Genomic DNA, 107,200 nt, shown 5'->3' on the forward strand with positions numbered 1-107,200 from the left:
GCAGTTGTAGATTAAACCGAGGGCAAGATGGTCGCTTCCTTGGCTGAAAGCGATAGGGGGGTTTACTTACCCTTTAAGTTTAGTGGAAACAAAACTGCATATACAATATGACTTGCTGTCAGTGTCATGTGTCCCTTGTGCTCCTTTAGAAATCATCTCCTCCAATCCCCCCCCTTCTGTAACCTTCTGGTGCAGTGGGGCTTAATAGAGTTGAGGGACCTGTCATATACATTCATTAACAGTGCTGACTACGACGGCCCCCTATAGCCTCCACCAATGAAATGCTCTCCATGAATGAAGGACATGTAGTTGGATGAAAGGCCTGCCTCCTCCATTAATCATTTATCATTCATAGATGCTAAAGGACAGGTTCTATGAAAGGAGGAGGTAGAGGAGCGGGCATAGTCGGCACGCACAGAGAGTGCATATGACAGGTCCCTTGGCTCTATGGCCCCATTCACACCTAAGCATAGCAGGAGCACGTGTTCCAGCTTGTGTTTTTACACGTATGAACGCACGTCACATATTCTTTCAGTGCGCATATTGGCAAAACACAAGTCTGCTACCCGCACTTGGGGTACCTTTTTAACAATGGCAGCGCAAGCACAACCCACATTTGTAATGCTTATTAGACATGTACAATTTGTTTAGTTCTGAATTCATTTTCTAACTAATTTTGACAAATTCGTTAATCCTGAAAATGTATAATTTCCGAAATTGCGAAATTCCGAATTTTCAAAATTTCCAAATTTCTGTTTAACTCTTTTTTTATTAGTTTTCAAGAAAAGGAAACATAACATTCAAAGACTAAACAAATAAAAAATGCTATAACCATATACATTACATATTTACATAACAAATTACATTTAACAATTAACATTTTTAGGAATTCGAAAATCTGAAAAAAAGAAAGAAAATCAGTAAAATTCAAAATAACAACGAACTATTAAATTATAGGTATTGGAATTTCCTTTCAAATTTGGCTGCTTGTGAATGTAACGAGTACGAATTTATCCGAAGTTACGAATTATCTGAAATAACGAATGCTGTGTCTAAACGAATGGAACGTAACAATCTAATAATAATAGATAATAATACCTTTTTTATTATTATTAATTTGTTCCATTCCATTTGTTTAGATGTGGCATTCGTTATTTCAGATAATTTGCAACTTCAGATAAATTTGTATTCGTTACGTTCACTAACAGCCAAATTTGAACGGAAATGCCAATACCTATAATTTAATAGTCAATTACTATTTCGAATTTTATCGATTTTTTTTTTTTTCTTTTTTTTTTCTCCTTTCTTTTCGGGTTTTCAAATTTTTGAATTTCCGAATTTTCGAATTCTGAAAATTCGGAATTCGAAAATTTGGAAAGCTGAAATTCAGAAATCCGAAATTCGCAAAAAAACGAATGAAACGAAAACAAATTTTTTGTCAGTGCACATGTCTAATGCTTATCCAAAACGCACAGCAAAAAGCACATTTCAGTGTGTTTTGTTGTGGATTTAGGAAACGTGCACTTGTGAATGCAGCCTAATACCCCCCACAACATTGGAGGATTGCAGAGGGGTACAGGGGGCATTGGAGGGATGAAAGACCTCAACCACAGCAGGAGCCAGCAGCACAAGGGACACATCACACTGACATCATGTACCTTGTGCCGATTTTATTTCTTACTAAACTTCGACTTGAAAGGCTTGTATTAGTGGGATTCATTTGAGAAGTTTCTGAGATCATTCAAAATATCCCTGAAGGGTGCAGTTGGCCACCAACTCGCCTGAATTTTGATCTGCTTTAAGCAGTTTTTACATTTCCTTTAGACGTGTAAGGAAATGCAAAATATATCTGATGCAAATAAATGCCCGACACAGGCCCTTGTGCTAAATATACTGTATGATCGATCCATTCCTTCAACACAACTAGTGTGCACTGTACTCTGGGTCACGGTACAATGATTTATATGTCTAATGATTCACTGTAAGCAAACATTGTAGTTCACTGTCCAGTGTTCATGTATTGGTAGGTTTCTATAGGCACCAAAAGTCATTCAGACATGTTTGCTTATGAGACTTCTTTGTCTCATTTCCTGCAGTAAAACCATTTTACGGTTCACGTAGAATGAAATCCTATTCTTTTATATGTGGCTGGTTCACATCTATGGGATGCATTTTAAAGGGAATCTGTGAAGGGCCATCCACCCCTACACTAAGCTAAGAATGGGCTCCAAGTTGATGAAAGGTGTAGATGACTAAGCACAATTCGCATGTAAAATACCCCTCCTCCATGGATAGCAAGGGCTACATCCTGTAGATTACAGGACATAGCAGAAGTAAAAAAAAAAAAAAATATTTGGGGTAGAGTTTAAAAAAAATTATCAGGCTTTTGTCACTGTGTCCCCCTTTGAGGAGTTTTTTTCACTTTCTGTTCGGAGGTCATCAGGACAGGAAGTGAAAGTTCAGAGGTGACAAAAAAAGGTGAAGCGGGTTCTACACACTATACCAACAAAAAGAGAAAGTTTTGGTTGGATTGTGGTAAACTGATTTGTTTTTTAGCACTCAGAATGGTTGCTGGCACAAACCCTTAACTTAGATAACAACTGTTTTTATATAGCCCTATAGCAGCCAGTCAGCTTCAAGTTACTCATTTTACCCTATTGCAGGCTTCAGTCTGATTGGTGGATCAGGGGCTATGTGGACGATACTATCTGGATGGCACACTGTGGGACATTTATACAATTAGAAGATGCTGAAAACACAAATGGTTTGTTTGTGTACCATTTCTTCGCTGATAATAAATTGTGTGTGTGTGTGTGTGTGTGTATATATGTGTATGTGTATATATATATATATATATATATATATATATATATATATATATATATATATATATATGTATATATATATATATATATATGTACATATATATGTACATACATACACGTGTGTGTGTGTATATATATATATATATATATATATATATATATATATATATATATATATATATATAAAAAAGTATGTGTATATATATGTGTGTGTGTGTGTGTTGGATAGATATAATAAATATATATATAATGTGTGTGTATATATGTTTGTGTGTGTATATATATATATATATATGTACTCTAGAGAGATTTATTATATATACATACAAGCACTATATATATATATATATATATATATATATATATATATATATAATGTGTGTTGGATAGATATAGAGATCTATATATATATATATATATATATATATATATATATTTGTTTGTGTGTGTGTATATATATATATATATATATATATATATATATATATATATATATATATATATATATTTTTGTTTGTGTGTGTGTATATGTGTATATATGTATATATATATATATATATATATATATATATATATATATATATATATATATATATATATATATATATATTTTAGGGAGAGATGCATTATGCACTATATATATATATATATATATATATCTTCAGTACACAGCCAGATAAATAAAAGAAAAAATGTCCTCATGTATTAAACATCAAATTTAGGAATTTGCTGGCAAAAAAAAAAAAGTTACTAACGCTGGCCATACACTCTACGTAAAATCGTCCAAAATTTGGTCATTTAGACAGTTCATTTGTTTTTTGGCCAGTTAATGGGCACAAAATCTATAATAATTGGGACATTTTTTTAGTTGAAAAAATGAAGGAAGGATTTGGGAATTTTCTGCCAAACGAATGATAAGTTGAAGGGTTAATGTGTTTCCCATCTGAACTGTCTTCACTAGGTATATGTTAAAAAAAAAAAAAAAAAAAATGCATTAATTTATGTCCACTGAACGATTTATCGGTCATTACATAATGGCACTATCGTTTGCGCTCACAGCTGAATGTTTGTTTTTCAAAAATGGCTTCGGCCCATTTTTCATATCGTTTATGGCCAACTTTAGTATGGATCTCTTTGCTGCTGTTTGCTTAAGTCACCACTAGAGGGTACCAGTGCACTTCTTGTTGTACAATGCCCTGAAACAACCTGCAGCCCTTATTTACAATGTGCAGCTTTTGTCACAATGTGTTTTGTACATCACGTATGTACTATTATTACTTCTAATAACAGTTTCAGGCAACAGCAGCAATTTAGGTACAAACAAACATAAGTGCCTGTTAATGCCAACTTGTACTGACACATTATGCAAGTTGTCATTGCAGGTTTCTCCTTTTGAAAAATACCGGTTGCTAGGCTGGTATGCTGGCCTATCGTATCATCGTATGCTGGTATGATGGTACAGGCTTTAATAACTGAAAAGTCACTGGCCCAGAACCATGGGGCGGATCTAGACATTCTAACTTTAGTCTGATTTCAATCGCTGCATGCATAGTTCTAGTTCAGTGATTTGAAGTGTATTGTGCTCAGACAGCCAGGCAACTAGCATTTTCATAATCAGGTCCGCAAAGGCAAGCCACAATTTTCTTTTTTTTCAGCACAGGTTTTCTTTGAGAAATAGCTGTATTTGAAATAATGACTTTCTAATGTTATGTACTTTAAAGAAAAACATCAGTCAAAGGGGTTGATTTACTAAAGGCAAATAGCCTGTGCACTTTGCAGAGTGCAGTTGCTCCAGAGCTTAGTAAATGAGGTAAAGCTTCACTTTGCAAAGAATACCCAATCATGTGCAAGGAAAATAAAAACAGAATTTTTGCTTGCACATGATTAGATGATGGAAGTCAGCAGAGCTTCTGCTCTTTTACTAAGCTCTGGAGCAACTGCACTTTGCAAAGTGCACAATTTATTTGCCTTTAGTAAATCAACCCCAACATGTCATCCTCTCACTAAAGTGAAAGAAATGGCTGCTCTACTGTGCAGACTGGGCGGAGATGGAAAAACCAGAGCTCTGGCTGAAGTGTCTTATTATTCTATCTACTTATTGAAGATGGCAACCAGGTATTGTCAGTGAGAGCTCTACCGCATTTTGGCGAAGATACTAGGAGTAAGGCGGCTTAGCCGAAACGCATTGGAGCTCTGTACTGTAACTTTGTATTCCATAAAGGATTTATTCTCGCGGATGATAACTGGTTGCCGGATTCACTTTGCTGCAGGTCCTCGTCTCGCTGCTTTCATTATTCTTGTTTGTGATGGTAGAGGAGGATTCCCTACAGGAGCATTATGAGGAGGATAGTGGTGGAGAAACATGACCATTCTATTATAGATTGCATGTCCTCATTACAGAGATACCTCCCATACCCCCAGCACAGCCATGGCAGACTAAGACTTGGCATTTTAGCTCAGTTGTCTTTGTCACCGCATGAATTCTCTATATCAGTGATGGTGAACCTTGGCACCCTAGATGTTTTGGAACTACATTTCACATGATGCTCCACTACACTGTGCATGAGCATCATGGGAAATGTAGTTCCAAAACATCTGGGGTGCCAAGGTTCGCCATCACTGCTCTATATTATCCTATAGAGAAATCAGAAGAGAACGTATCTGTACCCTGTACCCTCTGGTACAGGGATGGGCAACCTGCGGCCCTCCGGCGGTTGTAAAACTACATATCCCATGAAGCATTGCAAGACTGACTGATATAAGCATGATTCTACATGTCCCATGAATCAATGCAAAACTGACAGCTAACAATCGTGACTTGCAGAGGCATGATGGGACTTCTAGTGCTGCAACAACTTGAAGGCTGCAGGTTGCCCTCCCTTGCTCTACTAGAATCTCCTAACTACTACCCTGTTTCCCCGAAAATAGGACCTAGCGTGACTGTCGGTGATGGCTGCAATATAAGCCCTACCCCCCAAATAAGCCCTACCATGTTTCCCCAAAAATAAGCCCTACCCTGAAAATAAGACCTACAAGGACTTTAACTACAGCTTATTTGAGGGGTAGGGCTTATATTGCAGCCATCACCGACAATCACGCTAGGTCTTATTTTCGGGGAAACAGGGTATATGCAGAACTTGCATAGGCTGGTGACAACAGCAGCTGTGGTCAAGTGGCTGATCTTAGCCTGTTGCAGGTGGACTGGGGGGAGAGATCTCCTTACTGGCAGTAAAGACCAGCCAGAGCTGAGAACAAAGCTAACTTTTCAGCCAAGCTGCTGTTGTCACCTGATCTCTGTGTTCCTACAAAGATTCCACTAGAGGGCGCAGTGCTTATTACTCTCCCCCAGTGCATCCTCCATTAGAATAATAGGTAGCATGTGTCAGTGCCAGCAATGGCCAAAGATTGAACCTCACCACACTCCACCTTAAACTGAGAAATGTGCTTCGGTTTGTATGGAGTCGCTCTTTAAATTATTATTATTGTTAAGAGTGTTTATTAGATCTCATCAGATTTCATATTTAAATTGAAAGCCCAGCTGATTATCACAGAAGTATCATATGGTTGACTCTTTTATTTGTTGGATTGTTTTGTGTAATGTAGTTTAAGTTCATATCACTGTCTGCTTGGTTTAATTTCAGGACAAATATGTAATAAGTTCACTTCTGGTTTTGTTAATAAATTATGACATTAAATTGTGTGTATCGGTTTAATTTATTGATCAATTCGGCTCCATTCACACCTGTATGACTTCAAAGTTGTGCAGATGTTGGAGTGCAACTTTGGATGGGTGTGTGACTTGGATATGACTTTGGCTTTGACCAGTGATAATGGACAACTGTTGCATTGTATAACATTCAGGTAGGACTTTCGTGCAACTTCTGAAAGTTAACATTGAAGGCCCTCAAGTTGCATGAAAGTCGGACCAAATTAGTGCATGAACTACTTTAAAGTCGCTGCAACTTTAAGTCGCACATATATGAATGGTCATCATTGGAAAACATGGGGGACGACTTGTCATGTGACTTTGATGTCCAAAGTTGCTTGACACGTCTCACAGGTGTGAATGTAGCCTTTGCAGCAAAAGTGCTGACCTCCTTCAACCATCTGCCTGACTGTCATGCTGATCCTTTGGCTTCAGCACTTTCTGAGTCGCTAACCTGAAACGGGTATGAAGGTCAGGATGGGCTGATGTCCTAATCTGTATACTTGTTCTGGTCGGAGCCTCAAAGTACTAAAGGATGAGGATTAGCATTAGAGCCAGGCAACTAGAATTGGTTTTCTTTATGGCATTTGTACTGAACTCACTATAGTGTCTTCATGATGGTGACCACCGACCTCTTGAACACAGGGGGATTCAGTGAAGACTTCAGTATAGAGTCTTCTGGCTGTGGGTATGTGATTCTCTAAAAACTCAGTCTTTGCTGAAACTGACTGACCACACACATTACTATAAGATTGTACAACCAGTTTTAGATTTATCATGGACTACCTAAACAGATGTATTCAGGCAGGCAGGCAGGCCTTGCCACCACATTTCGCATTGGGTCTCCAAACTTTCTAAGCACAGGGCCAATTTACTGTCCTTCAGGCTTTAGGAGTCTAGTAGGAGCAGAAATTGCCACAGCATCAGCCTCCCATCATTGCTTTTAATGGGAGGAATAATGCCCCTATTGTTGGTATCAACAGGAAGAATAGTGCCCCATTGTTGGCATCAACAGGAAGAATAGTGCCCCATTGTTGGCATCAACAGGAAGAATAGTGCCCCATTGTTTGTATCAACAGGAAGAATAATGCCCCATTGTTGGTTGATACAGGATGAATAGTGCCCTATTGATAGTGTCAGTAGGGGGAATGGTGCCTCAGCATCAGCTCCTCATCGTTTGTATCAACAGGAGGAATAGTGCCCCATTGTTGGCATCAAAATGAAGAATAGTGCCCTCTTGTTGGTATCAACAGGAAGAATCGTGCCCCATTGATGCTGTCAGTAGGGGGACTGGTGCCCCAGCATCACCCCCCATCATTGCTTTTAATGGGAGGAATAGTGCCCCATTGTTGGTATCAACAGGAAGAATAGTGAGTGTCCCATTGTTGGTATCAGCAGAAAGAATAGTGCCCCTTCAATGGTGTCAGTAGGGGAAATAGTGCCCCAAGGGCAAGCAAAGGGCTATATCTGGCACCTTGGCCACAGTTTGGAAACAACTGGCCTAGCAGAAGGAAATCCAAAGGAGATTGTACAATCAAATTTGCAAGGAGTATGGCGAGCGTTAGGGAATTGTGAGCAGGTAGTTTGGTAAGAGTGATCAGATGGCTAAAAGAGTCCCTGTCACCTTGCCCATTCAGTATGTAGAAACAAACTGGGTTACTACACCCTCTGAAACCCTATAGGGACAAGATTACAGTGTGGGAAGCAGCAGTATAATGCTATCATATGGTAAGCATTCCTGTCAGTGGCAAATGGTTTGACTCAGCTCTCTAATTGTAACTTTGTCTGGACAACTTGGTCTGTTAAAAGTGGTTGAAAAACAACTGACGTAGGCAGGCCATAGACAATGCCAATTTCTTTCCTGCAACTAGGGGTTGCAGGAAAGAAATTTGCATGGTTCCCCCATTAACATTGTTAGTGCTAACAAAGAAATCCCGCCTGCCAGGTCATTGTCATCCCTGACCCGGGCCATCCCCACCAGGAAAAGATCGTGATTATTGCTAGCGGCTATAGCAGCCAGAAGCAATAATAGCAAAAGTCCAGCAGGCTGGTTGTACCAAAGCTGATCAATCAACTTGGTGCATTCAGCCTGACCGAGATTCGAGCCGTGTATGGCCAACCTTACTGGCAGGATCACCAGGTGAAAGTAAAGGGGGAAAAAGCCATACAAAAAAGAAATGAATGCAGCCACCACATCTCAGAATTGGTAATCTGCAAAATAATACATTTGTTTTTGGATTTAAGATTTCCTTAACCACTTGACCCCCCAGAAAGTTTACCCCCCTTCATGACCAGGCCATTTTTTTGCTATACGGCACTGTGTTCCTTTGACTGACAATTGCACAGTCATGCGATGCTGTAACCATATAAAATTGACGTCCTCCCTCCCCCCACAAATAAAGCTTTCTTTTGGTGGTATTTGATCACCTCTGCAGTTTTTATTTTTTGCACTATAAACAAAAAAAAAAAACGAAAATTTTGAAAGAAAATATATGTATATTTTTTACTTTCTGCTATAAAACATATCCAATAAAAACATGTAAAAAAAAAAAATCGAATTTCTTCATCGATTTAGGCCAAGATGTATTCTGCTACATGCTTTTGGTATAAAAAAAAAATCCCAATAAGCGTATATTAATTGGTTTGCGCAAAAGTTAGAGTCTACAAACTATGGGATATTTTTATGGAATTTTATTTATTTTTTTTTACTAGTAATGGCGATCAGTGACTCGGGACTGTAACATTGCGGCGGACAAATTGGACACTAAGTGACACTTTTGGGGACCATTGACACAATACAGTCATCAGTGCTAAAAAACAACACTAGCACTGTACTAATGACACTGACTGGGAAAGGGGTTAACATCAGGGGGGATCAAAGAGTTAAATGGAGTACTAGGGAGTGCTTGCTAACTGTGGGGGGGAGGGGGGGTGCTTTAACTGTGGGAAGACAGAGATCCCTGTTCCTGCTTAGCAGAAACACAATCTCTGTCTTCCCTACTAACAGAATGGTGATTTGCCTTGTTTACATAAATAGCTGTTTTGCCTCTGTCGGGAACAATTGGTGATTGTGACCTGCTGATTGGCTCTGCTATGATTGGACCCAATGTCTGCTGGGATACGCTGATTGTCTCCGACAGAGGCAAAAAGGCAGTCTGCTTATGTAAACAAGGCAGATCGCCATTCTGCTAGTAGGTAAGACAGATTGTGTGTTTCTGCGAAGCAAAGGATTGTGACCATAGTGTGTGTAAACCTCCAGCTGCTGCCTCTGCAACTAAAGGGGAGGTGGTGAATTAAAAAAAAAAAAAAAAAAAAAAAAAAAAATATATATATATATATATATATATATATATATATACATACACACACACACACACACACTGTATGTGTGTCTATATACTGTATGTGTGTGTATATATATACTGTATGTGTATGTGTGTATATATATATATATATATATATATACTGTAGGTATGTGTATAAAAGTAAGGTCGTACATGAGAAATATATGGGACATCACTGCTGACCTCTACTCCTGATTATGCTATTTTGCTGACTCTGGTCCTGTTATATTGGTATCAATGCTCTGAGTCACAGCAAACATTAGATGCTCCAGGGATTGGTGACAACCATACAGAGAAGTAGTATTTTCAGAATGGGGGTCAGCAATGGCAGTCTCCATATTCTTTTCAGTACAGGTTTCTTATTAGATACATCTGGTATAATGATTGCTTCCAGGCTAGAGGAAATAATGCGCAGAATAGTGTATGGTGAGGTCATGTCTTCACTCTGGAGGTCACATCCCATGTCTGGGGGGGGGGGGGGGGGACAGGAGGAGACATATACAGGCACAATTCAGTCCAGTAGTAGTGGTGATGATACTGGGATCTCATTCATAGTGAGATCTAGCTAGTGGGAATGCTGCATGCTCATTATATTAGTAATATGTGTTCTACTCTGTAATAATATACTGATGTATTACAATATACAGTTGTAGTAACAATAATTGGTGTTAGTTATGATGATGATGGCAGCAAAGTTGTGACCTCAGTAATGTAATCTATAGATCGGTGTATCAATGGAGCAATAATGATCAGTGCTTATCTGTAGTAGTTTTTGCTGATGATGTCATAGCTGTAGTGGTAGTAATGATGATGATGTGGTTTATAGTAGCAGTGATGATGATGTAATACTAATGAGAGTGGGATCTATGCGGTAGAGTCAGTGATGCTGGTGATGTGGTCTCTGTGGTAGTGATGATAATTTGGCTCTGTGTAGTAGTCAGTGATGTTCTCTGTAGTGTTGGTGATGATGATAGTGTGGTCCATGTAGTAAAGATGATCTGGTCTCATGTTTTGGTGATCTTACTCTCTCTAGCACTCACTAATAATGATGCTCTCTGTAGTAGTCAGTGATGCTGCAAACCGTGTAGTAGTAGTGGTAATGATGAGGATGTGGTCCCTGAAGTATATAGTGATGATGGTTTGCTCTGTGTAGTTGTCGGTAGTGATGATGCTGCTCTGTGTAGTAGTGTTGATGCTCTGGTCCCTGTAGTGATGAAGATGATGATGCTCTGTGTAGTAGTACCGGTGATGATGATGATGAAGATCTGGTCTCAGCATCCCCCCTCCTTTCCCCCTCCTCTCCCGGTCCGGCCCCCGGCTCTGCTCCAATCACGGCTCTCCTTACATCTGGCCGGAGCCGGTGCGGTCACATGACGGGTGCCGGGGATGTGAGCGCGACAGGTGTCAGCCGGGGGACGGAGACGATGGCGGGGGACGAGCTGGCATCCAGGCTGAACCGGCGGCTGCGGATGGGGGACCCGGAGGACGCAGAGAGGGAGCAGCCCAGTATGAGGGTCTTCAATCCCTACACCGAGTTCAAGGAGTTCAGCAGGAAGCAGATCAAAGACATGGAGGAGATGTTCAGACAGTGAGTGCCCCCCGTCCCCGATACCATCCCTGTACCCCACACTGCACCCCGACACCATCCCTGTACCCCACACCGTACCCCGACACCATCCCTGGACCCCACACCGTACCCCGACACCATCCCTGGACCCCACACTGCACCCCGACACCATCCCTGGACCCCACACTGCACCCCGACACCATCCCTGGACCCCACACTGCACCCTGACACCATCCTTGTACCATCATCATACCCCATCCCGGAGCCTGACACCTTCCCTGTACCCATCCTCAACATCTTTCCATCCCTCCATATACCCATCCTCTACATCTCTCCATCCTTCTATACCCATCCTCTACATCTCTCCATCCTTCTATACCCATCCTCTACATCTCTCCATCCTTCTATACCCATCCTCTACATCTCTCCATCCTTCTATACCCATCCTCTACATCTCTCCATCCTTCTATACCCATCCTCTACATCTCTCCATCCTTCTATACCCATCCTCTACATCTCTCCATCCTTCTATACCCATCCTCTACATCTCTCCATCCTTCTATACCCATCCTCTACATCTCTCCATCCTTCTATACCCATCCTCTACATCTCTCCATCCTTCTATACCCATCCTCTACATCTCTTCATCCTTCTATATCCATCCTCTACATCTCTCCATCCTTCTATACCCATCCTCTACATCTCTCCATCCTTCTATACCCGTCCTCTACATCCTTCTATACCCATCCTCTACATCTCTCCATCCTTCTATACCCATCCTCTACATCTCTCCATCCTTCTATATCCATCCTCTACATCTCTCCATCCTTCTATACCCATTCTCTACATCTCTCCATCCTTCTATACCCATCCTCTACATCTCTCCATCCTTCTATACCCATCCTCTACATCTCTCCATCCTTCTATATCCATCCTCTACATCCTCTACATCTCTCCATCCTTCTATACCCATCCTCTACATCTCTCCATCCTTCTATATCCATCCTTTACATCCTCTACATCTCTCCATCCTTCTATACCCATCCCTCCATACCCATCCTCTACATCTCTCCATCCTTTACATCTCTCCATCCTTCTATACCCATTCTCTACATCTCTCCATCCTTCTTTACCAATTCTCTACATCTCTCCATCCTTCTATACCAATTCTCTACATCTCTCCATCCTTCTATACCCATCCTCTACATCTCTCCATCCCTCCATACCCATCCTCGACATCTCTCCATCCCTACATACCCATCCTCTACATCTCTCCATCCCCATTCTCTACATCTCTCCATCCTTCTATACCCATCCTCTACATCTCTCCACTTTTCTATGCCCATCCTCTACATCTCTCCATCCTTCTATACCCATTCTCTACATCTCTCCATCCCTCCATACCCATCCTCTACATCTCTCCATCCTTCTGAAAGCATCCTCTACATCCCTGCACCCCATACTGCACCCTGACACCCTGCCCTGCAATATATTCCACCATTGTACCCATCATCTACATCACTCCATACCCCTCCATCTTTATCTCTCAATCCTTGTACCCCACACCGAAGCTTGGCTCCTCAGACACCCTGCTCCATATTACATTCCACTATCATGTCCTTTACCTCACTTGATACCTGTCTTCTCCACCTTTGTATACTCTATACCGGAGCCTGGCACCCCAGAGACCCCAACGTTCAGTCTCACACTACTCCCCCATAATTACTCTCCCCTCAGCACCATGATATCATTTCAGTATGATTGCCAGTCTAATTGTATGTTCTCCCAGTGGTAGGACATAGCTAAAGAGGGTGCACCTGCCCCATGGAGTTATGGGGACCATCCCTTAATCTAATATCTGTGTGCTCACATTACATAGTGTACATAATCAGTGCAACTAATTTTCCATTGAGATATTTACTGATTTACTTTTTAGTTTAGTTTTTAAAGGGTTGGGTCTCCCAAGGCTAACATTTCAGCAACTGGTAAATGCTTGAGAGTTAGTTTACTGGACTGTTTCTTATATCTGTGTGGGTCTCTCTCGGTGAGTCCCAGGGGTCTGTATCTACTATGCCACCATGACAAGGAGCTCATACTCTCTCCATGTTGAACTTTTATTAATTTCATATTATGGAGAATGTAACTGGAGAAGCTGGAACACACCAAGTTTGGAAGGAATATCCAAAACACCTAGGTGGCCAAGAGCAGTCAGGAATCATGGCAGAGAGATCTCACTATTGCAGTATCCAGGGTGTATAAAAAGCCTGGGGATGACCAAATACACAAGGTTTCTTCTAGAAGTAATCACACCTGGTTGCACTGACCCTTTGATCTCTACAGTTGAATCAGGCCAACCAAGGCTTACATGAGAGATCTAGGAGACTTTGTTTAGATCCTACACTCGGTCGTTGTTGCTTTTCATCTTGCCTCGCTGGGTTTATGGGAAAAATAGGGGAACTATCATCATTATGGGCTGCCTTCTGAAATGCTAGATGACCAGCTGTTATACTGACCAGCCAGCCATTGGCCTAGACCAGATATGCAGATCAGTATGCCAAAATCCTTCTCTGTATACTTGTTCAAGGTCATTGGTTCAATGTGTTGGGCCAGGAGGGTCAGCAAGTCAGTGGGGCACCGAGCATTTTCAGGAGACCTCCATAAGGGCAGTTTTCTATGTTTCTATCAATAAAGATTTCTTATACCACATGGGTGCCCATCTTGTTGCACTGCTCCTGGCCTTACCTGGGTTGCTGATATCATAAGCTTCCACTTTGTATTAGCTACAATCCCTTTCCTTACATTACTCATATTTTAGCAAGGAAACCACACACAATATTTCAAGCTCAACCCAATGATCTCTAATATTCTGATGGTGGGCCAGTAGGATATCAATGACATCCCAATGTTCCTAGTAGTTCAGTCTCCTTGGACCTCTCAGCTTCAGCCCATCTGTACTGGATACCTGGCAGACCTGATTTTGGAGTGCTGGTCTTTTTCCCCATTGAGATTGTTTTTGTGTTGCATATTTTAGCAATGCTAGTCCTACATTGTGCCCTTGTAGTGCATGCTATGGCCACATTACATTGCATTCACCGGTCTTGTACATGCTCACGTTACATTGGCACTAATTGTCCCTACAGAGCAGTAACCACCATGCCATCTTTTGTCCGCTTACACACTGCAGCTTGAAAAAGCTCAGTACATGGTGGGGGGGTTGTGGGTTACTGATCTAAATCCATTGTTTTCAATGTGCCTGTACACACAGGTGCATAAACAAGCGCTGCATATTTTTGAGTAAAAGAAAAATCTGCATTTCCGATTATAATTTTGCACCGGTATGCACAAATACACGCATATGAGCATAAATATTAATGAATTTTGCATAGGAATGTATTGTATGCACAAATGTGTGAATGCACATACACAAGCAAATATGCGCAAAAATACCCACAATTATGAGCAAAACAAATGCTTGAAATTACATCCAGAAATGCTGATGCCCAAACATCAGTTCCAAGTGCAAGAGGTCTTATGGGGTGTACACACGGTCGGACTTTTCGTCTACAAAAGTCCGACAGACTTCCGGCGGACTTGCGGCGGACTTGCGGCAGACTTTCTAACGAACGGACTTGCCTACACACGACTACACAAAAGTCCGATGGATTCGTACGTGATGACGTACACCGGACTAAAATAAGGAAGTTCATAGCCAGTAGCCAATAGCTGCCCTAGCGTGGGTTTTCGTCCGTCGGACTAGCACACAGACGAGCGGATTTCGGGGTCCGTCGTAGTTACGACGTAAAGATTTGAAGCATGTTTCAAATCTAAAGTCCGTCGGATTTGAGGCTGAAAAAGTCCGCTGAAAGTCCGGAGAAGCCCACACACGATCGGATTACCAGCCAGCTTTAGTCCGTCGGCGTCCGTTGGACTTTTGTAGACGAAAAGTCTGACCGTGTGTATGCCCCATTAGATACAGCCACCTCATTAACCTCAGTTTGCCGTATTCCCAATAATAACCTCTTCCATTGAACACCTAGCGTTTCTTGTATTGTGCTATCCCCAGCCTTAATACTACTCTTGCACCAGCCCTCATAACTATGGTAAAAAACACAAAATCCAGTGCTCTGAAAGAATGATCAAATAAATTCCAACATAGTACTGTGTGCATAAACAGTGGTATTTATTGCATAAAGTTTAAACATGGTTGAACAGTCAAAGTTTAAAATAAATGGTAGTGAATGTTACCAGTGACCTCAGAGTAGATAAGGGGGAAACAATCATCCGGGAGGCTTGCCTGGAGATGGTTTGAACATCCATCACCATCCAAGGAAATAAAGGGGAGAAAATTCAGTTCCCAGAGGGGGAGCATACTGGCTGCTGGCAAAGCCTGCCAGCTCCAGGTGGATGCCACGGCTGGATGGTGGTCAGCAGGATGGATAGAAAGGCAACCTGTGTAATGTAAACAGCCCCAGAGGGAACAACCAAGCCGAGCAGGGTCGATATTCTCAGCGCGCCTATGCGTCTTCTGTGACGTCACTGTTGTGCCGGAGATGAAAGGGAAAGGTGTCCTGAAGTCAGTTGTGTAAGCATCCACAAGTCTGTTGCTGTGACTTACATGTTTCGCGCTCATGAGCTTTGTCAAAGTCACCTGGTGACTTACAAACATGTAAGTCACGGCAACAGAATTGTGGACGCTTACACAACTGACTTTGGGACACCTTCCCACTTCATCTCTGGCACAGCAGTGACATCACAGAAGGCGCATGGCACAGCCGTTTACATCACACAGGTTGCCTTTCTATCCATCCTGCCGACCACCATCTAGCCATGGCATCCACCTGAAGCTGGCAGGCTTTGCCAGCAGCCAGTACGCTCCTCCTCTGGGAACTGAATTTTCTCCCCTTTATTTCCTTGGATGGTGATTGATGTTATTGATGTTATCCACTCTGTTCAAACTATCTCCAGGCAAGCCTCCCGGATCATTGTTTCCCCCTTATCCACTCTGAGGTCACTGGTAACGTTCACTACCATTTATTTTAAACTTTGACTGTTCAACCGTTTTTTTTACTTTATGGAATAAATAGCACTGTTTATGCATACAGTACTACGTTGGAATTTATTTGATTATTCTTTCAGAGCGCTGCATTTTGTGTATTTTTCATTGACTGTCGCAACCCTTTCCATGTTGTGCTGGATGCACTGGGTCTGATCCACTTATTTGATTACTCCTCATCAGAGCACTTTACTTGGCCCCTAGACTCACAGCGCTCCAGGTGTTCTCTGTTTTTTTTCTCATAACTATGGTGCCTTCCAGTCCTGCACTCTATACTACATTCATACCTAATATATTATAACCTTTTGCAGCGAGCCCATATAAAGCCTCTTCCCCATTTTACAGCCCAGCACAGTCCTCCATGGCTCCCTTGTACCCATAAACAAAAAAGCAGAAAGTGCCACCATAACAAATGTGGAAGGAAAACAGGCTCGTCTTCAGTCTTCAGTAGCTGGCAGAGTTCGATGGAAAGCGACCGACATCCTGGCAGATGGGAACCAGGAATTGGCTGTGTGGTGAAGGTGACATCCAGCTGGAATAGAATGCAAAGCTTGAGCACTGTCCACCAGCTGGAGCCGTAACCACGATGGAACGCAAGCCAGGGTCGCGGCCGGAACCAGCATCTCGGCCGCTTTAGAATCCCACCGATTACTAAAGTCTGATGATGAGCCTGTTTTCCTTCCACTTTTGTGAGTGTATTTTGTTTATATTTTTTATTGTTTTTAACAAACTGATACACTTAAATGGTGGCACCTTCTGCTTTTTTTGTTTATTGTAGTGCACAGAGACCATCCAATACTTTGCTGGAATGGCTGCTACTATTGTTCAAGTGGTTTTCCCTAATTGGACTTATTTACCTTGGAAATTTATTATTCTTCTTTGCACCATTGAGCTTTTTTTTTTTTTTTTTTTTTTTTTTTTCCCCTTCTCTCTTGCACCCATGCCTGTAGAAGCTCTGTTCTCATGGACCCCAGTTCTAGTCCAACACTCAAGCTTTCTTTATCTGCATCTTATTACCCTTAACCACGTTCTTGCTGCCACTAATTCCATTCATAGTGCCCTGCAGATGTCCCATCACTCTTCTTCCTGCTTGAGGGTGATTGACAGCTCCCACGGCCAGTCGTTGTTGTCCAGTTCCTTTAAGTGAAGCCCCCCCTTAATTTATTTTTTGTAGGGAGGTCCTCCCACACGCTAATGGAGTCTAATACTTAATTAAATGCTGATCCTAATAATAGCATCCCCCTACTGTAAGAATCAGCGGGAGGCAGATAAGGTCTATTAGTTTCCCTGTAGCAGCAATATGATGTAAGCTTTAAGTGTCAGTGAATGGGTTAATGCCATTATGTTCTTAGAACCACAGTGGGGGATGTGTGTGTGTAGAAAATGGCTATGCCACTCAGTACTAGGCTGTAGCAGCTGCTGTCAAGAGGTTGCATAAGCTGCAGGAGTTCAATTAGTCATGGATGGCCATAGGCCAGTATGGCACGTAATAGGTTAATTTACATTCTCTGGCAAAAGAGAAATAGTATTTTGGGCAATGCTGGTGAGCCTCCTTCCCCCCACCCCCCCAAGGGGACCCTTTTTGGACGACGTTCTCCATAGCAGTTCAGCATAATCTGTCTGCATGAAGCTACCGATCGCCCTCCAGCAGCACTGTAGTAAACATCTATATTTCTGCATTAAATGTCTCAGCCGCAACAAGGTTTTCTGGCTGCCGATCATTTCAGCAACAGGTTGTTTATCAAAGCGCTCTGCCTACCTGCCTAATGTTTATCTATAGAACACCTCCAGGAGATATCCTTGATAACTGCTGGAAAAATCAAAAAATGCATACAATATATGTATACACAGTATATATAAATATTTATATATATATATATATATATATATATATATATATATATATATTTTTTTTTTTTTCGCCTATTTATATTTGTAAACATTTGTAGTCTGAAATCTTTGCAATGTGCTGTCCCATTTACAATTGATGAGACTATATTGCATCATTTCTCATTTAGAACAATCATTTGGCACTAATTAAAATCTGCATGGTTGTGTGTAGGGATGCTGGTACATCGTTCGTCATATGGGTGACGATTGTCTTAGTACAGAGCTGCAGCTATGAATTCCAGCTATAGAAAGGAGTCATTGAGGAAGAAGGTCTCTCTGGTTTGCTGTGCATCAGCAGCTTTCTGAATGGAGAATGTTACATTGTAGCAGAATCTGTAGCCATGTGTCAGTTTATTCAATATGTTTCAAATCTGCAGGATGGAATGTGTTCAGAAAGGATTTTTTTTTTCTTTCCTAGCTCTTGGCTGAAATGTGCTGCCTGTAGTGTTCCAGTGTCTATCTATACGCGCTTCAATAAATAATCAATTTATTTTATTAGATTGTAAGCTCTTCTGAGCAGGGCCCCCTTAATCCTCTTGTATGTTATTGTATTATAACTGTATTGTCTCCTTTTTATATTGTAAAGCGCTGTGTAAATGTCTTTTCCGATCGATCTCTTCCAATAGGAATAGTTAATCTATAGTTGACAGACTATTTGATCGAGATGCCACACATGGTGGATTTTGATTGATAGTAAAGTGCTTGTGTGGGTTTCCTCCGGGTACCCTGGTTTCCTACCACACTCCAAAGACACGCTGGTAGGTTAAATGGCTCCTGTCTAAATTTTCTCTAGTCATAGGCGTGCGCAGGGGGTGTGCCTAGGCATACCCTAATCATTATGTGCGGTGCCGATTCCCCCTACTGCCCATGCCCCCCCCCCACACACACACACACACACACACTTGTTGGCCCCCCCACCCCACAGTGCTGCTGACTTCCCTCCTCTCCCCCTGGCTGCTGCTGGGGATGTTTCAGGATGGAGAGCAGGGAAAGGGGCTAATGAATATGTAATTTACCGGCTTCTTCATTTTCTAAATGAACATATTCACTCACTGTGTCCATTCATAACTGAAGCATAGTAAACTGTGTTTGTGAATGCACAGAGCACTACCCATTCATTCACTGTCCTGTGCAGCTGAGGCTACAGAGGAAGGCATGTGTGTTTGAGCTTTGGGGTACACACCCTAATGCAATAGGCTGCACACACCTATGGCCCTAGAATGTGTATGTATGAATGTGAGTTAAAGTGGTTGTAAAGACAAAAGTTTTTTTACCTCCATGCATTCACTGTGAATGTACAATATACAGTATCTCACAAAAATGAGTACACCCCTCACATTTTTGTTAATATTTTATTATATCTTTTCATGTGACAACACTGAAGAAATGACACTTTGCTACAATGTAAAGTAGTGAGTGTACAGCTTGTATAACAGTGTAAATTTGCTGTCCCCTCAAACTCAACACACAGCCATTAATGTCTAAACCGCTGGCAACAAAAGTGAGTACACCCCTAAGTGTAAATGTCCAAATTGGGCCCAAAGTGTCAATATTTTGTGTGGCCACCATTATTTTCCAGCACTGCCTTAACCTTCTTGGGCATGAAGTTCACCAGAGCTTCACAGGTTGCCACTGGAGTCCTCTTCCACTCCTCCATGACGACATCACGGAGCTGGTGGATGTTAGAGACCTTGCGCTCCTCCACCTTCCATTTGAGGATGCCCCACAGATGCTCAATAGGGTTTAGGTCTGGAGACATGCTTGGCCAGTCCATCACCTTTGCCCTCAGCTTCTTTAGTGGGGCAGTGGTCATCTTGGAGGTGTTTGGGGTCGTTATCATGTTGGAATACTGCCCTGCGGCCCAGTCTCAGAAGGGAGGGAGTTCATTCTCTGCTTCAGTATGTCAGAGTACATATTGGCATTCATGGTTCCCTCAATGAATTGTAGCTCCCCAGTGGCGGCAGCACTCATGCAGCCCCAGACCATGACTCTCCCACCACCATGCTTGGCTATAGGCAAGACACACTTGTCTTTGTACTCCTCCCCTGGTTGCCTCCACACATGCTTGACACCATCTGAACCAAATAAGTTTATCTTGGTCTCATCAGACCACAGGACATGATTCCAGTAATCCATGCTCTTAGTCTGCTTGTCTTCAGAAAACTGGTGCATCATCTTTAGAAGAGACTTCCTTCTGGGACAACAGCCTTGCGGACTAATTTGATGCAGTGTACGGCGTATGGTCTGAGCACTGACAGGCTGACCCCCCACCCCTTCAGCCTCTGCAGCAATGCTGGCAGCACTCATACGTCTATTTCCAAAAGACAACCTCAGGATATGACGCTGAGCATATACACTCAACTGCTTTGGTCGACCATGGCGAGGCCTGTTCTGAGTGGAACCTGTCCTGTTAAAACCCTGTATGGTCTTGGCCACTGTGCTGCCGCTCAGGTTCAGGGTCTTGGCAATCTTCTTATAGCCTAGGCAATATTTATGTAGAGCAACAATTCTTTTTTTCAGATCCTCAGAGAGTTCTTTGCCATGAAGTGTCATGTTGAACCTCCAGTGAGAGCGATAACACCAAATTTAACACACCTGCTCCCCATTCACACCTGAGACCTTGTAACATTAACGAATTGGGCCCAATTTGGTAATTTTCACTTAGGGGTGTACTCACTTTTGTTGCTAGCGGTTTAGACATAAACCACATAAAGACCAGCCGCCGCAGTTATACTGCAGCAGGTTGGCTCTCCTGGGCGAATTGCTGTCATGGTACGTCGGCTGCTTTAAGACCACTAGGGGGCGTGCATGCTCGACGCCGGAGCCGATGCGCGTGGCCCCGATGTCCGCCGGCCACCCTCGATCGCTCCTGAGAGAGACTGAACGGGGATCTGTCAATGTAAACAGACAGATCCCCGTTCTGTCAGGGGAGGATAGACTGATCGTCTGTTCCTAGTGATTAGGAACAGCGATCTGTCTCCTCCCCCAGTCACTACACTGCCCCCACAGTTATAAACACCTCCTAGGGAACACATTTAACCCCTTGATCACCCCCTAGTGTTAACCCCTTCCTGGCCAGTGTCATTTATACAGTAATCATTTTTATAGCACTGATCGCTGTATAAATGTCACTGGTCCCAAAAAAGTGTCAAAAGTGTCCAATCTGTCCGCCGCAATGTCACAGTCCCACTAAAAATTGCTGATCACTGCCATTACTTGTAAAAAAAAATAATAATAATAATAAAAATGCCATAATTCCAACCCCCTATTTTGTAGACGCTATAACTTTTACGCAAATCAAACATACGCTTTTTGTGAATTTTTTTACCAAAAATATGTAGAAGAATACATATTGTCCTAAATTGATGAAGAAATTAGTTTTTTTTACCAATTTTTTGGAATATTTATTATAGTAAAAAGTAAAAAAAAATATATATTTTTTAAATTGTCGGTCTTTTTTTGTTTATAGCACAAAAAATAAAAACCACAGAGGTGATCAAATACCACCAAAAGGAAGCTCTATTTGTGGGAAAAAAGGAAATACATTTTGTTCGGGTACAAAGTCGCACGACCACGCACAGTTAAAGTGACACAGTGCCTTATCGCAAAAAATTGCCTGGTCATTAAGGGGGCAAATCCTTCTGGTCCTAAAGGGCTCATGCACACAGGACGCTTTAAAAACGCCAGCGCTAAAAACTTAAATTTTTTCATGTTAGGCTGCGTTTTTACATTAGCGTTATTGCGCATTTTCCCGTGTTTTGTGCGTTAGCGTTTTTTTTTGGGTGTTATTCATTAAAAACACTCCCTATAGTGTAAAAACTCCTAAAAAGTGTCAAACGCGGCTTTTTAGTTTTTACAGCTCATTTTTACTGCTCCTAGAAGCACAGGCTGAGGTTTTTTGTTTTTTTTTACTGCCCCTAAACGCTTATGCCTCCAAAAGCCTCTGACAGTTTATGCGTGCATGAACACATAGGCTACCATGGAGGGGCTTTTAGCCAGTTAAAAAATGTCAAACGCCCCTAAGGCTCTATTCACACTAATGCGTTTTTTGATGCATTTTGCAGAAATGCATGGGAATTTTTTAACATGGGTTCCTATGGAACATGTTCACATCAATGCATTTTTGTACCTCTGCGTTTTTGGAAAGGGTCGGGGACTTTTTTTCATGCAAAATGCAGCATTTTGCATGTAATAGAATTCAATGGACCCGCATCCAAAACACAAGTACCGCGTTTTTACCGCGTTTTGTTTTTCTCTCTTTTTTTTTTACACTGTATACAGTATAAAAAAAAACACTGTAAAAAAAAAACAAAAAACGCTGCAATAACGCATGTTCAAAAACGCACCAAGCACCGCAGAAAGCACTGCAGAAACGCTCAAAAGCGCTCAAAAGCAACATGCATAGATGTGAATCGAGAGCCTTACAGAGCTGTAAAAACGTCCTGTGTGCATGAGCCCTAAGTGGTTAATCGTTCTGAAGGGGATATGTGGCTATTCAATTGTTTTCGAATTTAAACGTTTTGATTTTTCAACCAAAACAATTAGTGAATGACTGAAGTAAACCCTAACTGAAAGACGTTTAGTGGAAAGCAGTGTGCATCATAAACATTTGCTGTTTTTATATTTCTTTTTATTTATAAAAACATATTGCCATACAAAAATAAAATAAATATGTTTATAAATAGTTGTATTTTTTTTAAAAAAATTATTATAATAAATATGTATCAATAAAATATAAATAAAATCTTTATTATTAAATAAAATAAACATGATTTATTATTGCAGAATAAAATGTACAATGACATTTCGAATATTAATATTATTATACAGAATTTTCTATACCACCAACGGTTTGCAGAGCGTGTCACAAAATAAAAGGGACACCATAGAGTTACAAAAGAATTCAGTACAAGAGGGTTCAGAGGGCCCTGCTCCTTAGAGCTTACAATCTATAAAGGAAAGGTCAAGTGATACAAATTTTACATTTACAATAAGCATGTTAATAAAGCCTATATAAGATTTTAGTGATTGGGTATATCTACTTTAGCATTGTTGATATAATATCGCTAACAAATGACAATTTCCTACCATAAATGACAATTTCCTACCAGCATCCTCTGTTCTTTGACTGCTTTGATAAAAATCAGCCACAGAATGATCACACAAGAGGAACATATAAAGTCTTGTTTTATTTTTTTTTCTCCTGAGATTAGTGTGATTTTACGCGGAGAACACACTGACTTCAATCATATCTGCTCACATAAGTGTGCACAGCCTATTGCATTAGGGTGTGCACCCCAAATGTATTAAAACATGGATGGTGTCAGTAGAGCAGTGAACTTGTCATTAGGGCAGTGGACGGTGTCAGTCGTTTTTTTATTTTTATTATTTCATTTTTTTAATGATTTTTTACAATTGTTTTAGGAGCCTCGTTGGGCTTTGGTGAAATATCTGCAGGGGGGAATCTTCAATGCACAGGGTGATTAGGGTGTGCCCAGGCACATCTGGCACACTCCTTCCCACGCCTATGTCTACTCATTATAAATCTTTATTCTGCGTTTTTTCTTAGACAATCACATTTCTTGAAGACTTCTGGCGAGAATAATTTTCCAAAGGTTGGGAAATATTTACAGCAGGTAGGTTTGGTTCACACTGCTGCGACATGGAATCTGCCTTTAGACCCCAAGTCACACGACATGCCAAATTCAATGTTTCCCTATGAGAGTCGTCTTAACTGATACTACACAAGTCGCTTCGACTTAAAGCGAAACTTCAGTCATTTTTTTCATCTTTCCATCTATTAAATCTTCTGCCCTTGTTGTTTTAACTTTGGATAGTAAAACATTTTTTTTCTGCTGGTAAATACCTTATACAGCCCACTTCCTATTTCTTGTCTGGTACTAAGCCTAGGCTTATGACATCATGCACAGCTCACTCTCTCTCTCATTTTCCTGAGAGTTTGCCAGGAAGAGAGGAGGGATGAGTCATAAGAGGGCCAATGAGAGCTGCACAGCTGGAGGTGTGCCTCTGTGTGTCTGTGTAAATCCAGGAAGTGAACAGGCAGCAGCTTCAGCTGCCCACAGTTAAAATGACTGCAACCAGACTCAGTGGAGGGAGATTTCTGCAGCATATTTGGCAAGTACAGAATCGCAGTTTATATAAAATAATATGCAAAGTGGTTGGAGGGAAGCTTCAGAATGGCAAAGATGTTTTTGTTACAAATTATGTGAGCAGACTGCAGTTCCTCTTTTAAATATTATTTCTGCACTACTTTGGTCCGACTTGGGTGCGATTTCAGCCCTTGTACAGGCTCTTAAATAGCATCAAAGTCGGAAGGAAGTCGCAGGGCAAAATCGTACGACTTTTTACGTCACAGCAGTGTGAACCGAGCCATAAAGGGGAAGGATTAGAACCCCGGTTCAGTTTTTATTGCTGCCTGGATTAGAAAATAATCAGAAATCTCGGCAGATCAGGAAGCGTGGACATATCTTCCAATGTGGACACTTGTTCTGGTGACACCTGTAATACAGCCAGCAAATTTTGCCCACTTTTTTTGATGAGCCAGCCAAATGTCCCTGCCAGCCACCTGCCACCCATCACCATCATTGACTTATCGAAGGAGCTGGGTGGGAACGCTCGTCCCCGCTACGCGATATGTGTATGGGGTCTAAAGTTTTGGGCTATTCATAGACTTTAAATCAATAAGGCTGTATGCTATGTACAGTGCCATGTCCCATCCATTTTGATTTGTGTTGGTTTAGGTAACAGTGTCAGTTCTCCGCTGTAAACAGCACAGCCGTGGATTCAGCAACAGCGTCTGTTTTCATACCCCAGATTGGGGCGTTATTATGCAAATGAGACGCCTTCAGGGAGAACCTTATATGTGCAGCTGAATGCATTCAAGCGAGAAGCTGGCTATATGCGATGATGACCTCCTTTACATAGAGCCAGGCTGAACTTTACTGCATGAACCTCCCAGAGGGGTAAAGGCCAGATCATTCCGCTCTGTTACGTATTGCCATAGCTGCTGTACTAGAAATCTTCCAAGGTCTTATAAAAAAAAAAAAAAAAGAAGAACCCTGCCAAGAGCGTTTTTATGTCTGCATGTCTCTCTCCTCCCCCACATCATGGGTCCAGTTTACATAGAGCCTTACTGGACAATTATAATCATGGGAACTCGTTCTTTTCATGTCTGAGACCTATTCTATCTATAAGATGGTGTGCAGGGGGTGACGGGTGTGCATTGTGAAGGATTACAGATAGTTACAATTTGAACTATTGAAACTAAAGCATATTTTTCAGACTTGTACATAACATCTTATTATTTTTAGGTTGCATTCACATCTATGCAATGCGACCTTGTATGTGCAATGATGTGCATTTTTATCTGCTTTGCATTCGGGTGAACTGCCCAACACACATCTCACAGTAAAGATTTGCATGCACTTTTTTTTTTTTAACCACTTCAGCTCCGGAAGGTTTTAACCCCCCTTAATGTCCAGGCTTTTTTTTGCGATACGGCACTGCGTCGCTTAAACTGACAATTGCGCGGTGGTGCGATGTTATACCCAAACAAAGTTTATGTCTTTTTTTTCCCCACAAATAGAGCTTTCTTTTGGTGGTATTTGATCACTTCTGTGGTTTTAATTCTTTGCTCTATAAACAAAAAAAGGCCGACAATTTTGAAAAAAATAAATATATTTTTTACTTTTTGCTATAATGAATATCCCAAAAAAATATGTAAAATTGCAAAATGAAGATTTTTTTTTTTTTTTTACAAAATTGTCATATTATCAGGTTATATGCATACAACAAATTACACCCCAAAATACATTCTGCTACTCTTCCCGTGTATGGCGATACCACACGTGTGAGACTTTTACACAGCCTGGCCACATACAAAGGCCCAACATTGAAGTAGTACCTTCAGGCGTTCTACGAGCATAAATGACACATCTCAATTCTCAACCACCTATTACACTTTTGAAGGCCCTGGAGCACCAGGACAATGGAATTGCCCACAAAATGACCCCATTTTGGAAAGCTAACACCCCAACGTATAATCTATAAGGCATAATGAGTCTTTTGAACGGTTAATTTTTTTCCAGAAGTTTTTGGAAAATGTGGAAAAAAAATGAAAACGCATTTTTTTTTACACAAAGTTGTCAATTTATAAGATATTTATAACACATAGCATGTATATAGCAAAAATTACACCCCAAAATACATTCTGCTACTGTTCCCGAGTATGGCGATACCACATGTGTGAGACTTTTACACAGCCTGGCCACATACAGAGGCCCAACATTGAAGTAGTACCTTCAGGCGTTCAAGGAGCATAAATTACGCATCTCATTTCATTCCTACCTATCACACTTTTGAAGGTCCTTAAGCATCAGCCCAGTGGAATTACCCACAAAATGACCCCATTTTGGAAAGCAAACACCCCAACGTATATTCTATGAGGCATGGGCTGCAAATAGGTACTCGGGTACTCTGATGGGCTCCAGACAGGTACTCGGGTACTCAGATGGGCTGGTGACAGAAACTCGGTTACTCTGATGGGCTGGTGACAGGTACTCTGTTACTCTGATGGGCTGGTGACAGGTATTTGGGTACTCTGATGGGCTACAGATAGGTACTCGGGTACTCTGATGGGCTGCTGATTGGTATTCGGGTACTCTGAAGGGCGGTGACAGGTACTCAGGTACTCATATGGGCTGTGACAGGTACTCAGGTACTCGGGTACTCATATGGACTGTGACAGGTACTCGGGTACTCAGATGAACTGTGACAGGTACTCAGGTACTCATATGGACTGTGACGGGTACTCAGGTACTCAGATGGACTGTGACAGGTACTCATATAGACTGACAGGTATTAATATGAACTGACAGGTACTCAGATGAACTGTGACAGGTACTTTGATGGGTGGTGACAGGTCCTCTTTATTGGGGGGGGGGGCAATCAGTGTGATTAGTGTACACTGTAAGCGGTAACAAGATGTAGCAATGAAGCAATCTCCTCCTCACACACGATCGGTGTGTGAGGAGGAGGACCCGGTAACATCTCGTTACCGCAGTTTGTTGGAACTTAGTGATCGGCTGTGAAAGGATCACAGCCGATCACGTGGTAAACAGCCGCCGGCCAATGGCTGTTTACCAGCGTCGGTGACGAGCAGTGTTCCTGGGAACACGCCGCCACTGACGTACACGCGCAGCGCGCTCGAGACTTTATCACGGCCAATCACGGGTTAAACAGCCGTACCCAATGGCTGTTCACCCCCCTCGGTGGCGAGCGGTGTCTCCGTGACATGCCGCCACTGAAGGAACAGGGATGCGCGCACACGATCACGCGCATTCCCTGTTTAAATGGAGGGACATCATATGACACCCTCCCAGAATGAGAGCCTCGCCGCCTGGCTGTCATATGACGGGCGGCTGGCGGTTAAAGTGGTAATAAAGTTTCATTTTTTTTTCTCTTTCTTTCAAATAATAAGCATGTTATACTTACCTGCTCTGAGCAGTTTTTTTGCACAGAGCAGCTCCAATCCTCTTTTTTTTCGGGTCCCCCCCCCCCCCGCGCTCCTGGTTCCTTACCCTCAAGCAGTGCCCCCAGAGAGCCACTTGCCCTGGAGGCGCCACTGCGTGCTCGCTCCCAACACAAATGTGTCCATAAGACACACAGAGCCACGGCTGACCCCTGGCTCACTGGCTGTGATTGACAGTAGTTGGAGCCAATGGGCGCCTGCTGCTGTCTCAGCCAATGAGAAGGGAGAGTCCTGTGACAGCCGACTGTGAACATCATGGATCAGAGGGGGCTCAGGTAAGGATCGGGGGTGGGTTGAGGGGGCTGCTGCACACTGCTGAGAGTTTTTTACCTTCGTGCATACATTACATGAAGGTAAAGAACCTTCAGCTTATAAAACTACAACTACTAACTACTTGCCGACCACCCGCCGCAGATGTACTGCGGCAAGGTGGCTCGGCTGCGCAAATCGCCATACTGATTAGTGCACTGGCAATCGTGGGTGTGCACGCTCCGATTGGCCAGCGGGGGAGCCAATCAGCGGGCAGATCTCTGTTCTGTCAGGGGATGACATTGGGGATGTTTCCCCAATCACAGAGTCCACAAACAGGGAACACATTTAACCCCTTGATCGCCCCTGATGTTAACCCCTTCCCTGCCAGTGTCATCAGTACAATGTCAGTACATATTTTTAGTACTGATCACTGTAATACATAATGTCACTGGTTCCCAAAAAAGTGTAAAAAATATCAGTTAGGTGTCCGATCTGTCCACCGCAATGTCGTAGTCCCGCAAAAAAATGTTTTTTTATAATTTTTTTGGATATGTATTTTAGCAGAAAGTAAAAAAATACTGTTTTTTTTTTTTTTTTTTTTTTAATTTTCGCTCTTTTTTTGTTTATAGCGCAAAAAATAAAAAACGCAGTGGTGATCAAATCGCAATTGTCAGTTAAAGTAATGCAGTGCCGTATCGCAAAAAATGGCCTGGTCATTAACGGGGTGATTACTTCCTGGGCTGAATTGGTTAATATCACTTTAACTGCAGAATAGAAAAATAAGGTCATGTGAGGTTGTGTGATAATCTGCTCCCCGTGCTGCATGCTGTATTTTCTCCTGCATGCTCATATGCCAGTGTAGCCGGGTCCCTAGAGGCCTAATGGTGACCTCCAGAGTTAGGGACAGCTGACATCCTTCTGTGTAGGGTGGGTTACTAGGCATGGTGTGTGCAATGCAAGGTAGATTCATGGGCGCCAGACACTTCTTGAATGCAAAGAGATTTATTGTCTCTTAAACAGAACTGTGGGATAGAAGATTTAAGGCCAGGACACTCTTAAGTGGGTGCAATCTTAATTGGCAGACTCTGAGACTTCTATAGGTAGACAGCCATGCAGGGAAAGGCACCCAGCAAGATACTACATCTGCATATGTAGCATCGCTGTCTCCTCTTGTAGATCTTCACTCAACTGAGCTCCCAGTCTCTCTCACTAGACTTGCTGATCCACTGCCACTGGATCCCCTGAGCTCTTCCAACCTTCTCACTTAGTATCTTCCTCAAGCATCACCCCGCGTCCCTGCTGGGTTCCTAGCTTCACAGATACTCCTCCAGCATCACTCCACTGGCCTGCTCACAAGACTGCTCTGCAAGCATCACCTCCGCTGTCTGGGTCCCTGGCTTGACATTTTGTTGAAGTTTCACCAACTCTTTGCCATCCCCGGTTGGTGAGAATACTGCTCTGGTACTTGCTTCAGCTACTCACTGTGGTCCCCGGTAACAAGGTGGTTGGTCCCTTAGTGGTGACAGATTCCCTTCTACCTCCGACCACGACAGGTTCTCTGGCCGGCAGAACCGTCACTTCTGGTTGAACTGCAAGCCGCAGTCCCAACCCTACGCTGCTCTCTTGCTCCTGGATAGGCCCTCAGACAGAATAGCAGCCAGATGTGCCCGGGATAGGCCTTAGGCTCTGGCCTAGCAGCCCGGGGTAGCACAACACACGTCCACCCAGACAGCCGTCCAGGTGGCACAGAACCCCGATCACCTGACCTCATTCAAATAAATAGGCACTCCCAGCAGGCCAAGGGACCCAAGATCATCCCTGCCCATTGGCTGAGATACCCCATCTATTCCTAATCTGTCCTTGCAATGCCCTTGTCTTATCTAATGTCACCAGATACCCGACCATCTAGTGACAGAAGAGAGAAAAGTGCAGCAATTCCAGAATAAGGGTGGAATCAATTGATCTCCTATCAATTGGCCAAGGCAACTATACCTGGCAGGTAAATTTACTAGCAACCCTGCCTAAACATCGGGTGCTACCACCAGTAAAGGACGTAAAAGCTGGTGGGAGGAACCACTGTGTGTGGCAGGGGAACATTTTTCTGAACTGGAAAAAAATTTCCAACTGGAAGGGTTAAATACTTGCAGCAGGGGACCAGGGAAGTGTCAATGTTTCAAGACAAAGGTCACTGAAAATGTAAGTATAAATGATCCTCCTTTTTGGGTTCCCCTTTTTTTCAATAAGGAACCTTGTGGTGACAAGATCACATTAAAGGGCAACTCTTAAGCCACGTACACACGAGCGGAATGTCCAACAGATAAAGTTCGACAGAAGCTTTTCATTGTATATTCTGATCATGTGTAGGCCTCATTGGACTTTTTTTTCGAAAATTCTGACAGACCTAGAAATAGAACATGTTCTAAATATTTCTGACGGAACCAATTCCTATCGGGAAAACCGCTCGTCTGTATGCTGTTCCGACGGACCAAAAACGACGCATGCTCTGAAGCAAGTACGAGACGGAAGCTATTGGCTACTGGCTATTGAACTTCCTTTTTCTAGTCCCGTCGTACGTGTTGTACGTCACCGCGTTCTGGACGGTCGGATTTTGGTCAGACTTTGGTTTGACCATGTGTAGGCAAGACCGCTAGAATGGAATTCCGTCGGCGTTCCGTCGGAGAAACCTTCGGAGTTTATTCCGATGGCAAAACCGGTCGTGTGTTCGCGGCATAAGGCCCATTCACACCTCTGTGTTCCTGTTCATGTTTCCTGCACCCCAGATGTTTGTGTGCTCCACTTGGCTTAATGAGGACATTTGTAAAATGAGGATAATTTGACCAAAGGCACTGCTGATGTCAGCCGCTGAGCCAGTTGTGGCAGCCAGAACAATAGGGCATAGATAATTGGAATAATTATAGAGTGCGGATGTTCATCAGCGAAGTTACAAATAGCATGGATGTTTTGATGCTGTATGTGCCTATGCGAGGGTGATGGGAAAAGTAAAGATAGCACAAAAATAAACTGATCCCGGCCATCATTCAGTTTTATTTCCCTAACGCAGTGCAGCGTGAATTATCTTCCCAGGAAGCTAGTGAGATTATGACGGAGATGGGAAAATGGATTAATGTGTGGCTTATATATAGGGACCTTCTCTGTCCTTGTAAATTATAGGGGTCAGAAGGTTTTTTGTTTTTTTTTGGAGTCAATCACACCTACTGTATGTGTTTTATTGCACATCAGTGCATGCACATAGGTTAGCCATTGTATAAATGGGCTAGATCACGTCTTTGCAAGGGGTGGGCAGGAGGGGCAGCTGCCCTGGGCACCATGGGGATTTGGGGAGGGTTCTGCTAAAATGGGTGATTAGGAGGGGGGATTTTTACTGGAAGAGGGGAATTTGGAAGGAGAATTTTGGTTTGCAAAGGGAATTTATGCTTAGGGGGGTACATTACATATGAAGATTAGTGCTCACATTTTTTTGGGGAGGAGGGAGAGGATTTTTGCTGACACAGAATGCTCATACTATTGTGATGTATGATCTTTGTGATGCCTTGACATGCCTTGGATTTTTACAGATTCATCCATGTGCAATATAGGGCCAATTGATGATGATGGCAACGCATGAAAGTGCTTGATTATTTAACCACTTACCAGTTGTACTGCGGCAACATGGCTCGGCTGTGCGAATTGCTGTCATGTTACATTGCTTCTTTGGGTGGCCACTAGGGGCGTGCGTGCGCCAGCTGCTCGCCCTCCGGGGCCGATGCGAGTGCCCGGCGGTTGCGATGATCTCTGTTTAAACACAGAGATCCCGGTTCTCTGAGGGGAGAAGAGACAGATCGTGTGTTCATACAAAATATGAACACCAATCTATCTCTTCCCCTGGCAAGTCCCATCCCCCTTCAGTTAGAACACACACTAGGGAACACAGTTAACCCCTTGATCGCCCCCTAGTGCTAACCCCTTCACTGCCAGTGACATTTTTATAGTAATCAATGCATTTTTATAGCACTGATCGCTGTATAAATGCCAACGGTCTCAAAAATGTGTAAAAATTGTCCGATGTGTCCGCCATATTGTCGCAGTCATGATAAAAATCGCAGATCGCCGCCATTACTAGTAAAAAAAAAAAATAATAAAAAAGCTATAAATCTATCCCCCATTTTGTAGACGCTATAACTTTTGCGCAAACCAATCAGTATACGCTTATTGCGATTTTTATTATCAAAAATATGTAGAAGAATACCTATCGGCTTAAACTAAGAAAAAATTAGCTTTTTTAAAAAAAAAATGGGGATATTTATTATAGCAAAAAGTACAAAATATTGTGTTTTTTTCAAAATTGTCGCTCTTTTTTTGTTTATAGCGCAAAAAATAAAAACCGCAGAGATGATCAAATACCGCCAAAATAAACCTCTATTTGTGGGGAAAAAAAGGACGTCGATTTTGTTTGGGTACAATGTCGCACGACCGCGCAATTGTCAGTTAAAACGACGCAGTGCCGGATCACAAAAAATGGTCTGTCATTCAGCAGCCAAATCTTCCGGGGCTGAAGCAGTTAAAAAAAAAAAAAAAAAAGGAAATGCTTGATTATTAATAACTCCCATAAAAAAATTAATTCAACAGCTTACAGAAAGGTGTGATTCCAGCCTAAGGGATTTTGTTCCTTCTTAACTTGATAGCATCTGATAGCTGCAGATTTGTCATCTACAAAGTCATGCTGCAAGCCTGGATGTCTTTTGTTTTTCCCACACTGTTCAGACTGCAGTGTGTGAAAATCCCAGGAGGTCAGCAGTTTCTGAGATGCTGCAAACATTCCCTCCAGCACCCAGTGTCTCTTAAAGCTGAATTTTGGGGAATTAAAAAAAAAAAACCTCTTGTAGTAGGCCTCTCCCTGCACTGCAAGGGTTAAATGCTTGTTAATTCTAGGGGTAGAGCAGTGTTTCCTAATTTCATTCCTTAAATACCCCCAACAAGCCATGATTTCCCTTACACCTTATTCACACGGGCGTACCCATCCGTACACCTGAGCGAGATGCAGGTGTTTTTCATGCATCCGCGTGCAGGCAGTCCCATTCATGTCTATTGTAATACAGCAGCTGTACAGACACAGCCGCTGGTGATAGCTGTGCAGGTGTGGGGCCCCCGGTCCCACCCTGTCTGCATTCAGGGCCACGCACCCACATGGCTGTCAAATTGGGACCAGCTGACTATGTCTGTACAGCAGTGGTGGCCGCTCATCGCCCCCCTAATCCATGCACCCAGCCCCTAATCTACATGCAGGGTGCTAGACGCATGGATTTCAATGAGGGGGGGAGGTTCCAAGCACATGATTAGAGCCTGAGGCTCTAATTGGCTTCAAAAAAGGGTGGGCTCGGGGAGCAGAGCACTGCGTCCCAAGCCCACCCAGTTGTGTGACATTAGCGAATTAATATTCGCTAATGTCTTCCTGTTTCTCCTCCCGGCCAATCAGGAAGTGGATCCTGAGACCTGGTTGGCCACGAGTCCTAAGTCCTGATTGGCCGGGAGGAGAAGTGACCGCCGGGACTTGGGAGGAGATGCAGGGGGGAAGCCGCGACCTGGATGGGGTAAGTGCGGGGCTGGCAGGGGACCTGGCGGGCGATGGAGAAGTGACGGTAGGAAGCGGCGATCGATTGAGCGAACGCTGGGGGTAGAGTGTCTGGCTGGCCGCGGGGGCTGCTGCCCCCCCCTGAACAAAATTGAGCACCAGCCGCCACTGCTGTACAGTCTCCATGTCCCCAAATAACATAAATGGGACTGCCTGCTCACTGGTGCACGGACACATGTACATCCCATGCCGGTGAAGACAACCCATCGCACAGGTGTTTGATCGGTATGTGATTGTGAATGAGGCTTTAGATAAAGGAGCTGTCATGAATACCAAGCCATTAACATTAATTTAAAGCAATTGTAATGGTTATTTTTTTTTTCTTAAAATAATTAAGATGTAATATTTACCTGCTCTGTGCAATGATTTTGCACAGAGCAGCCCTGAACCTTGTCTTCTAGGGTCCCCCGCCTTGGCTCTCGGCTTCTCCTCCCTCCTGAACACCTCCATAGCAAGCCACATGCTATGAGGGCACTCAGTAGAGGGCACTCAGTAGAGCCAGGCTGTGTGTGTCTACCCCAGGCGTTAACTCAATCGATCTACGCTTCCCCCCCATCGCTCGATTGCCACAACGCTCGCCCATCGTCCGCCAGGCCCTCCCCCCGCCAGCCCTGCACTAACCCCATCCAGGTTGCGGCTTCAGTGGCTTCCTCATTCTGGCAGACATTCTGCATCTTGTGCAACTAGTCCCCGAAGCCTCTTCTCTTTGGTGCTCTGGCCGGTGGTCACACTCTGACATCATCACATACAATGCAGTGCCAACAGTCCTGCGTTGTATGTGAGAACGTCCAGGACTTGCTCAGAGGAGAGTGCCAGAAGCCTGCTAGAACAAAGAAATAGGTCAGTATTGCAGCTTTGTTTATGATGAAGCCATATTGACGAAACGCGTTGGACAAGACTAGACGAGGTGACATGATGATGTTCCACTTGGAGACTGGCCCAGGGTGTTCAAGTTGACAAGCAGGGAGCAAGGTTTGTGCTTTGAGCAGACACACTGTTAATTCATAGCACTGTGTGCACTTTATAAATGTGAGCAAAGGTTTGTGGAGGATTTTATGAGTGGGCCTGCCTGCACATGGATGCATGGAACACCTGTGCATCCAAAGATGGCCTTTCACACGCTTAAGTACGCCCAAGTGAATGAGGCCGACTGATTTTTTTTTTTTTTTTTTACAATAAAAGTAATGCTCTATTAGATTGCTCCTTTGTATTGCATGTATCTCTACATTGATGAACATTAGTGGAGGGAGATGTGCCCACAGTGGGATTGCCCTGGATTCGGAATGCATTAGGTGCCATATGACCTTTAAAATCCGAGGTCCAACGTATTGGTAAGTGCGCCTTTCTGATGGTGGTGGAGGATTGTCACAAAGGGAGTCTCCATTTGGTGTGATTCACTTTGGTGGATGAAGATTTTGGTGAGGGTTTCATTTCACAATGACAAGTCACATGAATTACTTCGGAACTTGGGATTCTGACTTTTATTGTACACATTTGGTATTCACATGCACTGGTCTATGTATGATATTTATATAGTGTGGCTGCCTTAATTTTATTCACCTACACTATATTGTCAAAAGTATTGGGACACTTGCCTTTGCACGCACATGGACTTTAATGGCATCCCAGTCTTAGTCCGTAGGGTTCAATATTGAGTTGGTCCACCCTTTGCAGCTACAACAGCTTCAGCTCTTCTGGGAAGGCTGTCCACAAGGTTTAGGAGTGTCTATGGGAATGTTTGACCATTCTTCCAGAAGCGCATTTGTGAGGTCAGGGACTGATGTGGACGAGAAGGCCTGGCTCACAGTCTCCACTCAAATTCATCCCAAAGGTGTTCTATTGGGTTGAGGTCAGGACTCTGTGCAGGCCAGTCAAGTTCCTCCACTCCAAACTCACTCATCCATGTCTTTATGGACCTTGCTTTGTGCACTGGTGTGCAGTCATGTTGGAACAGGAAGGGGCCATCCCCAGACTGTTCCCACAAAGTTGGAAGCATGAAATTGTCCAAAATGTCTTGGACACCTTAAAAGTTCCCTTCACTGGAACTAAGGGGCCCAACCCCTGAAAAACAACCCCATACCATAATCCCCCCTCCACCAAATGATTTTGGCCAGTGTAAATGCAAAAAAAACGTGCAATCTAATAGAGGTCTATGGGAAACTGGGGGGCACCCATGCTGTGGCCATATCACAGTGCAGAAGACCAAATTGTGTATTGTACAAATATTTGCAGGCCTAAAAAACTGAGTCTCCCCCTTACATCAGGGTTACATAGTTAGATAGTTACATAGTAGGTGAGGTTGAAAAAAGACACAAGTCCATCAAGTCCAACCTATGTGTGTGATTATGTGTCAGTATTACATTACATATCCCTGTATGTTGCGGTCATTCAGGTGATTATCTAATAGTTTCTTGAAGCTATCAATGCTCCCCGCTGAGACCACCGCCTGTGGAAGGGAATTCCACATCCTTGCCGCTCTTACAGTAAAGAACCCTCTACATAGTTTAAGGTTAAACCTTTTTTCTTCTAATCTTAATGAGTGGCCACGAGTCTTGGTAAACTCTCTTCTGTGAAAAAGTTTTATCCCTATTGTGGGGTCACCAGTACGGTATTTATAAATTGAAATCATATCCCCTCTCCAGTGTCTCTTCTCCAGAGAGAATAAGTTCAGTGCTCGCAACCTTTCCTCATAACTAATATTCTCCAGACCCTTTATTAGCTTTGTTGCCCTTCTTTGAATTCTCTCCATTTCCAGTACATCCTTCCTGAGGACTGGTGCCCAGAACTGGACAGCATACTCTAGGTGCGGCCGGACCAGAGTCTTGTACAGCAGAATTATCGTTTTATCTCTGGAGTTGATCCCCTTTTTAATATTACAATATTCTGTTTGGTTTGTTAGCAGCAGCTTGGCATCGCATGCCATTGCTGAGCCTATCATCTACTAGGACCCCCAGGTCCTTTTCCATCCTAGATTCCTCCAGAGGTTCTCCCCCCAGTGTATAGATTGCATTCATATTTTGCCACCCAAATGCATTATTTTACATTTTTCTACATTGAACCTCATTTGCCATGTAGTTGCCCACCCCATTATTTTGTTTAGATCTTCTTGCAAGGTTTCCACATCCTGCGGAGAAGTTATTGGCCTGCTTAGCTTAGTATCATCCACTAATACAGAGATTGAACTGTTTACCCCATACTCCAGGTCATTTATGAGCAAAATAAATAGGATTGGTCCCAGCACAGAACCCTGGGGAACCCCACTACCCACCCCTGACCATTCTGAGTACTTCCCACTTATCACCACCCTCTGAACTCGCCCTTGTAGCCAGTTTTCAATCCATGTCCTCACCCTATGGTCCATGCCAGTGGACCTTATTTTGTACAGTAAACGTTTATGTGGAACTGTGTCAAATGCTTTTGCAAAATCCAGATACACCACGTCTACGGGCCTTCCTTTATCTAGAAGGCAACTCACCTCCTCATAGAAGGTTAGTAGATTGGTTTGGCAAGAACAATTCTTCATGAATCCATGTTGATTACTGCTAATGATATCATTCTTATTACTAAAATCTTGTATATAGTCCCTTATAATCCCCTCCAAGAGTTTACATACTATTGATGTTAGGCTAACTGGTATGTAATTCCTAGGGATGTATTTTGGGCCATTTTTAAATATTAGTGCTACATTGGCTTTTCTCCAATCAGCTGGTACCATTCCAGTCAGTAGACTGTCAGTAAAATTTAAGAACAATGGTCTGGCAATTACTTGACTGAGTTCCCTAAGTACCTTCGGGTGCTACCAATCTGGTCCCGGTGATTTATTAATGTTAAGTTTCCCAAGTCTAATTTTAATTCTGTCCTCTGTTAACCATAGAGGTGCTTCCTGAGTTGTGTCATGAGGATAAACACTGCAGTTTTGGTTACTGAAGCCCCCCTGATCGTGAAGACTGAGGAGAAGAATAAATTCAATACCTTCGCCCCTTACATCAGGTTCCCCATCAGAGTCCTTCTGACATTAGAATCTCCATCAGAGTCCTCATTATTTCAGGTTCCCCCCTACTTCAGAGTCCCCATCAGTGAAGCCACAGCCAGGCGCCCACAGTTAGAATGTCAGCGCCTCGGAGAGGAGGGGGAGAGAAGCTGGGCTTTGTGAGCTCACATCGCTGGACCGTGGGACAGGTGAGTGACAGGTGACAGTCTGATTATTAAAAGTCTGCAGCTACACTTTTCGTAGCTGCTGACTTTTAAATGGGTGGAACTCCGCTTTAATACAATCATTTTTCTAACTGCAAGCGGTGTAAGTACCTGAATTTGACCTGATATCAGCCTCGTGCAATCCCTGTACAGCAGAGCTCAGATTGGAAGAGGGAGAAAAAGCACAAGTAGTTATTTGGTTGTGCTGCAATGCTCATGTGCTAACAAATGAAAGAGCAGAATAACAGATTTAGTCTGCTGCTTATCCTTTACCTGTCAAATCACAGACTGAGGGAGGTAAAAGACCTGTATGTAATAAACTTTCTCAGGAAAAAGAAAATCACCTGGGGCTGTGCTCTTGGGCAGAGCTGGGTTATCTTGGAACTGGATGGACACAGATATAAATCATTGGGCAGGTAAGACAGCCCCATTATTTAGCTGTATTTAGCAGCTTGCCTGGAGTTCAGAGGTACCTTATAGTGGCCTATCTCTGTTTGGCCAATCAGAACTTGGCTCATAGAGAACGTAGGGCATCTGTATATAGTAGCCTTGCATTGGTAAGAACATCAGGTGTATCTGATCTTGTCTAACAGGTACGACGCTGGCAGGGACGGCTTCATAGATCTGATGGAGCTAAAGCTGATGATGGAGAAGCTTGGAGCGCCGCAAACCCACCTGGGCCTTAAGGACATGATTAAAGAAGTAGATGAAGACTTTGATGGAAAACTGAGCTTCAGGGAGGTGAGTCAGAGGTCTGGATTCATTGTAAGTACTGGACTAGAATGAAGAGCAGGTTTTACTAGAATGTCACATCACCAGTCACTGAGGACTTTTATTACTGCCGTGTTATGCTGTGAATTAAAGGGACCCGGGAGACGTATTTACTGGAAGGCTGATGACATCAGTTTCCCCATCTAACATCAGTAATCCTAAAACAATCCATTTTAACCACTTCAGCCCCAATAGGATTTACCCCCCTTCCTGACCAGAGCACTTTTTTTGCGATTCGGCACTGCATCACTTTAACTGACCATTGCGCATTCGTGCGACGTTGCACCCAAACAAAATTGATGTCCTTTTTTCCCCCACAAATAGAGCTTTCTTTTGGTGGTATTTGATCACCTCTGCGTTTTTTATTTTTTGCACTATAAACAAAAAAGAGCGACAATTTTGAAAAAAAAATGCAATATTTTTTACTTTTTGCTATAATAGATATCCCCCCCAAAAAAAAAAAAATATAAAAAAAAACAAATTTCTTTCTCAGTTTTTGCATCCTGGGCACCTACAGCCCTAAACGTTAGTACTACTCAGTGCAGTGTTCAGCCACTGCCTCTTCAGAAACACGCTGCTCTTTAGAAGACACGCAGCACCTCCATGTATCTGCAAACGCACTTTTTTGCATTCTCCAAATCGCATGGTGCCAGTGTTCTGCCGAGAAAGGTCCCCCCGTAGGATAGTGTCCGCCCTGTACTGCGCAGGCGCAGCGTTTGCCCAGTACAGAGGACAAAGGTGACGCCGAAAGTCTCCGAACATGAACTGCTGTACACGGCGCCTGCGCAATTAAGACTGCAGTGTGCCACTCGCTCCTGCACACTCCCGATGCTCGTGCAACTCTGCAAGGGGCGGATCAATAAACTACACGCCTTTGCAGGGCGTGTTTTCACACAAGCACCCCCCTGCAAAGATCCGCCCCTTTGAGAAATCAAGCCCCATCGTATGAGCTCTGCCCATCATGCGGCCTCTTCTGTATGCATCCGCCCCTACACCCACCCCTTGCAGAGTTGCACGAGCATCGGAAGCGTGCGGGAGCGCGTGGCACAATGTAGTCTTAATTGGGCAGATGCCATGTACAGCTGATAAACAGCTGTTCATGTTCGGAGACTTTCGGCTTCTCCTTTGTCCTCTGTACTGCGCAAGCGCTGTGCCTGCGCAGTACAGAGGACATTTCTTGACAGGACACCGGCAATGGCACAGTCCAAATCATTGATTCCCAAAAGTAGTTCCTGTAGGACTTCAGGGGGCAATTTGTATAGACATCTGTGCAGCAACCTGCACAGATGTCTCTGAAATCACTCCCGAAGTCGGACTGACATGCGGTGAACTCGCACGATTTCTAACCCACTGTCAGCTAGTCCATTAGGCATGGTTTCCTTTACCACTAGTTCATATCTATGTGTTTTGCGGCTGGTGCGTTTTTGGAAAGGGTCGGGGACTTTTTTCCCCGCGATTTGCAGCTAATAGACTTCAATGGAGCTGCACCAGAAACGCAAGTGGTGCATTTTTGATGTGTTTGCATTTTGAGTTTCTTATTTTACCACTGTATATAGCTGGTTGCTAAGCAGGGAGCCGGGAAGCCAGCTGCCGCATCCTTAGCAACCGATGAGTCATCAGCTGTTAGCGGGGTTCCCTGCTGAAAGCTGAATTAAAAAAAAAATTGCCAGCAAAAAAAAAAAAAAAATCGCAAAATAGAAGAGGCATAGGGTTAACCCAAGGTCCATAATAAGGCCCTTCGGGTCTGGTATGGATTCGGAGTGGTCCCCCCCAAACCAATTTTTGTTTTAAAAACGGCGTGGGGTCCACCCCAAAATCCATACCAGACCCTTATCTGAGCATGCCGCCCAACAGGTCAGAAAAGGGAGGGGACGACCGACGCCCCTCCCCCCTCCTGAACCATACCAGACCGCATGCCCTCAACATGGGTGGGGTGGGTGCTTTGGGGCAGGCACAAAGCACCTTGCCCAATGTTGATTAGGACAAGGGCCTCTTCCCAACAACCCTAGCCGGGGTCTGCGGGCAGGGGGCTTATTGGAACCTGGAAGCCCCCTTTAACAAGGGGGCCCCCAGATCCCGGCCCCCCACCCTATGTGAATGGGTATCAGGTACATTGTACCCCTACCCATTCACCAAAAAAGCAGTGAAAAGTTAAAAAGAACAAGAGCCGGTTTTTGACATTTTCTTTATTAGTAAAATAGCTCTGAGCCACCGTCTCTCCCGGTGTTGTCTCCTCCGGTGTCGTCTCTCCCGGTGACGTCTCTCCCGGTGTCGTCTCTCCCGGTGTCGTCTCTCCCGGTGCCCTCGTCTTCTTCTGCCACCATTTTCTCCCTGAGCTGTCATCTCCCGGTGTCGTCTTCTTCCTCCGACTAGGGCTGTCGGTAAGAGGCCCTTGTTCTCATCAACATGGGGGCAGGGTGCTTTGGGGTGGGGGGCGCAAAGCCCTCCTGCCCCAAAGCACCCACCCCCCTTATGTTGAGGGCATGCTGTCTGATATGGTTCAGGAGGGGGGCGCTCGCTCGTCCCCTCCCTTTCCTGTACTTCCGGGTGGCATGCTCGGATAAGGGTCTGGTATGGATTTTGGGGGGGGGGCACGCCGTTTTTTTTTTTTTTTTCAAATTTTTTTGCCAGCAATTTTTTTTATTCAGATTTGAGCGGGAACCCCGCTGACAGCTGATGACTCATCGGTTGTTAGGGATGTGGCGTTAACAACCAGCTTTATACAGTGTGTTTTACAGTGCAATTAAAGAGAAAAGAAAAAAAAACGCAAAATGCATGAAAACTGCATACAAAAATGCATAAACGCTGCTTTAAAAACACAAATTGCACTGAAAAACATGCCTGAAAAACACATCAAACGCAGCCGCATAGCTGTGAACCTAGACTTAAGCTTTGACAATAAAACCTGGAATCTGATTGGTTACTATGCACAGCAGCACCAGATTCTGAGTGTTCCAGTTTTAGTAAATCTCCTCCATTGCATCTGGCTTCTAACACACCATAATGGAATGTTGAATAATCTCTAGTTAATGAAACATTCCCAACATTCCACTGTGTCAGGCGTGTTCCTGTGCGCTCTAAATCAATGAAGGGTTTGTTCCAATTGTAATCTTTTATGTTGTACTATATACTGCTTCCTGTGTAGGTGCAACAGGTACCCAAATGGCTGATATCACAAACCAAATTCAACATCATCTGTATAGTTATTTATTTAGCATAAAGGCAACCATATAAAGCTTGATTACAACCAAATGTGTGTATTGTGAGACGCGCTATGTAGGCCTGCCCTAGGTTATGATAGGTGCTTCAAGAAATAATCAAAAGTTTTGTTTCTTAAAGCAGAGGTCCGCCCACCGCTGCAAAAATTAAAAGTCGGCAGTTACACATACTGGAGCTGCTTTTAATAATCGGACACCTACCTATCCTGAGCCCAGCAATGTTTCCATCAGCTGTTGGGTGCTGCCGCCTTTCATTGCAGGTAAGTGAACCCGGCAGTGTAGCCTGACGGCTTCACGCTGGGAACCCTACTGCGCATGTTCAAGGCTCCGCTCCTCTCTCCTACTTGCCCGGGCGGTAACGTCAATACCCAGGGCTGAGGCTCCCGGAAGTGGGAACAGGATACCTGTGAAAGACGGGTATCCGCCCCCCCCCCAAAAGTTGCCAAATGTGGCACCTGAGGGGGGAAGGAGTACAACGAGCGGAAGTTCCACTTTTGGGTGGAACTCCGCTTTAATTTAAAAAATAGACACCAAGAGCCCTTTCACAATGCCAGCAGGCCGCGTTAGCGGTAAAGCGCCGCTAGTTTTAGCGGCGCTTTTTGGGACTAGTGGGGCACTTTTAACACCCGCTAGCGGCCGAAGAAAGGGTTAAATGCACCCGAAAAGCGCTTTGCAGTCGCTTTGGCAGCGGTGCCCATGGATTTCAATACATCGCTCCTAAACCGCTCCAAAGATGCTGCTTGCAGGTACTCTAATGTCCTGCAAGCGCACCGCTCCAGTATGAAAGCCCTCGGGCTCTCACACTGGGGCTGCAGGGGAGGTTTGCTTTACAGGCGCTATTTTTAACCCTTTAGCGCCTGAAAAACGCCTCCAATGTGAAAGGGATCTTATTAAAATTAGCTTTTTAGAGTATATCGTCCCATCGTAAAGTAGGCACATGGTCATAAATACATTAGAGTGTTAGCTCATCTTTTCAGAAAAAAACGTAAAAGGTGAACGAAAACTATACACCCTCCCCACCCCGGTCCCTGCTGGGCTTCTGGGGATCAGAGCTCTTTCAATTGGTCAAATCGGTCACGTTTCGGCACTGACCAATCAGAAGTGCTCTCATCTGTCCCAGAAGCCCTGCACAGGGCTGTCTTTAATGCAGGTCAAAAGGGACAGCTTCCCTGGGCCCAGTCACTGTTGTGGGACCCAAAGCAGCTGCCCCTTCAGCCCCCACTGCCCGAAAATAGTTGATAAGTGGATCCAGGAGGGCCCAAGAAGAAGGCCCTGGCCCTGCAGATAGAAGCGGAAGAAGAGCGTCTGCTTGGACACTGGCAGCCCATGGCTCATGGAGGCAAGTACAGCAAGGCCAGGGAGGTGGAAGGGGGGGGGGGTTTGTATGGTGTTTGTTCACCTTTACGTTTTTTTTTTTTTTTAATTCACCTTTTTCATGTTTTTCAACTCCACTTCTTTCCTCCACAATGGCTAAATCGCACCAGAAGCACCGTCATTTTTCCAACATTATGAGGAAATTAATACTCAGTTTGGATCATCCCTATAATGGCCAGGCAGCTAGCTTTTTTACAAACAATGTCAACCTCCATATTTGTTTCAGGAAAAGTGCGATTTTATTATGATGCTTGCAAAATATGCTAAATCGTTCACTGTGGGAAGTACAGAGGTTGCATAATCTACCATCTGCTTTGAAACAATTCTGTGTACTACGATAATGCAGGGATGCTTGGAGCACAAGGACAAACCTGGTGCTGTGAACAGTCTGTAGTCTGAGGACTGAACGTGAACTGACAAGGTTGGAATTCGCTGCTGTTGGTTTGAGTCAGCAGAGGTTTTTCTGCTCAAAAGCTAGATTGTTCTTTATTCCGATCCCCTGCCAGCACTGCATGGAATTTTCAATTCAGGAGTCACAAGAGAATTTAGATACTGCTGTCATCGTTGTCACCCATTTATGCAGTTTTATCCATGGATGTCATATAATCAATGGGACTCACTAATGTGTTTTTTGCACACATGAATAAAAAATCATTTTAGGTCTAAAGATTACATAAATATATATTTTCTGAAAGCAGACACCCTGGAGAATAAAATAGTGGTAATTTAAATGTTTTTATGTCACAGGTTATTAGCACAATGGTTTATGAAACATATAAATGTACTACAGTTAGGTCCATATATATTTGGGCTCAATTTTGCGTTCAAAGGAGCTGTCCATGCAAGTGAAACAGGCCATTGCAAGGCTTCAAAAATTAAACAAATCCATCAGAGAGATAGCAGCAACATTAGGAGTGGCCAGATCAATAGTTTGGTACATTGTGAGGAAAGGAGAATGCACTGGTGAGCTCAGCAACATAAAAAGGCCTGGACGTCCACGGAAGACAACAGTGGTGGATAATCACAGGATCCTCTCTATGATAAAGAAAAATCCATTCACAACATCCAGACAAGTGAAGGACACTCTCCAGGAGGTGAGCGTATCATTGTCAAAGTCTACAATCAAGAGAAGACTTCACAAGAGCAAATACAGAGGGTTCACCACAAGGTGCAAACCATTCATAAGCCTGAAGAATAGAAAAGCCAGATTAGACTTTGCCAAAAACATCTGAAAAAAGTTAGACCAGTTCTGGAAAAGCTTTCTTTGGATGGAGGGAACTAAGATTAGTCTGTACCAGAATGATGGGAGGAAAAAAGTGTGGAGAAGGCTTGGAACAGCTCTTGATCCAAAGCACACAATGTCATCTGTGGTCACATGGTGGACGCAGTGTGATGGCATGGGCATGCATGGCTTCCGGTGGCACTGGGTCATTGGTGTTTATGGATGATATGACAGAAGACAAAAACAGCCGGATGAATTCTGCAGTGTTTAGAGAGAAAACACCACTGTGCCAGGAATAATGCAATAAATTGAAAGCTGCCACTTTAAATAATTTAAATATAAAAAAACATAAATAGTGGCGCTAGTGCCTGAAAAAAAATACAATAACCACCCAGTGACAAGAGTAAATCACAAATAAAAAATGATGATCTAATCATAGTCCGTGATTAAATAGTCTATAGATGAACCAAAATTGGCACATTATGCAAAAAGAATATCTTCCAAATCTTCCACCACACCGTGTGCACTTGGTGATTCCACTCCTCTTTAGAAATGCACTCACCAGATGAAGATGCCTTGCATTCTCATGCTCGGCAAATAAACATCAACCCTCCCAGGGTTAAAATAATCCACCGATATCCAATCGTGCATCAGATGTCATAGTCAGATCACTCTGGGCCGCTAGGACCCTCACAGCTTTAATAGGTAGGTATCTGCAATGATTCTATCCTGGTCATCCACTCACTGGGCTCTTTCCTTTGCTTTATTCCATCCGTGATCTCCTCCACAGCTTCTCGCAGGTTCAGCCAAATGCAGCAAAGTTGATTGGACGGCGCTTCACAGTACAGATGGACAATGATCCAAAACACACTGCAAAAGCAACCCAAGAGCTTTTGAAGGAAAAGAAGTGGAATATTCTGCAATGGCCAAGTCAATTACCTTATCTCAACCCAATTGAGCATGCATTTCACATGCTGAAGGTAAAACCCCCACAAAGAACAACTGAAGACAGCTGCAGTTAGCACCTGGCAAAGCATCAAAAAGGAGGAAACCCAGTCTTTGGTAATGTCCATGGGTTCCAGACTTCAGGCAGTCATTGTCAGTAAAGGATTCTCAACAAAAGATTAAAAGTGAACATTTTATTTATGGTTATATTCATTTGTCCAATTACATTTGAGCCCCTGAAATGGGGGGACCGTGTAAAAAAATGGTTGCAGTTCCTAAAAATTGTACTTGATATTTATGTTCAACCCCTTGAATTAAAGCTGAAAGTCTGCACTTCAAATTCATTTGGATTGTTTCATTTTAATTATATTCTGGTGGCATACAGAGCCAAAAATATGAAAATTGTGCCTGTGTCCAAATATATATGGACCTAACTGTATATTACCCAATTTTTTGGTGAAATATAAAAGATGAGGTTGTGCCAAGTGAATAAATGCCCAACATGTCAAGGCTTAAAATTGCCTATGCCTGTGAACCGGCAACAGAATTCAGTACCCTATATTTTAAATGGGTGATGCATTTAAAGACCCCACAGGTCATCAGTTTAGAGTTCAAGTTATTCTAAAGGAAATATAAAAAAAAAAAAAAAGTCATACTTACCTGTTCTGTGCAATGGTTTTGCACAGAGCAGCCCCGATCCTGTTTTTTTCGGGTCCCCTGCCGGCGCTCCTGGCTCCTCCTCCCTGCCAAATGCCCCCAACAGCAAGCCTCTTGCTATGGGGGGAACTCGAGCAGGCTTGCCCTCGAGCCGCGCCGATTGTCTAAGTAAGTGGCTTGTTATGGGGGCACTCGGTGTGGGGGTGGAGCCAGAAGAGCAGGATTGGGGCTTCTCTGTGCAAAAGAGGAGGTAAGTATAACATGTTTTTTATTTTAATAAAATAAAAAAGGAGCTTTACAATCCCTTTAAACCAGAGTTCAGTGTCACTTTAACCCCTTTAAGACAACACATTTTTAAAAGTGCTTCAGTTCCCAAAGTTCTGCTTTAAAATTACAAAGGTCAGCTCCAACTCCCTTGCATGTTTGTCTTCAGTTGTTTCTGTATTATCATATCTCCCAAAAAAAAACAAAAAAAAAACACATAAACCATATATTGGTACTTTTAAATCACTTTTAATCAATTGTTATTTGATTGAAACAATTGTACAGACAGAATAGGTGGTTGTAGCATATACAGTATAGCAAAAAATGTTTGTACTCGGTCATTTATAGATTATGCAGGCTGATGCAATGAACATTTTTACGAAAGCAATCATAAGTAGAATTGGACAAGGCAGCAAATCTGTGTGTGTGTGTCACCTGGAAATAAAATATAAAATATAATTAAAAAATATAATTAAAACTCTGTTTAAATCTGAAAAAGTTGATGGCCAATTGATGCTTGTGTGGCCAGCATCTGACTTATAATAATAGAGATAAATCTGCTCTGCTGTCTCGCTGTATTCGGAATATCGGCTCAGACTCCTTATTATGTAATCTCCATACTTTGATGCTGTGTGTTTGATTAGTAGGACGCTCCGTCAGTATATCACCAGGCAGCGAAGATTTTAATAAGTCTTACTTCTTTCTCTCTCCTCTCTTTGAAGTTTCTTTTAATTTTCCGCAAAGCCGCTGCAGGGGAGCTGGAGGAAGACAGCGGGTTGCATGCTCTCGCCCGGCTTTCAGAAATTGATGTCTCCATCGAGGGCGTAAAAGGAGCCAAAAGCTTTTTTGAAGCTAAGGTAAGCAGCATTTACATACAGACTGTATTTATTTTATGACAACTCTCTTGCTCCCCCCCCCCCCCGGCTTGGGCTAGGGGCACTCAACCTGTGGCCTCCAGAGCCCTTTGATGTGGTCCTAGACCTCAAACCAGGCATCGCTACAGGGGTGCGGACCGCACCCGGGTAACACCCACCAGAGGGGTGACACCATCAGGGTCAGCGCCAGCATAAGTTCCACTCATGCCATCGCCGTCGGTGCTATGCAGGCCTGGCATCCCAGGCAGCAGGGATGCCACATTTGGCATAGAACTGGCGGCACCGGCAGGGACTCCCGCAAGTAAGTGCCGCCCACTGGAACGGGATGCTGAGTGGGGAAGAATGGCTTAGTAAAGGCAGGGACCTGGGACAGGCTGAAGCTGGAACTCTGCCGATGTAGAGTGCTGGCGCTCAGGGCCTGGGATAGAGGGAGGGGAGGGGAGGGGAGGGTAGACTTGCAGTAGAGACCATGCTGCCCTGAACTTTTTCTATGACTCCCAGAACCCAGCTCCTTAATGCACCCCCATTGGCTCCCCAATCCCTGGGCACCCTGTGACACTGCTTCATTGGGGTTATCATGTGAAGGGCTGGGATCTGGGATCACTAAGTAACTTCCCTTGCTCACCCCCCCCCCCCCCCGGCTTAGGCTAGGGGCACTCAACCTGTGGCCTCCAGAGCCCTTTGATGTGGTCCCAGACCTCAAACCAGGCATCGCTACAGGGGTGAGGACCGGGTAACACCCACCAGGGGTGACACCATCAGGGCCAGCACCAGCATAAGTTTCGCTGATGCCATTGCCGCCAGTGCTATGCAGGCCTGGCATCCCAGACAGCAGGGATGCCACGTTTGGCATAGCACCGACGGCACCTTCAGGGACTCCCACAAGTAAGTGCTGCCCACTGGAACTGGATGCTGAGTGAGGGAGAATGGCTTAGCAAAGGCAGGGACCTGGGACAGGCTGAAGCTGGAACTCTGCCGATGTAGAGTGCTGGCGCTCAGGGCCCGGGATAGAGGGAGGGGAGGGTAGACTTGCAGTAGAGACCATCCTGCCCTGAACTTTTTCTATGACTCCCAGAACCCAGCTCCTTAATGCACCCCCATTGGCTCCCTGATCCCTTGGCACCCTGTGACACTGCTTCATTGGGGTTATCATGTGAAGGGCTGGCATCACCAAGTAACTTCCCACCTCCTGGATCGCCTGTGCTGCCCATCCCCACCTCACCTTTTAACGCTTTGCCTGCAGAATGCCATCATCACCATTACCGCCACACTTGGGGGTTCTAAGTGGGTTCTGTACTTTTAAGGTGTCACCCTCCCTTTAAAATCAGAGCCTCTCTCCCCTACCCTTGGCCTCCATTCCTAGGAAGGGTGATCATGGTGAAAACTCTGACATACTGTACACTTGTCAGTGGCAGCAATGTACTTAGCCAGAATCTGCCTTCCATGGGAAGAAAATTATTGGGGGGGGGGTGACACCATATTTTACTGCACCAGGTGACACCAACCCTGGTGACGCCACTGGTTGAGACTTGTTTTTACCACGCACCCCACTGGTGTAGCGTCAGGGGTCACAATGGTGATCCCTCCCTATGCTCCAGGGGGCCTGTGCAGACTCCCTGTCACATTCTGTTTTACATTTGGACAGGAGGGTCTGTGAGGGCGGCATATATGAACCGATCCTCACCATTTTGCTTCTGCAAACGCTGAAAGCTGGCTTCTCCTCCTCTCCCCCATTCAGCGGCTGCAGGAGCAAAATGTTCATTGCGCTAGTCAAAATAAAATAAAAAAATCTAAATTCTAAACCATTTTAATTGATTGTGGCCCGGGACTGTACATTCTGGTTAGCCACAAGTCCCAACTTGATTTCAGGTACTTTAGTCTTCCCTGCAAAATGCCAGTGCACCTGGCTCCAACTGATAATTCCCCAAGCAAGGGTGGAGGATAACAATATGCTGTCCCTCTGAAAGCTAGCTGAATATTGCACTCAGCTGCAGTCTCCCTTGTAGGCTTTGGGGGGTGAAAAGTGTAGAAGAATTTTGAGGACAACTGTGGCTACACTGTCTTCTTAGCACAAAACTCCAGACTGTGTTTCCAGGAGAAATTACTTTTGACAGACTGGCACAACATTCCCAATACTGATCCCAGCACTGGTACATTAGCGCAAGATTATCCCAAGCAAGCATTGAAGGCTGGCCGTAGCTGTCCCTGCCAAATGGCTAGCTGGGTATTGCACCTGGCTGCCTCTCCCCTATAGGCTTAGGGTGTTGAAACAAGCAGAGGTTACTCACTCAGTCCCTTTTTTTCCTGCAGCATACATGGTGACTTCTGTCCTGGCCCCCTGCTGTTCAGGTCCCACTTGCTTGCCAGGGTGTCTCAATCAGTTGAGATGAGACGGAAGGGGTAAGGGTTCCTCTCAGCTTCCTTCCTCCTTTCTCTCATCACACTGTCTCTCTTTCTTTCTCTCTCTGGCACCTTCTGCCTGGAGGCAGAGCCTCTCAGCACAGGGGTCCCCTACAGACCTCTGGATCCTGGATTCTCCTCCATATGGCCAGGCTCCTGAGCATATATGGACCAACTCTCCACATTCTGGGCCATCCTAACCCAGGGATTTGTAGAGCTGCCATAAATATTCAGGCTTCTATCTCCATTCATCCTCCCACTAAGTTCTGGAATATTCTGGAAGCTTCCAGAAACCAGGGGGAGGTAACAGAGGCTCAGCCCTCAGAGCCCGACAGCTAAACTGTACATGACCCCAATTAATTCTGGCTGCAGTGAAGGTTAAAGTGGTTGTAAACCCCATTCATGAAAATTTAAACTAAACACATATATCTGTAGTGTTTACTTATCTCTTTACAAAGCTCTAAGTGTGGTTTCTCTCTGGTGCTTCGTTCTTTTATTATGAGTCACTTCTGACAAGTTCTCTGACACATGAGATAACATGAGCTGAAAATTTGTGTCAGGAAGGGAGCTTAAAGGGAGATAAACAGAGAGGTTGTCTATTCAGAATACAGCTCTGCATGTTCCTTCATTCCTCTGCCTATGTGGAGGGGGGTTGTGTCCCTTTCCTCCAATCAGCTCTCACACAGTGTAAATACAATCTCCCCACGAACCCCTATGCACTGCTGAAAGATAAAGAAAGATTTTTAACATGATCTGCACTTTTCAAAGGGTGTAGAAAGGGGAACACAGCAGATATAAATGTAAAACGTATGTGAGAGGATTTGCTTCATCTCTGTATCATCTGAGGCCAGTCACTTCACTGGGTATATGTGAGGGTTTACAAGAGGATTGCACCGATACCTGTACAAGACCGAGTACAAGTACCAATACTTTTTTTCAAGTACTCGCCGATACCGATTACCGATACTTTTTTTTAATGTCATGTGACAGTGGCACTAATATACAGCACTGATGAGGAGGCACTAATATGCAGCACTGATGAGGAAGCACTAATATGCAGCACTGATGAGACGTGGACGGTGTCAGTAGTTTTTTATTTTCATGTTATTTTTTTTTTACAATTTTATTTTTTACAATTTATTTTATTTTATACAATTTATATATTTTTTTGGTTATTTTTTTTTATAATGCTTTCTTTTTTTTTTGGGGGGGGGGGGGTGTGAACGGTGTCAGTTTTTAAATTTTTTTCATTTTACTTTTTATGGTTTTTACAATTTAACCTTTTAAATATTTATTTATTACAATTCTTTATTTATTTTTTCATTTTTTTCAGCCTTGTTGGGGGGGGGGCTTTGGTGAGATATCAGGGTCTAAACAAACACCTGGCATCTCCCTTTTGAGACAGAGAAAGGGACTGAGGACAGATATTCCCCAGTCCCTTTCTCTGCAGCCTCAGCTACAAATGAATGGACAGGAGACAGAGGCTCCTCCCCATTCATAAACTGAAGCATCGTAAACCCAGTTTACAATGCTCAGTTATGAATGGACAGAGTCACCAGTAAATGATATATATACTGGCTCCTTCCTCCACTCTCCATTCAGATCTGGGACAAGGGGGACTGGAGGAGGACCCGGAGTAGAACACTGGGAGCCAGAGGAGGACCCGGAGAGCTGGAGGAGGACACAGGGGACAGACGGGGGTGATCGGTGCAGTGGTGCAGGCAATTACAAGCACCGATCTCCCTGTATAGCTTTCAATAAAGCAGCTGACAGCCACGGGATGGAGAGGAAGAGAAGCGGCTGTCAGCTGATTTATTGAAATCTATACAGGGAGATCGGTGCTTCTGCCCGGCCCTCCCTGCTACGCTGAGGACCCCGGCCCGTTACAACAGGTATCAGATTAAGCATCGGAGCATTTGCACGAGTACAAGTACTCGTGCAAATGCTCGGTATCGGTGCAACCCTAGTTTTCAACCACTTTAAATTTACCTAACCTATTCACACTATGTACACAAGGGGGTGTTACACAAGATACTCGTAACCCACCTAAGGGGATGCTGTAAATATGTCTCTTCTGTATTTGTTGTCTGGGAAGTGGCCAGGCCCCCGCATACACTGCAGGCCCCTCCTGATTTCCTGAACATGCTCCATCCCTCTAAAACTGTTCATTTTCCAAACTTCTAGGTACAGGCCATTAATCATGGCAGCCGATTCGAGCAAGAGATCAAAGCAGAGCAAGAAGAAAAAAAGAGACAAGCGGAAGAAAAGGAACAGAGGAAAGCTGCTTTCAAGGAGCTACAGTCTGCCTTCAAGCCATAAAACAGAGCTAAATATTTTCATAGCATGCACAGAGATATATATATAGAGAGAGAGCAGGGTGCTCCATCTTCAACTGCAACCATTGCTGGACTACAGCTCCCAGCTCAACAAGGGCTGAACAAACTGTAGTTCATCAATAAAAAAGGAGTCGAGATGAGACCCACCTGCTAAAAATTATCTGCAAAAAATATATATATATATATATATATGAAAATCTCTAATTTATTGCTTATGGTTGGACGGACCAATAAAGTTTATCATTTTATTAGTGACTTCCATCTTTTTTATTTTTAACTCCGTTGCAGACTCGTTATTTTTTTACATCATTATAACGCTGTTTTTTTTGTGAACTGTGTAAATAATAAAAGCCTACCAGCTCTATTATAAGGTGTATTTGGTATCTTCTGATAAATGGTGTTGTAAACCACGCTGGCTTAGCTTTAAAGGAAACTTTTCATGTTTCGGCTTTACTGCTTTTTGACTTGCTAACTTGGACCAAGTAAAGAGATATGTGAATGCTGACTTTAATTGGCTGTGTAAATAAAGCCAAACTCTGGGTTTTGTTTAATATGTCCCCCTAGAAAACAAAAAAAAAACTAAAAAAGAAAATCTCCTCTGGTTGCAATACTTCAGCCTGCACCTGTCCCCTGCAGTACCTTTTTTTGCCACAAGATGGCCCCAGTCTTCTGGGTTGAATAAGTCCCAGCCTCACTGAGCTGTGAATACTGAGGAAAGACTGTGAGTACAAAGCATCATGACAAACAACCCCTGCCAGGAACACCTTGCAAAATATTGATGTAGAAGATGGGGCTGATGTCACTGTTGATGTCTCTTGAACTTTCTACCACTGTGAGAAAACCTAAAGTGATTGTAAAGGCTCACTTTTTTTTTTTTAAACAAGAAACATGTTATACTTACCTCCTCTGTGCAGTTGGTTTTGCACAGAGCAGCCCCAACCCTCCTCTTCTCGGGTCCCTCTTTGCTGCTCCTGGCCCCTCCCTCCTTTGAGTGCCCCTCAGTCAGCAGCTTGCTACAATTTGTCACCCAAGCCGAGTCAGAGCTCCGTGTATCCATTCAGACATGGAACCCTGACCTGGCCCCATCCCCCCCCCCTGATTGGCTGACTGACTTTGATTGACAGCCGTAGGAGCCAATAGCGCCTGTCTCAGCCAATCAGGAGGAGTGTACTGGATGGCTGAGGGGATCGTGGACATTGCTGGAAAGAGAAGGAGCTCAGGATAGGTAATTGGGGGGTGCTGGGGAGGCTGCTACACACAGAAGGTTTTTTATCTTAATGCATAGAATGAAGACGATAAAAAAACCTTCTCCTTTTACAACTCCTTTAAAACTAAGTGGAATCAGTAGGCCCTCTTGCAGCAGCTGCTGGTCCTGCATTGTAAATGATGAGATTGGGCACCCACTCACCTTCCAGGGCAGGAGCAAAGAAGACCAGAGCGGTGGCTGCCATGGAACTGAGAAATGTAAAGAAGTATTTAAGTGGGGTGCACCCACATGTCACTGTTTTATTTATTTTTTTTACAAAGGACATGCCACAAGGCCCAAAACTGGGGCAAATACAGTCCGCTGCATTACACATTACAGCAATTAGACAGTACAAAAAATGTCGTAATACATCATCTGGGTACCAAAATATCAAACTGTAACCTGGGCCGTCTCTCGTGGTCTTTAACAGGGATGCAATTTAATACCGCAATACAAATTCCTTTCACCCAAAATTGGGCCAGAACCAGTCTAGATCAATTTTTTAATTTTAAACATTAGAAAAAGAAAAGAAGAGAAGATTGGAGCCGGCACACACCGGTCCCCATAACAAAGGAAAGAACAGGAAGGGAGAAAAGAATGAGATAAGACTATAAAAGAGAGGTTGGAGGGGAAAAGGGAGAGGGGTAGAATAGGGAAGGGGGGGGTTTATATGCAAAGGTGAGCCATGTGCGAGCTCGCAGAACGCCATGGGGCTGCAAGGGGGAACTCGAGGCGGCCTCTTGGGGATATCCCATAATGTCCATATGGACAGGGGAACTCAATCAGCTGGGTCACAGTCAAGGAGGGCTTATGTCAGGTTACCCGCACCTGTCGGCGAAGGTCACTGAGCTGACTGCAGTTCAACTTGAAAGTAAACCTGTTATGGGAAAAACATGGAGCTGCCATTACTGATTTATGACTGTACTGCAGACATCGCACATCAGTACTATTAATCAGGGACGTTTTATGAAGTCAGTGGACCTGTGTGCATGATCACATGTTGTTTCATAAAAATAAAATGTGGTGGGCTTAGTATACCACAGTTAAGAGTGGGCATGGTTTTCATAGTGGCAGGGGTATTGTTCAGGATTGTAAAATACCTTAGGCACTTTTGGGCTTAAAAGTCATGGTTAAATTAAACAATTCCCCATCCCCCAGGTCAGTCTGTCCCACAGTATTATCCTTCCCCCCTTCCAGGTCAATCTGTTCCCCAGTATATTACCCCCAAGTCAGTCCACCCCCAGTATAATCCTTCCCCCCAGTTCAGTCTGATCCCCATAATAATCCTTCACCCTCTCCCCCAGGTCAATCTGTCCCCCAGTACAATCCCCCCTTTCAGATCAGTTGGTCCCCCAGTATAATCTCCCAGGTCAGTCTTTCCCCCAGTATTATCCCACCTAGGTCAGTCCACCCCCTGTATGATCCTTCCCCCAAATTCAGTCTGATCCCCATTATAATCCTCCTCCCCAGGTCAATCTGTCCCCTGTATAATCCCCCCAGGTCAGTCTGTCCCCCAGTTAAATTTCTCACAGGTCAGTCTGACCCCCAGTATAATTTCTCCCAGGTCAGTCTTACCCCCAGTATAATTTCCCCCAGGTCAGTCTGTCCCCCAGTATGATTTCCCCCAGGTCAGTCTGTCTCCCAGTATAATTCCCCCCAGGTCAGTCTGTCCCCTAGTTTAATTCCTCCCAGGTCAATCTGTTTCCCAGTATAATCCCCCCGGGTCAGTCTGTCCCCCAGTATAATCCCCCCAGGTCATTCTGTTCCCTAGTATCATTCCTCCCAGGTCAGTCTGTGCCCCAGTATAATTCCTCCCAGGTCAATTAGTCTCCCAGTATAATCCCCCCCAGGACAGACTGTCCCCCAGTATAATTTCCCCCAGGTCAGTCTATTAACCAGTATAATTCCCCCCAGGTCAATCTTTCCCCCAGTATAATCACCCCCCGGGTCAGTCTGTCCCCCAGTATAATTCCCCCATGTCAATCTGTTCCCCAGTATCATTCCGCCCAAGTCAGTCTGTCCCCCAGTATAATAGCTCTTGGGTCAATTAATCTTCAAGTATAATTCCACCCCTAGAACAAACTGTCCCCCAGTATAATATCCCCTAGGTCAGTCTGTCCCCAAGTGTAATTCCCCCCAGGTCAGTCTGTCCCCCAGTTTAATTCCTCCCAGGTCAATCTGTTCCCCAGTATAATCCCCCCGGGTCAGTCTGTCTCCCAGTATAATCCCCCCAGGTCATTCTGTTCCCTAGTATCATTCCTCCCAGGTCAGTCTGTGCCCCAGTATAATTCCTCCCAGGTCAATTAGTCTCCCAGTATAATTCCCCCCAGGACAGACTGTCCCCTAGCATAATTTCCCCTAGGTCAGTCTGTCCCCCAGTATAATTCCCCCCAGGTCAGTCTATTAACCAGTATAATTCCCCCCAGGTCAATCTGTCCCCCCATATAATCACCCCCCAGGTCAGTCTGTCCCCCAGTATAATTCCCCCAGGTCAATCTGTTCCCCAGTATCATTCCGCCCAAGTCAGTCTGTCCCCCAGTATAATAGCTCTTGGGTCAATTAATCTTCGAGTATAATTCCACCCCTAGAACAAACTGTCCCCCAGTATAATATCCCCTAGGTCAGTCTGTCCCCAAGTGTAATTCCCCGAAGGTCAGTCTGTCAACCAGTATAATTCACCCAAGGTCAATCTGTCCCTCAGTATAATCCCCCCAGGTCAGTCTGTCCCCCAGTATAATTCCCCTCAGGTCAATCTGTTCCCCAGTAGAATTCCTCCCAGGTCAATTAGTCTGTCAATATAATTTCCCCCCAGGACAGTCTGTCCCCCAGTATAATTTCCCCTAGGTCAGTCTGTCCCCCAGTGTAATTCCCAGAAGGTCAGTCTGTCAACCAGTATAATTCCCCCAGGTCAATCTGTCCCCCAGCATAATCTCCCCAGGTCAGTCTGTCCCCCAGTATAATTCCCCCCAGGACAGTCTGTCCCCCAGTATAATTCCCACCAGGACAGTCTGTCCCCCAGTATAATTTTATTGGGGGACAGGCTGACAGTTTGTCAATCTGTCCCACCCCCCTCAGGGTCCATGTGCACGGCACACATTGCACCCATGGATATTACGCCACTGCTTTTAATCACTGATCTGCAATAAGTATGCAGTAAAAATGCTGAATTTCTGCTCTATGTACTATACAGTATATAAAAGTGACTTCAAAAGTATTTCTCCTATGACAGGTTTCCAGTAAAAAAAATATATACACTGCCAGGCCCATCTAGCCCAGTAAAGGCTGTAGTTGTTCAATAACCTTTAGAATCACTTTAAATGCTCATTTAATCTCAAGGTTAAGGAATAAGCTGGAATATCTGCCTGATTCTTTGCTCCCCCGTCAGCCAGTGTTCTCCTGTGCTCCAACAATTTGGGAGGGACCTCAACACCCTTACATACCATGCCAGATCGCTGGTCATGCAATGACACTGGGGTAGCTGTGACCACACAAAGGGCGAAGAGGGGCATTTCATGGGACTGGCTGTATGATGGGAATGTAGAATAGTATTTCCGATGATTTCTATCTCTGTCTCAACCAGGGTTGCTCCAGGTTCCTTGAGCAGTGAGCGATGACAAATGATCTCCTGTCTACAATGACTACCATTGTAAAGGGGCAATTTCCGTGTGGCATTCAATATTTTGGGTGACTTATACACTGATTACCAGTGTAAGGAGTTTTTTTTTTCCAGTGACCACCAATGTAAAGGGTATTTATCCACTGACCACCAATGTAAGGGGATATTTATCCACCGACCATCAATGCAAGGGGGTATTTATCCACTGACCACCAATGTAAAGGGTTATTTACTCACTGACAACCACTGTAATGCCCTGTACACACGGTCGGACTTTGTTCGGACATTCCGACAACAAAATCCTACAATTTTTTCCGAAGGATGTTGGCTCAAACTTGTCTTGCATACACACGGTCACACAAAGTTGTCAGAAAATCCGATCATTCTAAACGCGGTGATGTAAAACACGTACGTCGGGACTATAAAATGGGGCAGTGGCCAATAGCTTTCATCCCTTTATTTATTCTGAGCATGCGTGGCACTTTGTCCATCGGATTTGTGTAGACACGATCGGAATTTCCGAAAACGGATTTTGTTGTCAGAAAATTTTATATCCTGCTCTCAAACTTTGTGGGTCGGAAAATCCGATGGAAAATGTGTGATGGAGCCTACACACAGTCGGAATTTCCGACAACAAGGTCCTATCACACATTTTCCGTCGGAAAATCCGACCGTGTGTACGGGGCATAAGAGGTATTTCTCTACTAACCACCAATGTAAGAGGTTATTTATCCACTGACCACCAATGTAAGGGGATATTTATCCACCGACATCAACGTAAGGGAATATTTCTCCACTAACCACCAATGTAAGGGGGTATTTCTCTAATAATCACAAATGTAAGGGGTTATTTTTCCACTGACCACCAATGTAAGGGAATATTTATCCACTGACCACCAATGTAAGGGGGTATTTCTCTACTAACCACCAATGTAAGGGGGTATTTCTCCACTAACCACCAATGTAAGGGTGTTTTTCTCCACTAACCATCAATGTAAGGGTGTTTTTCTCCACTAACCATCAATGTAAGAGTGTTTTTCTCCACTAACCACCAATGTAAGGGGGTATTTCTCCACTAACCACCAATGTAAGGGGTATTTCTCTACTAACCATCAATGTAAGGGAATATTTATCCAGTGACCACCAATGTAAGGGGATATTTATCCACTGACTACCAATGTAAGGGGGGATTTCTCCATTAACCACCAATGTAAGGGGATATTTATCCACTGACCACCAATGTAAGGGGATATTTATCCACTGACCAGCAATGTCAGGGGGGTATTTATATACTAACCACCAATGTAAGGGGGTATTTTACTACTATGCACCAATCTAAGGGGGTATTTATCCACTGACCGCCAATGTAAAGGGTTATTTATCCACTGACCACCAACATAACGGGGTATTTCTCTACAAAGACATGAAACAAAGCGAACAAATGACAATTGTGAAGCCACAGGAACAATTTGTTTTTAGGGAAACAAGTATAATAAAAGTTCATTGTGTGATGTAAGAAGGGTGAAGTACTTTCTAATGGTCACTAGATGGCGACAATGCACACATCTGTTACACAGCTTTGTATGTAGATGTCTGATATGTCTACCAGTGAGGAGAGAAATACGGGGACCGCATATATACTGACTCTGGTATTTAAAGCAAATCCCTGATTTGCGTGCTGTGCGATTTCTATATAGATAATGTGAGGTGTATATAGTGCTGCTGGGCTGGCAGTGTGAACACCCTCCATTCATCAGACCGTCACTCCACGTCCATCCAGCAGAGGGCGCCTGTGATCACTTTCCCTAACAACCGATCTGTTGATATGTCAGTCCCTAGCAACCGTCCATCCCAGTGATTGTGTGACTCGAGGAGATCAGAGATGGCGAGTGTGAACCCCCTATCCAACCCCAAGGGGGTGAAGCTGGAGTGTGAGCTGTGCCACAGCCCTGCCTACATCCAGTGCCCCGGCTGTAAGGTCACCTATTACTGGTATGTAGAGAGGAGGCCGCCATATTGTGTGTGCACAGGACAGGTCATAGTGCTGAATATGTATGATTGGGGGTGACAACAGGGCGATTCTTCCTGAGAATGTCCGGCTGTCCGTCCCTTCCCATGGTGCTTCAATACGCTCACTCTCTGGGCTCACGCCTTTGCGTACGCGTTTGGGCGCCCTCGTCATGAGTACAGCAGCCCATTCATTGGAGCAGGCCGCTGTTTCTGCCAGAAAACGCAGGTAACCGCTTCAGCCCAGGAAGATTTTACCCCCTTCCTGACCAGAGCACTTTTTGCGATTCAGCACTGCGTCGCTTTAACTGACACTTGCGCGGCCGTGCGACGTTGCACCCAAACAAAATTGACGTCCTTTTTTCCCACAAATAGAGTTTTCTTTTGGTGGTATTTGATCACCTCTGCGGTTTTTATTTTTTGCGCTATAAACAAAAAAAGAGCGACAATTTTGAAAAAAAACGCAATATTTTTTGCTATAATAAATATCTCCCAAAAATATATTAAAAAAACTAATTTTTTCCTCAGTTTAGGCCGATACGTATTCTATATATTTTTGGTAAAAAAAAAAATCGCAATAGGCGTATATTGATTGGTTTGCGCAAAAGTTATAGCGTCTACAAAATAGGGGACAGATTTATGGCATTTTTAATATTTTTTTTTTTTACTAGTAACGGCAGCGATCTGCGATTTTTATCGTGACTGCAACATTATGGCGGACACATCGGACACTTTTGACACTATTTTGGGACCACTGTCATTTATACAGCGATCAGTGCTATAAATATGCACAGATTACTGTATAAATGACACTGGCAGGGAAGGAGTTAACCACTGGGGGGCGATCAAGGGGTTAAGTGTGTCCTATGGAGTGATTCTAACTGTGGGGGGGGGATGGGCTTCAACTCACATGACAGCGATCACTGCTCCCAATGACAGGGAGCGGTGATCTCTGTCATGACACAAGGCAGAACGGGGAAATGCCTTGTTTACATAGCCACTTCCCCGTTCTGCAGCTCCGTGACACGATCGCTGGGAGATCAGCGGACACTGAGTCCGCCATTCCCGCGGGCACGGTCACCCTGTACGCGGTGCGCACCCGCTAGCCCCTCCAATTAAAGTGGACGTACAGGTATGCCCATTTGCCCACCACTGCCGTTGTGCCGACGTATATCGGCGTGCAGCGGTCGGCAAGTGGTAAAGAAATCTGGGAACCTTTTCTAAAAATGCACTGTCCGCACGGAACGCAGCAATATGCACCCCAAACGCTGTGTGATTTTGCTGCAATTGTCCTGTGACAAATCGCACAAAAATCACTGCAAAACAAGCAACGGCGAACGCGCCCAGATCAGTGTCAACATTTGAGCCTCTTTGGCACCTTTTTTTGGAACAGAGGGAGGCCCATTCAAAAGGAATGGCGCGGCTCCAATAGCATGCCACAAAAACGAGCAAACAAACATGGCAGCGCAGCTCAGGTGTGAATGGGGCCTTAAAGCGGAGTTCCACCATAAATGTTTTTTTCCTTTAAATGACTCCTTTAACCAATAAACAATCATTTTGAGGAAAAAATTTTTTTATACTTACCCTAAACGCCCTGTTGCTATGTAGTCCTCGTAATCTGCCACTTCCTGGTCCGCGGATCTCCTCGAGACTTCCTCCCTCACCTGTGCTCCCGGGAAAAGAGGACACATAATTACCCAGGAGTCTGTGGGCAGTACAAACAATCGACGCTACGGCCGCCGTTGAATCGCGCATGCGTGAGATCGAGAGGTGCATGCTGGTTACCCAGTATGCACCTCTCCATGCATATTCCAGGAAGCGATCTCGATTGGGCTTCACATGCCCACATTAATAATGGAAACGGCCACAAACAGAGGATTGCGATATTACAGTAAGGATCTGCAGAACGCAGCTTGCACAACTGTGATGCAATGGCAGCTGGTGCTCCATTTTTTTTGGGGGGGGGGGATGGCAAACAAACCGGCCGCCCCCGTCCCCCATTCCGTTCAGTCGGTCAAACCCTCCACTCTCCCATTGCTCGGTCGATTGGTAAACCACCCCTCTGTCCCCCGTTGCTCACCCATTCACCCACCAACCCCGCACTTACCCCATCCAGGTCATGAGCAGCTCCGGCGGCTTCCCCCTGTGTCTCCTCCTCTTCGGCGGCTTCCCCCCTGTTTCTGCTCCCGGCCAATAGGATTGCTTCTCCTCTCAGCCTGTCGGGCCTTAAGACCTGCTTCCTGATTGGCCGGAAGGAGAGGCAGGAAGACAATAGCGAATATTAATTCGCTATTGTCACACAACTGGGTGAGCTCAGGGTGCAGTGATCTGTGCCCCGAGCCCACCCTTTTGAAGCCATTTAGAACCTCAGGCTCTAATCATGTACTTAAAAAAAAAAAACACCCCCCCCCATTGAAATCCTTGCGTCAGGTGTCCTGCATGTAGATTAGGGGCCGGGCGCATGGATTGGGGGGGTGCCCCTGCGCCCCTAATGAAGTGGCCGCCACTGCTGTGAAGCGAATCTTAGTATGCAGATCATGAGTTCTGACTTTATTCTTCCTAATCCACATGACTGTTCCAGGTCAGGTCCTTAGTATTGAAGCCATAGAGTCCACCAGGCAGCTAGTATTTTTTCTCCTTAGTATTTTCCAGTGCTGATCAGTGGCTGACTTTCTCAATACCACTGTCAAGTATGGGCTCATTCACACCAGGAAGCCATGCTGATCACATAGCTAGTGGTGTACAATGGGAGCAAATAGTGCTGATACATCAATGCCGGCGCATTACCCACGGTGCTTGTGCCCCTTGGAGTGACAGTTCTGGGGTGCCAGAAATGAATGGTGGGGTGACTCACTTTGTGTTATGGTGCCTTGGTCACACCACCCATGTACACTTTTTTCACACCTGTTTCTTGGGCTGGGCCTTTTGGCTAGGACCATGGGAACGCTTATACCAGCCGGAAGGCTAGCCATTGTATAGTACTTTGGCACTTGGAGCACTTTTACCCCCCATCCCCTTTTTTATGTTTGTATGTTTTTGCACTATTTACACAGCACATTGGCGCTTTACTCACTCCTGATTATAGGATGTAATTCCATTGACTTGACCTGAAAGTCTTGGGGGGTGGGCTCTTGGCCTTATGGTCAGGTTCTCCCCCTCCAATGGGGTCTTCCTTTGGGAAAGCCTCGACCTTGCTTCAGTAGGTCCCTTGTAGAATGGGGTCTGCTTGGTTTTGGCTTGGTAGACCAGGAATACTCCAGTCCCTGTCAGGTGTCTTGTGCCCTGGGAGATCACCGCCATTGTCCTTTGTCTTCAGAGGAGGTCCAAGTGTACACCCCCGTGCACTTTATTGCATGCTTCACTTTTTGTGGCGTTTGATGTTAGTTTTGCGTGTGTGCACTGCACTGCAGAGCTTGAAAAAAAAATTCCGTTATATCATACTGCTTCCTTTTTTGTTAGAACGTTATTGAACAAGTGACATTTCATTTATCTACTGCCTATAGTACTGCACGCTGCAAATTTTTTTACAGCACAACTCCACAAGGCAGTAGGTGAACTGGCCACATAGAGAAGAAGGCTTTCTGCCACCTCTTGTATTGGGATTGCCAGTGCAGTTCCAAAGCATCAGGACTGACAAGCCCCAAATAGTCCCTTGCCAACTATCATAGTGGCTGTATAGCTAAAGCTGGTTCATTTACATTTTTGTGGTGCGTTATTGCATGTTGCATGTTAAAATGTGTTGCGCTAAAGCACACTGAAATTAATGGACCACCAACACACCCTGAAATCAGATGTGCTCTATTGTTTTTTCTATTTTTAGGACTCCCCTGTAAAATATTAAAGGGGGGTCTTAGGACTCTGATGTGAAATTATGGGGAGACGAGAATTCTGATGTAAGTGGAAAGGGGGGGGACTAAGGACTCTAGTGTGGGGGCTTCTGATACGATAATGGGGCATACACACGGTCAGACTTTTCGTCTACAAAAGTCCAACGGACGCCGACGGACTAAAGCTGGCTGGTAATCCGATCGTGTGTGGGCTTCTCCGGACTTTCAGCTGACTTTTTCAGCCTCAAATCCGACGGACTTTAGATTTGAAACATGCTTCAAATCTTTACGTCGTAACTACGACGGACCCCGAAATCTGCTCGTCTGTGTGCTAGTCCGACGGACAAAAACCCACGCTAGGGCAGCTATTGGCTACTGGCTATGAACTTCCTTATTTTAGTCTGGTGTACGTCATCACGTAGGAATCCATCGGACTTTTGTGTGGTCGTGTGTAGGCAAGTCCGTTCATTAGAAAGTCTGCCACAAGTCCGCCGAAAGTCCGCCGGAAGTCTGTCGGACAGGCTGTCGGACTTTTGTAGACGAAAAGTCCGACCGTGTGTATGCCCCATAAGGGACACCTATTTTGGACTGGGGTGTGTTCACAGAAAAAGTTTGAGAAACACTGGCTTGCAAAATACCTTGCAAATGACAACCAACTGAAATTCATTATAATAAATCCAGACAGAATAAGGTGGATACTAAGTATTTTTTGTAGGTATTGTACATTGCATGGCTCATATCATACCGGTGAGCCCAAGATCAGAAGCAGAATCACAGAAGAGCAGGTAACCCCTTCTCTAATTGGGATCACTTACACACAGTCCAAAATGTTCTAGAACAGTGGTCACTTGCGGCCCTTGCTTGCCTTTATCTGGCCCTTTGGGCACTATTTCATACACTGACTCCAACAATGGGACCTAATTCCTCTCAATGACACCAACGATGGGGCACTACTCCTGAAACTGACACTAATGACTGGGCACAATGTCTCCCAATTACACCAATGATGGGGCACCAATACTTCCACTGACACCAATGATGGGGCACCAATACTTCCACTGACACCAATGATGGGGCACAATACTTCCACTGACACCAATGATGGGGCAGAGTTCCTCCCAATGACACCAATGATTGGGTACCATTCCTTCCACTGATGCCTATGACGGGGCACCTGTCCTTCCACTGACACCAGTGATGGGGCACTATTCCTTCCACTGACACTAGTGATGGGGCACAGTTCCTCCCAATGACACCAATGATGAGACACTATTCCTCCCACTGACACCAATGAAGGGGCACAATTCCTTCCACTCACACCAATGATGGTGCACAGTTCCTCCCAATGACACCAATGATGGGCCACTATTCCTTCCAATGACACCAGCGATGGGGCATAATTCCTCCCAGTGATGCTAGCGATGGGGCACTATTCCTCCCCCAATACCAAAGATGGGGCCTTGTTTACTCCCACTGACATCAATACATTTTCTACTCCCAATTGCCAGAGACAGACCCTCTACAGTCTGAAGGACTGTAATCTGGCCATTTGTTTAGAAAGTTTGGAAACCCCCTGCTCTAGAACCACATTTGCTAGGGAAGATGGAGCATTGGAGCGATATCTCTGTGGTTTGTCCAGAGAGGGAAGGGCGACATAAGAGAAGGTAAGTGGTCTTTTAGCAATCTTTGCTAGAAGGTTGTCATCAGCACCAAGATTACTTAATGTGACATGGCCCTCATGTTTTGCTCCTTGCATGTTGTCTTTTTTGAAGGGAGTAGGGGGTTGGCAGGGGAAGGCCATTCTTCTTAAAATGGTATTAGAGGGTTATTTTGTTCATTCGGTTTAGATCCAAGTGATAGTGCAGTTCAGATTTAAAACTGAGTCCTTTATTCTCCAGTGATGTTGACCACCAGCGGGCAGACTGGACCAGTATTCATGAGAAGATATGCCAGCTTCTCATCCCTGTACGGGCAGCCATCCCATTCCTGACCTCAGCAGAAGAAAGAGCTCACTCCGCAGAGCAGCTATTACAAAGGAAGGTAATGGAGATTGTTCAATCTGTGTATGTGTCTGATTGTACAAGAACTGTCTGTTATTCTCACTGCGAGTGTGCAGCACTTATCGCACCCAGGGAAATGTAGAATGACCCCCAAAGTAGTGGGGTAGGCTATCATTTAACATCTCAGGTGGGTCCTTGGCTTATTGTGGGGTAAAACAAACAGTTGGATGGCATTCAGTTTGATATTTTTCATAGTTTATTACTCCATGAATATTGGGTTAGGGGCATAGGATTCCCAAAAAATAGTAAAATATCTCAGGTCTTCTAGTGGCAGCAAAATTGTTAGTGGCCCTTTAAAAAAGCCTCCTAATTGCAATTGGCCCTTGACCCTATTTGAGCAGTTACAGGCACCTTAAAATATTGAGCAATGTGGTCTCCATGCAATGTCCCCAAGTAACAGCTTCTGCTAAGCTCCCCAGGACACTTTTTAGCAGAGCAGACTTGCCTGAGGGTGCTCCATACAAGTAGCTATCGTCCAGAGCAGATTTTCCCTAAGATGTTCCAACAGTAGCCATCTTTCAGAGTAAATTTACCCATAAGCCTCATACATACAGTACGATTGTTGGCCAACGAGTGTCTGATTTTTGTCAAAAGAACAAAATTTTACAGCGCACACATGCAAAAAAGACATTTACCTCTAGCATGGCTTATTTAAAACACCTAGACATTTTCAAAAAACATTATCAAAAAATATGGGGATTTGGTCACACCATATTGCTATATGGTGCTTAATCCCACTTACTGCAACAAAGTACCCCATGATTAGTGGGTCCTACACTATCCATAGATTGGGGGATCCTGCTTCTCTGAACCATGGGAGCAATACACTCCTCTATATAGGAGAACTTGAGGTGTCCACCCATGACACAGGTGGACACTAATGAGAGGTACTTAATGAGGGAGTGGGGTGCTCCTCACCTAAAAGGATTTGGTCAGAATCCATACAATAGACAAACAAGATATTTGGGGGGCACACCCTAAAAGATGCATTAAAGATGGTGCAGCCATAAGACCATACAACAGAACAAAATATTACAGGCACACATGCAGAAAAGACATTTACCTCCAGCAAGGCTTATTTAAAACATTCAAAAAACATTATCAAAAAATATGGGGTTTTGCCAAATGTCACCAAATGTCTAGGTGTTTGATCGCCACTTTGCTTGCCCACCAGGGCCCCCTTACCCCATCTGGGTCGCTGCTTCCCCCCTGCGTCTCCTCTCGAGTCCCGGCAGTCGCTTCTCCTCCCAGCCAGTCAGGACTTAGGCCTCACAGCCAAACAGGTCTTAGGACTCCTGGCCAATCAGGTCTTAGGACCCGCTTCCTGATTGGCCGGGAGAAGAAACAGGAAGACATTATCAAATATTAATTTGCTGATGTCACACAACTGGGTGGGCTTGGGACACAGTGCTCTGCATCCTGAGCCCACCCTTTTTTTAAGCCAATTAGAGCCTCAGGCTCTAATCATGTGCTTAAAAAAAAATTAGGGGCCGGTCGGATGGATTAGGGGGGCGCACCCCTGTGCCCTGCATGAGTGGCCACCACTGACTGTGAGTGTATAATACATGGCTTTTATTCCACTGATTAATAAAAGACATGACTACACTATGAGGCCCACGTCACTTTTATCCTTTAGCATCAGGTCCCCTCAGGCCATATCCCGCGGTGGCAGCACAGCTTATAGCTAGACACAGTTGTTTTTTGTATATTACACATCTTTCACCTCCTGGATTCAGCTCTAGCTTTTCTGTTTTGTTTATGTAACCATCTACAATTTGTGTTTTGATAATTCATTGTTACTTCTTATTCTAGATAGTTTATACTTTGTTATCTAACTGACAGATCATTATTTCTCAATTGCTACACTTCTTTTTTTTCTTTCGTTTATCCTATCAAAATGCCCCCTAGTGGCCATGTAGTATGTTCACAGTTCTGGATTGTGCACCTCAGCATGATTTCTTTCTACCTTTTTATCAGTGGTGGCTGGTGTTTTTTTGGGGGGAGGGGGGGGGGGGGGGCGCAAACAACCACCCATTCCCCACAATCGGCACAAACCACCCCCCGCTGGTGGCAGGCAGTGTGGTGCAGTGGCTCCATGTCCTCTCCTCCATGGCGGCTTCCAGCTCCTCCCTTCCTCCTCCTAGGCGTCCAATTAGGGTTGCCATCCCTCATCCCTCGCGCACTTTCTGCGACCCAAGCCCACTCTATATTGAACCCTTTTAGAGCCTCTGGCTCTAATCAGTGCTTCAAAAAAACAGCCCCTCCGCATTGGAATCCAAGCGCCAATGTCTTGAAGGGGGTCGGACGCGTGGATAGGGGAGGCGGCAATGGATGGGGAGCGGCGCCCTGCGCCCTTAATGAACAGGCCGCCCCTGCTTTTTATTGTTACTTCTTACTCTAACTACTGGAAACAACTCAACAGATATAGGCAGAAATAATCAATGTCCTAAACCTAGAAGACACCTAGCAAGCGCAGAAAATGTAAGCAAAGCTCAGGTTGAGTACCACCTAGCTGCAAACAGCTCTAAATTTAGTGAGGGTCATCTCAGCTTAAAGTGGAACTTTAGTCAGAAAATGAAATGAAGTCCTGCTAGATCACTTCAGGCCCCTTTTGCGGGCACAGCTATGTAAACCATTAAAAATAAGTGCCTATACTGTTTAAAATCCAGTAATACACTGTCTCACCCTGCTCTGCACATGCTCAGTTGCTCTCCAATTTTCGGCACTGTACCAAAAATGTAGAGGCGGATCTACTGACAGCCTGAGTAATTACTGTTGCACAGACTCTGGGCTTTGGCAAAATGGCAGCCTCCGGCAAGAAGAAACAGGGACACTGCTGGAGGCAGTTTACAGCACACACTCATTTTGGTAGCAAAATTATTAATGTGGTATGTATGTTTCTTGCTAAAGAACATTATTTTTGATCACGTTGTTATGAGTAAAGTTCCACTTTAAGGCAGGGTCCCTACAAGTGGTTTAAAATGCATTTGTAAAGATAGCAGCCGCTATATCTTCAAAACAGGACAGCAGTGCAGCTCCCTTATCTCTATTCTGACAAGTTTCCTATAGGAAGAGCTGAAGGATAGACATCTTTTCAAGCACTGCCTACCCATGAAAATGTCATATTAAGTGCAGCCATTTCTTAGTTCTACTAAATGCCCCATCCTCCAAGTATATCCATATCTCGAAAAGTGGGACCTCTTTTTTTTAAGCTTGCAATTATTATTCTAGGGGTGTCTCAGCTTTACCTACTGACAAGTCTGAACTCTGCCTGATTTATTTGTCCTATATAAACTCCTGCCCTGCCCAACACATATAGAATGACACCACAAAGAGGATTTGTGTCCTTCACTCCAGATCTACCATTCCTAATTCAGCAGGTAGAGTTGCTTCCACTGTCAGGCTGTGCAATTAGCACCAGAGCCGCTCCGCAGATGTGTGAACTGGCTCCATAGTGAGCCGGTCACAATCTCCTGCTATTCGAATTGGATGCGGGGAAACCCGCATTCAATTCACAAAAGTATGAACCCAGCCTCAGACTAATTTGAAATGTTGGCTGGTGTTCAAAGGTTGATAGAATGTTGATGTAAGGAAGGATAGCATATTGATTGGAGTTCCACTTAAAAACAGACCCTCAGTTTTATTTCTTTATTTTTGCCTAATATGTATCCAAGCATGGTAAAAAAAATGCTCGCCTCCTCTCCAGAACTTTGTCCCGCAGACTCACTATTCTGAGGTCTAGTGCTGTTCTTCTTCCAGGTTGAATGACAGCCGGTATCATTCAACTCACTTCCTGTGAGCCCAGGCTGTCATGGACACACCCTCCGGGGCTCACAGTGCAGAAAGCACTGCTGATATCAACATGTCAGCACCACTGTTTGGAGTATTAAAGAACAAACAACTGCAGCAGGGAGATGAGGACCTCCGGACGTCCCATGGTCAGTGGAAGTGGGAGGTGGTTGGGGGGGAGGAAGACCGTGTGTATTGTGACAGTAGGAGATGCTGTCAAGGTAAAATTGATAGTTTGGGGGACACAGGGTATGCACATTTGCTTGGTGCAAGGCTACAGAGCATAAATGTGGACTGGAAAAAACTGCTTTCGCAGCTTTCTCCAGGTTTTGGTATTTGGTCATGGGGCTCTGTGGTTTGGAGATTCCATAGTGTTTTGGGTGGGACGGGATCTCCAACCCTTTGTCCAGACTTTGTAGATTACCAGCAGGGTGTGTGCTCAGGTGAGCACAGCACTTATAATGAGGGTATAAGTGACGTTCTGAATTTCGGACAACATTTCTGTGACCGTGTGTATGCAAGACAAGTTTGAGCCAACATCCTTCGGGAAAAAAATCCAGGATTTTCTTGTCGGAAAATCCTATTGTGTGTACGGGGCATAATAGTTACTAGCGTTTTTATGTTAACTCTCAACCGAATCGTCAAGTCCTCAAATGGCTGGTGTCATAGCTGATCACTTGTACAGCACTATGGCAACTGCAGATCAAACAGAGGCTAAGATGGCATCTTCCTTGGCTGTAATTAATAAGGAGGTTTAGTTCTGCTTTTACTTTGTCTATGAGTGATATCCTAAATAGAGATCTTTCAAGTACAGCTCCAGGCCAATATATAAACCCCCTTTAATTCACCAGTGTGTGAGTGGGAGATTCTTCAGTAGCTTACAGTATAAAGAGAAGATGGAGTGGACATGTTCATTAGTAGTAGAAGAAGAGTCAGAGCACTGTGTGGGGTCTGCAGAGTAGCAGGCAGTAAAAGTGTTTCCAATCTTCCTATGCCATGCAATGATAGTGCATACTTTATATACATTTATATCCCTTGATGAAAAAAAGAGTTGCTATATATGCATTTCTTTTACAAAGGGTTTTATTGATAATCATAGCAATTTCACAGTTTAACAGTGTAGATAATGCATCATGAATAAACATAACATAAAGTTTAGCATCTTATAAATAAAATAAGTATGCTAGTAAATCAAAGAAAAACAAAACAATAAGAATATAACAGAGGCTGAAAACATTTTTGAGAGGGAGGTTAAAGAAGAACTAGGGGCAGAGATTAGCTAAGAAGGGAGGAGTAAAGACTAGGGGGAAAGGAGAGAAGATGAAGGAAGGGGGGAGGACGGGTCCTCGCGGTGGGGAGCAAGAGTGCATTAAATCCGAAGAAGGGTGGTAGCAAATCTGGTGGGTTTAGTATATTCGACCCATGGCCTCCATACCTTCAGGAACTTATCATGAGTGTCCGAAAGGACAGCAGTCAGCTTTTCATTAACCATTATATCGTCCATGCGATTCTTAACCGCCTCAAAACTTAGTGTCTGTGTCTTCTATGCCCTAGATATCGTTAGTCTGGTTGCAGTAAAGAGATGCAGAGCCAGCTGGCGCTCCGGGCGGAGCAGCTCCGCAATTGGGTTGCAGAGAAGTGCCTCGAACGGATCCTTTTTGAGGTCAGCATGGAGTATGTTTCGGAGGAGGGAGTAAACTCTGATCCATAACCTGCGTACCCTCGGACAGGTCCACCAGATGTGCGACATTGTGCCCTCCTGGGAGCACCCTCGGAAGCACAAGGGAGAGTAGGCTGGGATGAACTGGGTCAGTCTAGCAGGTGTGTAGTACCACCTGTAAAGTACGCTATATATACATTTCATCTAGGGATCTCTAGCTGTTTGACAGAAGAATTGATATTACTTACATACATAGACTAACAGAAGGTAAATTCAGAAAATCTTCTTCCCTTTGCAGAAACATTTGATTGACCTGACCACAAAGGAAGCCCAAAGACTCTTGTATGAAGGGCGCCATGTGGATGTAATCCCAGCAGCCACCCATGCTCTGTCTTTCAGCATAGATGTACACGGGCTAACATCAGTAGAACTAGTGCCCGTATACCTTATACTGGCAGAAGCCAACATTGGTAAGTTATAGTCATATGGTTGCTGAAATTGCATCATATTTCAAACTCTTAAAAGAAAAACTTCAGTCCAAGAGCCTATTACTTTTATGAACAGAATAGAGTCTTATGTGCCCCTCTACAATTTAGTTTCACTATGACTTTCTTTCCTTAGTTTCTTGGTTAAGTGTTCCATTTCGACTTATGGATATAAAGCCACATATGCACAACACTGTGTGGCCCATTGGGTCAGTGGAGTTTGGTGACATCTTCCAGTGTAGGCCACATTCCTTGGAAGTGGTCATCTGCTGGTCTGAGGTTTGTAGTGGGGGCCATAGTTAAAATGGGAAGGGCAAGGACTGGTAGTTGGCCTTGTTTGATATATATAACAATAGTGTAGTGTAGTCTGACAAATAATGCACATCTCTGGTTGATTGTTAGAGATGAAGATCATCATACATGATCAGATTACAGTGCCTTGAAAAAGTATTCATATCCCTTGAAATTTTCAACATTTTGTCATATTACAACCAAAAATGTAAATGTATTTTATTGGGATTTTACATGATAGGCCCACACAAAGTGGTATATAATGGTGAGGTGTATGGAAAATGATAAATGGTTTCAAACATTTTTTTTTTAATATCTGAAAAGTGTGATGTGCATTTGTATTCATCCTCCTTTACTCTGATACCCCTAAATTAAATCTAGTGGAACCAATTGCCTTCAGAAGTCACCTAATTAGTAAATAGAGTCCACCTGTGTGTAATTTATTCTCAGTATAAATACAGCTGTTCTGTGAAGCCCTCAGAGGTTTGTTAGATAACCTCAGTGAACAAACAGCTTCATGAAGGCCAAGGAACACACCCGACAGGTCAGGGATAAAGTTGTGGAGAAGTTTAGAGCAGGGTTAGGTTATAAAAAAATATCCCAAGGTTTGAACATCTCACAGAACACTGTTCAATCCATCATCCGAAAATGGAAAGAGTATGGGACAACTGCAAACCTACCAAGACATGGCCATCCACCTAAACTGACAGTAACAAACAAGGAGAGCACTAATCAGAGAAGCAGTCAAAAGGCCCATGGTAATTCTGGAGGAGCTCCAGAGATCCACAGCTCAGGTGGGAGAATCTGTCCACAAGACAACTATTAGCCATATCTGGCCTTTATGGAAGAGTGGCAACAAGAAAGCCATAAGAAGTCCTGTTTGCAGTTTGCGAGAAGCCATGTGGGGGACACAGCAAACATTTGGAAGAAGGTGCTCTGGTCAGAGGAGACCAAAACTGAACTTTTAGGCCTAAAAGCAAAACGCTATGTGTGGCGGAAAACTGACACTGCACATCACCCTGAACACACCATCCCCACCGTGAAACATAGTGGTAAAAGCATCATGTTGTGGGGATGCTTCTCTTCAGCAGGGACAGGGAAGCTGGTCAGAGTTGATGGGAAAATGGATGGAGTCAAATACAGGGCAATGAAAACCTGAGGTTCACCTTCCAGCAGGACAACAACCCTAAACATACAGCCAGAGCTACAATGGAATGGTTTAGATCAAAGCATATTCATGTGTTAGAATGGCCCAGTCAAAGTCCAGGCCTAGATCCAATTGAGAATCTGTACCAAGACTCGAAAATTGCTGTTCACAGATGCTCTCCATCCAATCTGATAGAGCTTGAGCTAGTTTGCAAAGAATAATGGGCAAACATTTCACTCTCTAGATGTACAAAGCTGGTGGAGACATCCCCAAATAGACTTGCAGCTGTAATTGCAGAGAAAGGGGGTTCTACAAAGTATTGCCACACGTTTCACATATTTATTTGTATAAAATGTTGAAAACCATTTATCATTTTCTTCCACTTCACAATTATGTGCGACTTTGTGTTGGTCTATCACATAAAATCCCAATAAAATACATTTATGTTTTTAGTTTTTAGTAACATGACAAAATGTGGAAAATTTCAAGGGGTGTGAATACTTTTTCGAGGCACTGTATAGATTCACCCGATTCTAGAATATTCCCATCAACTTCCACATGTAACTCTTGTAGCTATAATCCCATTCATTTTAGTCATTAAATCCTGTAGTGGTAGTGTCAGAGGCTACTTGTGTATAATGGAACATACTTTCCAGTCTAGTCTTGGACCGCATTTCAATCCAGGGCTTTTAAGGGCATTTCTAGACCAGCTAGAAGATATAATACCTGACTTGGTCTTGGGGCTTCATTCCGCTTGATGTGCCAGTTCATCTGAACATGTATCTCATAACCTAACTACGAGACACTCCTGTCCCAAAGAGTAAGTTCAGAAACCCCGTAGAGCATCCTTTATCAACCTTTTTTCTTGTGAGAAACCCATGTAATAATTTTCAAGTTCTTTGGGAACCCCTGCTGAAAAAAATTATACTGTACCTACAGCTAAATGGTGGTATGATCACTAAGTTGAAGACAGCTTTAAAAAAAAATGCATTATTGACACTCAAGGCAGATACTTTTGATATCAATTATTCTTTACAGAAAAGAAAGCTAGATAGTAAACATTGCAGTGGCCTCTAAGATTAGTGGAATGTGTAGAAGTGGCCCCTTGCATTGGGAGTTAGTGGAAAATTTCACCCTAGCATTGGTGGACAAAATGTACATGTGCTTTTCTTACATTGGTGGTCAGTGTGGGTAGGAAATCAATCCACCATTGCTAATTGTTCAAGGAACCCTGGTTGCCTGTAGAAAGACCACATTTCTGTGTGTGGAACCAGGACTCATAGGTCATGCCAATAGGTGAGTTATTATACATAGCTCATGACAGTAGGGGAGTATTCCAAGGAACCCTGATTGAGAAACTCTTCTGTAGAGGGACTGCATTTCTGTGGTGGATCCGTGACTTATAGCTCATGCCAAAAGGTGAGTAGTTATAGCTCTTGACAATAGCAGAGGATAGGACCATAGATTGATTTGTAAATCGCACATCTTCTGTAAATAATCTTCTTGCCTCCTTTTTATTATGCAGGTCTGGGAAATTTAACACAGGCCGAGGAGTACCTGTCTCATGCTTACTGGACTGTACTAAAAACTACAGACTGCAGCAACCTCATCCGATCCAAATTGCACAGGAATCTCGGCCTTCTGTACTCTGCCAAGGGAGAGTTTGAGGAATCACTGCGCCACCTCTCTAATGACGTTAGTTTAATTATGTTTTTATTCGCAAAGCTGCATGCTGAATTTATAAATTAACTTCAAACACCAATCTCACTGGGGAGCAGATCATTAACCAGCAGTATTGGATGCAAATACTCCCTCGTATATCTGAATGTACACATATTATACAAAGTTTAGCGCTAAATATACCAATGGAATACTATATCTATAGTGTGTCAGACAATGAACGTAATTAGAACGTGAAAACGCAACATATGCTGTACACATATAGTGAATAGTGATATGAGGAACAGTGAGCTAAAAGTCCCATATAAATGAATTCCAAAACAGAAATGTTCTGAACATCAAACACGGAGGTGGTGGTAGACGATGTAGAGCTTATGCCCAATCTGAATGATTAATAGAAAGTTCTCAATGGCACATGATGTAACAATATAAACCAGGAACAGACTGTGAAACACATTCACAGCTGAACTATAATTCTTGAAATGGGAAGTTGTAGATAAATACATCTTACCAGACAAGGTGGACCCACTTGCCGTACAGCAATGGGTCAATCGAGCTTGCATTGGCCAAGGCCTGATGATCAAATGATGGAACCAACTCAGCTATGATTGCAGTATGTAGAGGGATCACTACAAGAAAGAACAGCCAATCGATCAATCAGGATGGATCCAAGAAGTTTATCACGGCCAGCTGTCCAAGATCCGGGCACTTCGGAGGGCTAGAAGCAAGATGGACCTTAATGGAGGGTCCGTACCCGTACCAAAGGCCGATGGAATGTTGGACCATTAGGACCGGAATAAAAAAAAAAAGGAGAGCTCCATATGGTGCAGGTCAAAAAAGGAAGAGTTTTAATCTGTTTTTAAAATTCCCATACATCAATAACAGATGAGTGCATTAAAAAGTAATCACATGTAAAAAATGATAAAAGCAATGTGGTAAGCAAGTTAAGCAGGTCCGGCGCGTTTCGTCCAATGGGACTTCAACTGGGGCATTACCATAGCCATATTACTATTACCATAGTAATGCCCCAGTTGAAGTCCTAATGGACGAAACACATCGGGCCTGCTTCACTTGTTTCCCACATTGCTTTTATCATTTTTTACATGTGATCACTTTTTAATGCATTCATCTGTTATTGATGTATGGGAATTTTAAAAATTACTTTCATTGTCTGGCACACTATACATATAGTGTTTCATTGGTAGTTATCCTCCGCTGAGAAACCCTGCAGTATTGTAAATAAATAACCTGATGTTTTACTTTAATACATGTAAGAGCATAAAATTGTGAATACTGCCCTCGGTATTCAACAATGTCACACCAGCATACCTTAGCTAAAACGTCATGCTAGCAAGGAAAAGAGAGCCATCAGTAAATCACTTTCAGCAGCAATTCTGGGATAGCAAAGGTAATTAAGGGTAAATTATTAAAGTGTTATGGCTTTTAATGTGGCAACACAGTGAAGGTCAGTTGCTGATTTCATCTATTGTGTTCTTACTATAGTAAACAAGCATTGTACACTTCAGAGGGCTGACTGCTCATTGCTGTGGATTATACAAGTGTCTTTTTTTTTTTTTACTTTTTTAAACCTTTAATAGATTTCTACATTTCCCCTATTACTGAAATATTTGGCTTTTAAATTAAACATCGTATTTGAATTTTATTTTTGAATAAAATTCTATGGATCAGTCTTGCTATCAGCATGTGAATTTGACAAAAAAATACTCATTATTATTATTATTATTATTATTACTACAATGTAGTATTATTATTATTAGTTATTATTAATTGAGATTATGTAAATGTTACACTAATGAGCTTGACATTAGTGAAAAATTGCTGGCAACAGGTTCACTAGAAAATAAAGGGAGGACACATATCTACCAGTAACTACCTTATACAGACCACTTCCTGTTTCTTGTCTGGTAAAAAGCCTAGGCTTATGACATCATGCACAGCCCTCTCTCTAACTCTCATGAGAGTTTGCCAGGAAGGGGGGATGAGTCATAAGAGGGCCAGTGAGAGCTGCAGGGCTGCAGAGCTGGAGGCGTGCCTCTGTGTGTCTGTGTAAATCCAGGAAGTGAACAGGCAGCAGCTTCAGCTGCCCACAGTTAAAATGGATGCAGCCAGACTTACTGGAGGGAGATTTCTGCAGCATTTTTGGCAAATACAGAATCACAGTATATATAAATGTAGCTAGGTCCCAGTCCCACTTCTGGTCTAATGAGAACCTTCAGAGTTGACATCCTTCTATGTAGAGTGGGTTACAAGGCATGGTGGGTGTAGTGCAAGATAGACTCCTGGGCGCCAGACACTTCTTGAATGCAAAGAGATTTATTTTCTCTTGAACGCAACTGTGGGAGAGAGGGTTTAGGGCTAGGACACCCTTTAGTAGTTGCAATGTTAATTAGCAGCCTCTGAGACTTCTATAGGTAGACAGCCATGCAGGAAAAGGCATCCAGCAACTGCATGTGTAGCATCGCTGTCTCCGATGGCAACTGTCAGGGTACCAATAGCAGGAGGTCTTTAGGACCCAGCACCTGTCAGAGAACCAGAAGGGCTCTAGGACCCAGCACCTCCGCCAGCACACCACATGGGCTTTTATAAGGAAGTCAGCCCTTGGCTGAAGTGCTGTTTGATCTCAGCTGTTACCGACATTCCTGTGTTTCCTGTTTCCTGTGATCCTTGATTACCGACCAGGCTTGTTCGAGACCTGCCTCCTGCCTGCCTCCTGACCTTGACCTCGGCTTGTTAAACGGATCTCCTCGGCCTGCTACCTGACTTGACCTTGGCTCCCACCTAACCTCGTCTCCTCTGCTATCCACCTGGCACCGAACCTTGGCTTGTACCGACTACCCTCTGTCCCAGTGACCCTGGTTACCTGCTACATCTCACAGGCACCACCTGCCTGCAGCAGCCCCGCAGCACATCAGCGGGGTTCCTGAGCCTTTTTTGCAAGCAACTCTGCAGGCGACCTGTGCGACTTTGGGCCTGACTCCTCCTGTCTCACCTCCAGGGGAGTCTGAGCTGCAAGGGAAACCCTCTCTCCATTGGCCTCCAGCACTTTGGTACCTGATAGACATCCTGGCTGTTTGATACTGAGCCTGATAGAGGTGCTTCTGCCTCTGTCAGCAGATGGCGGCACTGACACAAGCAGTCAAGAATCTGCAGGAGGGTTTTGTTCCAGCTTGATGGACGTTTCCATGCCCTCACGGCTTCTATGACTTCCACTGAAGCTAGCCAAGCCACAAGTCATCGTTTCTACACCAGCGTCCTCCAATTCCGCTGCTGCCGCTTCACCATCAGTTGTACTGCCTCCTTCAGAGCCCAGAGTTCCCACTCCTGAGTGCTTTTCAGGGGACCGGCGGAGGTTCAGAGCGTTCAGGAATGCCAGCAAACTTTCTTTTGCCCTGCAACCCAGGACCTTTGCTATAGAGACTGTCCAAGTGGGGTTCATCATCTCCCTCTTGTCTGATGAACCACAATCCTGGGCCCATAACCACCTAGAATGAAAGGATGAGGTGTTGAACTCAGTTACCATGTTTTTGAAGCCATGGCTACTTTATATGATGACCCACAGAAAACTGCCACCACAGGGTCTGCCCTTCACTCCCTGGTGCAGGGAAGACGACCAGAAGAGTATTACATTGGGGAGTTCGGTAGATGGGCGGCTGATACCGGATGGAATTACGCAGCTTTGAAGTACCAATTCCGTATAGGCCTCTCCGTCTCCATCAAGGATGAGCTTGCCATGTCTGCAGCTCCCGCCACGCTAGAGACTCTTATCCAAACTTCCATTCAGCTGGATAAGCGCCTGCAGGAGAGACGCTCTGAGCGCTCTCTCACACCTTTTGGCCATCCTGGGTACTGCCCCAGGTCCTGACTCCAACAGTCCCTGCGCTACTCCTCTGAATTCTTCTGATATAGAACCAATGCAGATTGGTCTACTCCGACCCGCTCTAACCCCAGAAGAAAGAGAACGCAGGAGACAGAATAACCTCTGTATTTACTGTGGAGCATCAGGCCACTTCCTACGCAACTGTCCGGTTCAGCCAAGTAAGTTCAGGCACTTGTACCCTTCATACCTTCAGCTATCCGGGGCTCCATCTGCTCACATTATTCTCCCCATCTTTCTGCAGGTGGCTGGAAGGGACGTCAAACTGCGGGCAATCATTTACTCTGGAGCTTGCAGCTGCTTCCTGGACATCAACTTGGCTAAAGACCTGCACATTCCTCTGACTCTCAAAGATCGAAAACTAGATATACACCTAGCTGATGGCACTCCACCCAGTTCAGGACCTATTACACAGGGAACAGTCCCTATTCTCACAACCACAGACACAGGGCACCAGGAACTTCTCAGTTTTGATGTGATCTCCCATTTTCCCAGTTATTCTCAGAATACCGTGGCTACAAGCCCACAACCCTTCAGTAGACTGGTCCAGAGGAGAGGTCACATTCTCATCCAACTACTGCCACCAGCATTGTGGCATCCCCATGCAAACCAACTCCCATACTTGCCTGACCATACAACCAGCAACAGACACCAGTCAAGTAGTCCCTTCTGTCTACCACGACTACCTTGACGTCTTTGACAAAAGGGAAGCAGATACCTTGCCACCACACAGGTCATATGACTGCCCCAGTGAGCTACTCCCCGGAGCAAGAATTCCCTTCGGGCACATCTTCCCTTTGTCCGAGGTGAAATTGGAGGCCCTCAGACAGTACATTGATGAGAACCTAGCCAAAGGCTTCATTCGTCCCTCCTCCTCACTTGCCGGAGCAGGCATCTTCTTTGTTGAAAAGAAATACCACTCCCTCAGGCAATGCATCAACTACCGGGAGCTCAACAAGATCACCATCAAGAATAGGTACCCTCATCCGGGAGTTGTTCCAGAGGTTCTGAGCAGCCTGGGTATTTATAAAAACTTGACTTGAGGGGGGCATATAATCTGGTGCGCATTAGAGAGGGGGACAAGTGGAAAAAGGCCTTCAGAACACGCTTTGGCCACTTTAAATACCTTGTGATGCCCTTTGGGCTATGCAATGCCCCCGCAATGTTTCAGCACCTAGGCAATGATATCTTCCGAGAGTACCTTGACTTATTCCTGATCGTCTATCTGGACGATATCCTGATCTTCTCTGCCTCTCTCGAACTCCACAGAAAACATGTCAATAAGGTACTGAATACCCTCCGCAGGCACGGTTTGTACGTCAAAGCAGAGAAGTGCGATTTTGAGAAACAATCTATTCAATTCTCGGGGCTCATAATCTCCGTTGAAGGGATTTCCATGGATCCAAAGAAGGTATCAGCAATCCTAGACTGGCCTGCACTTTCAGACAGAAAGGGTGTCCAAAGATTTGTAGGCTTTACCAACTTCTACTGGAGATTCATTAAAGGTTTCTCGACCATAATTGCCCCAATTACTCAACTCACACGACTCCACACTCGTTTCTTCTGGAATAAGGAAGCCCAAGCAGCCTTTGAACAACTCAAAACTTTGTTTACCTCTGCTCCGCTGTTGCAACACCTGGAAACCAGCACTCCCTTTCGTGCTCAAAGTAGATGCTTCTGAAGTGGCAACAGGAGCCGCACTCTCTCAGCGTCTGGGCCCGAAAGCTCTACTGCACCCAGTAGCCATCTGCTCTAAGAAATTAAACCAGGCCGAAAGAAACTACGATGTAGGTGACTGAGAGCTTGCAGACTTGCCTCCCTATGCAATAACATGAGCCTCCAACTGCTATAGGCAGAGTTAAATCATCCACAAGGCAAAATTATGCTTGATCATTACAGTTTAAGCCTGCCGCTGTCCAGTCTTGTTGCCACCACTTGTCCTGACAACATCATGCCATTGCAGGAGTCTTTAGGACCCTATGAGAATCACGCTGATAGGAAGCCATTAGGAAGTGGTTACAGCACCAGGGAGGGTCCTGGTCACTAGTTTTTTTGTTTTTTTTTTGTATTTTTAATCTAATTAGGGTATAAAATAGCAGAGGAGGGTTTTTGTGCTTTACTTTAAATTTACAAAATGTAGAGATCATTTTACAGTGGGCATTTAGTTCCTAAACTTCAACTTGGATGCCCTGAATTAGCTGACATTTATCCTTTTTGTAGAGACACTACAATAGAGTTAGCTTTCAGCGCTGGGAGATGAGTGCTTGTAGATTTTGGTGCAGAAAATGAGACCCCCTTCACATTAACTCTTTTTGTGATGCTAACACAAACCCTCCCTGTAATCCTAACCCTGCCTGTAAACCTGCCACTAACCCCTCCCCGTAATTCTAACACTAACCCTCCCTGTAAACCTGCCACTAACCCCTCCCTGTAATCCTAACATTAACTCTCCCTGTAATCCCAACACTAACCCTCCCTGTAATCCCAACACTAATCCTCCCTGTAATCCCAACACTAACCCTCCCTGTAATCCCAACACTAACCCTCCCTGTAATCCCAACACTAACCCTCCCTGTAATTCCAACACTAACCCTCCCTGTAATCCCAACACTAACCCTCCCTGTAATCCCAACACTAACCCTCCCTGTAATCCCAACACTAACCCTCCCTGTAATCCCAACACTAACCCTCCCTGTAATCCCCAAACTAACCCTCCCTGTAATCCCCAAACTAACCCTCCCTGTAATCCCAAAACTAACCCTCCCTGTAATCCCAACACTAACCCTCCCTGTAATCCCAACACTAACCCTCCCTGTAATCCCAACACTAACCCTCCCTGTAAACCTAACACTAACCCTCCCTGTAAACCTAACACTAACCCTCCCTGTAATCCCAACTCTAACCCTTCCTGTACACCTAATACTATTCCTCAAGCTGAACCTCCCTGTAATCCTTATACTAACCCTCTTTGTAACCTGCAATCTTGCAGTAACCCTAACCCTCCTTTAAATAACCCTCCCTGCAACCCTAACGTTAACCCTCACACAAATGCCCCAGTAACCCTCACACTAACCTTCAAGGTAACCCTAAAGCTACATGCAGACGGGTGGTTTGGCCCATCAATGTCAACTCCCAGCATTTTCGTTTTTTCAGGAGAAACAGATGCAGCATCCAGCCCCCCGCAACCAGCAACCTTTAAAATCTACAACAGACTGAGATACGCAGCGGCTGGATGCTGTGCCTTATGGTAATCACGTTTGGGGCAGAAATTCTGCATTCAGGGTATACATCTTTTAGGGTATAGAACCTATAAAAGCGAGTACCACTCTGTCCAGCTTCCAGCCGTGTCCAGCCACCGCATATTTCTGTTGTCATAGATTTTGATAGGCTGCTGGCAGCAAAGCTGGACACTGTACCTGTATCTCCCAGGCACCCAAAACCACAGGAAAATAGACGCTCATGAGCCAAATTGCCCATGTGCCCCTTTTTTGCAACCCTCATACTACCCTGCAACCCTCACGCAAACTCTTCCTAATACTTCCAGAAATCTGGATAAAGATATACATTTTTACTTCATGGTAACACAGGTCCTATGTGTTTGGAATATTTCTTCTACATATAGTTATGAAGTTCCTCTTATTTAACAAAACTATATTTGTTTGTCATAACACCTTTTTTATTATCATATGGTTTTATGCATTTATAATATATGAAATGATCTTAACTTGCTCGCTGTTTTGTGTTTTCATGGGCAAGTGGTACACACAGATTTGCTGATGCTCCGTCTAGTGGCTGTTTATATGTTAAGCAGTACAGTGAGCACCTTTGATTTTTATCCTATTAAAGAAGCCTGACTGTATTTACATAATCATGAGTATAAGTATTTTATCAATCTTAGATTTACTATGCGAGCACCGTCTCCGGACCTAGTGACATCAGCACTGCCGGAGGATACTTCCATATGGCCAATGTTTTTTTCCGACAGAATAAAATGGACATTGCCGATTCTCTGTATTCTGAGGTAGGTCAGCATTGCATATCGGAAACTCTTACATATTTTAAATCTATTTTATTTGTTTGGTTGATGATAGCCGAATGCAATTTAATGTTAAAAAATGAATGATGGTGCAGCGTTAATCCTACCAATCTGTGTGTCCAGAGCTAATGATGTGTCCCTAACTGCATGCAATCGCTCGATGTGTGGACACATGCTTACAGCGGCTGAAGGCCACAGCTCCAGTCAGCCTGTCATTGACTTGTACAGATTTCTTGGCCGCAGCTGTTTGCAAATGCCTAGGCTCCCGGCCACAGATATCCACAGTATACTTGCTGCACTATGGCTGATTTGGACTGTTGAGTGACATCTGTGACATCTATTTGGAAGTGTGGGAAAATGTGTGAAAATGAAAGGCAGCATATAGGAGGACTTGAGCAATATATGTTAAAATGGTAATTATATTGTAAAGTATTTTCTTAAATCAAATACTAATATAACTTACATATGTTTGATGCTTTTTGAATACATTTCCTCCTTGGAGCTTCCTTTTTTAACTGTCCCCCTGCTGAATCCCAACATTGCCATTCTATGTGTGCCACCAGGACCTTTGGAGTCCTGTAGGAGTCTCCTTTACTTGCGTATTCCCACTAAGACTACAACTGTAAATGCAGAGCGAACACCCAGGCAGCGCGAGTCGCAGCGCTATGGGCAGTGCCGGAACAAGGTCATCCAGTGCCCAGGGCAAAAATGCCAACCTGCTCCCCCCCACCCCCATTAATGATGTGCATGCTCCCCAGCAGTCACAATCACTGCCACTGTCACTACTTCTGTCAGCCTTGTAACAGAAGGAAGGCACCCCCATCCCCACAGTAAACCATTGCGCCCAGGGTAGGCGTCCCTCTCTCCCACCTCTTTTCTCAGCCCTGGCTAGAGGTCCCGGCAACACAAGAGGCACACAGCAAATGACAATGTAGGGGCACAGTTGGCAGACTGTTTTAAAATAAAGCTCAGAGGAGAATATGAATAATAAAAAAAAAATCTAATATTATAGTATTAGCATCTGATTTAGGAAGAAATGTACTTTTAATACCACTTTAAAGTGATACTAAAGTCTCATTTTTGTTTTTAGTTAAAAATAACAAACCTGTTATACTTACCTGCTCTGTGCAGTGGTTTTGCACAGAGCAGCCCAGATCCTCCTCTTCTCGGGTCCCTCTTCGGTGCATCTGGCCCCTCCCTCCTGCCGAGTGCCCCCACAGCAAGCAGCTTGCTATGGGGGCATCCGAGCTGAGCTGCAGCTACCTGTGTCCATTCAGACACGGAGCCGAGGCCTCTCTCTCCTCATTGGTTGACTGACTTTGACAGCAGCGGGAGCCAATGGTGCCGTGCTGCTGTCTCAGCCTATGAGGAGGTGAGTCCTGGACAGTCAAGATACTCCTACAGCACTGCAACATCGTTGGATCTAGATGGGGCTCAGGTAAATATTAGGGACGGGAGGCTGAGGGGGGTGCTGCACACAGAAGGCTTTTTATCTTAATGCATAGAATGCAATAAGATAAAAAAAACCTTCTGCCTTTACAATCACTTTTAAGTATAACTAAGGGTAAAGCTTTTTTTTTTTTTTTTTTTTTTTTTTTTTAGTTTTGGATAGAGTGGAGAGGGATTAGAACATCTGTAAATTTTTGCTGTCTGTGCCCCCCGTTAAGAAGATTCATCCTCTCTATTTGTCCTGTTTACCTTTTATCATCGAAAGTAAAAGAAAATCCCAAATTTTGGGTTGTCCCCAGAACTGTAATAGGGGGGAAATCTTCCAATGGGGACACTAGTTCTGGTGACCTGGGGGATCCCAAGGAATTCCCTTATTTTGCAAGGATTTCTTTTCACTTCCTGTTTGGTTATGGGACAGGAAGTGAAATCTCCACAATGGATACTATACTCTATGCAAAATAAATTATATATATATATCATCATCATTCTGCATTGATTATATTTCAGGTAACGGATATATGGCACACTCACCTGAACAGATTGGTTGATATTCAGATGAGGTCTTCAATGAGAATTGGTCCTGTTTGGTTTGATGACAGTGATCAAGAAGGCATAGGTAGGAATCCTTGTCAAAGGAGTCAAAAATGTGTATAAACCTGTCAAAATAATATGTATGTGTGTAATGAGAATAAGTATTAGTTCTCAGTGAAATTTTGCTGCAAAATGTTTCTATCATGGAGCTTGAGGGTCGCTTATGTGCTTTCCTAGGTACTCATGGGTGCAATTAAAGCCTATCTCTGAGGATGGACTCACCCCCTTCATTCCCCGCTTTCACCCATTTAGCAGATATTAAAGCAATAATGACTGAAACTTTTTTATACTCACCTAACTCTGCCATCTGCCTCATGCTGGCACCACTTCCACAAGTAATGGCTGGTAGATCCAGCGCTTCGGTCATCCGGTCGCTTCTTAAGCCTCATACACACAATCAGATTTTCGGGCGACCAAGCGTCTGTTTTTTGTTGCATGCTAGTCTCAAGTGGAAAGTGAAGAGGTTACTCACCATACGAAAATTCTCGTACTACAGAATGCTTCAGAAGTGGCATAATGTGTTGAATAGTTTTGTATCTGTTCTTTCGTTTCTGAGCATGCGTAGTCTTGCTCTTACGATTTTTTTCGTACGAAAACCCGTACTAATGAAACGAAAATAGGAGGTTGAGTTCACGTCCGACAAAAATCTTATCTGCACATCCAGCTTTTATTGGACGAAAAAAACGGAATTGGCTGCCGAAAGCACCATACTAACTAACCTGAAGAAGAACAACCATCCTACTCTGCAGGGAAGAAGATGAAAAACTCAGGACCCAGCATAAAAAAATAACCTAGTGGTTATTTAGACTTTGTGTGGGAGCTATATGTCCAGAGTTTAGTTTTAAGGGAAACCTGTACTGAAAGTAATATGAAGTCTGATATTGTTTCTAAAAACACTAGACACTTAGCTGGTGTCAGGATCTGGGTGTGAACCTCTGCTGTGTCTGGCAATGTCTCTTCTTGCTGAGCCACCAAAACTGCTGGACAGCATTCTCTCTGATTCATTGGACAATTCTGCCTTGTGCTTTGTTTCTGCTGAACCTTGAACTCCTTCCTATTTAAGCCATGCCTTTGCGTTTTCCAGATTACTGTGCACTCTTCAGCCAATATCTTGCTCTTGTCGCTCCTGCTGCCGTTTCTGTCTCTGCTACCAATCGTTCCTGACATTTGGCTTGTTTACTGAGTACGCTTCTGCTTGATTCCTATTTGCTATATCACCTACTGGACCCTGGCTTACTCACCTCCTGGTGGGGAGATCCTGAGGTACTAACATGCAGCAAAACCCATCTCCACCTTCAAGAGCTCTAGTGAACACCGGTTAGTGCTCAGACCCCATGCCTCAGGTGAACTCATGTCATCGACCAGGGTAACCTGCTGTTGCACTTATTCAGCTGGGTGGTGGAAGCCTCTTTGGTGCTATAGCTACTGGCTCTTCATCCTGACTGTAACAGCTGGTTGTGGTTCTAACACCTTTTGAGGTACAAATCATGAAATTCAGAGTAAAGTCAGAGCTCCAAATCTGCTACTTTTTCCAGGCTACTGATTCAAAACGTACTGAAGGTAAAGTATAAAAAGGACAGTAGCTACTGCATCAGCATGAAACTAGGGATCTAGTATTTTCAGTAGGTAGGTTCCATAGTTAATCAGTACAAGGTTCCTTCCTGAAGGAATTCCCCGGTTTCAAGCTTAGTAACCAGAACCAGGGTAAAGCTGGTCATGAACTTAATGGAATGGCCAGAGATGCATGCATTATCTTCTTGGGCTCTGGCAGCTCATTTAGACCTGAAGTCTGCCTTCCCACAGATACTCATACTCCTTTTTTTTTCCTTTTAACATTTTCCACTCTGACATCACTCAAGTCCAATTTTCACCAGTGTATTGAACCCTGATGAGAGGGTCCCGTACAGGCCCATACTGGGACAAAAAATAGGCCTGGGGGGGGGGGGGGGGCGGAGAGCATGAAGAGCACGGGGGCAGAGACCACAGTGGAGGGTGAGGTGCACTGGGGGGCGGAGAGCACAGGAGGAACCAGAGAACACCGGGGAGGGCAGAGAGCACTGTGGGGGCCAGTGAACACTGGGGGGGGGGGGGTGGCGGAGAGCACTGGGGGAGTGGAGAAGAACACCGGGGGGGCAGGGGGGGTGGAGAGCACTGGAGGGGGGCAATTCCAGCTTTATAAAATTGTAAATCTGTACTTACTCTACTGTATTCAACGCTAGAAAAAAATGTGGGCTTTAGATATACTTTAATTTTCATTTAGGAGAAATAATTCTCTTTAAGGCAAATCTCCAGCCAAAAAATGTTTTTTTCTTTGCTTTGGATAGAGTTTAGAAGGGTTAGAACCTCTGTCAGATTATTAGCAGCAGCCATTTGAAGTAGTTAGAATAAATCTACGTGACTGGTCAGTTTATCCTGATTTGTTGCAATGTCCTTGCCGTAGATGAAAACCAGGAGGCAGAAGCTCTTCAGATCCTCAGTGCTATTTATGACATCAGGGAACAAGCTGCAAAGAAGGAGCCAGCCAACATAGCCAAGGTTCTACATGCCCTGGCTATGCTGCACTATCTCAGAGTGGATTTTAAGGCGGTAAGTCTTCCCCATAAAAGTTTATATTTAAACTGTTGGCCTATAAATTCTTTTTTACAAATAAAGTACTCCTAAATCTTAAAGTATATGTAAACCCTAAAATCGCATATAAAGTTTAGCATGTTAAAGTCGTTGAAAGTATTTTTTATTTTTCATCTGTAAATTTTGCATCTTTCAGTAATAACTTAAAGCGGAGTTCCACCCAAAAATGGAACTTCGGCTTATCCGTTTCCTCCCCCCTCCGGTGTCACATTTGGCACCTTTCAGGGGGGAGGGGGGAGCCGATACCTGTCTAATACAGGTATTTGCTCCCACTTCCGGTAAAAGATTGTCGCAGTATCTGCGGCGATCTAGTCCATGTCCAGCCTCCTAATTAAGTTTATGGCTTGCGACTTCATTTAAGTCAATACAAGTCACAATTAAATCACAAAGGAGTAGTGCAGTTGCAAAGTCGCTGCATCTTCACCCGCAAGGATTTGAGGGGTTCCATTAGGGTGCGACTTGTGATTTTGAACTGCCAAACTGAATGACAAAAAGGTTATAAAGGAACAACTTATTTGAAAAAAATGTTCTTTTTTACATTTGGAGGTTGGCAGGATCTAATGGGCCGATCAAGAAACTTGGTTCTGCATGTAGAGCCTGAGGTTTAGTCAGGGAGCTCCTCACCAAATCCCTTGTCAGGAGTAGCTACTGTAGATAGTTGTTAGAGATCCATTGAGTTCTCCCTAAGTTTGGCCTTGTTATACTTTTCTCCTCTGCCACTAGATGGCCGGGTACTTGGTGGCATAGATGTGAGAAGGACATTTCTAGGTCAAGTTATGGGTATATGGGAGGTCTCAGTTAATGGACAGGGGTTTATTGAATCCTTTGGCCTGCTGGGAGAACCTATATATTCGGTTGGGGTCAGGTGATATATGTTCTGTGCCACCTGAACGGTTGTCTGGGTGGATGTGTGTCTTGTGCCCCGGACTACTAGGCCGGAGATTAGGCCTATCCCGGGGGCATCTGGCTGCCAGGCTGTGTGAGGGCCTATCCAGAAGTAAGAGAGCAGCGCAGGGTTGGGATTGCGGCTTGTAGTCCAACCATAAGTGACGGTTCTGCCAGCCAAAGAACCTGTCAGTGGTCGGAGGTAGAATGGAAGCTGTCACCACTAAGGAACCTACCACCTTTAACCAGGGACCACAGTGAGTAACCGAAGCAAGTACGGGAGCAACATTCTCACCAAATGGGCATGTTGGAGAATCGGAAAACTTCAGGCGGTGATCAAGTCAGGGACCCAACCAGCGGAGGTGACGCTTGCAGAGCAGCCCTGTGTGTCAAGCCAGGGACCGAGCCGGTCAGCAGGGGTGAAGCTTGAAAGGTATCTGGAGTGCCAAGCTAGGGATCGTAAAAGGGTAATTGCGCCCCCCATTATGTAATACTCAACTGAAATCGAAGCCCCCTCTGTGGTGCCCATACACAGCACCGGCCGGTGACATTTCTCCCCGGAGTTACTTCCGGGTATCGCGGCTCTAGCGCTGTGATTGGCCAGGGCCACGATGACGTCACTCCCGCGCATGCGCGCGGGAGCCACTGGTAACTCACTCACTCACTGAAGCAAATGGCATGTATGTGCCATTGCTTCAGTGCACATGTGCCCATGACATTGGCACATGTAGATATAGGGGATATCTCCTAAACCGTGCAGGTTTAGGAGATATCTGGGGTAGCTACAGGTAAGCCTTATTATAGGCTTACCTGTAGCAAAAAATCAAGTTAGACTTACCGGTAACTTGTTTTCCAGAAGTCTTTCAGGACAGCACCTGAGAGATAGCGACTCCACCCACCGGAAACAGGAAACACCTTCTTCCTCCAAACTTTAAAGGGAGGCGCCTCCATACCATACCTCAGTTGTAATAGAGAAGACCTCCGGCCCCGGCTGGAACACATAAACACATAGCAGATGTGAGGTCCAGCCTGTAATGTTTCACGAATGTGTGAAAACTCGACCATGTTGCCGCCCTGCAAATTTGTTCAGGGGTGGCGCCAGCTTTCTCTGCCCAAGTGGCTGCTAGTGCTCTTGTTGAGTGCGCACAAATTCCTGCTGGTGGAGACACACCTGCATGCGAATAAGCCTCTGAAATGGATAGTTTCAGCCACCTTGCTAAAGAAACCTTAGAAGCCTGGCAACCTTTTCTGTTGCCCGAGAAAAGCACAAACAGCGAATCTGAACGTCTAAAGGACCTTGTTCTTTCCAAATAGCATAACAAAGTCCTTCTGACATCCAACATGTGGAAACAAGTCTCCTTCTCCCCTGCTGGGTTGGGAGCAGAAGGTTGTAAGTATAATGTCTTGAACACGATTCTGTAGTGAAGCTATCTTTGGTAAGAATTTCTGATCTGTCCTAAGTATAACCCTATCAGGAAAGATAGACAAATAGGGTTCCTTAATTGATAAAGCGCTGAGCTCACTGATCCTGCGTGCAGAGACCATGGCAATCAGAAACACAGATTTAAAAGTGAGATATCTGAGTGGCGCTTCTTCTAATGGTTCAAAGGTTCTCTTTGTTAGAGACTGAAGAACTATAGACAGATCCTATTTAGGAAAGACTTTAAGCGGTGCAGGTCTGGATCTCGTAAGGGATCTAAAGAATCTGGTTACCAAAGGATTTGAGGCCACAGATCTTTCTAAGAACACTGCTAGCGCAGCCACCTGTACCTTCAAGGTACTAACTGCTAGTCCCTTGTCGGCTCTATCCTGTAAACATTCAAGAATGGTAACAAGACTCCCTGGGTCCTGGGCAGATGAATTACACCATGTCTTATAAACCCTCCAGACCTTGGAATAAATGTCCCTAGTCCCTTTTTCCTACTTGATAATAGTGTTGAAATCAAACGGTTGGAAAAGCCCTTGCTTTTTAAGAGCTGCTCTTTAGATACCAGGCTGTGAGAGCCAAAGTGGCTACCTCTGGATGATATACAGGACCCTGTAATAGTAAATCGTGCCTAAGGGGGAAGATGCCAATAAGGCTTGACCGCCATTCTCAGAACGGTTGAAAACCAGGCCCTTCTTGGCCAAAAGGGCGTGATTAGAATGACTGGTACCATTTCTTTCTGAATTTTCCTTAAAGCGGGGGTCCACCTATCTATTGTTTTTTTTTTTTTTTTTTGAGTTCATTCACAAACTTTTCTTCTCAGCATTACATACTCACATATTGTGTGTAATATGTCCGCCTGTGTCTAATTTCGTCGGAAAGAATAACTTATATTATTCACTGCAGGCGGTTTCCATCTTCATTGTGGGCATTTGAAGCCCACAAGCATTTATTTCCTGGATGTGGTGAATGCTGTGCTCCCAACATTCACTGCTCGTTCCCGCACATGCTCAGTGGCATCCTGGGAAGCCTGAGACTAGCTCCCAGGAGTCTGGGAGAGGCAAGAAACACGTCTACTCCCACGGGAGGAGAACCAGGAAGTGCAAAGAAGAATAGAAAAACAAAAGGTAATTACGGCGAATTAAATTTTTTTAAACAGTATGTCAGCATCTAGGCAAGGAAGAAAATACATACAGGTATTGTTCAAAATTTGGGTGGAACCCCGCTTTAATATTAAGGGAATTAACTGGAATGGGGGAAAGCGTAGCAAAGATGGAATTTCCATGGATACGCCAGAGCATCTGTCCCTAGTGACCCGTGGTGACTGTTTAGGGAAAAAAATAACGGAACCAGGGCATTCTCCTTTGAGGCGAACAGGTTCACATCTGGCAGCCCCCATTTTTCGGCAATCATAGCGAATAACCTCTGGGTTCAGAGACCATTCTGCTTCCTGAATGGGGTTTCTGCTCAGGAAATCCGCCACTCTGTTCAGGGACCCTTTTAGGTGGACCGCAGATAGAGACAGCAAGTGTCCTTCTGCCCACTGAAGAATGTCCATGGCTAGTACTTACAGCGATTTGCTCCTTGTACCTCCCTGTCTGTTTATATAAGCCACGGCTGTGGCATTGTCTGTTAGTATTTGAACATGCTGAGCCTGAAGACCCTGAGCGAACGACCTCAGAGCCAAGTCGATCGCTTTGAGCTCTCTCCAGTTTGAGGACTTTGTCGCCTCTTTCCTGGACCAGTTTCCCTGAGTGAAATCCTTTTCTAGGTGGGCCCCCCACCCCCAGGAACTGGCATCGGTTGTCAGCCTTTTTCCGATCGGACAGGCCCAGACTAACCCCTCCGATAGGATATCCTGCCTCTTCCACCACCATAGTGACCTCTTCACCTGGGTTGGAATTTTTACTTCCGATTCTAGAGATTCCAAATTGTGATCCCAGGATCTCAGAAGAAAGGCCTGCAGATGTCTGAAGTGTAACCTTGCCCACTGAACAGCCAGCATTGACGAAGTCAGAACACCCAAAGCTGACATGACCCGCCTTTCCGACAGCTGCTGGTTGGTCTGCAGTAAAGACACTGTATCCTGGATCTTTTCCTTCTTCTCTGAAGGAAGAAAGATCCTTTGAGCTACCGAATTTATTATATACCCTAGAAACCGAATCTCCTGAGATGGGTTCAGGGAAGATTTTTGGAGATTTAGAATCCATCCGAGAGACTCCAGATGGCTGCATGCTCTGCCTAAATTTCTCTGCAATTCCTCTCTTGAGGGGGCGGATAATAGCAGATCGTCCAAAATAAGGAATTACTGCGATTCCTTGAAGACGAAGCGGAGCTAGTCCCTCTGCCATCACCTTGGTAAAAATTTGTGGTGCGGAAGATAGCCCGAAGGGTAGGGCTGTGAATGGTAGATGCTGGATTCCGCCCTCCAACCTTACTGCCAACCTGAGATACATCTGGGATTGGGATGAGATTGGAATATGCAGATATGCATCTTTTAAATCCACTGACGTCATGAAGCAACCTGGAGTCAGCAGATTTCTGACAGTGAAAATTGAGTCCATCTTGAACTTTCTGTACTTGATGGCTATGTTTAGCGGTTTTAGATTGAGAATTAATTGAAATCTTCCTGTTGGTTTTTTCACTAGGAAGACATGCGAATAGAATCCCTCCCGCTGTTCTTTTGGTGGCACTGGGATTACTACACCCTGCTGCATCAGTTCCTCTAGAGAGGACTTCATGGCCAGGGCCCTTATTGGATCTTGAGGGGTATTTGTTAACAGAAACCTTCCTGGGGGGCTTCTGGAAAACTCGAGAGTATAGCCCTGCGAGAGAGTGGTCAGAATAAACTGATTTGAAGTTATCCTTGACCACTGCGGAAGAAACTCCCCTAATCTTCCGCCAACCCGCAGGGACGAGTCATTGCGATTTTTCGGCCTGTGAAGGAGGACGGAAGAGAATTCCGCCTTTCCCCTTCGTTTTTTGTGCGGACCAATTTTTCCTCCTCCCCTGAAACTTACTGTCCTGGTCTTGAGCTTTTTGAGGTCGAAAAAGACGTTTTGGGGCCTGCTTTTTCTTTTTGACCGGGAAGGACTTCTTTTTATCAGCAGTTCTGTCTAGGATATTATCTAGATCAGGGCCAAAAAGAAGGTCACCTGAAAAAGGAATACCACAAAGTTTGCTCTTTGAAGCTGTATCCCCTGGCCAGGTTTTTAGCCATAAAGCTCTTCTTGCAGCATTTGTCAAAGCTGCAGACCTAGCTGACATTTTAATTGCTTCAGCCAAAGCATCCGCAATATAAGCTACTGCAGAGATCAGGGTAGGAAAGGAATCTATGATCTCTTGTTTGGGTGAATCTGCCACTATATGTGATCTAAGCTGGTTCACCCAGTATTCCAGATTCCTATCCACACATGTTGTGGCCATTGCTGGCTTCAAATTGCTCATGATTGATTGCCATGATCTCTTGAGCAAAAGATCCATGCGTTTGTCCATCGGATCCTTCAGAACCCCCATGTCTTTAAAGGACAGGTCTGTGGATCTTGAGACCTGGGAAAATGCAGCATCCAACCCGCGCACCTTATTCCATGCCGCAGAAGGGTCCTCCTCAAAAGGGAAGCGCCTTTTGTGGGCTCTGGAAAAAAAGGGTTTACTTTCTGGATCTTGCCATTCTTTAGCAAAGGCGTCAGAAATCACCGAATGGACGGGAAATGTTCGGCCCTTAGGTTCATTTAATCCCGCATACATGCGGTCATGCAGAGGTAATTCCTTCTTTTCCTCACTTAAGCCAAGTGTAACATGAATAGCCTTCAGGAGCCCGTCTACCTCCTCTAGGGATAGCTTAAATTTGGAAGGGACCACCTCCGCTTCCTCACCCTCCTCTTCCGAATCTTTAACGGAATGAGCAGGGGACTGCTCTTCCCTGGTTGAGGGGTCTTCAGATAGAGCTTCCACCACCGGAATAGAAAGTGAACCCTGGGAAGCCTCAGAAGTGGATGGCTGACTAGCAGCTGGGTTAACTAAAGAGTCACGAAAAGTTTGAATCGTGGCATATAGTTCCTTCTTTACAGAGGCAACCAGGTCATCACAAACCGAAGCTGATTCCTCCCTGACTAAAGAAGTGATGCATGCACTGCACAGGGCCTATTTTTCCAATTTTCTCCCATTTTGGCCCTGCAAGAAGGACATCTCTTTTTTGGGTCAGAGCTTTTAGCCTATGAGAAAAAAAAACAAAAAGGGAAAAAAACCAGGGGACCTTTTAGTGAGACCCAGTCTCAGCTTCACAAGAATCACCCACAGGTGCACTTAGAAGAAACCAGTCAGCCTCTAGTGCCCAGACAGGCCCCTTGCCACTAGGGGGTAGAGAAAAAAAGGTATAGACCAAACCCAGGTAAAGGAAGAAAACAGACTTTAAACCGCTGTTCCTACCTGAGCTTTGCTGGCGCCTGTGCCTGTCCCCACCGCTGCAGACGCTGAGTCCTCCATCTCTGGTGTGCAGCTTTCCACTCGTGGCTTCGTATGCCGCTTCCGGACTCCCATAGTGCATCTGCACCGGACCGGAAGCGGAAATAGGCGCCAGCTCCTGTTCTCCCTCCTCCCCCCTTGCGTCCACTCCGGAAATGACGCTTTCGCTGACCCAGTGACCCGCTTTGTCACTTCTGGCGCGACCGCCGAAAAAATGGCAGCGGCGCACGCGCACCGCTGCTCCTACGACCGCGCGGGTTTACCGAATCTTCGGCTCTCACCGAGCACTAGGAGGGGAAGAGGAGCCCGATTCCTACCGCTGCGGATGCTTGGGTAGGCCGGGAGGACAGCGGGTCTCTTGCGGGCCTCCCAGGAGCACCTAAGAGACCTCGACTCCCCTCCCAAAAGATGTTCCCTCCGGGCCGGAGGAAACACAAAAACTGAGGTATGGTAGGGAGGTGCCTCCCTTTAAAGTTTGGAGGAAGAAGGTGTTTCCTGTTTCCGGTGGGTGGAGTTGCTATCTCTCAGGTGCTGTCCTGAAAGACGCCTTGGGAAAAGTGGATTGTAAGGGTTTACAACCACTTTAAGTTTCGTGAGGCATCATCTAAATGCAGCTCCAGGGACTTTATTTCTGCTCCCCCTGACTCCTCGCAGCTCCCAGGTGGCCTAAAATATAATCCCTGGACCCCATCAGTTCATTTAGAGGGGTCCAGGGTGCTGTAGCATAAAGAGACTTTTTTTTTTTTTTATAAATTCTGCGCTCAGGCGGATTAACACCACCAGGAGACGAATTTTGCGATAATGAAATGAAGGTTCCGGCTCTGGCGGAGTGATATCAGTCAGCAGCCTTATCACTTCCTAACTCTTTCAGCCAATAGGTGCTGAGTGAAGGACGGGCTCAAGCTGAGGGGGAAATAGCAGCGGGCAGCAGCCATCAGCAGCAGCGGTGGTGACACAGCAAGTGTGTGTGTGTGTGAACACACTGAGAGCGACAGGCCACCACAGCAGGCTGAGGAAAGTGTGAGGAAAGTAGAAAGCTTTAAATCTGCAACAAATTTGTCTCCAAAAAGGTAGTTACTCAGTATCACCCTTCACCTATGCCATGCCCTGGCTGTTGCCCACAATGAGGAATTATACAGCAGCTAAATGTGTTCATCATCATGATAATCACACAGTACAGGTGCAATGAGCCACAGCACTTGTATTGTGTTATTATCATGATGATGATGAAATTAATCTTTAGGCCTCATTCACACAGGGCATGCTGCAGACATGCGTGTAACATGCAGGGCTGTCTTTTACTGGATTGGGGATGCTTAAAGTGTTGCATATATCCCTGTGCCGGCATCCAATTTATTTCTACTGAGACACACAGCCACTCTGTTCCAATATGTCATGCGTGCAGGTTTGGGTCCTAGAATGCATGCAGGGTGTGTTCAGGGACCCGCACCAGCATGTCATATTGGGACATAGTGGCTGTATCAGTGTACAAATAAAAAAAATAAATAAGTGTGGCATGTGTCAGAATATAAATAAATCGGATGCTGCACTGTTTTAAACAAGGTTAGGACTGTATCAGTGGCGGTGCGTCTATAAGGGCGGATGGGCGCTGCCCCCTCTCTCCTGCCACCCCCTCTAGCACCAAAAGATAGATTCATGTATTGCATGAATCTATCCATGGCCGCCGCTGCCACCCCTTTTCGGGCGCAGGGTGCCTGTTACAGCGGCGGGGGTGTTTTTGAAGCACCTGATTAGAGCTATAGGCTCTAAAAGGCGTCAAAAAAGGTGACCTGTGAGCGCCATGCTGAGCGCTCGCAGGTCACTCAGCTGTGTTAGGAAAGCAAATATTCATTAGCTTCTCTAACACTAAACCGCCTCTCCGCCAATCAGGTGCTCGGATCTGTTACCCGCCACCTGATTGGCTGAAACAGCAGGCGCTGTGATTGGACGCCAGGTGTCCAATCATAGCAGAGGACAGGAAGAGAGGACGGGAGAAGACATCGAGGAGCTGTCCCACCAAGACAGGTAAGTGCAGACGGCGGGCCGGCCGGGGGCGGCAGCATTTCATATGGCACAGTGGCTGCGTTTGATGGAGCACAGTGGGAGAAATTGATGGGCACAGTGGCGGCAATTGATGGGCACAGTGGCTGCGTTTGATGGGCACAGTGGCGACAATTGATGGCACAGTGAAAGCGATTGATGACACAGTGGCTGTGTTTGATGGGACAGTGGCGGCAATTGATGGGCACAGTGGCTGCGTTTGATGGCACAGTGGCGGCAATTGTTGGGCACGGTGGCTGCAATTGATGGCACAGTGGCTGCGTTTGATGGGCACAGTAGCGGCAATTGATGGGCACAGTGGCTGCGATTGATGACACAATGGCTGCGATTGATGGTACGGTGAGGCTGCAATTGATGGATTTTTTTCAGAATTTTTCAGTTTGTTTGCACCCCCCCAAAAATTTTGAGCACCAGCCGCCACTGGACTGTATGATACGTTAAATACAGTTCTGTAAGCAACCCCTTTTTTTCTGGCAGTGCCCCTCCCGAGACTAGACTCTAGATCCTCCCCTGATTCGGAGTCAGTGACTCAGAGAGTCCAGTGAGAGACTAGGAGCTCAAGGGGCTGTAGTGAAGCTGAGTGAACTGTTGAACTTTGTGTTAGGAACTGTTAAGTACTGTTGCCATGGGAGACAGCAATCCTGCACGTGCAGAAGTGGCACCTTGCTGGGGCCTTTCCCTGTACGGCTGTCCTCCTATTGAAGTCTCGGAGTCTGCCAATTGAAATTGCAACTACTCAAGGGTGTCCTGGCCCTAACCCTCTTTCCCTGCAAAATTGAAAAAGGACTGTTAAAAAAAAAAAAAATCTCTTTTGCATCCAAGAAGTGTCTGGCGCCCAATGACTTTTACCACCTTTGCACCCACTATGCCTCACAACCCACTACATATTTAAGGATGTCAGCAGTCTGTGGTCTCAAAGGTTCTCATTAGACTGGAAGAGGTTAGAGATTCTGCTACATGCACATAAATACTAAAACAATACATGGTAACATTTCCAATATTTTTACAGAATAAAGTTTGCAAACAGTGTTTGCGGGTTTAATTTACACAGAAAACACAGAACAGGACCACCTCCAAACTGACAGCACTTACATTGGTGCTACCATACTGGAGATGAAGCAGTGAAAGGAAACGGTCATGTGATTTAGCTGGAACTAACTTTTTTTTTTGTCACATCTTAGGCACATGAGTTGGGAAGCAAACTCCTGCAACTTACCCAGCTGCTGCCAGAGGATGATAAATCAGACAGCTTAAAGCTCTTTATGGAGAGCATTGAAAGAAAAATGTCTGCAAGGCAACGTCCTTTTCCATGATACTCAAAGCCGAATTGCCAAACCCCTTTGAATTGTGGACTCTGCATAAAATGGGATGGATGCAACAGACTGAAGATGGGAATTGTCATAGTTCATGTACAGTGCGAGCTTCCATGCACATTCCTGTGTTTTTGGCTGTTACTGCTCAACTTGGAATTTTGAGTGTTCCCCTTCACCTTGGGGGTTCCCAATGTCTGTTTTCTTATTAATATACATACTGTTTAATTATATCTAAAGTCACAACTGTTTTTTTATTTTTTGGGACCGAGTAGGTTTGTAGGCACACTATGTAGCCTATGTGTGTGCCTACAAAGTCCATCTTTGCAATTTCTTAGTTTTTTCCAATAGAACCTGGAAGTTGACTGGTTTCTATTAGAGCTGCACAATTAATCGTTAAAAAAATCGTGATCTCGATTCACCACCTTTGACGATCTCTCCTGCAGATTTTGTGATTCTTTCATATAAACAAGTGGAGAGACTTTATCTGCTCACTCAGCTGTCAAAAAAAAAGCATCTGGGCAGTCTGCCAAGTCTTTAAAAGTCTTTAACTTGAAACATTGTAACTAAGCTTCCTTCTTAGATCAAAGGGATAGAACTTCTGTGTAAATAAATAATCGGGCAGTCTGCCAAGTTTTCAACAACCTGTAAATATAGGAAGTTTAACCACTGAAAGTCTAAGGCCCCTTTCACACGAGGCGGACTCCGTTTCTACGGAGCCCGCCTCGGTCCGCCGGCTTAGCGGGAGATCTGTCCGTTGATCTCCGCTGACCCGGCGGATGACAGGTCCCTCTCTGCTCACTGAGCGGGGAGGGGCTTGTCAGGCGCCGCTGCCGCCTATGGAGGGATCGGACGAAAACGGACAGCGTGTCCGTTTTAGTCAGATCTCACCCAATCCGATCCGCCAGCGACGGACCTGGACGTAGGGCCACCCGTCTGCTCTTAGCGGATCGGACAGGGTCGGATGTCAGCGGACATGTCTCCGCTGACATCCGATGCTCCATAGGCTAGCATGGATCGCCCGTTCAGGTCCGCCGTCAAAACTGACAGGCGGACCTGAACGGTCTGATCGTGTGAAAGGGGCCTAAATCTTTTTCTGACACTTCTTTCTTAAGTTAAAATCAATATTTTTTGCTAGAAAATTACTTGAAACCCCCAAACATTATACATATATTTAGCAGAGACCCTAGGGAATAAAATGGCAATTGCTGCAATATTTTATGTCACACTGTATTTGCCCAGCGGTTTTTCAAATGCAATTTTTTGGGAAAAAAACACTTCAATGAATAAAAAATAAAACGAAACAGTAAAGTTAGCCCAACTTTTTTGTTTTAATGTGAAAGATGATGTTACGCCGCAAGAATGGTGAGAGAATCGTGATCTAAGCAAAAAAATTGTGATTCTCATTTTAGCCAGAATCGTGAGCTCTAGTTTCTATGCAGAGCTGCACCAGATTTTGCACTCTCCAGTTTTAGTAAATCTCCTCCATTGATTCATAAGATTCAATACATTTTTAATAAACCTAGAGCAGGGATATGCAATTAGCGGACCTCCAGCTGTTGCAAAACTACAAGTCCCATCATGCCTCTGCCTCTGGGTGTTATGCTTGTAGCTGTCTTGCTATGCCTCATGGGACTTGTAGTTCTGCAACAGCTGGAGGTCCGCTAATTGCATATGCCTGGCCTAGAGTATTGCTTTTATTTCAGTTGCATCTAAATTAGCAGTTTAAAAAAAAAAAAAACAACAATGTATCTTGGACCAGCAAGTTTATTAAGAAATTATTTTTTTCCATCATATTTAGCGCAAAACAGTCGTTTTGGTGTTCCATTGCCATTGTGAATTTAAATTATTGTATAAAACAGCTATAGAGATTGGGAGTCCACTATGTGACCCCCTCCTTGCAAACCAAAAAAAAAAAACAATAAAAATATGATACATTAACTGGCTTTTAATAAATACATTTTACTTAACATTGCTTTTTTTTACCTTTTTACATTTATTTACATGTGTGAACATCTTTATTGACACACTAATAAGCATTGTGAGATACAAGCAATTAGCACACTTACATTTTACATTATAGCTTACCTACAGTTGGATATTTATATAGCTAAATCTATTTGTACACGTTGGTTTGCTCATGCCTTGTGATACATACAGTGCACTCACAATGCTTGAATGTAAGAGTACATTTCTGGTGAAGTAAGGCTTGAAGTAGTGATTTGTCTTATTCTTAAGCTTACATTCACTTGTGCATAACAATTTTGGTGTCTGCAATCCAAAACTCTGTTGTTGTTTTTTTTTTAAACAAGACAGGTTTTAGTCACACAATTTGTGGCAATGCAGCCAGGAGAAGGTAGCGGCTGTATGTAAACAGTCGGCCATTTTGATCTACTCAGGCTTCCTTGTTGTTGGCTGTACTAGGCCGTGTTACTGTTGTGTATTGTGTAGACACTTAATAAATAGAGAAATAACCTTTTTTTATTCTAAACTAGGTAAAACATGCTTCAGTTTCATGCTAAATCCAGCACAAAGCAGTACAGCCATCTAAAGCTATTTGGAAAACACTTTTGTGTTTTGTGTGTGCACAGATTAGGCCTTAGGGCCTATGGCACCCTGTGTGATATTTTATATTAGGCCTGTCTCAGTGATAACAAAAAAAACCTTCTTCACATTTCTTGTAATCGATTTGCATTTCTGATTTGTGAAGATTATCTCAGAACTGTAGACGTCTGTCATGCAATGGGCAGCCAAACAAACATCTTTCTATAATGGCTTCCTCCCTCATGTAGGGTGATGCAACATTCGACCACAGTTTGTTAGACATGTGCACAACAAAAAAATTTGTTTTGTTTCGTTTAGTGTCTTTATGTTTCCATTGATTCGTAACGATTCGTAATTTTGTAAGGGGCGAGTTTTCATATTCGGACTCGTTCACATTTTGGTAACAGATATATTTTCATTGATACAAAATATTCGTAATTCCGTTAGTCTAATGATTCATAATTTCGTAAGACGCGAGGTTTCATATTCGGACTCGTTCGTATTTTCGTAACAGTTATATTTTCTTTGATACAAAATGTTTCGTAATTCTTTTTTTTTTATTCTAATTTTGTTAGATATTAATTTTCGTTTATTCAGTACACTACTCGTAATTTAGTAATGGTTACTTTTGTGAGATTGCCTTTTTTTGTTGATTCGTACTTAAGTAGGAAATAAAGAATAATAATAATCCTATGCTTGCTTTTCTAATAAGTCCTGTACTTACTTCAGTCCACTCCCTTAGTCACGAGACCGGACTCAGTCTCCTCCTCAACTGACTCTAAAAAGATTCAGGAATGCCGTGTGACACAAAAGGGATAAGCTGATTGGCTAAAGATATTAAGTAAGATACATCACTCACTAATACACTGCCAAATCGAAAGAACGATTCGAGAACACGAAATTACGAACATACGAAATTACGAACATATTAAGATACACTTACACTGTCCATTCAAAAGAACGATTCGAGAACACAAACAAACGAAAATTACGAACAGACGAAGAAACAAACTTAAGAACACGCGAATGAAAATACAAACATACAAAATTATCAACAAAGGATTAAAAATACGAAATGTAAATCATTCGTTATAGATGTCATTTTCTTTCTTTTGCTGTTTCGGAGTTTCATATTTTCGTAAGTTTGTCCGTTCGTAAGTTCATAATTTCACCTGTTCGTTATTTTGCTTATTCGTAATTTTTGTAATCTTCGTATTTTTGGTTCTTTCAGCTATTCGGATGTTTGAATTGATCTGAATGTACGAATACTAAAAGAGAAAATCAATGTTAGTGAATGAGAGCCGTCCTAATGCACACTACTGAAGTTGCTCCGACTTCAGAAAAGGTTCCTGTACTACTTCAATCAGACTTCTAGGTGACTTGTACTCATTGATTACAATGGAAGTCGCCTCCAAGTTGGATCCCTGTTCATAGTGAGGCAACTTTACAGGAAGCAGAAAGGAATTTACCCAGGGACTCCCCACTAAACAGGCATGATGTCACAAGAGCTGATAAGCTCTGATTGGCCACTGGCAAAGTCCCCTGTCCTGGAGGCGTCTTCAAGTCACGTTGTAAGTCGCTCCAAGTCGCGCTGTGGTTCACGCTCAAGTCGCGTCCAAGACGCCTCGCAAAGTCGCGCTGTAAGTCGCGTCGCCCCTGTGTGCACCGGCTCTTAGGTTTGCTGTTGCCGGTTGTAGGTCGTACACATTGCACTAAGTGAATACAGCTTCACTTTGCAGGTATGGAAGGTTTGATGTTACTGTTTGGTTACCAGGCTTCAGCAAGGTTCCAGGGTACTGAGGTGGCTTTTCAAAATCAGAATTTGAAGCTGTGGGGGGTGAGGGAGCAACTGTTTTTTTTTTTTTTTTTATTATAAACATCAGAGGGCATTGTAGATGTACTTAGTACCTAATGTATATTGAGGTGTAAATACTCCTGGGGGTACCCCCCACATGTTGGTTGCCCTGTGCAACTGGTTTGTGTGTGGAAACATTCTTTGTGCATACAGTACAATAACTTTGTACTTGAAAATACTTTGTTAACTTGTTCCCACTAGCGTAATGCATATAACGCTCGGCTGCCACATATCGGTCCGCGGGGGACTGCCGTGTGCTGAGAGTACTCTCATTATGCATTCCCAGTACAATAACTAAGCTACGACCAGCAGCTCCCGGTCACTGTTTACAAACAGGAGCTAGTGGGACAGGCTCTCAATCACGTGACTGCTGTGACAGCCAATAACAATGGTCACCTGATCAGCAGTTTACCTACACCTCCTGGCGTTAAGATCCACTTAAAGGGCCACCATAAGGTATTAGTAAGGGGTTAAGGATTGTCCCATTCAGTCCGGGTGCCACCCAATACCTATATTTGGGCACAATATGACCAAGTTGATTGAACATTGTCTGCACCCATAAAACTAGCCACACATGTTACAATCTGATTGTACAATTTCTCTACAATCTGCCAAAGCTATATGGTTGAAGCCCTACACAAACAGTCCATATAGTTTGTATGCAGTAGGTTTGGCTCCCATACTAACATAGTTGGAGTATGAAGGGCTATACATAGTTGAGTATGCGGATTATGTACTTAACTATTACATACACTATATTGCTAAAACTATTGGGATGCCTGCCCCTACTCGCACATGAACTTTAATGCATCCCAGTCTAATGTACACAAGATCGGATTTTCCAACGGGAAAGGTTGGATGTGAGCTTGTTGGCAGAAAGTCCAACCGTGTGTATGCTCCATCAAACATTTGTTGTCAGCCTTTCCGCCAACAAATGTTGGCTAACAGGTTCTCAAATTTTCCGCTAACAAATTTTTTATTGTCGGACTTTCCGATCGTGTGTACACAAGTCGCACACAAAAGTTCACGCATGCTCGGAATCAAGTACGAGCCGGAAGAGCTCGGTCTTGTAAAACTAGCGTTCGTAATGGAGATATCACATGACTATTGAACTTCGTTTTTATCGGCTCACCGTACGTCACCACGTTCGTAATTGTTGGCCAACATTTGTGTGACCGTGTGTATGCAAGACAAGTTGGAGCCAACAGCCTTCAAACAAAATTCCACGGTTTTGTTGTCGGAAAGTCCGATCGTGTGTACGGGGCATTAGGGTTCAATATTGACTTGGCCCACCCTTTGTAGCTATAACAGCTTCAACTCTTCTGGGAAGGCTGTCCACAAGGTTTAGGAGTGTGTCTATGGGAATGTTTGACCATTCTTCCAGAAGTGCATTTGTGAGGTCAGACACTGATAATGGACGAGAAGGCCTGGCTCGCAGTCTCCGCTCCAATTCATCCCAAAGATGTTCTATCAGGTTGCGGTCAGGACTCTGTGCAGGCCAGTCAAGTTCCTCCACTCCAAACTCGCTCATCCATGTCTTTATGGGCCTTGCTTTGTGCACTGGTCCAAATCATTTGGTGGAGGGGGGATTATGGTGTGGGGGTTGTTTTTCAGGGGTTGGGCTTGGCCCCGTAGTTCCACGGAAGGGAGCACTTAAGGCGTCAGCATACCAAGACATTTTGGACAATTTCATGCTCTTAACTTTGTGGGAACAGTTTGGGGATGGCCCTTTCCAGTTCCAACTTGACCGCGCACCAGTGCACAAAGCAAGGTCCATAAAGACATGGATGAGCGAGTTTGGGGTGGATGAACTAGACTGGCCTGCACAGAGTCCTGACCTCAACCTGATAGAACACCTTTGGGATTAATTAGAGCGGAGACTGCGAGCCAGGCCTTCTCGTCCAACATCAGTGCCTGACCTCACAAATGTGCTTCTGGAAGAACGGTCAAACATTCCCATACACACACTCCTAAACCTTGTGGACAGCCTTCCCAGAAGAGCTGAAGCTCTTATAGCTGCAAGTGGTTGGCCACCTCAATATTGAACCCTACGGACTAATGCTGCATACACACGAGCGGACTTTACGGCAGACTTTGTCTGGCGGACTTTTCGACGGACTTTACGACGGACTTTCCGAATGAACGGACTTGCCTACACACGAGCAACCAAAGTCCGACGGATTCGTACGTGATGACGTACGACCGGACTAAAACAAGGAAGTTCATAGCCAGTAGCCAATAGCTACCCTAGCGTTGTTTTTTGTCCGTCGGACTAGCATACAGACGAGCGGACTTTTTGACCGGACTCGAGTCCGTCGGACAGATTTGAAACATGTTTCAAATCTAAGTCCGTCAAACTTTTGAGAAAACAAAGTCCGCTGGAGCCCACACACGATCGAATTGTCCGACGAAATCCGGTACGCCGGACCAAGTATGCCGCAAAGTCCGATCGTGTGTACGCAGCATTAGACTGGGATGCCTCTAAAGTTCATATGCGTGTAAAGGCAGGCGTCCCAATACTTTTGACAATAAATGAAATATTTGACTCAGGGGGTTGGGGGAACTTATTATAGGACAGCTGTAGGTTTAGGTAAAATTGTACTTTATGCATGCTGAATACAATAAAGGTGCGCTGCATCATTAAAAAACAAAGAAACGTTGGAGCTGTCGCAATCAAATATTATGCTTTTTCTTCTTAAGTAATAAATCATGAAAGTTCATTGCTCTTGGCTGGTTTTCACTGCAATTACTATGGGCTGCCATCACTTCAATAGGATAACCAGTCTTTTAACATTTCCTGTAACATTTTTGTTAGCACAGTGACTTACATTTATGAAGGACTGTAAATCTCTTTTATAAGACATCATAATACTGTACTTCAAGGACTAAAATGACTCATTAGCCAATACTTCATTGTCTGTTAAACACTATATGCTGTCATGCTCATAAAACCATATGCAATACCCTTTGTGACAAAGCCCCGGCACTCTACAGAAAGTCATTGATGCATATTCGCTACAGATGTACCTTGACGTGGTCAGTCAACCTAAAACATCATGGGGCTTATTCACTAAGTGCAGAGAGCAGGAACCAGAAATCAGCTGTCATCCACACACACAGGCTATAAGCTCATTGGGTGCTATGGCCCACTTTTATGTGCATATCTACATTCCCCCATGTTTTGTCCCTTTAAAAACCTTGCCAGTACAGAATGTTACCTGTTGATTGGCCAGATATGCACTCTTATCCTAATTTCAGCCCTGCCCAGTTTTCTTTTTGCTAAACTACAAAATCTCTCCATCTCTCCCCATCACCGCAACATCAAATCCATTGTTTTCATAGTCCAAGATAAGAACTGGGAGTGTTGATTGGACTCCTTTAGAGAACACATGCAGAGTAAAAAAGCACACAGGTAGCTCTTGCAGGATCAACAGGATTTTTTTTGCACTTACAGTATTGAACAGATATAACAAAGCACTTTCAAATATATAATGTAACAGGCATATTGCAATTTTATATGTACCCAGAGGCAACCATAGTTGGGTTTTAGATATGTAGCATCTGCTTAGCGGTGCTGTACTGTACACTGATTGTGTCTGACTTGGGGGGTCTTTGTGATTAGAAGCAATGGGGGTTATTTACTAAAGGCAAATCCACTTTGCACTGAAAGTGACCTTGGAAGTAAAGTCGCTGTTGATCCGAGGGGAACATGCAAGGAGAATAAAAAACAGCATTTTAGCTTGCACATGATTGGATGATGAAATCAGCAGAGCTTCCACTCATTTCAGATCTACCCCTTAGATTTAGAGCGACTGCACTTCCAAGTGCACTTTCAGTGTAGTGCAAAGTGGATTTGCCTTTTGTAAATAACCCCCAATACTCTTTTGCAGCCTCTAGTGATGTGAAACACCCCAGTGCCTCAGCCCTGCTATGTGATCTAGGTTGCTTAGGTTTTAGGCAACATGCGAGAGTTCAGGAGCAGTACATTTTCAATTATGGCAAAGAAAATAGACCTTTTCCACTCAAATAAATACCATATTTTGGTAATGCTGATATGTTCCCAACTGATTTATGTTATTGCTGATATGTGATATGCTGATTTAGAACTAGGTTCACTTTAGCAGCCCGGCTTTGATGGATTAAAGAGAAAGAGAAGGCCTAAAACTCAAACTGCTGCTCCAGCCTTCCTGCTGTGCTGGTCTAATAAGCTAAAACCTTGACATTGAGTCCTGCGACCATGTTAAAGTGGCCAATCAGAGATTAGACGGGTTGATATGTAGATGTTTGATCCCTTGATTGATGGAAGAGAAGATGTAGCAGCACCTAGAGCAGTAACTGGGTTCCTCATCAGATGGTCTGGACCTAGCTGAATCCTTAATATTTATTACCAGATGGCAGGTCGTCAAAGCCCAAGTACAACCAAACCTTTTATGAAATTAGGCTGAGACCCCATTTAGAAGATCCAGCTCACTTCCTGTCTCTGCGGCACCAGGACGAAAAATGAAGGCAGTGGCCATCACTGGGAAAGGAAGACACATACAGTAGTGCAAACCCAACAGAAGCCCTTCCTCATTTTACATTCTGTCCTGAAAGACAGTGAGGGAAAATCCTCCCAATAGGGACACAGACCACAAATGAAAACCTGGCAGAGGTTCCATCTTTTTTTTTCAATCTGTCCAAAATTAAAATAAAAAAAGTCTTGACTAGAACTGAGCTTTAACAATTAAGCATGTACAGTTTTATGGATGTTATTATGCGAGATCATAGGTTGAAGTCAGAGTTCTTGAGACATACAAGAGAGCTGCCACTGGTCAACCCTGAGCATTTTTTAGGTCCAATGACTTCCATACAAAATCTTGGGGTCATCCTCACTAATCTCTATCACGAGTGTTTACATTAAATTCAGCTATTATAATATTCCTGTATAGAACCTAAAAATAATGATTATGAAAAATATGATAACTAAGCAGTCACCAAATGTTGTCACCAAAGGGTCCCATACAATTCCAATTTTTGCCCACACTACTTAACTGTTTACAATATTCACTATGTATCAATTGACAGCTACATAGAAGAGACCCATATCTAGATCTAATTGACAGTAGGAGGGGTCCCAGCACATCTAGTATAAATAGGACCCTAAATTCCAGAGGGCCCTTGAGCAGGTGCACAGTCTCCACAAATAGTATACAAAATGTTTAGGAACAAAAAGTGAACGTCACATCTTCCCACACAAGCTTCCAAAGATCCAAAGTAGGGGGACATTTGCAACCCTAAAAGCATAGGACTATTACATTTGTGTCATCTTGATTAAGGACTAATATATTTGTATCTTTGGACGCTATAACAATTATTGTAGCTTCCATGGTCTCCTAGAAAATTTGGAGTTTCCCTGGCTCCCTGGTGTTTGGAAGCTTCCTTAGTTCAAGCTATATACTCCATGAAACCAAGCTGTTTCACTTGATAATGGACTAAAAACAACCAAAGATCCAATGCCTCATACCCATACCCCTCATATTCCACAAAGGGGGTATCTGTACTACTCTTAGTAGTACTGACAAACATTTAGGACAGGACAAGCCGAATGAAACATTCTACTCTAGTTCATGGTGCTCAGTATGTCACTTATCTTTGGCACTTTCCAGATCAACAGGTATTCGATAAGAATGATTTTCTGTATAAAAATGTAAATTATTTAATAGCAAATCACATGCAAATTTATTTTCTACCAGAACAATACCATTGTAATGTTCATAACTATGAGCACAAATACCCACAAATCCATACATGTACAGTATCTCACAAAAGTCAGTACACTCCTCACATTTTTGTAAATATTTTATTCTATCTTTTCATGTGACAACACTGAAGAAATGACACTTTGCTACAATGTAAAGTAGTGAGTGTACAGCTTGTATAACAGTGTAAATTTGCTGTCCCCTTAAAATAACTCAACACACAGCCATTAATGTCTAAAGCGCTGGCAACAAAAGTGAGTACACCCCTAAGTGAAAATGTCCAAATTGGGCCCAAAGTGTCAATATTTTATGTGGTCACCATTATTTTCCAGCATTGCCCTAACCCTCTTGAGCATGGAGTTCACCAGAGCTTCACAGGTTACCACTGGAGTCCTCTTCCCCTCCTCTATGATGACATCAATGAGCTGGTGAATGTTA

At 44.2% G+C, this 107,200-nt stretch overlaps 2 protein-coding genes across 2 annotated transcripts; both read left to right on the forward strand.

The window, feature by feature from the left end:
• The first annotated feature begins 11,189 nt into the window (after positions 1–11,189).
• Positions 11,190–52,444, forward strand: EFHD2 (EF-hand domain family member D2). The gene is made up of 4 exons (XM_073601362.1): positions 11,190–11,463; positions 38,604–38,751; positions 47,184–47,318; positions 51,921–52,444. The coding sequence occupies exons 1-4, from the start codon at positions 11,246–11,248 to the stop codon at positions 52,053–52,055; spliced, it is 636 nt and encodes a 211-aa protein (XP_073457463.1). The 5' UTR covers positions 11,190–11,245; the 3' UTR covers positions 52,056–52,444.
• A 6,287-nt stretch (positions 52,445–58,731) lies between these two features.
• On the forward strand, positions 58,732–100,561 carry ZMYND12 (zinc finger MYND-type containing 12). Its single transcript, XM_073603359.1, has 8 exons — positions 58,732–58,926; positions 64,667–64,808; positions 70,576–70,747; positions 73,726–73,895; positions 81,674–81,796; positions 83,768–83,876; positions 86,292–86,437; positions 96,497–100,561. Exons 1-8 carry the CDS (start codon positions 58,817–58,819, stop codon positions 96,626–96,628), a joined length of 1,104 nt encoding a protein of 367 aa, XP_073459460.1. The 5' UTR covers positions 58,732–58,816; the 3' UTR covers positions 96,629–100,561.
• Positions 100,562–107,200: the final 6,639 nt, after the last annotated feature.

The sequence above is a fragment of the Aquarana catesbeiana genome, linkage group LG10 (assembly GCF_042186555.1).
Source record: "Aquarana catesbeiana isolate 2022-GZ linkage group LG10, ASM4218655v1, whole genome shotgun sequence".
In the NCBI taxonomy this organism is placed as follows: Eukaryota; Metazoa; Chordata; class Amphibia; order Anura; family Ranidae; genus Aquarana; species Aquarana catesbeiana.

Bases quoted from the DNA above. Each gene is read 5' to 3' on its own strand.
- EFHD2 (XM_073601362.1), top strand. From the start codon at position 11,246: ATGACGGGTGCCGGGGATGTGAGCGCGACAGGTGTCAGCCGGGGGACG. The intron at 38,752-47,183 runs GTGAGTCAGAGG...CTCTCTTTGAAG, and splicing joins GAAAACTGAGCTTCAGGGAG to TTTCTTTTAATTTTCCGCAA. The intron at 47,319-51,920 runs GTAAGCAGCATT...CCAAACTTCTAG, and splicing joins AAAGCTTTTTTGAAGCTAAG to GTACAGGCCATTAATCATGG.
- ZMYND12 (XM_073603359.1), top strand. From the start codon at position 58,817: ATGGCGAGTGTGAACCCCCTATCCAACCCCAAGGGGGTGAAGCTGGAG. The intron at 81,797-83,767 runs GTAGGTCAGCAT...ATTATATTTCAG, and splicing joins CCGATTCTCTGTATTCTGAG to GTAACGGATATATGGCACAC. The intron at 83,877-86,291 runs GTAGGAATCCTT...TCCTTGCCGTAG, and splicing joins CAGTGATCAAGAAGGCATAG to ATGAAAACCAGGAGGCAGAA.